Here is a 141,493-nt window from a genome sequence, read left to right as displayed (position 1 = left end):
GTGATGGGTTAAATGCAGAGGACAAATTTCACTGTGTGCACTGTGTGCTGTGCTGCTGTGTATCACGTGTGACAATCACTTCACTTTCACGCTGCAACTTAATGCGCACACGGCGCCCACAATTGCCACACAAATTCAATCTGTTCTTTCTGCTCCTCATATATAGAAGCGTGCGGCTCCTTGGACCACTCAGGAGGACAATTCCTTTGGAGAGGCAAATAGGGTGAAGGACGCTCCATTTCAGATGACGCCGTAGCCGGGGTGGGGGGTTCTGATAGGGATCATCAGCCCCCGATTGCCACGCGACGCAGAATCTTTATATGGTGCTTTTGTTTTTTTTTTTTTCCCCATCGCAAAATTTACATCCCTGCTCTAAAGGTAATTGAGAATGTCCTCGTCATTAAGTAAAGTCACCATATGGCACTAATGGGCATTACCGTGTCATTATTCCGTCCCTTAATTGACAATGGCCGCCAAATAGCTCGTATGTAAAATAGACAGTGGGAGTGACACGGACTGTGCTTCTCTGTAGGGCTTGGTGCAGCGCTGATGTACCGACCGTCTCTGAGGAAACATGACAGTCGAATTTGAAGGGAAAGAGGGGTGGGGGTGGGGGGGGGGTCCCGTTTATTAGAAGGTGCCAACCTTGGACGGCCTGCCGCCCGTTTTTCGGCCTCTCCAGAAGGTCATGATTCCCGACAGTGTGACACCAAGTGTCACTTAACACCGGCCATGTCATGTCAAGCTCTGTTTGTGTAACATTTTTACCAGCAGGCCAGTGTATGGATGATGACAGCCGGTTGACAAGTTGAGACTGGGGACACGTCTTCGGAAAGGAAAAAAGGGCGAGGCGAGAGGGGAATGGGAAGAGGGGTGGATGAAATGAACAGCCGCGCCAGTGAACCGGCGCGTTCCGTGCGGATTGCTTTATGCATTTTGGCCCTCAAAACAATAAAAATACCCCCTCTGGCTCCATATTTTTGGACATGTGCTACAGTGCGCTGCTTTATTGGCTCAAAAAAAAAATCAATCAGAGCTTATCTCAGGCTCAGACCACGCGACTTTCAGAGACATCAGACTGTTGTACTGTTTGCCCTACACAGCCATCTGACTTCTGATTGGCCAGAAAGCAGTCGAACTACACGACTGACAGGCTAGTTTAAGGTAAGGTGTCTTCAGGATCTCCATAAAAAGGTAATGCGAGAAACGATTGGGTAATTATTTCTGTCACCCAGATTGTGTTTCTTTCTTGTTTTGTCTATTTATGTTTTCTGTGCATAAGTATGTACATGAATACATTAAAATAAATATGATTATATCGATTAATTGGAAACCGAACAAGCATTGGCCAAGTTCAAGTTCCCCTCAGAAACTACCGCAGCCTACTGCTTATACCCACAGTCTCTGGAGCAGCAGATCGGGTTTGAATCCTGGCTTTTTTTTTGTTAAGTTTTTAAAGTGAAGTGATTGTCACATGTGATACACAGCAGCACAGCACACAGTGCACACAGTGAAATTTGTCCTCTGCATTTAACCCATCACCCTTGGTGAGCAGTGGGCAGCCATGACAGGCGCCCGGGGAGCAGTGTGTGGGGACGGTGCTTTGCTCAGTGGCACCTCAGTGGCACCTTGGCGGATCAGGATTCGAACCGGCAACCTTCTGATTACGGGGCCGCTTCCTTAACCACTAGGCCACCACTGGCTTTGTCAGTCTTAAATTCTTGGGCCAGTGGTGGCCTAGCAGGTAAGGAAGTGGACCCGTAATTGAATCCCGAGCCGCCAAGGTGCCGCCAAGGTGCCACTGAGCAAAGCACCGTCCCCACACACTGCTCCCCGGGCGCCAGTCATGGCCGCCCACTGCTCACCAAGGGTCACGGTTAAAAGCAGAGGACACAGTTCGTCCAGGGGGGGACTGTCCCTGTAACTACTGGATAAGGGTGTCTGATAAATGTATATGATCAAGAAATAGAAATGGGTCAAGAAATAGATTGTTGACACAGTCAGAATGCTTTCTGTTCACAGTCTGCGACGAGTCTGCATCAGCCTGCATCTTTTGTCACGTTCCCACAGTTCCTGCCAATTGGTGATCGGCCTCCGATTGGGAGTTCTATTTGGCGACGTCAAAACCAGGCCGAAACTGTGTCGTAAACCACTAGATTTTAAAATCGAGTCACAGTGGCGTAATCGAGAACCTAAGAGGATTTTAGGCGGCTAGGATCTCCATGATGTCACAGCTATTGGCCCAGCAGGGAGAGAGATATTAAATGCCAGGTAGTCAGCGGGATGTAAATGACAGCGGCAGCCCATCGGAGCCTCTGTTTGTGATGCTGAGCAATACCCTCCACGCTTCCACGTTCCCGGGACTCTTCTCCTCCATTTAAAAAAAAAAAAAAGACGCATTATTTTATCTAAACATATTCACTCTTCGACCGCGTCGCAAGATCAATTTCCATTTGGGTCAACGAGAATTGATTTCCAGGACGCTCATTTCTCCTGCCCGCCGCCGTTCAGAACGAATCCCGAGTCGTTGTTTTAGAACATGACTGGAATAAATCTCGTCGGCTGAATGATTCAGCGCGGGGCCCGGGCTGAGGAACAGACTGACACTGACAGAGGAGCAGGTCTGCGGTGGTGCCGTCAAGGCCCGGAGATGTCAAGAGCAGAAAAGGAATAGTTAGGCAGGGCTGGACCGGTGAATAACCGATGTAGCGCCTTACGCACAGCTTTGTAACCGCGGGCCTTTGAAGGCGCGTTGCCTCTTCCTGATGAAGAGCGAAGGCCCAGCAGACGCCCCTTCCGACTTGACTGACAGGCAGTAGCCGGGAGTACGGGCTCTGACTGGTTGCGCGTTGGGCAAGGGGGTGGGGGGAAGAGGGAGAGGGGCGAGGGTTGTCCGTTCCTCCGACCCCGCACTGCGGTAAAGCGGGTCCTGGATGACGGGCCAGAGGATGACGAACAGCGGGGCCGGATGGATCAAACGAGATGACTGATGAAAGGGACCCCGGGAAAGTGAGCGTGGAAGCGGGAAGAGGAGCCGGCGCTCAGAATCCGACGCCCACAGCAGAATGGGCGGCCGGTTTTACGGGCCCGAGCGCACAGACGCCACGCTGTTCAATGCAATTGGAGACGGCGGCTTCGGTTTTTATTTATCCGTTTTTTGTTTTTTTTTACAGCCACTCCACTCTGCACGGTGCCCGAGGCTGCCGCGTTAGATAATAACATGATCTATCCCACCTAAAAGACGCTCTGGAGGCGAGGGGTCTCATTTACTGAAATTAAGCAAATTAGCCAGAGGTGAGATTTAATGGCTTTTTTTCGAGACGGGCGGAGGGGAGAGTCGGCGGATGCTGAGGCAAGCTTAGACCGTATCGGAGCGGCGCTTTTCAGATCGTCCAGATTGTTGACTGGGCCTGGTTGGGCAGAACGGGTAAGGGGGGGGGGGTTGGGAGTGGGAGACGACTTCCAACAGGGGCCGTGGAAGGTAAGGGAAGCAGACAGGGAGCGGTAACGGTATCTGCAGGCGTCGGTAATGAGACTAAAGCCATCTCACCACGCGCCGCTCGCTCACCGCCATGAGGCTAATCGCGTCTGGAGCGGACTGCGGTGATGGATGCCTCGCCGCGCGAACCCTGGAATGGGCCGGGGCGGTGTGTAATAAAAAACTCCCTTGTGTTTCCACTTTGTTATCTCCCCTCTCCCTGTTTGTTGCGATATGGGGTTTGTTTCGTTCTGTTCTCATGTGTAATTAGGCCATTATATAGCAGGGTTTGGCGCATGTCGATTTCATGCCGCCTTGGTGCAATTGTGCTGTTGAATCCAGTAAAAGTTGCAAAAATTATTGCTTTTTGGTACATAAATAAATGGAAAAATTGGACAGTGATGAGGATTTAGTGAGACCAGAGACAGCAAACTAAATAATGTCCCCTGAAGGTCCTTTTGCATGCTTCCCTACCCATCCTTCGGACATTAGTCAAGGTCAGTGAAGGGACGTGGGGACCCACCAGTGGAGATCAAATGACAATGTCCAAGTAACATCCAGCGGAAAATGCCATTGCAACCAATCAGGGACAATACGAATGTCTTGTAAATATAATCATGGTCAAAGCAATACCATGCCAATAAGAAATGGTTGGTGGCCATTTAGCATCATGGCCTCACACTTCTGGGGTCTGGCTTTGTGTGTGTGAAGTTTCCCTGCTCTCCCCATGTTGGCACAGTCTTTCCCTGGGTTCTCCGGTTGGTTTCCTCCCTCAGCTCAAAGGCATGTACACTTGGTGAAGTGGCCGGCTCTGAATTGGCCGTAGGTGGTTTGTGAATGGCGTGTGCGCCCTGCGGTGTGCTGGCACCCCACCTAGGGTTGGTCCTTCACCCAGAGTTCCGGGATGGGATCCAGAAGAAAGGTCTGGTCAGTAGTGAACTCCTTCTCTTCAAGGCACAGATGACTGGCAGGCAGTTCTGCATGGGACACAGTCACTATGTCTGTCTTCTCTTGCTATATATATTTTTTACATTTTACAGAAAACAACTGTAATTTTTTACAGTACTTTTTCATTTTTAAAGGAGCACAATGGAATATTACTAATATTCACCCTAAATTAATAAACCAACTGTTATTTACTGTAAATATTATTCTATACATTATATAAGATACCATACATTATATAAGGCTTTTTTATAAGAAAACTGCTCTGACTTGGTATGAACCTGTATTTTTTGCGTAAATACTTTTATCTCAATATCCATACTTTAAACTGAGTCGAATAATCTAAGACCTGGCTTTGAGACTAGTCATATAAATTGATTATGTAGCGAGTGTAAGGTGATCGGCTCGCACCGGAGTGGAGGGGGGGGAGAGTGATGGTGGCCATAAAGAATCCGCCACGGTACACACCGATAGGTTCTCTGCAGGACCACTATATGCCGAGCAGCAGTGAAATAAACCAGTTGCCCTCTCTCGCAAAAGAAAAATGACACCTGCACCGATGCCTATTGATTCCTCTTTCCCCACATTACCATCTCAGTGGCTAATGACACTAATTTTAAGTTCCAGTGGACCTTAAAAATGGTTTCCTACCTTTAATAACTCGTGTTAATATATAGGGCCACATTCATCATCAACCTGCTGCTTGTTTCTGCGCTTTGTTTCCTATATAATACCGTATAATACTTGCTGCTGATTCATTGGAGGGGCTTCAAATTGTATTCAAAGCACCGTCTCCCCCGTAACTGTGTGGAAAAACTAAAGCCCTTTATCTTCTTTAGGGTGGTCCATCAGATGATTAAAGCAAGGCTTGTAGGAGCCTCGGAGTCGGGGAGAAGCGAAGAGCGACCTGGGAGGGGGGCCCGGCGAGTTCTCCCGCCTCCAGGTGAAGGGCAGGTGCCCTGGGACTCCGACCGAAGCCAGCGAGGCGTCGGCTCCGTCCTCGGGCCGGAGCCAGAGCAGCAGCGGCAGCAACAACAACAACGGAAAAAAAAAAATGCAGCGGGGCCGCGGCAGACAACGTCCATTATTTTGCCAAATTGATTCGCTCAAACGGCCTGAGACGCTGCTCCTGTTCCCTCGGTTTATGGGGCTCTCGTACCAAAGGAAAAGCGGCAAAAGAGTGCCGAGCTGATCAAACCTGGAGTTCAGATTAGATGCCCCATAATTTTCCAAGTGAGTAAACTGCTTTGTGATTGGCTGAGGGGCAAAATATCAGCATTTTTCAAAGTTAAAATCAACATTGAGAGGACGTAATTGAAATCGACTACTTTTGACCACTAAACAAAAAATAGCATTGAGTTCTCATTGCGGAGCCAAAATTTGAAGCTTCTCAGATCCACAGCCTCATTGAAAGCCACTTCCAGTTTGAAATACTGTATACCACACAGTAATAATCGATCTTCTGATCACCACTCCCCAAACGCTACAACTTTACCTAATCTTGTGTCAAGGACAGACATGTGTAATGTTGGGCTTTTCCCCAATTAAATTTATCACATTAAGAGAAATATTGGTACATGTATTGCCATCCCCATGCGCTATGTACTGGAGTACATGAAAATGTACAGTTAGTTTGTGGTACAATAATAATACATTCAAGGTTTAGCATTCAATGTCCAGTTTTGGGCAACAGTTTATACCTTGACCTTGACTGTGATGCAGATGGACGAACGATATAAATGATATACGATATGCTGTTATGTATGATATTCCATGTACAGCGGTTCACTTTTTTTTATCTAGCACAATATCCTGATTTTGGATATCAAAGGCTCCATCAAAAATTAGGTTGGTCCCCCAAACAGCACGTTCCTTTTCCCATGTGTTTATTTTCTGGCACCATTTCAGAATTCATTCTTTTTTTTTTCCTTTCTAAAGTAATGCCTGCCATCTTTCCGCATCTCACTTGTTCTCTTTTCATATTTCATGGGCCCAGAAGAAAAATTTGTGGCAGCACATCAGTGTGATGGTGATTTTCCCCTCCCTTTTTCATCTTAATCCCAACAAACCAGATTATGAATGCTCTGCTTGTCTTAAAGAAGCAATAGGATTTTAAATACGATTCTTTTTTTTTTCTTCTCTCTTCCAGACTCGCCACTCTCCTTTCAAGAAAATGGCTGGGCTTTTTTTGGGGTGAATTAATTAGCAGAATTTGTATGAAAATAGGCCTGGCGTGACATCTGGTCTGGTTGTAGCTGCTAAGTGCTAATGAGGCCTATTCAGTTGATTTGCATCTGTTGGCTACGTCTGTTAGAGTTCAGTGACAGGCTCACTGATGACCTCACAAACCCCGTGGATTGCAGAAGGATGAAAAAAGAGGTGAAGAAGAAAGAAATTATGATGGCGAATACGCAGTAAAATCGACAGGACATTCTACCAGAAACGTACATTTCCAGTTTAGACCTTATATTTGAAGAAGACCTGCAGAACATATGTAACAAATATTTATCATGACAAGAAAACAGCTAGCTAGCATCAAAAATATTAACATTAGAGGCCTTTTCATTTAAAACAATGATATTTTAGTTTATTTTTCCAACATTAAAATAGCAAAATGGACACCCATAAATGTTATTTGCCCTGTCGGATCACCAAAAAAAGGGCCCACAGGTTTAAAATACCTCTTTGCACTAAATTCACTTTTATACTGTAAATACTATACTGTCATTAAAGTAGTTTTATTATAAACAATTTTTTTTAGAGGATTGTTATTTTTGTTATTTTTCCAAAAATATATATATATATTTAAATATGAACCTGAGGAATGAGAGGTGGTTAACAACACAACTCCCAGAAAACGTATTGGGATTATGCAAGGGCAGGAATTTCTCTAAACAATAAAAGACGCAAAATAATTATGCATAATACTTATTCTAAACAATAGTAGATGTATTTCAGGCCATTTTTAACACTTTCGATAATACATTTGTAATTTCCCGTGTCGAGCCTTTTATTGCCCTGTTAACGTCAGAGCGGCGGGGCAACGCCGCACTCCACCCCGGGCCATAAAAACGACAAATTCATACGCTTCAAAGACGTGCGCTGTAGTCAGTTACTCAGCACCTGCGCAGAAGAAGGCAAAAGAGCTTCCTCAGCCCGATGGAGGAAAAAAAAATGCTTCTGCGAGGATCACAGACGCGCCGCGTTTCCTGCAGGTTGCTGACATACCGCTACCCAGTCATCTGTATTATAAATAGGTATATAGACAGGCATATTAGTCACCGCCTGTCCAAATCCCCCTTATTCAGGTGGCATTAAGGTGATCCTCAATGGGCCTTTTTCATGTGCGAGGCTGAGGCATTAGTCATCCTCGCCGGCTACACAATTTTTGACTTTGTGACCAGTGCACGTTTTTGCCTCTTGCATCTTTTTTTTTTTTCTGGTTGTTTCCGGTTTTTTGTTCTATTTTGAATTTCGATGAGATGGAACATTTTGTTTTAAAAAGGCAGATTATTGAGATCGGATACAGGTCCTTGTTCAAGGTTAAATTTGGCAGGCGAGGGGAAAAAAGTGAGCTAATTGGTTCGGTTGTGCGTTTAACTCAGCAGTTTTGCGGAATCGTTTATCAGAGGGGAGCAGGGGTAAAAAAAAAAAAAAAAAACACACACACCTGACTCCATTTCATGTTTGAGACAAACAATAATTCAGCCTGGGTGCGGCTTCACTCAGTCCTGATGTGTCACACGTCTCTTCTTCGCACGCCGTCGGTGAGCTCTCGTTCACCTAGTTTCACCCCCCCCCCCATCACTCACTCGGCTTTTTTTTTGTTTTTTTGCGCGGGAGCCTTTCATCGCGCCAGTCAGCGGGGCCTCCTCGACACGGCGGAGGTGATTTGAACCCGCACGCACGGCTGCTGTGATCATGGCGAATCCGCGGGAAGCTGGGGGTGGGGGAGGGAGCGGCAGGTTCGGTCTCGCTTGCCGCGCTCTCGACACACACACAGTGTTCATTTGTGGAGACGCCGGGGCGTCAGACAATAAAGGCCCTCGCCTCCGGCGTTATCGGATTTGCCCCCCTCTCCGCGGGGTTACGTTGAAGCGTTAGCGATGATACAAGCGGCAGCCAAGCAGGCAGACAGAATGCAGGATACGTTTCGGATGCACACCACTTTCCTGTGGGCCTTTACCAGAAGTGAGTCACCGGCGGTAAATCGAGCCCGAGCTGATGGTCTTAACCCCCAAACTCCAGCCCACCGGGAGCAAATATAGACCAACAAAATAGAGATATATTCTATTATATATTATATATAGCAATGGTTGGACGATACCTGTACAACACACCTTTACATTTGTGAGACTTTATGTCACACACTCAGTATGTACAGTACAGGCCAAAACCTTCTCATTCAACGTGTTTTCTTTATTTTCGTGACCATTTACGTTGGTAGATTCTCACTGAAGGCATCAAAACTATGAATGAACACATGTGGAGTTATGTACTTAACAAAAAAAGGTGAAATAAGTGAAAACATGTTTTATATTCTAGTTTCTTTGCTCTGATTACTGCTTTGCACACTCTTGGCATTCTCTCCATGAGCTTCAAGAGGTCGTCACCTGAAATGCTTCTCCAACAGTCTTGAAGGAGTTCCCAGAGGTGTTTAGCACTTGTTGGCCCCTCAAGTATTGTGACTGATGGTGTGTGATTTAACACATTTACTCTCATTGATTTAAATGTTTTGGTTTTCTTTGCATTTACAGACTGAGGGTGCTATTTTTCAAAATCTAAATAAAATCCATAAAATCCATAAGAAACTCAATCTTTAATAATGTATGCGCATGTGACGTATTGACAGGAGCAATTTTAAATGATGCAAAATGATGACGTTGCATGCATGAAAGCTGTCAGTCATCGAGGTCCTCCTATTTCAAACCCCTCCCATTTATAAAAACATTATTAAAGGTCATGTTCTGGGTGACAGAAATCATTAAAGACCAACAAAAAGGGTTGTTACAGCAGTCAAACATCCCCCACACACAGCACATAATGTTGTACCTTTTTGCAATTTATCACCTAGTGTCTGTTTTGATGTGTTATAACTGACTGCACATTTAAAATGTTTATTTAGTCTGTTGATTTTATTTATTGTGTGTGTGTGTGTGTGTGTATAGACAAACCAGGCAGACAAGTAGCAGCAATGAGTGTGTGTGCTATATGATATGCTATGACAATAATGGTAGTAGTAGTGATATGAAATTATATGATGTAACATAGTAGCATAGTGTGAGGTAGTACGAGTTGCACATCCCATGCACAGGTCCGCATTTCTGCCGTCTTCCATGAGTCACTCTGACACTCATACACAACAACGCTTACATCAACCAGCAAAAGGCATTTTCAGATGTCAGTATCGAATGGCTGGAATTGTTGAAATGTTGACATACGGCATTCGGTGAGATGGTGATTGGGAAATGCCATTTTAACGGCGATTATGAACAAAAAATGGTCGTAAGTATGCTTTAGAATACAACTGGTGCATGCATCATGGGCATGATTGTAAATATACACCCTACCATGTTCCCTCTCTGTGAAAGGTACTGTACCACGTTTTAAGAAGACGCTTTGATGACAAAGTTGAAACCCCCACAATGGTGTACGGCTTAAACGTAAGATATGTGGGATTCGTCAGTCATCGCATTCATGTCAAACACACACCCCGAACATCTGAAACCGAGAGACAGCCTCTGATGGTAGGACGAATGCATGTGAACTGTATCACATAACCAGAAATGGAGAAAGAAATCAGTTATGTCAATTCTAGAACAAACATTTTCTGCGACAAATGAATAACCGATCAGACACCCGCGGAACATTTTGAAAGGGTTTTGAAATTTATCAAAGTAACCATATATATGCTGCTGTAAATGTACCGTTGCAAATGGGAAGCTCAGTTGAACATGCTGTGTACATTAGAATCAAACTGCAACCAGTGATCATGGTGATGAAGAGACAGCTCGTTTTGGGTAGCTGGGTCAGCATCGACCTGTTGAAAGCTAGTGGAAAGGGGTATGTGGCTGCCAAGGTTGATGAGGTTTGGCATTTTCCACACTGGTCAGACACATAGTTTTCAGGCTACGCGTATGCTTTGCGTATGCTTTGACGTGGCTGGAAAGACGGCTTGCATCGATTGTTGTTTTTAGAAACAGGGTATCCGGCATGAATCCTGAAGAACAGTGTGCACAAACCACGCAAGGACAAGCATCAACAAACGTCTGAATTCGCTTTGGGCTCGGTTTTCAACGAGCGAGTATCTCCCATACACTGAAATGTTGAAAGACTCCGGTCTGTTTGCACTCTACTTTGTTGGGGGTGATGATGTGGCACTGGCTCAGTGCCCTTATGCATACGGGCATGGCGCTCAAATGCGTGACACAGGTGCTCATGCATGCCTAGAATTGTACTCCGTGATGGGAAATTTTGGGGATCGATTGCTATACAGCGACACAGAGAGTCTAGTTTTTGTCAATGACAACTGAACAGGTTAAAGACTGATGGAGCCCCCACTCCCCTAAGACAACACGCTGAAAAAACTACTTGAACGCATCAGTAAAAACATTTTGAATGGATTGGATTTTGACTTCGTTGCTGCAAAGGTGTTTGTCGTTGGTTAAGCAGGGATATCTTGAGACTAACACCGTAACGCTTAGCCTTCCACCAACAAAAGTGCGAACGATGTAGCGACAGCACCCGCACAATCTACCGCTAACGGCAACAATGCTGCAGATATAGAGATTTTACGACATTTACGCGCGGGCAGACATAGTGGGTCCAGGATCGCCCACTGGAGAGGAGACGAGCACCGCGGACACCAGTGGGGAAAAGCGATTTCAGGGTGCGACGGTCATAATTCATCAGACACTCTACGATACTTCTGTATGGGTATGTGTTTGAACTCTGCGAGATCATCAACCCGTGAAAATGTTGTAGCTCCAGGACAATTAATCAACCCCACGGTGGTTCCATCATGTTTGTACCATCCGGCCTTGTGACTGAGGTTTTTGCACAACACCCCCCTCTGCATCACTAACATACCCGAACAATCTTGACCACCATCATGGCGTTTAGATCTCATGATGTGGCTAACCACTTCGGTGACTTACATGTTTTTAGCTGCTGACGCGTCATTAGATGCGTCTTTGTTCTAGCGAATCCTATTTTCAATAGTGGCAGCAACATTTGAAAAAGACATTGAATAGGTCTGATAGTACACCACATAATGATGAGGGAATATTGCGTACGGCTTAAACATCTTCATAGTTTCTTATATTCTTTGTGACTGTTTCGTGGGTCTAAAATAGAGTTTTGTAACCACCTTTCCATATTTAAATGGTATGATATGGTTCTGATCTGATCACAGTCTTAACCGCTAGTGGTAGCCTTTTTTTTATTTTAATTTTTTTAATTTAGCATTAAATCAAGTATACAACTGCCCTCTAGAAACAACTCCTGGTCTGTATCCACAACGTTCTTCCTTGTCAAAAACATAGCTTTCAGATAACATCCAAACGTATTCCACACTGCAGGGTTTTGAGGAAAATTCACCAGGTCCTCTTCATCTCGGTGCAAAAACGGTGTTTCACAAACAGCTATCCAGTTTGTAACAATTGAGGGGGTAATCCGTAGACTTCTGTACAGACTGTGCTGTACAGATGTTCAGAGACAACCACGGGACTTTAAATACCCAATGTTCAGGTGTCAAAGAGGTGTAGGTCAGCGAAATTCTGTGAGACTTCAAGACAGAGTGTCTGCACCCATAAATTGAACCCATAAATTTGTGAGACTTCAGAGTCTGCAACAGGCAAAGCCGATATTCCACCAGTGGGGCTCCCTGATCTTACATTCATAAATACATGGCATCTTCCAGAGCGGAGGACTTCGTCGTGATTGGCTCCTTCTTTCCATCTACACATAGGTCTCTGCAGTCATTATCACATTGCTCTCGTCTGCCTTTGTCTGTTTCCAAGGCTCAGCTGACTCGAAGCTAGCATGAAAAATATGGCGGCTCTGGGCCATTTTGTTGTTAGCGTGATTAAAATTCTGCCTTATGTAGCATGAATTTGGTGCGGTTTTGAGAAATTGAGACGCGCTTTAGTACTAGGGTCCAGATTTCCTGACAATAAGCAACTCTATCTATATCATTGGTTTAAATTATTTTTGCTTTACCTCTTTTTCAAGCCTATTACTCTGATGTTTACTACACTGCTCTTTTTACATTTACAGCAGCATTTATTAGACACCCTTATCCAGAGTGACTTACAATCAGTAGTTAGAGGGACAGTCACCCTGGAGCAACTTAGGGTTAAGTGTCTTGCTCAGGGACACGATGGTAGTAAGTGGGATTTGCGAATAGGCAAATGTGTTACCCACTAGGCTACTACCACCCCATTTTTAGCATTTCAAATGATTTTCTTGTCATAAACGAGAAGGGAAAAAGGGGTTCTTCAGCTCATGGCCCTCGCAGACAACGTACTGCTGGGTTTTCAGCCTTCTTCAGGTGTGAAGACTCTTCAAACTGGGCATCTACCTGGAAGAATTGATATTAAGACCCGGATTACCATGTGATTGTCTTGCAGTATTTTCGTTTTGTTTAAGATGGATTTTGTCACGGAAAGTGCAGGCTCAGACTTCATGGGAAGGAAAATTGGATCGGGCGTAGGCTGAACGCGGCCAAACTGTCCCTTTACGAGGCAGAACGTAGGCGGAACCACGGGCTACAACAAAGGTGACCTGAGGGACATTGAACCATAAAAGGTGGCGAGGAGGTCGTAGAGGGCCGGGGCCGGATGGGGAGAGACGTGGTGATCCCCCCCCCCACTTATTCTCACGACTAAACGAATAAAATACGCTGAGGCGCCCCGTTTTGTCTTTGCCCGGCGGTTTATTAAGGTCGTTCTGTGTGCCCGCGTGTTTCTGTGTTTTAAGCGTCGAGTTTCAAATAGCAAAAGCTAATTAGCGCGTCGTTCATTCTTTTTTTCCTCTCTCTACCGAGACGGCGCCGCTGGAGTGGGAGGAGATGGAGCCCACGCCCCAGGATCCCCTCTCGGTGTGGGCTGCAAAATTATGCGCAGATTGCTCCGCTGTGTTTAATATACGGCACGCATAATGGCCGCGCCGCTGCCAGCCCGGCGAAGGGAGCGTCCAGATGGATGCAGGTGCGGGCAGCTTAGACGGCGGTCTGGCAGGGGAGTTGGTGCCCGGCTCACATGACGCTCCCCCCTCCGCTTTTTAAAAAGTTGTCTCGCTGTAAGGGGGTGGCGGGAAGAAAAAAAAAGTGCTTCAATCGGCGTTTCGGGGCTTAGTCATGCTTTCCTGACTCTGCCACGCGCCTCCGTTTATCCTCGCTGTGCGGCTTGCATACAAACGTGGAGGGTGAGGAGCCTGTGGCTTCCAGACCACAGCCTGACAAGCTGTTGAGTCTACGAGACCCAAGGTGTTGAGGGCAACGGACAAATGGAGCCAACTGTGACAAGTAAAGTAGCAGGTTCAGAATGTGTTATTAGGTTTGTAAATGACTGTGTCTCTCTTTGAGCTCTTTAAAAGGAACGGCTATTAGATTAACCTGGTTCAGAAATCCAATAATAAGAGCAGGAAGGGATATGAAATAAAGGGAAAAAAAACTGTATGCTAATGATACCTAATACATTATGCACCAAAGAAGGCCTGGCCCAGACTCTATCTGCATTTGCATCTTGATGCGTTCCCTGGTACCAGAATAAAGGCTTGTTGCATGTACAGTGCAGGCCAAAAGTTTGGACACATCTTCTCATTCGATGTGTTTTCTTTATTTTCATGACCATTTACATTGGTAGATTCTCACTGAAGGCATCAAAACTATGAATGAACACGTGTGGATTTATGTACTTAACAAAAAGTGGAGACCTGGTCTCCACAGTCACCGGACCTGAACCCAATCCAGATGGTTTGGGGTGAGCTGGACCAACAAGTGCTAAACACCTCTGGGAACTCCTTCAAGACTGTTGGAGAAGCATTTCAGGTGACGACCTCTTGAAGCTCATCGAGAGAATGCCAAGAGTGTGCAAAGCAGTAATCAGAGCTGTGGGAGACATCCGGCCAGGCATACAAATATATCCAGCCCACGAGATCATTTCATATAAATCCATTATCACGACCCAGCGATATAATGTGCTGGTAACACAGATCCCATAATGCAGTGCTTTAGTTGCCTTGTCAAAGTTTTGGACCCTCGTGCAATTAATTTTTGACACCCCTGTCCTAGTGGTACTGGCCAGGAGATTGTTGTTAATATTCACAGCTTCTGTGTCTTAGAATGCAGTGTAGTTATTATCCTTGCATAACAGTTACAACATTCCTGAATAATAGTAAAAAATAATATTCATATCAGAAGTAGAATTGCCAGGCAACAGTTTTTAATTTTGCCCATAATGGTTGTATTTTCGTAGGTGGCACATACGAAAAGAATTGCCCAACATTAACATATTTTTCCATTACATTTATTGTTTTTATTGCAATTATCTTTGCCCATGATTTAATTATAGGTGTTACTGTAATTATGATGAACCAAGTTCACAAATCCAAATCACAGATGGGTGCAGGAAAATGTGGCAGGTCTGTGAAAGGAAGTGTTAGGGTGCAAGGCATAAGGTACATCTACAAAAGAAGTTGCTGAGATATTGGCGGGAAGTGAAAAAAAAAAAAAAAAAAAAAAACACAAAGCCAAACATTTCACCACGAGCTGATTGTAGAAATGTCTTCTCCCCTCGCTGGCCCTTTAAAATTTGTTCCTTCCTTCCATCTTACGCCGACGTGTCTCCCACCGACTTGATATGCATCAAAGCTAATTACAAGGATAGGTGACTCCTATTAACACTGGTTGATCAGTGTCAGCGAGGGTGATGCAATAATTAAATTTTAACAATCAACACGCTAAATGCGTGGCGGCGGCGTTCAAATTAATCAGCGGTGATCTGGGGGATTGTCAGGGTCCTTTGTTGCACGCGAGGCAAGGTCGGTTGGTGGTGTGTTCTACTGTCAATTGCGCACGTTCGCGAAGACGGCAAAACAATAACGCGAGTTGATATATTGATTCCAGCTGATTGTGGTAGCTAAGATGGCTAGTTTGTGTGCGTGGCTGTACGTGAGCGAGATGCCAGTCGGGGGGGTACGCTTCAACAGCAACAACAGCAACATTTATTTCTTATATAGTCCAAAATCACACACAGTACGTCTCAATCAGAACGGCTTTGACGGGCCCTACAGTTGACACCCAACACACTTGACCCTGCACTCAAAAAAAAGAAAGGAAGAAACCTTGGGAAGGAGTGATACAGAGAGGGACCCCCTTCCAGAGTAGAGTGTCAGTGCAGGGTTTGTGATGGTTTGTCCAATAAGAGAAAAGGTCCTAAAGTTGCAGAGGTGGAGGAGTCCAAAGTGTAGTATAGAGCATCTGTCCATGTTTGGAGGTGCTGGACAGCGCAGAGTAGGTTTGTGGTGACCCAAACCTACTCTGGAAGTGCCACTACAGCGTGGAGGCTAATTGCGAAGCCGGGGCAATGTGCTGCGGCGAACGGCGGGCCCACGGGAGCCGCCCCATCATCGGCTCAATCGGGCACAGATGACTTCCTCCACCAATCCGAGATGTGAGTCCCGGAGACGAAGCGGTGATTCAGAGGAGGGAGGAGGGGAGTCAAACTTTTGAACTCTAGTCCTCCGCAAATTCGCCGATTATAGAGAGTGACATGCAGGACGAAAGACGCCCGGGAGCTCAGACGCCACGGTTACAGGTTGGGCAACGAAGGAGCCGTGACGTTCCTTCTGAAAAACGGCGACAGATTCGGAAAGCTTTAATGTCACTAACCAGCCAAAAAAAAAAAAAAAAACGTAAACCGGAGGACAGTCGTCTGAGTCCTGTCCATAAATTCCGGCTGTTCACTATTGACGAGCCGTTGGCTTTTGAAGCCGCGGCCCTCCGGGTGGATGGAGATTAGATGAGATATTGATGGCAATTCTTTTAAACTTTTATTATTTCAGCGATGCTTTCTCTCTGCACGGAGGAGTCCCGCTTTCGTGTCAATATCTTTTTTGTTTTTTTTTCCCCCCTTTTCTTGCGGATTTTCTGAAATATTTAGCGAATGAGCAATGAAACGGCAACAATTCCGAGAACGCTTTGCTGAAGTTTTTTTTTTTTTCCGGTTTTGTTCTGAAGCCGAGATTTTTTTTTTTCATTTAATGCTCCAGAATTTCCAAAATACCCATTTGTTACAGACGTCAATAGTCAGACGTGCTAAATTATGAAGCTTCATCTGGAAACAGCAGAGACTCCCTGCCAAGCAGTGCTGAACTGAGTCCTTTTTGACAAAAAAAATAAAAAAGAGTTTGGAGAACAATTTGCCTTCCTCAGCACCAGAACTTCGTCTTTTTCCTGGACCTCGACGGCTGACACTCCCTCAACACCTTTTTTTTTTCCCACGGATTTGGATGTCTGCTTAATGTCGGCCCCAAGGCCTTCTTGACTGGCAGGCCCTCATTAGTTAAAATCCAGCTCCTGACTGATGGCCGCGAGATGAGAGGGCCCGAGATGGATGGACGGCCGCGATGCAAAGAAGACGGGGAGAAAAAAGAGAAAAAAAAGGAACGAAGACTGAACGGCGGCCTGCGCGTCGTACATCTCCGAGGCCATTAACGCGTCTCGCTCGTTGATATTCGCCGGCATTTTCTTCCTGGCGTGCCTCGACCGAAGGACGCGTCAGGAAGACGAACGCCGGGCTACTTTTCCGTGTCCGGTGTCCCACGCGTCACCGTTTCAGGGAAATCTTGGGGTCGCTGTCGAGACAAAATGTTTGCATCAATAAAATGGAAGCGTATCGACCCGCGGTCGACTGTAACGGTGAAGTCCATCCGTCGCCTCGGGTTGGAACTGGTTTCAGTTGCGGTTGTTGCGCACGTCACGTTAATCTCCATGCGGAGAAAAACAAAAATAGACATTTATATCAGAGACAGCCATTGGTCCGCCTCTTTTCCTTTTCTTTTTTTTTTTGTTCAAAGACCCACAGTTGTCTCACGGCATCAATCTCTTCACGCTACGCCGGTGCCACCCTCATCCATTTTTTCCGTTTATTCCGCTTAATTACTATTCTGCGGCGCTCCTTGTCTGTGCGTGCTTTTGGACAATAATAACGAGTCGGGTTTTTTTTTTTTTTTTTTGGTCCTCCCCCCTTCCTGAGCTGCGCTGCGAATGCTCGACGCCTCAATCAGTCCATTCTCCGTGCCTTTCTGTTCAGGGTTGTCAGGATTGAGGATGTTTAATCTATTTTTGTGATTTCTGGTGATTTTCTCTCTCTCTCTCTCTCCCTCCCTCCCTCTCTCGCTCATTTCCCACCGCACCTCCCCAGCCTGCAGGTTGCCTGGCTTGATCACGCGCCATTGTTTCCGAGCGTCTCGTTCAACTCACCACGCCTCTTCGAGCACTTAAAGGCTCCAGCCTCACAGGTGCTCGTGCCTGACGCGACGCTTATTGTTTTCGTGTTTCGAACCTCACCTTTTTACCGCGTAAAAAAGCAGCCGCCGCTCAGGTGAGCCCGAGCACGGGGCCTGTGGAAAAGAACGGCGAAGCCATCGATCGCGCTTGCCGCACAGAAACAATCATCAGCGTTGTCCGACTGCGGCTTATGCAACCGACCCGAAAGACAAGAAGAAAAACGCGAGCAACTAATGATGTTACGTGAGGAAAAAAGGCCTTGATGTTATTTGTGTTTTTTCGCTTCTTTTTTCGCGTTGAGGAACCGTCCCAGTCAGTCGATTACACTCTCCTTGCCGTCCTGAAAAGAGCACCCGGTACGCTAAAAGAGTACATAATCCGCAAAAAGGTCAAAAAGTGACAGCCGCGTGGCCGTGATTCATGGCTGCCGTTCGCCGAGCCCAAACAGCGCTTCACGGCAGGGTTTGTCCATTTTTGAAACATTTTTTTTTCCTCTTGCGGGTTCGGCTGCGAGAACGCCAGACCCGCGGCTAATTAATAAGGACGGCCCTCGCTTTCTCGCGCATCGATTTTCCCACTCTCTCAGTTCATTGCAGGGGATTATGGCTCACTTTCACCGGGCCATTATTCCCGCTTTCGGCCATATTGTCTTTCTTTTTAACAAGGGAAGCCTTTTATTTCCTCACACGGCCGCAACGGGCCGGCAGGGCGGGATGGAGCGCCTGTGCTGAGACGCACTCCGACCCCTGCCCCCGTGGAGGCGGGCGGGATCGACCTCCGGTAGGTGTCAGGCTGGTTTAAGGAGGCCTGCGAGGTGGAAGCCGGTGAAATCTCCCCCTCCCCTCCTTCCCACAGAGCCCTGGCCGGCTACTGCACACTGTGCAATTTCACACTGACGTGGACTGCTGACGTATGCAAATGCCACGGTGGGGAGAAACCATGCGTTTGCACTTGAGGGCGGCTGTGACCTACACACACACACACACACACTAGCCAACGTACACACTCGCGAGAAGCCACTCCCCTCCCTCACTAATGCACTCCTCCATGCAGGGAAATGTTTCCGGAGACGCCGCCGGGTCCGAATTGATATTTAGAATAAACATTTCGTGACGAGACGCGGAGATTAAAGAGAAGAGCCAGACGGGGCCAGGAGTTGTGACGTTATTATGGGATGTGTAGCTGTCCGACGTCGCTACCGGTGTCTGATATGCTGAATTAATGATGGGAGCCTCTTCCATTAGTCTCTTTTTTCGACTTGACGCGGGGGCTGGTTTTAGCTCGGTAACAGATCTGGGCTGTTAAATCAGGCCCCAGACATCTGAGGAGTGATCTCGGTGTGTGCGTGTTTAGTCGCGGTGAAATTGCGCTAGGTTGTCAACACATCAAGAACTTTGAAAGGATCCTTTTTGTCACTTCAGGAGAGGAGCGAGGAGAAGGGGGGGGGGGCGGAGAGAGAAAGCGAAGAACTTCAAACCTCACACTTTCCCGCAACGGCAGGCGAGGCTTGAAAGCGTCGCGGCGCCAGGGGGCTTGTAGACGGTCACCTCGGAGGACATTCCGACCGGCCCGAAGGCGCACCTTTCCCGGTCGCCCCCCCGTAGAGCCAATCCGCGGAAAAAAACAGCGGGCGCCAGAGTGAGAGGGAAGCCGGCCCGACCCGCCGAACAACAGTTAAATGCGCGCCGCGGGGGGGAAGGGACCTTGGATAAACGGGCCACTTTCGGGGGGCCGCTGTGACTGTGACGTCGGCCCACAGCTAGCGGCGGTCAGATGCTGGGTACGACGGCGAGGGCCGCGTTCGCTTCATACCGCCGGCCGCTGCTTCGGCCGAGGCGAAAGTCTACACACGTCGGCCGGTTAACAAAGCCGAGCGGCCCTCGAAACGCCGACCGTAATCAAGAGTGGTCGTAGGGGCGGCCGCGTATCAAGCACACGTGGAATTGGGGTCACTTCCCTCGGCGATGAGGTTAATGGCGGCTATTGGGCTGAGGTGGGAGTGCGTGCAAGAAACAATTACCGCCGGGCCGCAGGATGCCGTACATGCGGACATGGGGGGGGGGGGGGGTTTAGATATTTTTGGGCTGAACGTTAAGGATTAATGCCCATGGGTGGAGCTACAGACCTCCTCTAAGTGATTTCGGAGCGTTCGGTCCAAACGCGAGCCGGTTGTCAATCACACCCTCTCCTGCGGCATCCTCAGAGGCGTTCGCACTCAGGCTAGCTAGTGCACGACGTCCTAGTATACGTGCCGCATCTCATTTGTCGCCCGTTAGGTTGTTGGAGATCGTTTGTCGCCGATGACTGGGCCTGAAGCTGCCACTTTGAGGAAAGCTTCGTCAGCCCGACGTTTGAGACGTTCGTTGACGGAAGAGGGCGGGGTACCACTGAACAGGTGCACCATTAAACTTCAATTTGCCACATCGTCTCCGGCTCCGAGAAGCCATTATATCGTGCGGACTTGACTCGCCGGATGGGTCAGGGGGGGTTCGGCGTGCCGGCCATTTGCAGGTTTCATTTGATTGGCCGTTAAAGCTTTTAATGGACAAGGGCTGGCAAGTGTCTACTGCGGGGCGGGTTGGGGGGGAACATAATTATTCGATTCCACGCGCATCTGCCCGTGTCTCGCAGAGCCAGGCTAATCCCCCCCGCAGGAGGAGGAGCCAACGATGAGAGACTAAAACAGACGGGCGCAAGCAACTGGTTGCTTCTGATGTCTTGGGCACGAATCAAACATGACCTATTCCATGTCACACGTTTCACGTACGTTTGATTGTTTCTCCTGCCCTACTCGTCTGTCAATGGTGGCAGTGGTGGCCTAGCGGTTAAGGGTAATTATAAGTTTGCCGGTTCGAATCCCGATCCGCCAAGGTGCCACTGAGTAAAGCACCGTCCCCACACACTGCTCCCCGGGTGCCTGTCATGGCTGCCCACTAGTGTGACAGGTTAAATGCAGAGGACACATTTCACTGTGTGCACCGTGTGCTGTGCTGCTGTGTATCACAATGGCATTCACTTCACTTTCACTGTCCAATTCTACCAGCAGCCACACACTGGGCTTGTTCCAGCACTACATGCCTACACGGGCCAAGCTTTGACCGCTCTCAGATGGTCCCGGGGCCCACTGGAGGGCCTGATGGATGGGTTGCAGCTGGGCCCCGCCTGGAAGAATCGGCGAGACGAAGCGGGGTGCGGGCGTGAGGCGGGAACGAGGGGTTTGGGTTCGGGATCTTGCTCTTGCAGTTACAGAGCGGTGTGATGCGTTATGCATTGTAAATTCACCAGATAGAGCCTATTACAGTCAAGGCTAATGAAACCACGCTGATTAGCAATCTCCTGATGCCGCTTCACCATATGCCAGTCTCCTCGCTTTGCCTGACACACACACACACACACACACACACACACACGCTGGGTACACGACGCAGCCGTGTGGCAGCATAACATTTTAAAGGCTACCTGCAGCCGAGGCTAAACATAATCAAACACGTAGCTGTAGCATTTGTTTCTTTTAATGAAGGTAAGAGTTTGTGCGTAATTATTCATCAAACCTGTCGTATCCCAGGAGTCCCGGCACGCTCTCCCGATGTGCTGTCAGTTTACCGTGCAGCTGGAGAGGCGGGCCTGCCCCGCCCCCTCTCCTGGTTGACAGCTGTTGGTCAGTGGCCCTTAATGTCCCATCCCGCTCTCTCCTATTCTGGCGCAGACGTGCCTATTCTGACACGGACCAAATGTGACAGGGTCCTGGCTGTCCTTACAACGTACCCTCAGAGGGACCAGTCGCACACGGTCCGCGCACCGGCAGCACCGACGGGTGAGAACGAACACTCTACAGGCTCTGGTGAGCTCAGGTCACATCGGAACACATGTTTGGCTTCATCCCGAAACACCGGTCCACCACCTGCTCCTGACCCCGGGTTACCCATTCCTGGCTAAGGAGGGTCCCTGCTCCGGCCGTCCGCTCGGACCACGGCCCAGCTCCGCATGTTAATGAGCTGGAAGGCGGCCACCTCCGGGCAGTTAGGTCTGGCCGGTGGGCCGATGGGAAGGAAAGATGTAGCGCGGGGCGATAAATGATAAGGCCAGATTATTAGTCAATTACATCCACCTTACTGGGCATCGGCCCCAGCTGCGCGAGGAGAGGTGCAAAATTCCATTATCGGGCCTCCATAATGGACTTTCTGCCGCGCGCGGGTTCGTCCTTTGGCGTCATATTATCTTCATGAGGACTGTAATGATGCTTACGAGCTGAGGTGGGGGTTGGGAGCGAGCCCCCTACGCTTCTCCAACACTTCTATTCAGATGAGCTCCAGTTCTGCAGCCGTCAGCGTCTCTTTTCCGCCTTGCCACCTTCCCGCTCTCTCTCTCTCTCTCTCTCTCTCTCTCTCTTTGTCTTTCTCACCCCTCCCCTGCGCTGATGGTTATGACAAGATTGTTATTATTGTCATTACTGTGTAGTTGCCTAGCTGGCACTTTTCAGGGGAGTGAATTACAAGGATTGGTTCGGAGGACAACACGGGGAAGAGGGTTGATGTCACTCAGGATAAAGTCTTGTTTTTGCGGCAGATCCTTGGCTCTCTCGGCGCGTGAGATGTCCTCCTGGGATGTCTGATCTTCTTCTGCAGTGATACACAAGCATGCATTTACAGCAAGCGGGACCTGCTGGTCCAAAGGTCGTCTTTTTGACTTTTTAACACCTCTGGATCCGCTGACGTTCCTTCATAGCAGGGAGACCTGGTTTTTAGTCCCAACCCAGGGTTTTGTATGAACATAGTTTGCTCGTTCTTGCCAAGGTTCGTGTCGACCAAGGTTAGTAGATTTTGTTAAATTGGCCCTGGCCGAGGCGTCCTCCCGCACTGCACCCGAAGATTCCTGGGATAGATTCCAGCTTTCCTCGACCCTGACCTGAATAAGCAGGTTTCTGAAACGGATGGAGGGTATTTCCACTCTCTCACTCGCTTTCCATGAGTGCTTATTCCTAATAAGGGTCGCGACTAAAGGACTCCAGGACATTGGGCGGGGACCTCATACCCACAGACAGCCGACAATTCACCTTAAAGGGATAAAGTGAAGTGATTGTCACTTGTGATACACAGCAGCACAGCACACGGTGCACACAGTGAAATTTATCCTCTGCATTTAACCCATCACCCTTGGTGAGCAGTGGGCAGCCATGCCAGGCGCCCGGGGAGCAGTGTGCGGGGATGGTGCTTTGCTCAGTGGCACCTCAGTGGCACCTTGGCGGATCGGGATTCGATCTGATTACAGGACCGCTTCCTTAACCGCTAGGCCACCACTGCCCCAAAACAGCAGAGATGCCTTGGCTGGGGATTGAACCCGGGCCCCCTGCGTGGCAGGCAAGAATTCTACCACTGAACCACCAATGCATTACCTTAGCACGTAAGCCTTCGCTGCTCACCAAGGGTGACGGTAAAAAGCAGAGGACACATTTCATCGTGTCACTGTGTGCTGTGCTGCAGTGTATCACAATGACAATCCACTTTACATCATGACCTTGGAGCTGCAAAGCCACGTCGTACAGTATACGCACCGCATAATGTAAACCTCGCATTGATAAGTTAAACCAGTTTCGGGTTCCGATTGTGACATTTATTTGGATCGGAAGCCAGAATGGCCAAATGCATCACAGCGGCTCGGGAATAAATGCGGCACATTCGACGGCACGATCGCCTCCCTGTGTCTTCTTAATGGCTTCGGTTTGCCACTGAGGTCGCACATTTGGGATGCATCATTGGACAGTTGCAGGTACCCCGGTTGCGTACGTGCTGTGCGTTCCCGAGGCCCTCTCTCCGCTCGCGGCGTTCCGTGTCACTGGTTCGGCGCGGCGGTTTTATGGCTCGTCTTTGGTGTCATACATAAATGCATGCGGCAAAAAAGGCACCCCGGCCCCGAGTCGTACACAACTCCATTCCCTGCGCAGCGACCAGACGCGCCCGCCTCCTCTCGCGGCCCGCCCGTTCTGCGGCTCTGCGGCCAGCGGTCCGGGGTAATCCGGGGCTGGCCCGGTGACAGTCAGCTCGGAAAGCTCATTACAGAGTTTAAGGAGCTCAGGGGCCTAATTAAGGCCAGCTCATTTCCTACCTGTGCGAGGCCGTCATTTTTCATTATTAATTCTTTAGCACTCGCTGACCGACAGCCGGGTCGAGAAGAGGGACGCGCTCGGTCCCGTCAATTAACCCCGGCCACGGCTTTGCCAGGAGAGCTTAGTCCCCCTCGAGGACGTGGGGACGAGGAGGCGGATCTCGGACGTATGAATATTAATCTTCACCTTTGTCATTCAGAGACGCGTCCGGGCCGCTTCCCTTATGGAGGACGGGAGGGTCTGGTACCTCTGAGGGGTCTGCCTCCGGACTCCCTTCGCAGACGACCTTTAACCTTTTCTCACTTCACCTCCTCATTCCTCAACCGCCGCTCCGTCTCGCTCTTTTTCCTCTCTCTCTCTCGAGCTCCTTCTCCAGACCATTCCCAAGAAACTGCCAAGCCAAGATCTCTCCGATAACCCCTTCGGCTTTGTTTGTGCCTGGGAGCATGTAACGTTGCCCAACCAATTAACTTCCCGTCTTCAGCAGCCCGAAATACAGATGGGAGTTCCGCACAGACACAAATAGGCGAACCGCTTTCCCAGAGAGAGGGGGGAAATGCAATTAAAAGATGTTTTAAGCCTCATCTTTCATATTTCGAATACAAAGCGAAAGATGTAAAGACTTCATTGAATTTGGTGGTAGAAGGTTAGGTGCCATATTTATATTTGTAACCGTCTTGATAGAAAAGAAGCCTCGCTGTCTCAACTTTTAAGCATGACACTATGAATAAAACATGGACCTTTCTCCCTCCCTTGTGGGAGCTTCTCTAGCATGGGCCACTGCAGTAGAAAAGTGTGCTTTCCATTACCTGAACCCTATTGAGAGCCGAAATGCAAAAAGGGCTTGCTGTGGTTGTCAGTACCACAGTCATCTTTTTCAACTTCCTGGTGTGCTGCATGGAAAAAAAAAAAACTTTGTTACCTCTAACTACTAAAATCCAGAAGCTACCGCAGTTGCTGTAGTCCACGACCTTCTGACTATAACATGGTCTCAAAGGAATAACAAATGCATCAAAATTACATATTTGTGTATATCTACACGTAGTATATATTTTTTACAGAAATAAATCCTGAAGATATTAGTGATGTGGCCTCAAATCCCCAAGGTTGTGAGTATCAAGACTTGCAGGCTCTCCCCACGTAGGCACGGGTTTCCTCTGGGTTCCCTGGGTTCCTCCCACTGTCCAAAGTCATGTACACTAGGTGTATTGGCAACTCCACGCCCATGTAAGGTCCCCGTCCCAGGATTCTGGATTATTTAAGGCCCTTCCACGGGAGAAAGTGGTTTGTTGTGTCCACACGGTAAAAATCTAATTGTTCTCTGTCTAGTTTTCCTTCGCAGTGTATCAGCTGCAGCACAACCATGACAGCCATGTAATCCGCCATTGTATGACACATTTGGGGGGTACAGGTCAAATTGGAGGATGTGCTAATCCTCAAAAGAGGTGTTTTGTTGCCCACGCAAAAAAAAAAAAAAAAAAAAATTTTGCTTTGGTTCTCCTAAAACGCATTAAATACTTTTTTTGTCTCATTTTCATCCTCTTTATACTTCAGCAATCATTATAAATATGACCTGTGTTACAATCATCCTGGGAATATGGCCTCCACCAATACTTTTATTTGCTGAACTAAAGTATCTTAAATTTGCAAAAGCTCCCAATGCACAAGGCCATAAGTAATGCCGCCAAAAATCCCCCATAGGTTTAGACTGGTGACCTTCCAATAGACCATTTAAAGACAAGTATTTACAGGCTGACTTTATGGAAATACATGAACATTCCTCAAGGTCATGTCTGGTAGATAAAAAAAAAAAAAACGACAAAACAAGTCAAGCATTTATTTCAAGTATTTATTTATTTCCTCACAACTTTGTAACTCAAAGAAATAACCTCTTCTTAACATCAAAAATATTTCAACAGCAATCTGAGACCGGTTTGACAGTATAAATACCTTTCTTAAATCTGACAGCTCGAGTGAGTTAAGGCTGAATCTCAACATCTTGGTTAACATTTCATGTAACATCGGGGTCTAATGACAACTTGAGTTAGATGGAGAATTGAATAATGCAATTTCTTCTATATTAGCATCTCTTCTACAATATTGTTAAAAAAAAAAAAACTCTCAGAACTAGTTGCATTTTCACTGGTCCACACATTAGTATCTAATTAATCACGAGTCTGGAAATGGTGAGACAGACATTACACAGTCAGATCAGCACTCACGATCATAATAGCATCTTGCCCAATTAAATTCCCATGATAATAAGGATGTTTCATGTGGTGATGTATTCAAATATCATCAACTTTAGATCATATTAAAAAAAAAAAAAAAAGGCCACACACATAGACCTATAAGCATGTTACCTGCTATAAGGCTTGGATTTACACTAGCACCAGCAAAGGGAAATAGTGACAGGGCTGGTGTGATTATGTCCAACGTAGGCAAGGAGGATACCTGTCAATCTGTCAAAGGCCTTTTCAAACAGTCCTGTAGCCGCTGCCAGCCGGCCATTAAAAGTTGAGACGATGTCCTCAAAGTGCTCGAGTTGTGGTTTTCTTTCTTTAGAAAAAAGTTGCTCGCACAATTGCCACGTCCTCCGAGGTAAACGGCCAAGCAACAGAAGACTCGGCAGAGAGGAGCGCGACGATGATCAAAAGGCCGGCGTTCGCCCGCAAAACGGTTCCAACTGGAAGGGATTCGCTCCCAGGTGCCAGTAAGACCCGGACTTCGCTTGGCCAGAGAGCCAACATCCTCGCTGTCAAGTTCCTTTCCCCAACTAGGGCATCTGCCAGCGATATTTAAAAAGGCCAATAATCTCCCATAATTACCGCTGAACATCGTTTCGGAGCTCGTCCCCGGATCCTCAGGTTTATCCGGAAGCGGCTATGTTTTTAGGTCTAAAACGACGCGGATCGAACGTGACGGTGCAACGACGGCGGAACTAATCTACTAACTTAACAAGCCAATGGACGTAGTGCAGCATCAGAACACAAGCGAAGGCACCATTCGGGGTTTCGAGAAGCTCTTGACGTCTTCATTTGTCAGAAGGATTTGCACGTGTAAACACGCAGCCGGAACTGTGCCCCGATACTTTGCCAACAGCCGAGGGCGCGAATTAAATTCGCATTAAATAAAGATGGCCTGGGCCTTCCTGGCCTAGCCAGGAGTAATGACGATCCAAGGCGAACGAGAGCGTTTCACCTTCGGCTGGCAGTGGGGACCGACTGAATTACTCAAGGCACGAGTGCAGACAACAGCACAACTCCAATCAGCCTAGCGTTAGCATTCGCGTTGCCGCTGCTTAGGAACACCAACGCCGTGGGTGGAGTCGGATTCGTGCAGACCCCTTTTAACCCCCATCGTGACATTTCGTGCATCGTCAGAACCTGGTCCGTGTTACGTTTACAGAGAGACCACTGGAAGACCTCACGTCCAGCAGAAAGCTCTTAAGTTTCTGCGACCAACCACCTGATGAGAAAGGGAAAAAATATATATATACGTATGCCTTTTAACTTCTAAATCACCTCTAATCCCCCCCCCCCCCCTCAATTGATGGCATTCAGCGAAAAGGGGAAAAAAGGCGGTGTCTCTTTAATAATTTGTGCGCACGGCTGCTGCTGTGAATCAGCCGTCAGTGCGTTTTTTCACTCCCCCCTCATTCAGACATACTGCTGATGGAACAGCACAGAAAAAGTGCTTATCATTACAAAAACCTCATCTACTGCCCTTCATTCCCAATATTAGCTGGAGGATGGGGGGGGGGGGGGGGGGGGGGGGGGTGAGAAAATCCATACGTGAAAAACTTGGCAAATAAATAGGCCACTGAGTTGGCAAACCAGCTATGGCATCCATTATTTTAGTTGATCGAGGGCACCCTTGGATCGCGTTTGAGGATGGGTGACGTTTTATTTTCCTTCTCCTTTCGTTCTTAAAAGAGCTGCAGGAGTACATCTGGCCCCCAGTCGAAGGCCGTCTGGGCCACTGCCAACGCAGCGGCCCCTAGGGTGGCAGAGATGCCCCACACGGCCATCTTGACGAGCTGGTTGGCAGTGGTGGGCTGCGTTGGCACGGCCACAGCCAGCTGGTCATTATGATGTTGTTGTAGCTGCTGACGCAGGACAGAATCAGGTCTTTGGCGTAGGGTGGTCATCTGGAAGTCCTGAAAGGTGCTGATGGCAATGCTACGGGGGGTGGGGGGTGGGGGGGGAAACACACATATATAAAAACAATATTTATTACAATGCTGATGGAAAAACAAAGAGAATTTAATCAGTGGCAAAATATATACGGAACAACTGCAGCATGCTTCATTTAATTCAACCCTAATTTTACATAATTGAGCATTATAACAAGGTATCAGGCGCATGTGTAAAGACTTGACATTGCAACCTCTTGATATGCAAAAAAAATTACAATTTTAATTTAGCAAATCTGACCTTGTCAACACGAAGCCGTGCTTGCCTAATTCTTAAATACAGTCATCGCTATGGTTGCAACTAGTAGTTATTATAGTGGATAATCCACTATTCTGCCAAATGTTTTGAGTAACTGATTGGATGAAATTCTGCTCCACGTTTGGTCTTCAAAGACAGAAAAATTACACACAATCTGAAAGAATAGTTGACTTAATTGTTTTTTTTTTGTTTTTTCTTACATAAACTTACGATAGTTGTCAAGCATAAAAAAACTGACATTAAACTGACATTTAATAAAAATGTGTAGATCGTTTCTGCCATGATATAAATATTTATGGTGACATAAGCAACAAAATGACCAAAAACAACTGTTGTAATAATAATTGATTATAATAAATTGGGTAATTCCAATAATTCCCAGGATTTAAAAGGCCTGCATTTTCAACATGGCCCTTGTCCTACTAGGCATAAAAAAAATAAAAATGACTAACTTCATCATTAATGAGAAAACACCAAACGTGCACTGTGCGAATTAATGGCCTGGAGAGAACCAGGAGGGGAAAATGGTAAAAACCCAACATACAGAGTGCGAGAGAGGTGGATGCCCTCTAGTCCAAACCACGTTTATAAAAGTTTCCCCCCGTAATTTGTCAAGAGAGTCTCTCTCTCTCTCTCTCTCTCTGCCTCTTGCCAGCTGACGGCCAGCCGTCGCTGATTTCCTTCAACAGTTTGGTGAAAAACATCATTAAAAAATCATAAAATATTCACTTCCATTTCATTATAGTCCCTCTGGAAGAATAGCAAACATTGCAAACCATGAAATGCAAATGCATCTCTCTCAGATTATAAAAACCCAACCCAGAAGAGGGGAGAATATATATATATATATATATATATGTGTGTGTAGGTACTGGAGACTCGCGCTGTCTTTTAGATTTTTCTTTTTTAAATAAGACTTTTGATTACCCCCCTTCCCTCTCTCTCCAGCTCTCATTAGGATCCGCCACTAATGCTCCGAAGCTGAAAATAGCTGACAGGTAACAGCAGTGCAATTAACTTTTAAACTTTTGCTTTAACAGCTTAGCACCCGGGAGGCTGGAGATCTTCGGCACACACCGCTCTGTTGCTCAGGCCGGCCCGACTCCTCTAAGTAAACCCTTGCCCTCCCCGAAAAAGCGCCGGCAGAGGCGGCCTGTTCGGCAACGCCGCTCATTTCCATATGACGTCTTAAGAGCATTCCGGAACATTCCTCTACTCTCTGGTGAGGATGAAGCCCCGCGAAGTCCTCCTGACTCACTCGACAATGACGCACAAATCTTCTGCAAAAGCGCTGATGCGCCGTCCTGAACCCCACCGTTCCCCGCCGGCAGGTTAATCCGCATCACCGGCATCACGCGTTCTTGTGCGTTCCGAATTCGGAAGAGGTCACAGCTGCTGGGTGTGGAGTGTGTGAAAACCATGCTTGTGTTTCTTAGTCTAAGTGTGCAGGTGGTCTCAAATGGATGTGTGTGAGTGTGTGTGGTGTGTTACATGTACGCAAGAACGGTTGGTGTCATGAGTGAAAAAAGTGTTCTAACACATAAAAAAAAAAACATAAATCAACAGTATTTTTTGTTTTATGATAATAATGACTGGTAAGTTTGGCCTGACTCCCCGCCCTGAGTGACTGAGTTAATTGGTGATTGACAGCTCAAAAATCCGGCCTTTACTTAAGATCAATAAAGAATCAAAAAGATGAAGGCTTGAACTTTTAACATTTAAAAAAAAAAAGAATCCAAAGTTTGTATGGACCTACTCGGTGGCGATTATGGAGACTAAAATTGAGCCATTTTGAAGAATCCAATACCAGAAAACATTATTACTTCATAGTCCTGTGTATTCAGCTTTATTCCAGAAGGTAAAAATTCCAACACTCGTAAATGAGTAGGTGCATCCAAGCTTTTGGAGTGTAAATGTGTAAAATGTCAGTGGCTGTCCAGCATCACCGCAGGCTTCTCTCTACATGCTGGGAACGGCCCCTTTCGTCCAATCACGTCCCACCTCACTCAATTGACCCGGAGGTGCCAAGCTGACATGGGGGCAGAATCCTCAAGCTTAACGCTGGATCCTTCAGATCTATTTCAATCTTCATCAGCAGAGCACGGATCGCTCCTTCACTCACAGTGCTGATCCATCACGGCATCAAAACGCGTCCCACTGTGTCTCACCAGCAGACACACAGTACTTTTAAAAACTGGGGCATCACTGCAGGACGCTTGCGAAAGAAATACAAATTAAGCAAGACTGTCAGCTTTCTAAAGATCTGAACCTGTGGCCAACCAGGAATGACGTCACATTCCCAATACTTCCCATTACAAACAAGTTGGAAAACCGTGATAACCATTTAAAAATTAAATCACAAAATTTTTCAAAAAAATAAAAAAATAAGATGTCTACAGACATGATCCAAAATGATGATGTATTTCAATACGGCCTTAACCAAACACACAATATTCTGTTACCGAATATGATAAATATTCATTAAGATGATATATATCTACTTCTTAGGCAGCCATTCCAAGTCCACCCACACGCAACACGTGATAAGCTGCTGATTAGATGATCAGATCAACCAAATCTCAGCACAAAAAAAAAAAAAAAAACACTAGTGTGGAATTATAAGATATAGCATTATTATTACAATATTAAATTTTGTTCTTTACACATTATTGACTATTGTACTTTTGTATTATTTGACTTATTTAAGCTAATAAAAGTTTTTGATGGCAGGTGGATCTGATCAGTGTTGAAGATGTTCTATATTACACAGCAGCCAATCAAATGAGAAAAGTTCAAATAAAATAATTCTGCAGTCTCTGCAGCTATATTTAAATATGTTTTTTCAGACAGCAACACAGTCACATCATTTGAGCGTCTTAATACTTTTTTTTTTTTTTTATTAATGTGAAAAAGATTTGCCTCAAATTAAAATGTTTGATTTCAGTTTAGGATGTGCAAACACCGGAGATCCACATTTACATAATGGCCACCGCAGACACTTGACATTTCTGACGCCGGGGCCGGGGGACGAGAGCGCCATTGACTTTCTCGGCCCTGCCGGAGTAACAGGTGCAAATACGGATCGTGGCGGCGTGTTTGCGCAGCGGACTGCTCGTGCTCGACACGGGGCCCTCGGCCGCCTCCGGCCAAGACGGAGGAGGGGGGGGGGGGGGGGGGGGGGGGGTCTCCGCGGGCCGCCCTTCGGCTGCATGTTTTAGTGGAGTTGCAGCCCTCCTCCCGGCACCTGATTCGACGCTCCATGCACTGGTTCCTGGGCGGCCATTTTAATTCTGAGAATTCTTATGATTGATATATATATATTCTTTTTTATGGTTGCGCATGAGGAGAGTTGGGGAGGGGGATAAAATTGCACAGAAGGGATCATATGGTAGTAGTAGCCTAGTGGGTAACACACTCGCCTATGAACCAGAAGACCCGGGTTCGAATCCCACTTACTACCATTGTGTCCCTGAGCAAAACACTTAACCCTAAGTTGCTCCAGGGAGACTGTCCCTGTAACTACTGATTGTAAGTCGCTCTGGATAAGGGCATCTGGTAAATGCTGTAAATGTAAATCATATAAAATTAAACAGAACAGTACAGAATAAGAATGGTCTGTTGTCCTTTTTTGTAATTTTTTTTTTTTTTTTTTTTTTTACATGATTATGGCTGAAATCCAGTATCATAAATGATTAAGACATACAACCAATATTTAGTCGGGGCTGAAAGTTTGAAGGTTCTGCCTTTACAAAACCAAATGACCTTGATCATCAAATTCTTCTTTCTTTTTTTTTGTTTTAACATAAAAACGTGATTACCTCCCCCCATCAAAGTTCCGAGGTTGAGAATTTTTTTTTTTTTTTTTTAACTACGATGTGCAAGCTGCAGAGGGTCTACAGTGCACAGCTGTGCATGTCGGTGAGCTGAGCATGCTCAGTGTTCACAAAGTGTGCCAGTGCCCCCACCTCCCTGCAGCCAGCTTAAAAAAGGAGCCTAAGGTGTTATCACAGTCATCCTCTGCAGCAGCTTGCTGCACACACACAGACACACTACAGGTGGGGACTGCTGCAGTGAGGGCAGAAGAGAGGAAGGAAATATTATAAAATACTTCTTCGTTTGCTCTTTCATACTGCGTGCAAATTTCTTTTTCATTAAAAAAAAAAAAAACACTCCATGTTCAGTGATGGTTTGCAACAGGCAGCCACCCAGAATAAAGCCGAAATGGAATTTATAAACCCCCTGGTAGGGCCCATTCAATACTAAGTGGAATTAAGGAATGAAACCCATATAGAGATGAATAGAGATACAAAGAGAGAGGGAGAGAGAGAGAGAGAGAGCATAATGGTGGGGGTTGTACAGCCAGAGAGTCGCCAGCGTGTTTGAAGAACATTTGGGGGTCAATGGCGTCCGGGGCCTTTACTTCATTCCCCTCGTTTACGACACACGCGCGGGACCGCCAGAACAATGGAGGCAGAGGTCGGAGGTGGGAGTGCCCAGGGAGCGTGCTCACTTCACTGCCGAAAAAACAAGAGAAGAAAAAACGAAGCCCGGGGGTCCCTTTCTGCCCCCAACCCCCCCGAACCCCAACCCAAGTGGGGCCACAGATGCCTGGGAAGGAAGGGGGGGCCTTGATGATTGGTAGTGGGGTTATGCAAAAAAAATCAGACAGGCACATAATTACCCAGAGCCGGGGTTTATTTATTGGATATTGGCCCAACACAAAGAGTCATTAGACGGTCCGTCCAAAACGAATCTATTATATAAAAACATTTTCTGTACATTTCTGAACCATCACATGCTGAAGTTCTGAACGGGCAGATGGTGCAGGACGTGAGCGCCGACTTTGCTCCGTACGAACAGCAAATAAATAAATAAATTAAAGTGTCCGTTGCTAATAATGTCCCGCTGCTAATAACGTCATGAAGAGTCAGGCCTACCTGTGGGAGACGCGGCGTCACCGCGCCCAACCTCCAGCCCTGACGGCGAGTGTTTAGACACGACCGTGGCCTTGCGACGGGGAGAGGTGCGATTTAATATCAGTCACCACGCCGCGGACCCCCCCCCCCCTCTAGAACCACCCCCACCGACACCGCCCACCCTTTCGCCATGTGCTGACTGGAGGAGCTGGAGCTGGGTGAGATTTCTCACTCAACAGCCCCATCTACTGGCCGACAAGACAAAAAATATATTTTAAAATCTGTACTTATGTTCGAGATTTGCTTAACCACTACACCCCCACCCACCCATTAATCCCCCTGTTATGTTGGGAGGAAAATGGACTTATATCTAATAATGTCTTTTTGTTTTTGCCTAAAATTCCTGGATTTTACGTCAGATTCACAATGGAAATGACTTATCTTTCTTAACTAATACCATTACAATTTCATGACCTTCAGTTCTGGTCACTGATGCAGGCAATTTTTGGTGGCAAGTTCATTCAATTTGGTGCTTGTGTGACACGTTGCATGGCAAAAACCATGTTGCCGTGTAGTGCCATTCATGTCTAGTTGTGGATGAATATGAAATGTGCAACACAATGGACGTCAGTTGGTTTTCAACGTAATACGAGGGTAAACCGTGAAGGTCGGCCGAGCTCGAACTTCTACAAAGTACGGCAATGGATCCGTTTCAACATAAACAAAAATGGTGAATATGATATGAGGAGATGCAGTAGTATTAAAACGCCGCTGCGAGCGTTGTGGTGCAGTGGGCGTGGCCGCTCACCTCCGGCGCGACTGCAGCGCAGCCCGCTGGGCCAGGAAGGACGGTGGGAACCGGTTGAAGAGGTCTTGTGCCCGGGTGATGAGCTTCTCGTAGGGCAGGTTCTGCGGGATCTGGGACAGCAGGTGGTGGACCATGGCCATGTCACACTCGCTGTTCTTCACCTCCTTCTCCCGATGCAGGACGATCTGCAAATGCAGAAAAGGTCAAGAGGTTAATTCTGGAATTCCACCTTGCTCTGAACATTTCCATTCATCTACAGACGAGCGCTTCAACTCGACCAGCAGCCACTGCCAAGGTCGGTGGAAGTTTGAAAGTGAGACCCCATCCTTGTGAAGAGCTCCCCCTGGTTTGAGGCCAAGTCCTCCTGAGAGAGCTAAGGCCCCCTGCTTGAGCAACCTAAAGAGGCAGGATGAACTACATTTCCTGGCCGCTTTGTTATCGTGACTTCAAAAGGCCCCGGCCCCCCCTTTGGTTTCCACGCTGTATCGGGTGGGGGATGAGCTTATGGAGAGAGAAGAAAGGGGCCATTTAAAGCAATCTAGCACAAACACGGCCAGTCCTCTCCATAAACCTCTGGTGAGTTCATTAGAGTTGTTTAATTAACTGGTCTAGCTACAACAAAGCGCCCTGGATTCCCGTACGGAGAGAGAAAAAAAAAAAAAAGAGAGGATTGTTTTGTGATGACAAGCCAGCGATCACACAGAAAAAATAAAAACCGGAAACTGGACTTGATTGGAAACAAGTGGACATTTTCCCCGATGCGACGTGATGTGGGAAGGACGCGCGGTAATTGCAGCGGATATCTGACGCAGACGGGTTACAAAAATAAATAAATAAATAAATGAATGAATGAACACAACTATTTTAAAAAAGCGGAGTATCAGTTAGGTGTTCGTGGCGCCGGCCAGAGATTGTCCTGCCCCTGGGACTTTCTGAAAGTCAAGGATCCTTCCTGGGTAGGACACGTCCTTCTGAGGCGAGGCGAGGCAGGGACGAGTTCAGGGCTTTCCGCAAATGCACGGAACCATCTTTATATTTTCTGAAAGACAGAAATGGGGTTCTATTGTAGGATCTGATGTAGCATCTTTGAGGGGATCCACCAACTGGAGGGATGGACACGAAGCTCCTCCAAAAAAAAAAAAAAATCACACCCTCTGATCGCAGCCACTCCTGAAATTTATTTAGGGGATCTCACGATACCATACGCATCAGGGTGGGTGGTAGTAGCCTAGTGGGTAACACACTCGCCTATGAACCAGAAGACCCGGGTTCGAATCCCACTTACTACCATTGTGTCCCTGAGCAAGACACTTAACCCTAAGTTGCTCCAGGGAGACTGTCCCTGTAACTACTGATTGTAAGTCGCTCTGGATAAGGGCGTCTGATAAATGCTGTAAATGTAAATGTAAATGTAAATGCATCACAATGCGTGGGCCACAATATGATAATATCACGATATGTGACAGTGGTGGCCTGGCAGTTAAGGAAGCACCCCTGTAATCAGAAGGTTGCCGGTTTGAATCCCGATCAGTCAAGGTACCACCGAGCAAAGCACCGTCCCCACACACTGCTCCCCGGGCACCTCTCATGGCCGCCCACTGCTTACCAAGGGTGATGGGTTAAACGCAGAGGACACATTTCACTGTGTGCACCGTGTGCTGTGCTGCTGTGTATCATAATGTGACACTCACTTCACTTTTGACTTCTTCTGTGTTACTGTACATATTGCGAAATTCTACAGCTCGCCAAAAATGTAAAAAAAAACAGGCCTGGAATACAAGACGCTGTGATCGGTCTGTCATGTTTTGCAATTTGACTCTGCCTAAAATCCCAAGCAGTAACTCAAGCAGTACCCAGCTTAACAGCGCCACCTACAGGACTGGAGCACCCGGCGAATTAAAATTTGCACACAAAAATCGATATTTGATGCCCCTGTATCGATACAATATCCCCATATAATTTACTGATGTTTTCTAACACACCTAGTGGCGATGTAAGCTTGCTCAGTGGCACGTCAGGGGCAGCGGTGGCCTGGCAGTTAAGGAAGCGGCCCTGTAATCAGAAGGTTGCCGGTTCGAATCCCGATCCGCCAAGGTGCCACTGAGCAAAACACCGTCCCCACACACTGCTCCCCGGGCACCTGTCATGGTTTCCACTGCTCACTCAGGGTGATGGTTAAATGCAGAGGACACATTTCACTGTGTGCTGTGCTGCAGTGTATCATAAGTGATAATTGGTTACCATGGGTGGCGTCTCCCATCCGGACAGAAACGTTGCATCGTGTGGTAAAGGCGACATGCACCCACCCTTGACCCTAACAGAACGCCTACACCCAACACCAGTCCAGTGAATTGACCCCCACCCAACAAATGCGTTTCTATACTCGCTTATTCAGATGTTCCTTTAATTTTCACAACAATGTCAACACTTTATTCTCGCGAGACTGCACAGTGACTCACTAATACACATTAGCAACCCAGGGGTGAGAACAAAGACACACACACACACACACACACTAAATCAAGTACAACCCGGTGCTATTGAGAAAATAACCTATATGAAGAATAGAATATGATGGTCTGGTGGTGAAAGGGGTTCTTACCACTGCAGCAAAATAAATAGCCATGAGGGGATGCGAGGCCAGGAAGAAGTCGTAGAGCCGAAGGACGTGCCGGAAGTCCGACAGGACGTGGCCGTACCAGGTGATGAGCCAGCTGAGGGCGAAAATGGTACCGACCTCGGCCCTGCGGGGGAAAAAAAAAAAAAAAGTTAAACTTTTCAGGACGCTCCAGAGTTCAGGCAAGGACAGGACGCCGACGTTTACTGCTGAGGCCGGCAAAGCTTCGCCCGCGGCCCGCCACAGGACAGGAGCCGGGGCGAAAATGGATACTCGCGAACGGGGAAAAATAGATTCCGCGCGTCGCCTTGAATCAGGACGGCGGCGTCGATGATGTAATTACACAGAGAGAGAGAGAGAGAGAGAGAGAGAGACCCCCTCCGGGCGGGGCATTAACCACGGTCGAGTAAAGTGGCCTTTTCCTCGTCCGAAGGAACGCGGTTCTATTTCGAGAGCGGAGAGGACACAAAAGAGCTGACAAAAAAACAACAAAAAAAAAAGGAGCAGACCCCAAAGCATCTGCGGGAAGCGCAATCTCGTCCGGCGATCAAACTGCATATTACTCAGCGGCGCACAAAAGCAGCCGACCTGCGCTGTTTTCGTCCGAACGGGAGCTAAAAATACACCGGAGCGAAAAAAAAAAAAAAAAAAAAAAAAAAGCCACCGAAGCTTCTGCAAAGGCCACTTAAAAAGATTTTACTGCATTTGAGTACTTCCTGTGCCGCGCCGGCAACCTGCCCGAGCAACACCATTAAACCTGCGGACGGGGCGCTGCGGCGGGGGGGCCGGCCCTCCAGGGACGCCCCGGCGTATCCAATCTTTATCCGGGGCCTCTTATTCTTTACCGGACATTAAAAATAGCCCCCCTTTCACAGCACACGGCGGCGGTGGCCTAGCGGTCGAGGAAGCGGCCCCGTAATCAGAAGGTTGCCGGTTCGAATCCCGATCTGCCAAGGTCCCCACACACTGCCCCCCGGGCGCCTGTCATGGTGCCCACTGCTCACTCAGGGTGATGGGTTAAATGCAGAGGACACGCCCTTATCCAGAGCGACTTACAGTAGTTACAGGGACAGTCCCCCTTCCCCCGGAGACACTCAGGGTTCAGTGTCCTGCTCAGGGACACGATGGTAGTAAGTGGGGTTTGAACCTGGGTCTTCTGCAGCGAGGAGTGCAACGAACGTTAAATAGCAACGAGCACAATAAACGTTACAGCGACGAGCGTCAAAGGTCCCATGAGATGAAAATTTACATTTACGGCATTTACCAGACGCCCTTATCCAGAGCGACTTACCATCAGTAGTTACAGGGACAGTCCCCCCCGGGAGACACTCAGGGTTAAGTGTCCTGCTCAGGGACACAATGGTAATAAGTGGGATTTGAACCTGCGTCTTCTGGTTCACAGGCGAGTGTGTTACCCGCTAGTAGTAGGGTGGACTAGTAGTAGTAGACTCGACGCTCGAGCGTGGCCTGATGGTTCGATTCCCCCCCCAGCATCACGCAGACCACCGACGACAGTAAACGCACCAGGTTGGACGAGGCGTCAAACCAAGAAAAGACGCCTTTTATTTGCTCTACATTTCAAAGCACCGATTCATGCATATATTTATCCGGTCTAGCAGATGGAGGGGGGAGGAACAGACGCTTCCCTTACATATGGAAGAACATGCTCAAGGATCAGTCGTAACAGGGGACGTCAACATGAAGGTATATAAAGAGACAGACGGCGCCGGCTCTGGATTGTTGACAATCAAACGGGAGAATAAAAAGGACAAAGGGAAGAAAGAACGACTCGCTGACAAGTCGCTTTGAAACCGGACCGCTTCTTGCGAGACGGTCCCCCAATTACATTTCACAGCTCACTCTGCTTGTTCGGGCTACGGGGCGAGACGTCGCGCCTTCCTGAGCGCCTCTGGGCTCTCACCGACGTGACGTGGCTGGGACGAATGTCCCGCCGAAGGCTGTGGTTGTACAGGCCCGAGCAATCAATTGGCCGGGTTTTTCTTTTTTTATTATTTATTTATTTATTTGGACTGAAGCAATCGGCCTGGGCGGATGCCGTCCGCCGCTAACTCTAATTCAATTTCTAATTTGTAATTAATCTCCTGCGACAGGGGCAGTGCCCAACTCAACGAGCTATGACGTGTGCCGGAAAAAGCACTCGTGTGCTGCCCCCTTCAGGGCAGAATGGGAACTATCACCCAAGAATTATATATATATATATATATATATAATATGTATAATAAAAAGGCGACCGTCGCTCACATCCCGCAACTTATTGTTTTATACATATTAAACATCTCGGCGCAGTAGTAAATTCAGATGAACGACTTTGCACTGCATACACAGCAGGTATGAATTAAAGAATTGGGGGGGAAAAAGCTGTTTATTGCTCACACTGAACAAACAAAAATTGAGCAACGCATCCTGATAAGCCTATAAGTCTATGACATTGTGTAAAAAAAATTATGTATAAAGTCAAGGAATGTCAGAGGCTTCAGCAGGTTACCAATCAATAGTAATAAAAAAAAAAAAGAGGAGGTAAAAATCTCACATTTCATTAAACTTACAAATCGATTTCCAAATACTTTCTCTCCAAATAATTTCTCTATTTATTGACAGATCAGCAGCTTTGCAGTTTTCTCCACGGGTACTGTGATATGGGTGTGGCTATTTTCGGTTTGGCGTCTGGATGAATTGGTCTTTAATATCTCTGGATTTCATTCCCATCTGGAAACACCAGCATTACGAACAATAAGAACAAATAATTTACGACCATTGCAAATAAGGTGACCTGTATTTATTTTTAATTCGAAATTCAAATGATATTTATTGCAAGTGCTGCATCAGCACAAGGCCAAATCATTTTTACACCTAGTAACGTTCTCATACAAACAAAATGCAGCATCCGATACGTCCGATGGATCTGCTTCATTTGTAAAACTCCAGACTAAACGTTTTCGTATATGGGGTGATCTTTAGCACCCCGCAAACTTACCGCACCATAAAATCGTGCAGCTCTCGGTCGACTTGCTCCAGAATTGGCATCAAGTAGTTCAGAATGTGCTTGGTGCTGTCCATAGTCGGGTCCATAAAATCCCTGTGGGAGGGAAAAGCGGATCAGGAAACGGACCCTCCACCGTATAACGGAGGGGGCGGTTATGTGGTGTTCTGTTATATGAAACCAGACCTTAAGTGGTGATTGGATAGCGTCTCCATGAAAGCAATGGCCTTCCTTTCGCCCACGACCAGCAGGAAGGTGATCGCTATGTCGTGGTAACCCTGGTAGTAGTGAAGCTGGGGGTTCCTCCTCAGCACGTCCAGGATGATGTCAATCAACTGCTCCTGCAGCACCTCCCTCTCATCCACACGCATTCCTGGTTATTAAGCAACATTGAATTTTAAAAAAATATATGACCGGTTTTGCATACGAATCTATAAAACATCAACAAACACCTCTTGGAAAACGTCGCATCGATCTCCTGACGTCAAGAAGGACCTGATTGTAGTCCTTGTGATCTTCTCGAACATCTTTACCTGGTAATAGATGAAAGGAATTCCAAGGAGATTAATTCCGAGCTACCTTCTAATGGGTGCAAACGACGGACGGCGGTTACCAGGCTTGCCGGGCAGGCTGTACGCGTTGACGTTGAGCAGCTTGGGCCACACTTTCCTCCTGACCTCGTCCGTCAGCAGGCCACCCTCGCTCACGGCGGCCTGGCGCAAGGCCTCTGCGTCCACCGGGTCCCTGTTCAGGGCTCGGTGGATGTCCAGCAGCTTCTGCTTCTTCCAGGACACGCGCTCTGTTCGCAATGACATTTAGGGAAATATGTGGTGCATGATATACACCCCCGAGCAGACTAAATCTGCTCGACCCCCGAGCAGACTAAATCAATGGAGCCCGTTCAGACAAGCAGGCCGCATAAAAATAGATATTTCACAGCGTACATACTCCTAAACCACCATAAAAATTACCACGAACAAAGAATATAACCACTGCACAGAGAAGCTTTATTGCTGGCACCACGTATTTCCCGCTGCTTGAAGGGAAGTAATTGGCCAGAATGCGGCTAATTTAGCCAGCATCTATCGGTTCAAATTCAAATTGTATTTGTCACATATGGTATGATATGCAGTGAAATGCTTTAGCGACTGCAACAGACCACAGTATTGCAAATATTGCAAGTATACAATGAACCAATATGCAAATATTACAAACATAACCAAATACTACACTTTTATGTCTTTAAAATAAAACCTGTGCGCGGACCGCAGGAGTTCTAATAAATAGACGCAAAAAATATACGCAGAAATAAACGCATTTTATGCACAATTACTCCCCAAAATGACGTGGTTCTGCGCATGCGCATCAGTCAAGAGAATGGCGTTCTTACAGACATGCTGAAATGTCAGAGCACCCGGGTTTCCTAAATGAATTTAGGTTCGTGGGGCCAACAATACCCCAGAAGAGCCGCAGCGGTTATTAAAGAGGCTGTTTTACCTGCCGACCTCCTCTCGTCTCCGTTCCCGGTCGCCCGGTGCCCATTATGTTGGCGGCTGCGTCCTTTTTTCATCGCCTTTTCGCGCCGGACGTCGTCGATTTCGACTCATCACTTACATGGCTGTTGAGAGACACTTGTGGCGGAAAATAAAATCTGTATGTACGTGTCTTGTGCCTGCCTTATTTCGCGTCAACTGGCTCACGGCGAGCGCCGCGTCATTTACTGAAGCTCCCGATGAGGTCCACAAAGAGGGCGTGTCCTTCCATTTCATTCTTAAACGTTATTGGTTGGTTTCGTGTCATTGAAGGTCACGTGTGTGTTACCGTTACTTTATGGTTGTTGTAGTGTTTTAAGAGTACGGACGCAAATTGATGTTTGAACGTTTATATTGTAAGCCTTTATGCTATTTGGTCTCTTTGTAATTTCTCCAGTGATAATGTAAGACCATCTAATTTATTATTAAATGTACTATATTATATAATTCAGCATTTTTGTTATTTATTAATGTATTTTGTCGTATTGCTATTAAATAATAAAAATATTTTTTATGTTTACATAATTTCTTCTTTTTTTTTTTTTACACAAAGATGGTCCGGGTCATGTTTTCACACTTGGAAAGTGACCAGTGAAAGTGCAGATAACGAATGTTCTTAAAGTTTCAATAAACAACCTGGAGATGTGAAGTGAAACTGAAATACTGTCAGCCTCAGAAGCTGTTGTCTCCAACAGAGTTGCATAAAGTTGCATCAAAACTATGAATGAACACATGTGGAGTTATGTACTTAACAAAAAAATGTGAAATAAGTGAAAACATGTTTTATATTCTAGTTTCTTTGCTCTGATTACTGCTTTGCACACTCTTGGCTTTCTCTCGATGAGCTTCAAGAGGTCGTCACCTGAAATGCTTCTCCAACAGTCTTGAAGGAGTTCCCAGAGGTGTTTAGCACTTGTTGGTCCAGCTCACCCCAAACCATCTCGATTGGGTTCAGGACCGGTGACTGTGGAGTCCAGGTCTCGACTTTTTGTTAAGTACATAACTCCACATGTGTTCATTCATAGTTTTGATGCCTTCAGTGAGAATCTACCAACGTAAATGGTCATGAAAATAAAGAAAATACATTGAATTAGAGAAGGTGCGTCCAAACTTGCGGCCCGTACTGTACGTTCCAAGATAATCTAGCAACATGGCGCACACTTGCTCGCCTCAACCGTGGTTTGACTGTGTGTAGCGGTTCTTCTTCTGCGTTGTGTAATTTTTTGATTTCTTTTCTTGAACCGTAATTGACGAGCTGACACCCAAGAAATTTTCCGTGCAAAGTGTATTCTGTACAAAAGCAAGGTCGCGTCAGAACATCGCGTCACACACCGCGTCTCTCTGCACCTCTCTCTACAATATACAGTAATAACAGAACATAAAAAAAATATTCACAAATATGTACATAAATTAAAATAGAAGAAAAAATAACTTTTTGCACACAAACCCCACGCACCTCTCACAGCTCATGCCATGTGTCTAAGAGAACTAAACCGGGTCTCCAACCCACTAACCCGAGGGCACGGCCGCATCCAACCACTTTTCGGGGGGTGATCAAAGTTTTAGAACCCACATAACTTCTTATAATTACCATAAATTGAACAAACAAAAATACAGAAACATATTTAACATAACCAGAAACATTAACACATTTTAATATTCTACAATTGAACAAACACCCTGATTGTCGTTATAATTCCCTTACCCACATCAGCATACAGGTAAACAAAATAAAAGTCTTTAGAAAATAAGAAAATAAAAGACACAAGAAAGAAGAAATACACTTATAAATCTAGTGTAACCATTTAACTCCGGCACATGTGGACGGACGAAAGCAACGACACGGGGGTCCGTACACCTGTTCAGTTACAGGTGGCGCTGACGACCGACCAAGGCCGTTTCGCGAACGTGCCCCGCATCCGCGTCCTGTATGCGCAGCAGCTGCGCGGGGCCGACGCTCACGAACGCCCCCCTTACTCTACTAATATCAAAGATCACTCGTTTGACCGGGTGTGTGTGTGTGTGTGTGTTTGTGTTTGTTTGTGTGTGTGTGAGAACTCACGGAAACTTTTTCTTTGGCTATGAGTACATGTACTACGACTGAGGGGTAAAAAAAAAGAAGAAGAAGAAGAAGATGGGGGACAAGCATGAGAACGGCTCGGCGACGCGCAGGAGGAGAACCACCATCTCCGGCGGGGCGAGTGCGAAACGAGCCAACGGGAGCACGCCGGCCAGCGGGGCCGAGGAGCGGTGCCTGCGGAACGGCTGCGGCGCGGCGAACGGCGGGGCGAAGGCGCGGGAAGCCGAGGCGCCGGCGCGCAAGGAGAAGAGCGGCGACGCCGCCGACGAGAGACTCAGGTAGACGCGACGCGACGCGGCGCCGCGACGTTTAGCCGAAGCCGCGCGTTTTTCTCCCCGCTTTCACGTCAACAGTCGGCGACGGCCGGCCGGACGCCGCGGGGCAGGTTCGCGAGGACCGAGCGTCGGTTCTCTCGCTTTTTTTTTTTTTTATTTATTTTTCTTTATTCTTCTTCTTTCTGTCGCGACGAGGCTGCGATGGGACCGGGCGTCGGTGACGCGTCACACGCCGAAAGGGCCCGAAGATGTGCAGGCCGCAGCTGGATGGACGAGTTCGGGCCCGGTCGCCGAGATAAATACAAGAGTCTGACACCGACACGCTGGATTTTATAGGCTGTGTTAAATTAGCCTCCGTCTCGAGGTATATTCTATATAGGCGTATTAAATGTGCTCGATGATGCATGTTACATGGTTCCCCACATCAGGTGCGCCAGCTGAGGCCTGACAGCGTATTTCTTGTCTTGATTTGAAAACAGTACAGGCCAAAAGTTTGGACACGCCTTCTCATTCAATGTCTCTTCTTTATCTTCATGTCCATTTACGTTGGTAGATTCTCGCTGAAGGCATCAAAACTATGAATGAACACGTGTGGAGTTATGAACTTAACAAAAAGTGGAGACCTGGCCTCCACAGTCACCGGACCTGAACCCAATCCAGATGGTTTGGGGTGAGCTGCTAAACGCCTCTGGGAACTCCTTCAGAACTAGAATATAAAACTTGTTTTCAGTTATTTCACCTTTTTTTAGTACAGAACTACACGTGTTCATTCATAGTATTGATGCCTTCAGTGAGAAAATAAACACATTGAAGGAGAAGGTGCTTCCAAACACATTTATTTATTCGGCCATTCCCACTTCCACGGCCTGGATCTGGTCGCCCTGTCATCTGCTGGCTTTGCTCAGGTGTGGCGGGATCTCTGGAGGAAGGGAACGGCCGCGCCAAACGAGAAAAGTGGACGTGCGAACAAGACGCTGTTTCCTGTTGCGAGGTTTATTAGGCAACGCCAAGGCCTTCTCGTCAATTTTCACAACCATTTTACATTTACATTTACGGCATTTGGCAGACGCCCTTATCCAGAGCGACTTACAACGTGCTTTCAAGTTACCATCGATGAAGAGAAATTCCGGTTCACTAGGACCCCAACTATGAATACATCTATTTAATTCACTCTGTTGTAGATTCTGTACACAAAGTTCGACAACAAGAAAATTACAATTTAATCTAAATATTCTCTAAAGAGGAAGGTCTTGAGCTGTCGTGTGAAGGTGCTCAGTGACTGAGCTGTTCTGACCTCAAGGGGAAGTTCATTCCACCACCGAGGGGCCAAGACGGAGAAGAGTCTAGATGAGCGTCTTCCTTTTACCTTCAGAGATGGGGGGACCAGGCGAGCAGTACTGGAGGCTCAGAGTATACTAGGTGCAGTGCGAGGTGTAATAAGGGCCACGCTGACGTTGGAGGTTAAAGCGGGGTGGAGATGTCCACTCGTACAAGGCACACGACCCATCAAACCACAGTCTAGAGTGGGAAGTCTGTGCTTTAAGAATTTAATGATCAAACGCTGCATACCAACATTTTTTGTCCTGTCAAGTTTCCAATATAGTGAACTGTTTAAAAAAAAAAAAAAAAAAAAAAAAACAGGACACGTTCTTTTTTTTTTTAATAGTGTTTTAGGTAAAACTATATGATGCAGGCTTGACAGTGTAGTTATTGCAGATAATACGTAAAAAAAAAAAAAAAAAGAATTAACGCAGCAGTGTGATTCAACGAAGACCACATTCGCTTGTCTCTGGTTCTATTTAAAGTGCAACAATTTAATTAATATGATTTTATTTTTTAAAAAATAATAAAAATCTCATTCCTCTTTAGCTGCCACAGCCTGCAGGAATCTCTGCTCAGTTCGGCCAGTGGCTACAGCAACTACAGGGGGATCCTCAACTGGTGTGTGGTTATGCTGGTAAGTGATAAATGCTTTTATTTTTTTATTGTCAAAGAATTCAAAGAAGTGCGGCAAGCTTCTTAATAAGAAATTCAGTAGCCGCGGTTTCACCATTTCCAACGTTTAGGTCGGTGATGGTCTCTCTCTCTCTCTCTCTCTATCTATCTATCTATCTATCTATCTATATAATTTTTTTTTTTTTGTGTGTGTGTGCACATAAAAAAACACAATTCTTCATGCAATCTTAAATGCATAACCTCTCCATGATTTGTTTCTTTGCCTCTTTATTTATCTGCCCTTTGTCCTCGATTGTAATGCAGAAACGGATCTGGCACAGAAGCCTCATTCAGAGGGGGGACCTGGAAAGGGTTTTATTTTTAGACCAGCTATGACCTGAGCTGAAATCCCTCTCTCTGGACACGCCAGTCATGATTTTCGTCAGTCAAAGACAGGGCAATCTGACGGAAACAGAAATGTTCCTCGGCCGTTCGGACTCGGGACTTTGACGGTCCACCGCACTTATTCCACGGAGCGAAGACGTTATCTTGACTGCCCGGAACCTGCCGCCTTACTCGCCTTCGAGTCGTAAAAAGTGACTCGAGGGATCAAAGGTCGGTGCCTGGACATTTGGATATAGGACAAAGAGCCTGAGAATCCTGTCCTGTCACTTGTTGCGAGAATTTGTGAAGGGCGGCCAAGTCCCGCCGCTCTCGCTCAATCACGCGTCTCCATTCCGTACATAACGACAGTGATGCGTTAGGTGGCGATTACGTGTCCACCGTATCAAAGTTAGCACAGTGTTACAATGGGCGGTACAAGGACATTGTTTGGCCTTGTTCACTGACTCTGTACAAACTGTCCAGCTTCCTGGTTAAAAGAAACATTCCAAATCCTGCCCACCTTGCCCTTTAAACCTATGGCTGAGGAATTCCGATAATGTCGCCAACGTGATTACTAGCAATATTGCACAGTTCACACTGCATCACAGTACAGTTGATTCGACGATGCCAATGTCGGCGATATCAAAAGCCGCAACTGGAAATGACTCCCAAATAGAAGAGCATCTTGCGCTCGCAGTATCTGGCGAGGAAAACTTGTGTAGAAACGAATGTAGTTGACAAACCCCCGATGATCGCATTTAACGACTTACCTTTGGCTCATTTAAACCTGCAGAATCCCGGTCTCTGGCAACTCTGACAGGTAACTAGTATGCTAGAGGTCGGAGTTCATACAGCGGCTGATCTGTGACTTTACTTTGTGAGCATCTGTGACCACGTTCACATCATAGCGCTTGCAAGTTTGCAAGTCAGTATTCAGACCAATTATGTTTTCAAGAGGTTACGCTAGCTAGGCACAAAAGCACTACGTTTTATATCGCCCCCTTGTGGTCTCCAAAGCTATTATTCCAGACTGCATTAATCCGCATTTTTCTTAACATTCAATTTTAGTCTTAAGATTGAATTGTGATCACATTTGATAATTTGCTAAATGTACAATTGATTATTTACATTTACATTTACGGCATTTATCAGACGCTCTTATCCAGAGCGACTTACAATCAGTAGTTACAGGGACAGTCCCCCTGGAGCAACTTAGGGTTAAGTGTCTTGCTCAGGGACACAATGGTATTAAGTGGGGTTTGAACCTGTGACTCTGTAGTGTTCCGGTTCATAGGCAAGTGTGTTACCCACTAGGCTACTACCATCCCCATTATTATATAATTAACAGCTATTAATTAAAGATGCACACGCAAACTCTGACTGGTGCAGGGGAGGCATCTATCTTCTCTGCTCTCTAGTTTGGAGGGCAGCATTGTAAATGCAATAGATTTGCACCGATTAAGCGATTTGAGAGCCAACGTCGCTCATACTTGTTGGTTGATTAGTTGCAGTCAGTTCAGTCACAGAAGAGAAGCTTGCTTTCTTCCTGTGGTATCCAGAGCAGTCTGGCGCAGTAATTCTAAATGAGAAATTTTGCTGAATTACTTTGATGACTGCAGGAAGTGTCACACGTCCTCTAAAAATAAACACCAATTTCCGCTGAATTGGAGTGAAAAGTGGAGCACTGGTCCTCGTCTTCAAAGGCTCACAGGGCAAAATTGTAATTTCAAAAGCCAGTATTAATCCTGGCTTTGAAACAAGATCATGCAGACATTCTCACTGGGGCCTTTTCCTTGCGTTCCCTCAGAACATCCTTAAGACGCTTTGTGTCCGGCGACGAATAATTATGGAATTCCAAAAGGGAAAATTGCAATTGAAAGAAGCATCTTGGCGCACGAGAACAGACTGCACATCCACAGAGGGCAGTCTTCAGTGGCCAAAAAAAAAATGAGGAGGAATAAAGGCACCAATTAGGTTCAGGGAACCTCAGCACTTGTTATAGGATGAGAGATTCAAATGCTGGTACAGTGATTTTGGGACTCATTGTGACCATGATTAATGGAAAGAGACTTTGCTTTACTTCACCTTTTGATCTTTTGCCATTTTTTATTCATTCACATCTTTATGCGTCTGCTATTTTCTTCCTTGTCCCTGTATTTATTCATGTGCAACAGCAGAAGAACATGTGCACATACCCTATAAAGCCAAGTGGAAGCATGTTCAGAGAATGCACGTGCATTTTGAAGCGCTTAATTTCGCATGCAGTTCAATATTTAATTTATAACCCCCTTCCACCTGCATGAGTTCACTTATGGGCCTGCCTCTGCCCTGGAATCTGGTTTGGAAATGAAAGAATTTACTTCGCATTAACAGCACAATAGTTATATAACTTGGATGACTAAACCAAGAAAAAAATGTTTTTAGAAAGTTTAAAATGGAAGAATGGAACAACTCTCTGACACAGTTCTCGTTACGGCTCATGTTTTTTATTTAGTGCCGAGCGCTGTGCTTGGCACCAGTTTGAAAATAGTGCCCACTAGTTGAACCTGGAAAAGCAGAGTCTTTCCCCTTCTTGTATACTGGGACCGACAGCAGTAGGATTATGTGGCTTGTGCCATGAATTCGGTTTAATTTTCTCCATATATTGCCTAGCCACAGTGCATCTGATTCATGTAACCAATTATTCGTATTATTTTTTTTTTAATTGTTTGAATCTCAGATGCGACCCAAGTTATTTTTAGGCCGTACGTTTGAAACGCTGGCCAAACGCAGTCTGACAGAAGGCACGGTGTCAGCGTGGCCACGCTCCAGGTAGCCTTCAAACGAACCCGATGCAGATGGCTCTGCCGTTCTCCCAGAAGGGCTCGTTTGTGGGATTTTCTTTAGAGCCGGCCGCCTTCGACAGAAGAGGAAATTCAGCGCACAGCCCGGCGTGGAGAAACCATCCGGGCCGTGCAAGGAGGGACTGGGGGGAAAAAAACGCAAACTGCTGGATGCCATGTCTGTCTTTTTTTCTAGAGCGCGGGAGAGACTAATTAGTCATGAGATCTGCACGTGACTCGCCGCCTCCCGCTGCGCGAGCCTGCTTCCTGTTGACCGAGTGGGTTGCATACTTTATCAGCGCCCGATGCGATAAACCAGAGCGGATGGCTGTTTTAATGGGGGACTTTGATCTCCGCATGGTTCTTCCCCTGCGTCGTTAAGATGCTATCTATGCGTGTGTGTGTGAGAATGAGATGCAATATTAAAACTGTAATGTTATGTGCTCATGCTAATCGCATCGTCCTGTTGCAGGTATTGAGCAATGCACGGCTGTTCCTGGAGAACCTCATTAAGTAAGTGTTCCGAGAGAAACGAAAAGCATTCACAATAATGATAGTGTCCATGTCTTTTTATCCATTAAAGTCCCAGTGAAAAGGGGAAAAAAATAAATCGCTGTATTAAATACACAGTATAAAAATATGACGGTCTTAATATTCTGGTTTGTGTGTGTGCGCGTGATTGACAGCTCCGTGCAGCCAGACATGCATATATAATCACATCCTCCTTCAGTTTTGGTTGCCGTTGTTGACTTGACAGATGAGTCACAAAACCAGTCACTCTGCACGCCCACAAGGTCCCAATTAACAGTTTTCTGTCCCCGGAGCTGCGCGAAGTGTCCGAACACCGCGACTGATTGTGTCCGTGCTCGGCATTGGATGCACCACGCTTACGTGTTCTGTTTTTCTCCGCAGATATGGAATACTGGTTGATCCCATCCAGGTGATCTCACTGTTCCTTAAAGACCCCTATAGCTGGCCAGCACCATGCCTTGTTATTGGTAAGTTTTTTTTTTTTTTTTTCCTCCCCGTGCAGTTCAGAACTATGTAAAAATGTTAAATATTTTATGTAAAGTACTTTTTTTATAAAATGAATGAATTGAGATCTCGCTGTGCATGCGTAATTAATTGTTCTGTCTTAATTGTTCAAAGTCCCCGCTTTGTTTCATGCAGCTAACGCCGTGACCGTTTTGCGGCGTTGTTTGCTCGCGGACCCACATCTAATTTATTTCTGTGCTCTCTCTCTCTCTCTCTCTCTCTCTCTCTCTCAGCCTCCAACGCATTCATAATGGCAGCGTTGTACACCGAGAGGAGGCTGTCAGTGGTGAGTGGCACTCAATAAATGGCTGCATCTAATTTGAGGGATGCGCTGTGAAATGTGCTCTCGTCTCGAGATGCAGGCGGGCTATCTGTTCCGCTCATGACAAGGTGGCACCACGCTTGCCTTAGGACGAGTCGATAAATAAAATTACCTTGACATTCGAACGGGGGGTTTTTTTTTTTTTTCTTTCTCTCCTCTTTTCTCCGCAGGGGACCATCTCCGAGGCTACCGGAACGTTCCTCTACTTCATCAACCTCTCTGTTATTTTGTGCTTCCCTGCAGCCACTGTATTGACTGTGACTTCCATGACCTCAGGTAAAACCAGCCTCTTCCCGAAACACGCTCCAGGGAAGTCATTTGTTAGTCCGTGTCTGAAACCGTTTCTATGCAGACGTATCTCCCACTGTGCATGATTGAACTCTCTTTATAGTAAACCCTCCATGGCACCGCCATGATTTTTTAAAAATCTGTTCAGTCGTGGCCTTTTAAGGGACTTAAGGGAATTAGAAAGCTAATGCTAAATTATTATAATGAGCCTATATTGATCAGATTCGCAGATATTTTTATTCAATAATAAATCTATTGCTATGAACTATAAAGGAGTACTCGTGGTGCGTTGTTATGCATAAAGGGGACGCGGCTGGATTTAAAATCTAATCGGGCTTATTATTTATGCTGGAATAGATTCATCACACCCTGTCCTATCGCCTCCACGGGGCTTTCCCCACGGTTCTTTTGTGTCCTGGCATTTTTATTGCGGCATTACGCTTTATCTTATCACTTTTTTTTTTTTTTTTTTTTTTTTTTTTTTTTGCAGTGGGTGGAGTATTTGCCCTGGGTGTGTACACCATCGTTTTCCTGAAGCTGTATTCCTACATGGACGTGAACCGGTGGTGTCGTGAGATCAGAAAGGCCAAAGCTCGCACCCTTTCTCGCTCCCATTCCTGTGAGTCTTTACTCTGAAAGATCAAGGATGTCCACCCAACCACTATATAATAAGCGAGGCTTAATTGGCCTGCATTTATAGTGCCATGACTATAGTGAGGCACTATAAGTAGTCTTTATCCTTTTATTCAGAACCACTCAGTATACACACACACACACACACAGTATATGCACTATTTTTCTACATACACGGTGACACGACGAAATGTGTCCTCTGCATTTAACCATCACCCTTGGTGAGCACTGGGCAGTGTGTGGGGACGGTGCTTTGCTCAGTGGTACCTTGGCAGATCGAGATTCGAACCGGCAACCTTCTGATTACAGGGCCACTTCCTTAACCGCTAGGCCACCGCTGCCCCACTTTTATGTCTCTTTAAAAGATAAGATGCTGTTATGCTGCCATCTGTTGGTTGGAATATTAAAATTGTCTGTTTCGCTGCAAAGATGACTCACGTTCTGCGCATTAAAATGGGCACAGAGACAATCCAGCCAAAAACGAGCAAGCAGGAGTAGGACAGGTGTGTGTTCGGCATGTGAAAATTGAACAGCCCGGCAGGCCATCTGTACCTCGCGGAAAACACAAATAGCCTCCGCTTCCTCAGCATAATCTCACACAGACTGCACTTCAGCCGACGCTGCCTTCTCCCGCAGGTCCCTCCGTGTCCAGGGCCAATGGAGCTGCTGCGCACGCGCTCGTCACGTACCCGGGGAATCTCACTCACAGAGGTGAGAGCGTGCCGGAATGGGGAAAAGTGGTTTGACGGTATTCGTTTTTGTTCATTCTCAAAATACTCGAAAGGGTGAGGTTAAAAAAAAAAAAGACACCAGGATTGCCAGATATACTGCTTGTTTTTCATTTTCATTTATCTGCAATACTTTGTTTTAATGTGTCCAAATTAATCTAAAAGATTAATGAAGTAAATTCAATGATTTTATTTAAATTGTAACCATGATCGGCCATGGTAAGAAAAATGCCTGTTTCAAAAAAGGGTCTGTGTGCAAAAAGCAGTTTTATTGAATGTGTTTTGAAAGGGGTCTTTTCTTATATTTAGGCCTACATCATAACACTGTAGTAGCAAGCTTTAGTCTGATTAAATTTTTTTTCTTCTTCTTCTCATATATATATATCTGTGTCATATCTCTCATATACACACTTTTTTTTTTTTTTAATAGATATGTATTATTTCATGTTCGCTCCAACACTGTGCTATGAGCTGAACTTCCCTCGGTCTTCTCGGATACGCAAGCGCTTCTTGCTAAGGAGGCTGTTTGAGATGGTGAGTCTGACCAGTGATTTTCATTTTAGAGTTCCATGCATTAAACAACGTATAATCAGCACTTTCTGAACACTTTTTTTTTTTTTTTCCCCTCTCGTAGCTTTTTTTCACACAGTTGCTTGTTGGATTGATACAACAGGTATGTGCTCTTCCTTGTTTATTTGTAGTTATTGCATTTTAAATAAGCTTTTTTGAAAATTACTATTTCAAACTATTGTTGCAGTGGATGGTGCCGACAATTCAGAACTCCATGAAACCGTTCCAGGTAAAAATCCCTTTTTAGTTTCCACCAGTAATGGCTGTTTTCTGAATTTGGTCCAATATTGAATGGTATGCCGTTTCGATCTTGCAGCTGACTTAGAGCCATTCTAGAAGTGCAGAGATCTTACCAAAAAAATAAGCACTCTCTAAAACCTACTTATGTATGTGCAAAAAAATATATATCACATCAAGACAATTGCACTACAGTTAAACTGTACAATTTAACTGTAGTGCAATTGTCTTGATGTGATATATTGCATCAAAGCAGCAATAGTGTGTAACAGTCGTGTTAATGGTGCAAATTCTCAATTCATTCAATTTGGACAGGACATGGACTTTTCCAGAATGGTGGAACGTCTTCTGAAACTTGCTGTAAGTTTAGCTTCTTTTTTTTTTTTTTTTTTTTCCCTCCCTTCTTTCACTTGTTCCTGCTTTCCTTCATCCATTTCCCCTCTCCATCCCTGACAGGTCCCAAACCATTTCATCTGGCTTGTCTTCTTCTACTGGTTTTTCCATTCCTCCATGAACTTTGTCGCTGAACTGATGCAGTTTGGCGACAGGGAGTTTTATCGGGACTGGTGGTAAGTTTTTTTTTTTTTTTTTTTTTTTTTTTTTTTTTTGTCTTGGTGGTACTGTCTCCAAAATGAAGAATTTTCCTTTCGCTCTATATAAGTCGGTACGAGTCTAAATGTAATTTACATTTTACATTTACATTTTTACATTTACAGTATTTATCAGACGCCCTTATCCAGAGCGACTTACAATCAGTAGTTACAGGGACAGTCCCCCTGGAGCAACATAGGGCTAAGTGTCTTGCTCAGGGACACAATGGTAGTAAGTGGGATTTGAACCCGGGTCTTCTGGTTCATCGGCGAGTGTGTTACCCACTAGGCCACTACCACCCCATATTTTCACCCAATTTAGTGAAGGAGAGCAAGACGGTGGCAGCGGCAAAATCATCTTGTTCCCCAGCTGCGTTTTTGAAATGTGTAGTTACTGTTATTATTCCCGTTTCTAATTTTCACATTACAAACTTTATTCTGGGCCAATGGCTAGAAGAAAGAAGGTTTTTCTCAGAAGCTCCTAATCCCTTAGCGCCCCTACAGAATACTCTTTACTAAATTCAGCTCATGTTGGAATGGCACCCAGTCACTTAACAGCAAAACGGCTTAAGTACACTCGTCATTGGCCTGGGGAGAGCGATAAGAGCAAACTATGTTGTTTTTTTTTGTTTTTTTTTTTTGGGTCCCTTCAACATTAAGGAAATATATTGTGCGTTTAATTTTATTTTATTTTTTTTCCCCTCTCTCTCCTCCCACTCAGGAATTCCGAAACCGTAACGTACTTCTGGGCAAACTGGAATATTCCCGTGCACAAGTGGTGTCTCCGGTGAGGACGGGCTTATGTTATTGTTCTTATTATTATTGGAAATGTGACCTTTTTAGAAGGTCCAGAGTTCTTCTATTAGTGTTCGGCGTCGCTGTAAAATCTGTCCCCCCTCCCACCCGCTCACGCACTAAGTAATGGTCCATGTATTGTTCCTTCCCACAGCCACTTTTACAAGCCTATGTTGCAAAGAGGTGTGAACAAGTGGGTTGCCCAGACGGCCGTGTTCCTGGTCTCCGCCTTCTTTCACGAGGTTTGTGTGGGCACGGAGCACTGATTTCTCACACACACACACAGACAGCCTAGTTAATCATGCACTGACTGTTTTACACATTCTCCTCTTCAGTACTTGGTGAGCATTCCTCTCAAGATGTTCCGGCTGTGGGCGTTCATGGGAATGATGGCCCAGGTCAGATGAATCCATAATTCTATCTATTTGTATACTTAATGAGTGCGGGAGTTAAATTTTTTTTTTTTTTTTTTTATAAATGCCACTTTGACCTTCTCGCTCTTTACTACAGATTCCCCTGGCTTGGTTTGTTGGACGGTTCCTAAGGGGTAACTATGGCAACGCGGCCATGTGGATGTCCCTCATCATTGGCCAGCCCATTGCTGTGCTCATGTACGTCCACGACTACTACGTCCTGCACAGCAGTCAGGCGCAAGGAGGCGAGCGGGGAGTTGAACTGTGAAGGAAGTTGACCTTCGGAAGGAAGGCACTGAATGTAATACTTTTGCAGTGTAATTTTTTTTCCCCAAAGGGAGACATTTCGAAAACGTCCAATCGAATGGCAGCAGGTGTTACTGTAGTTCAAGACCCAGCACCGTTCTAAAAAGCACTTTAATTCTGCGGCGAGATTGGGCCTGGTCTACAATCACACACTCACAATCGTCCTGAAGCACTGCCAAGCCAAAGCGAAAGAGCGTTCGCACGCCGCCTTCTGTTTAGTTTCTGATCGGAAACTTTAAGCACAATGTTGATCAATGCAAATGTCCTGTAGAAGTGTACATTTAACCTGTTTTTCCATTGCTTTTCTGTGTACCATATTGATTTTTTTTTTTTTTTTTTTTTTAGCTTTAATCTGAACCATTTGTGTTGAAATAATATATTTATTTTTCTGCTTTGAGCAATCCTTTTGTTTCAGATGTTCGTTCAATTTGCATAAGGCCTTTGCACTTTATCTGCATGAATTGTTTGCATAATTATTTTCTACTTGGAATTATTGTGTTAGTAATGATTTATTACTGTATGAAATGACTGAGCCCTTCAATTCAGTATGACTTTGCATTGAACCAGTTTTCATATATTTTTTTATGTTCAACAGATTTGCTCATTTATATACATTTTTGTTCTTGTTTTGCTCTGATCTCGCGTTGTGCACATTTGGTACTGTGACATTCAAATGAAACTAGTTGCCAAACGTTTTTTTGCGTGCCTGCAATCGCTGCTCCAGTCTGGCTTTGCGATTTTTCTACACTCACTCTTTTTGGTTGCAGTATTAAATGGCAGTGGTTCCTTGCCCAAAGATGTCATGTCAGGGTCTGAAAGCTATCCGGTTTCCCAACAAATGTAATTTCTCAGCCAATTTACAGGATGTTTCCTTTTTTGACTTGCACCTTGTTCTCAGATGAACCTGTTTCCTTTTTTTTTTGAAACAGCTGAAGGAAGAAAAATGTCCTCTTTGCATCAGTGTTTTGGGTGTTTTATTTTCTCAGAGCCTGATCTATTTTGTGATTTTTGAAGTGTATAATCTGCTTCTTTTTGTACCATTCTTAAAGGGGTTTGTAATTTCTAGAAGAACAGAACTCGGGGTGCTGTTGATGTGTAGATCCTGCTGCACCTTTGAAAAAAATAAAAAATAAAACTCTTGGCCATGCAACTGCCTGGGGGGGGAGTTTTTAATTCTCTCGACTGCATGAAATATTTTAATAACATACGATATACACAGAGCATCAAAAGTCAAAAATGGTAAAAAGAAAAAAAAAAAAGTAGAATTTCTCAAGGCAGAACTTGATCTACTGCTGTAAAAGGAGGGGGGGGGAAACACAGAGTTAGATTAAGCGCTCGACTTGCATTGCTGAATTCAGTTGCAACTCCGGCTCACCTTTGCTTTATTTTGCACGGGCAAGTAAAGCTTGAATTCTGCAGGGAGCTCGTCTTCCGAGTACAGCCTGTCGGAGAAGTAGACTCTCCGGATGCGGCAGTTCGCGTGGATCTAAAAGGCACAAACGCGTCCCGTCAGCATCGACTACATTTCCCCGCTTGTGGGACCAATGAAGGACCGTCTTGTCTCAACCAGAGAAGCTAAACGGCTCACCTGTACCCGGAGTGTCTCTATGTAATTTGTGCCGTATGCCCGTCGCGTAAAGTCCGACAGATTAAACTGGATCTGGTTCCAGCCGTCATCCAGTCGCATTGGCATTGTACAGATGAAGGGCTTCACTCTGGTGGTGCTCTGGTAGTTGCTGGCACGAAACCTCCTCCTGACGTTTTTGTCATCCAGCACCTGACCCCGGCGTGGCAATTGGAAAGAAGAAACCGCTACATATCATATTTTTCACTTTATGCTACTAACCTAATTAGGGTAAATAATAATAGGTGAATTTTCTTTTTTTTTTTTATATGCAGCATTACACGTGAAATTCTGCTTTTCCCGCACATCTGTTCTCACATAGTTTGTATGTTTCAGGCAGTGTGCCCTACCTGGACTTCGAAGGTGAAATATTTTTTCAAATTCTTGATTATCATGACCAAGAATGGCAGCTTGATGCCAAGAGTCTTTTTTGGATCGGCAGGACAGGTGATGTAAGTCGTGCTGTTGAAACGAGAAAGGGTTAAACAGGCTCACCATTAAACACATATACATACATTTTATATATGTAATATACATAGAGTACAGGCCAAAAGTTTGGACACACCTTCTCATTTAATGCGTTTTTTTAATGACCATTTACGTTGGTAGATTCTCACTGAAGGCATCAAAACTATGAATGAACACATGTGGAGTTCTGTACTTAACAAAAAGTGGAGACCTGACCTCCACAGTCACCGGACCTGAACCCAGTCCAGATGGTTTGGGGTGAGCTGGACCAACAAGTGCTAAACACCTCTGGGAACTCCTTCAAGACTGTTGGAGAACCATTTCAGGTGACGACCTCTTGAAGCTCATCGAGAGAATGCCAAGAGTGTGCAAAGCAGTAATCAGAGATAAGAAACTAGAAAATAAAACATGTTTTCAGCTATTTCACCTTTTTTTTGTTAAGTACATAACTCCACATGTGTTCATTCATAGTTTTGATGCCTTCAGTGAGAATCTACCAACGTAAATGGTCACGAAAATAAAGAAAACACATTGAATGAGAAGGTGTGTCCAGACTTTTGGCCTGTACTGTAGATCCTGGTGTCACCTGACGTTGGACCCTTCCACTTCCAGGACCAGGGACTGGATGTCGTTGTCAGTGATCCGTTTAATGTGACCATTTCTCACCTGGAGAAGAAAAAAAACAACAGCCAGTCGTGCAACTAACTAGTCCTGCCACGAGAAGCCGAATCCAATAGTCAAATGTATCGAGCAGGCGAATGTAGATTTTTTTTTTTAATTTTTTTATTCTTATCAAAAGGCAAATCGGTCTGAAAGAATATAAATATTTAATGAATGTGATTTAGTTAGGTAGGTAAAAGCTTCAGCGTTTAGCAGAAAGAAGAAGAAGAAGAAGAATTACAATCCGCTCGGAGAGAACGCAGCCGACGCGGCCCCTCACCTTTTTATCCCATATCTGGAGCGGCTTGCTGCCGATGCTGTACAGTATGGACAGGAAGCCGCTCTGAAACGTGTTTTTGAACATCGCTGGCGGCCGCGGGTCCGGGACAGAAGGCGCGACGGCTCGGCCCGCTGGCTGGGTGCGGTGCGCGCCTCAAACCGCTCCGTGCTGCAACTGCGCCCTTTTTTTTTTCGTTCTTCTCCTCCTTCCGCCGTCCGCCGAATTCGCTCTTCGTGCCTTGCCGCTTTTGTTTGCAGTAAATAAATGTCTGGGTTTTATTTTATTTATTTTTATTTTTTTTACGCCTCTCCTCACAGCGCCCGGTTCTGTTGTCCGTCCGCGTTGCCGTGGACACGGGACGCGGCGCCGCCCTGTTGACGGCGCGCCATGGCAACAATGTGGCGCCCGACAATAATCAATCAGTAATGCGATCAATCCATCGCCACACTGTACTCCCGAAGGTTCAGCAACATTTGCAAAAAAACAAAAAAAAAACAAAATAATAATAATTTTTTTAAAGATTAATTAAAATATTTTTTTCTTGGTCTTGTACTCTTTTGGTGGGATCCATCTGTCTATCTGTCCGCCTACACGTGCTTTGGAACAAAACACAACATGCATTTCTCCATATGCACCGTAAAAAAACGGTAATCTACTTAACCCCATCACTGCACTGTTAAAACACAGTGGGTTACGCTTATTAAAATTAACAGCAGGATGCTGTTTTGTAAGCAACAGAAATGTTAGCAGCAATAAACACATGCAATTAAAATGCATTCCTTGGCTTTTTTTTTTTTTTTTTAAATAGTGGGGTGGGTTTTTCTTCCCTTTGGGAAAGCCTTTCCCGATTCCAGGGTAACGTGGTGAGGGCGGAGTCGGGATGTTCCCTCCTCCACCTCCTTCCATCGCTCGCCGTTAAACCCACACTGGCGCCGGCCCGCGGGGTGAAGGATGTCAGAAGGCCGGCGGCTCCTGCTGCTCGGCCTCAGGGGGGAATGGATCGCACTGGAGCAGACCATCAAAGCCCTGGAGAAAGGAGACCAGGAGGTCCTCCAGTCGGACGAGGTACGAGGTCGACCGTTAACTGCCACCACTTTTATATGTGATTGTAATTCACAGCGCTGAATTGTTATTGACAGGAGAGCGGACTGAGTTTATTCATGATTGCAGTGAAGGAAAGCCGCTTGGCCATAGTGGAAAGGCTGCTGGAGATGGGAGTGGACCCCAGTGAATGTACCAAGGTAAGAAGCACTGAAGCTGTTGGTGGTCGGATTACTTTGACCTTCACTTTACTCGACTATAAACCCAGCAAGCAGCCTGTGGAACTGAACGTCATGCAATAAGTTGTTGTCATAAGTTGATTCGAGCAAAAAAGTAGGACCTTGACTGAAGCGATCGTGCCACGACGGTCCCATCTTAGGGGCACACTCACCGTGGTGTTGTCTGAAACGGGGGAGAGGCTTTGAAATGAAAAGGTCGTAGCTCAAGAGCGAACTGCGGGAAGTAAATGTGTGTGACAGTGACCTTTCTGACTTGGACCCAGTTTTTTTTTAATGCATTGCTATGGCGTCCCTCCCACCCCATGGTATGTAGGGACACAAAAACAAACCAAGAAAACCGCAAATCTCACATAGTATTGCACTACAATACACTTAATAAGTTTGCAATCAATGACTGTTCTAGCAAAGACCCCCAGATCTTTCTCGTATAACAGATGCATAAAAGGTGGCACAGCCGTGGACGATCCCTACAGCTGAAGTGTAATGCTTGGGAAGTACGTGACACAGAAATGTCCCCTCGGTCATGGAGCCTGAAAAACTGAGATGCATAAATATGTTTTTATTATTATCATTTTTTTTTTATATATGACACGGTCCAAAAGTGACATTGAGCTCATTTTGCCGCGTTCAACAACTGTGGTGGAGTTCTTGTCTTAACATGCAGCAGCCATGACTTGGGGCAGTGGTGGCCTAGCGGTTAAAGAAGCGTCCCCGTAATCAGAAGGTTTACCGCCAGGGTGCCACTGAGGTGCACACTGCTCCCCGGATGCCTGTCATGGCTGCCCACTGCTCACCAAGGGTGATGGTTAAATACAGAGGACACATTTCACTGTGTGCACCATGTGCTGTGCTCCTGTGTATCACAAGTGAAAATCACTTCACTTTAGACATCTCAGAAGAAACAGTCACGGGTTACAGGGATGGTCCCCCTGGAGAGACTCAATGGTGTCCCTGAGCAAGACACTTAACCCTAATGGGGCTTTGAACCCCAATATTGACGTATATTGATGTGTGTCAATATACGTATATTGACGTGTGTTGGCAGAAATGAATCATGCTTCTGAACCTGACGGTTCCTCTGTTAATTCCTCTTTTAATGCATAACTTTATCTTTGGATGTTTTTCCTTTCGTGCCGTATTTCCATGGAATTCAGGAACACGCATTTAGGAAGAAACGTACGGACAGATTTGTTTGCTTTGATTCGTACGTTCTGCAGGATGAAGCAGAACGCCTCAAGGTTTTTGGATGCAGGCCTGTGGTCATTTATTTGTATTAGTACAGTTTGTGCCGTACCTGCTTCCACCGCTGGAATCTGACAAGTAACCACGGATATTTGAGCGCTTGGAGCCCTTGGAGCATAAATAGGATCTCATACATCAATCTCGATAGAGCGTGAGACCTTTTTTTTCCCCCCAAAGAAACACAATATTAATTTGACTTGGGTTTCATGGAGCGCAATATAAAATGGCCCCTGAAATGTCTCTGGTGAACCCACCGAAGTTCTCAGGAGCTTCAGTGGCCTCACTGGAGGCAGATGTTATGTCTGGACAGATTTAGAGGAGCCTTGGCAAGAGAAAAGGTGCCATCACCAAGGTGGCACATAGTGGTGGAAGTGGCCTAGTGCATAACACACTCGCTTATGAACCAGAAGACCCAGGTTCAAACCCCACTTACTACCATTGTGTCCCTGAGCAAGACACTTAACAATGAGTGTCTAACGGGGGGGGACTGTCTCTGTAACTACTGATTGTAAGTCACTCTGGATAAGGGCGTCTGGTAAATGCTGTAAATGTAAATGTCTGGCCATGCCAGTCCTTCCCAGCAAACTGTGGTGAGGCGATCCTCCATACAATGATAAGGTTCAAGGACCATCATCATCCTCTGGAAAGGACAGTAGACGCATTTTAATGTCTGTCCCGGAATATAAGGTGATCCACCACTTTATGAGAACATCTGTCTGTAACCTGTTCTGACTGGCAGCACATCTTAATGCCCGGCTGAGCTTTAATGATGGTATATCTTTATGGTCTGGTCTGGGCTGTGCTAATTCTCGAGCCACTTAAAGCTGACCCAGCAAACCGCCAGTGTTTGTATTACAAATGGCCATAAATGAATTACATGACTTCACCGACACCACGAATGGACACTGGCATTTATGCCAGTAAGGTTGGCCACGCCCAAACATCCATCATTACTGTTTCCAAAAACAGAAGTTTAACATAAAAATTATAATAATACTAGTAATGAGGTTGGATCATACCACGGGGAATCTTTCAGTGCGGTGGACGTCCTGGCACGTCGTAAAAATACACTGATGCCCTTTGTTCAAAAGTAGATCCAGATGGTTTCGATGACGTTGCCTCCGCCAGCAGAAATAAATGAAATAAATAAGTTGGAATTAAACGCATGCATCATCTTCAAGTCTTTTATGCATTTACTTTTAAAGGACTGATCTACGAGATGTGACGGCCAGGCTTCCGCTGGTCCTGCGATAGGAATGTCTGGTGGTCTGGGAAATGGTTTAGACCAGAGAAAGCCATCTGAGACCATTTCAGCTTGATGCTATAGTCTGTGAGCTTCCGGTTTGTCCAGATATAACCAAGTGTCTTTGACTATCCGTTTTTTGTAGCTGTACACTACAGTGCCCTGCAGTTTTTTTCAGCAAGCTAGAAAGCGTGGATTTTGAAATGATTCCGCTCTCTCTGTCTAACAGGACGGCAGGACCTCACTGCACATCGCTGCAGCTCATTCCAAGGATGACATTGTGAGACTCCTGGCGAGAAAAGCAGACCCAAACATTACTGGAGGGGTAGGGCACCATATCAGGTTCTTCCATTCTTTACCGCTTTTACCACTCTCTGTGGCCACAGAGGTAAAAATCAGCTACTGGCTGAATCCTTTTGGTCTGGTCCGTGTTGTGAACTTGCCATTACACAGAGTCTGACGAAGGCCCGGGCATGGGGAAGTCTCCGCCACCTCTGCCTGATGTGGTTTTTATGTTTGAGCGTGCCATTCTTCTTCCTCTCGCATTTAAATGAGGTGCTTTTTAAAGAAAGAAAAACGTCTGGACTGGATTTCACCAGTTCTGAATACTAATGGTATTCAGAGGTGGGAAAGATGGCCGTGGAGAGCACCTCCAGTGCTCTGTTCCTTTATATAAAAGAATATGCTTTTCCCTTGTCACATCAGTATAGGAGGTTGTGCCAACACAATTTCCCCCCAGTATATAAAGAAATCACAGCCAAGCCGATTAAAGCCTACACCTCCAAAAAAAAAAAAAAAAAAAGTACAAAGTTGTTTTTGAATATCATGGAAAGAGATCATTTTTTCACAATATAATAAGAAAATGTAAAAAACTCAATTATTTATTGAATGTATAAATGAAGATATGTTTTAGTCTCCCAGATACATCTAACCACTAGTAATGTTAACCACAACTAAGTAATATATTGTCATATATCCTATTTCATATATTTATATATTGTTTACATATAAAATATATTATTATAGAATATATCAACATATATTACTATGTACAATTCACAATATATATAAACACAAAATATATTGTCACATAGTTTATTGATAAATAAATTTTTGTTGCGTATGGGTAGGTTCTAACTCTTTGTCTCCTAAATTAGTGCAAAGATCAGCTGCCCCTGCATTTCGCCGCCTCCAGACCGTCTGGGTCCGTCGGCGCAGTCCAGGCGCTGCTAAAGCTCTCCAGCAAGGATGCCCGGCTCCTGGCAGACAAGGTGTGTGTCTGAAGAAAGGAGCCAGGAAACCACATGCATGGGTTCCACCAGGGTTCTTCCCGGTGTGTCCCAGACAGTAACAGATACCGTTAAACCTGAGATCCTATTTCTAACATATGCAGTGATCGCTTGTCAGGTGTCGTTTCTACCGTTCTGGTCGTAGCTATCCAACGTTTTGTTGTTGTTCACATTCAGGACGGCTGCATTCCACTCCTCCGTGCTGTTGAAGCGGGGAACGTTGGAATTGTTAAGGAGCTCCTCGGAGCCTTAGCCCAGCCGCAGCTGCGGGCCCAGAAAAAAGTAAGAGCCAACACACCCAATAACGTCTTTTCATATTGTGCGAAAAAAAATTTATCTTTTAATATCTTACAAAACACACACTTATCGGTCCCCTCTGAACAATAAGGTTGTGATTTATGGTGAACGCAATGAGACACGTTGGTCATATTATTGTGCTTGGCAGACCCAAAATAATTTCCACGCAGGTTTATGGGCATTTTCCAAGCATGTCTTTTTGGACTATGTCCTTAGCACACGATGAAAGGAGGCGAGAACTTTTCAAAACTGAGAACTAGTACTATCCCAAAACCATGGTATCACGCATGCGTTACATCTGGGCTGTTTTTCAGACTGACATTCTTTTTTTTATGGTCTGGTCACAACCCTGGAACGAACACTTCCTACGGTTGCGTAATGTCCACTCACAGGATATTAAAATGAGTCAGTGGCTCGTTACATGAAGCTTAATTAACGTCACGTTGCACTCAAAAGCGATTATAGCTTTTGCTGCCATCGCCCAAACCTCAGAGTCTGACAAATGCGACGTGATGATCGAATGGCGGTAAATAGAGGGCAAAAATAAAGGAGCGGTTTGTACCTCCAGGGTAGCCGAGACTCCGCTCTTCATATCTGCTGCAGACGGAGGGATGCCGAAATGGCCAAGGTTCTGTTCGAGTTCGGGGTCGAGGTGGACATGCAGAACGTAAGTCCAGGCGCGTCCTGCCACGGAGCTCCGCCTCGTTACGCTGCACTGTACACTGCACGAGAGCCCGAAGTAGACAGTCAATGTGAGTGTGGTTGCAGGACCAAGGTCAGACGCCTCTCCATATAGCCGCCTCAGAAGGAGACGAGGCCATGCTGAAGTTGCTCTACCAGTGGAAAGCCAGTCCAAACATAGCAGACAAGGTGAGGTGCGGAGAGAAACGTGACCGAGGTCGGCCATTAGCCTTTAGATGTTTTGGCCTGATGGATTTAACAGTCGGGAGTACGGGACGCGGTGTCTCCGGCTGCAGCTAGACGTTGACATGCACAAGATAAAGGCTCGTAATGAAAGATTAGCTCACCAGCCACAAATCGACAGCAGATGTGAAACGCGAGGGAAAATTGATGTGGCACGTTCCGGGCACTTCTCGGACACTTCTCTTCTGAGACGAGGTTTTTATACGGTCGCCGCAAACATTTCACATCAATTTCCTTAATTGCACAGGACATCTGCTGTTAATTTGGGGTCTTCCTTCATTATGGCCTTCGTTGGTCATGTGCAGTCGTCATGCTGTCAAGGACACACGGAAAACTTAACTGGTTTCACTCCGAATTGATTTCGGTTCCTGTAAGCTGGTTCGACGTGGACTTTTTGGCCTGTAACCCTGTTCTCTTTCGTTTTGTACATTCCAGATGGATCGATCGGCCCTGCACGTTGCCTCCGAGCAAGGTCACACCAAAGTAGTGGAGGTGCTGGCGGAAAAGTTTAAGTCCAACGTGCTGGCGAGAACCAAGGTCTCTATCCGTCCGATCCTTTCGCAGTGACTCCGCCTGCCGCTCCGTTCTTTGGGGTCATTTATTCTGTGTGTTTTGTACAGGACGGCAGCACCCTGTTGCACATTGCCTCCGAGTGCGGCCACCCGGAAACCACGTTAGCCTTCCTGAAGAAGGGGGTACCCCTGCACATGCCCAATAAGGTGTTGCATCCCGAAAGGAAAAGTTCTAGATGTTATAAGCTGAAAAGTGTCAGAAGTGAATTTTATGGATCATGTGTCGTGGTCCCATGCAGTCGGGGGCCGTGTGCCTGCACGCCGCAGCCAAACGGGGCCACGCGGCTGTGGTGAAGGCTTTGCTCCTGAAGGGGGCGCACGTGGACGCCACCACCAAGGACAGCCTGACCGCGCTCCACGTCGCCGCGCAGCACTGCAAGCCCCTGGTGGTGCAGATGTTGCTGGGCTTTGGGGCGCGAGTGCAACTCAGCGGGGGAAAGGTTGACCTTCCATTCACGCCTTGTCTAGTCTTTGGGCCAGTAATACAATCACATGTTTAGTTCCAGAATTTTCCAGAACGTGGTAAATGTGTGCTCAGGCTCAGGAGACCCCACTGCACATTGCCGCCAGGGTGAAAGAAGGCGAGAAAGTGGCTGAGATGTTGCTGAAGAGCGGAGCCGACGTAAATGCGGAGCAGGAGGTCAGAGGATACTTAACCCGTTACACGCAGTATACGATGCATTTACTCACTGAAGCTAAAAAAAAACATTCGATTTTGTCCTTTTGGTTTCTCTGCCAGAATGGAGAGACGGCCATGCATGTAGCTGCTCGCCATGGCAACCTGCAGATGTTAAGGGTGTTGATAGAAGAAGGAGGTGACGTGACGTGGAAATCAAAGGTACCAGCGTCGTACCGCACACTCTGAAGAACGTCTGATAAATGCTGTTAATGTAATGTAACGTTAATGTCTGAACTTCATTCTACGCCTTCATGTGCTGACACGCGATGCCCTTCAAACAATGCCGGCAAAATGCAGGCGGGCGAGAACCCTGTGCATGTTGCGGTGAGGCACTGCCACGTCCAGGTGGTGCAGGAGATCCTTACCTACCTGACCGGCGAGAGGAGTCGCGAGGAGGCCCAACTCTGCATCCGCCAGGAGAACCTGGTAAGGACAGTCCAGTTTTCTGAAAGAACATGTCAGAGCATGTCATGTGCCATTTTGTTTTGTAGAGAGGGGAAACCTGCCTGCACTTGGCAGCCGAGCTCACAGGGGACAAGGCCCACGTGGAGGGGGAGGACGTCCTCATCATGAGAATCCTCCTGGAGTATGATGGCAGCGTAACTGCAGCTACCACAGAGGTTGCAGCTACAGAGTCTTCATTTAAATTCATGCAGCTCATTCAAACATTTTCATGCCGGTCATTGGCAGGAAATGGTTTTATATGACATCACAATTGCTGAACACTTCGTGCAGTGCGTTTAATAATGAATGCATTATGTTCTGCTGGCACTGGCCTCTAGTCGAGGGAGACTCCGTTGCACTACTGCGCCAGGGTGGGGAACACTGGCGTCCTGAAGGAGGTCCTCCGCAGTGTTCCTGCCAGCCATCTGCAGACGGCTGTCAACAGGCACGCCAAGGTAGGCGTCGCCAGACGTTGATGGGAACCGTATGCTGTCTGCTGATTAATGCAATGGCTTCTCTTCCCGGCTGTCGCTGGTGTTCCTCTTCGACATTTCCTCACTTCCAGTTTTGATGTGATTTTTTGGGGTTTGTTTAACCCTGTAGAATGGCTGGTCCCCATTGCTGCTGGCTGCAGAGAGGGGTCAAACTGAAGTGGTCAGGATCCTGCTGCAGAACCACGCCCGGGTCGACGTCTTTGATGAGGTCTTTTAATCCTTGCTTCAGTGTCTAGGCACACATTCGTATTTCACCAAATTGCACTTGTAGACAGCTTTCCAATTGAATTGCGTTACATTTACATTTTACGGCATTTACCAGACACCTTATACAGAGTGACTTACAGTCAGTAGTTGCAGTCCCCCCCCCGGAGACACTCAGGGTTCAGTGTCCTGCTCAGGGACACAATGGTAGTTAGTGGGATTTGACCCTGGGTCATCTGGTTCATAGGCGAGTGTGTTACCCGCTAGGCTACTACCACCCTAGCAGGCTGTTGCTGGAGCACAGAGGTGTGCTGTACCATGACTGTTCACATTGTTGGACCTCCAGGACGGAAAGGCAGCGCTTCATTTAGCAGCGGAGCAGGGCCACGAAGACATCGCGGATGTACTGCTCTCCCATAGAGCCTTTGTCAATGCCAAGACCAAGCTGGGCCTCACTCCATTACACCTGGCTGCCCAACACGGCTCGACACACCTGGTCAGGCTTCTGGTGGAAACCCACATGGCCACTACTGACGCACTCTCGCTGGTGAGCGTGCAGTGTTTTTGTCCTGTCCACTGACGCCATAATCGTACATCTGTCGGGTCTAGAAACATCTACCGCCAGCCCTACCAGTTTGATTATTCGGATGTCTGTACATGGGTAATCCCCATTCACATTTAAACGACGCCTGTTCACTTGGACTCAAATATGAAATGTTCACATTTTGGTGGCAAAAGGTCATGGTCACTGTGACCTCATGGTTCCCATCATTAATGTTAATGTTATCGTTATAGATTTGGGCAAAATAATATTTTGAGGGGTGAGGAGCATATGGGTTTAAGTGACATTTGCCAAGTGTGCACAAACAAAAACAGTGAGCAAATTTTTTAACCTTTTAAAATATTCAGAAGTGCATTTTTGACACCAAATGTGTTCGGTGCTCAGCTGTTTGGTTTATTTTTTTCCTGTAATAATTAAATAAACAAAACAGTTTTTTCCAGAAAAAAGCTTTCATTTGATCTGCATATCTCAATTTTGCCCAAAATGGCAAATTAAAATTTTATTTGTCACATACACAGTCATACACGATATGATATGCAGTCAAATGCTTTAATGACACACATATGGTCCTCACAACTCGATATGGGAGTTGTTTGCATTACTCATTGTTTCAATGCATAAAGCATAGTGTAGATGTAAAAATATGTTTCATGTTTTTATCAATCTTTCAGAATAAACAAACTCCTCTCCATCTTGCGGCCATGATGGGAGAGCTGGATGTCTGCAGCAGCCTGATGAACTTAAGAGCTGATGTCACTGCCACTGACATTGTGGGTTTTTTGGCTAATCATGAATAGTAAAAAAGTCATTATATTGCTCTAAAACATCCCAATGTCGACCTGATCATGGTCTTCACCCAGCATGGACGGACCCCACTCCACCTTGCTGCCGAGAATGACCACTCTGAGGTGGTGAAGCTCTTCCTGAAGCACCGGCCGGAGTTGGCCACGCTCGCTAATGTAGAGGGGTCCACGTGCACCCATATCGCTGCTGCTAAGGGCAGTGTGGCCGTCATCAGGGAGCTGCTGAAGTTCAGCCAAGGAGGCTTGACCACAGTGCACAGCAAGGTGAAAATGGACGCACAAGGGCAGGCAATATTGCATTAAGCAAAAGGGTTTCCTCCAGGCTCTGCGGTTTCCTCCGGCCGTTCAAAGGCATCTACACTAAGAGAATTGGTGATGCTAAATTGTCCGTACATTTACAGCATTTATCAGACGCCCTTATCCAGAGCGACTTACAATCAGTAGTTACAGGGGACAGTCCCCCTGGAGCAACTTAGGGTTAAGTGTCCTGCTCAGGGACACAGTGGTAGCAAGTGGTGTTTGAACCCGGGTCTTCTGGTTCATAGGCGAGGGTTTTACCCACTAGGCTACAATGAGTGTGTGAGTGAATGCGACTCGTGTCCTGGGAGGGGTTTTGGAACATGACAGGGTGAGTGAGTAAGAGCGAGCAACGTGTCAAAAATAATTCGTAAATCCAGTGTCCAATCTTCATACCCAACCAGGCAAATGGTTCCTGTCCCCTGCACCTGGCTACAGCCGGAGGTCACATGGAGGTGGTGAAGGTGCTTCTGGAGGCCGGGGCCTCAGCGACTGAGGAGGACGCGGTGAGTTGAAGACATCAACCGTTCCCCATGAATTGTCTGTAGACGTTGATAGAGCTTATCACACAACAATATGTTTTATAATTTCGGCATGTTCTTGTTGTTAGGACGGCATGACTGCTATTCATCTTGCTGCCAGGAGTGGACACACGCACATCCTGGACGTGCTGAGGAGCACTGTGTCTCTAAAAACCACCAGTTCTAAGGTTGCATTCGCACGAAAAGTGCAAAAATCGCTTCAAAATTTGGCCTTAGACGTTACGAATTCGTGTTTTGTGCGTTGGGTGTTCCAAGACAGGGCTGACTGCTCTCCACGTCGCGGCCAGCTTTGGTCAGGTGGACTTTGTGAGGGAGATTTTGGCCAAAGTTCCAGCCACCGTGCGCAGCGACTGTCCCGGTGGCAGAAGTAGGGGTCGGGAGGTCACGCACAGACAGCAGCCTCCGTCGGAAGTATGCGGTGAACGGCGGTGACGTGAAACACTCTGCCTGTTCGGTTGCAGCGGTTGTATGCTTGTGTGTTTTTGTGCGTTTCATTCCCAGTCAGGGTACACTCCCCTGCATTTGGCTGCTTGGTCAGGTCACGAGAGCGTGGTGAGGCTCCTGTTGAACTCTCCCGGGGTCCAGGCGGACGCAGAGACCGACTTGCAGGCAAGCTTTGGCTTTTCAGACACCTAAGCGGCATCCAGTGGATTTATAAGTGTTGGTGATTTGGTTCCTTCGCTTCAGGGCTCGACGCCACTCCACCTAGCTGCCAAGAGTGGCCACACGGCCGTGGTGGGGCTGCTGCTCAGCAGGTCGAGCTCTCTGCTCCATCTCAAGGACAGGCGTGGTTGCACCTGCCTCCATCTGGCCTCTGCCAGCGGCCACATAGCCATGGTTAGGGTGCTGCTGGGACAAGGGGCGGAGATCAACCACACGGACAAGGTGAGGACCTTGCTGACGAGAACACTCTCTGGCTAATCTGCAGCATTTGGCTGAAGCACCAGCCACTAATGCACCCTCATGTGTAATCAGATCATGGAAGGTTTATGGCTCTTCAAGAACTTGTGTGCTTACTACTTTGCAACATTTATGACATTAGAGTGGCACAGAAGATAAAACCACTGCATTGCAGGCTCAAAAAGTTACAATGAATATGAATACAAAATCCTCATGCAACTCGTGCACCACTCAACAACCCACTTTGTTCCTATAGGCCGATAGGGATTATAATTAATAAATGTAAGGCACTCAATTCATACACAAACCTTGAATTTATAACCGTTTTTATTATTGTTGTGCATTACACTAGTTATTTCATTAATATGACTAGTAAGCTGCAAGATTTAAAAAAACGTCCAACATCATTTTGGTAGATATTGGAGGGGATATAAGATATACCCGATTTGTCTATTTTATAACGAAGAGCAGAAGAGTCCCAAATCTGACTGCAGGGTGTTCCCTAAAGGCTTATAATAGCATTGCCGGCACTGTACTTCATTCCTGTTAATTTTCAGAACGGATGGACACCGCTCCACTATGCTGCCAAGGCAGGGTGCTTGCACATGGTGTCCTTCCTGGTCGAGAGTGGAGCGTGTCCGCGGGCGGAGTGCAGCGGAGGCCGGACGCCGGTGCAGTATGCGGCGGAGGAAAACCACCAGGCCACAGTCAGTTTTCTGCTCCGCAGTGACAACAACACACTGCACTTGCTGGAGGACAGAAAGGTTTTTCCTGTTTTCCCTTCCCAGTATTTTATTTCCTGGTATTTTATTCACAGTCCTTTGTTTTACAGAGAGTAAAATATATCTATATATCTCATGCACTGTCTTTATCTGATATCTTCAGATTTTTGGGGGGTAAATAGCTTTTTTAAATAATTCATTGGGCCTGACCACTAGGGGGCAGTACTGCATCGTAGCCAACCCTGAAGGTTGTCACCTTTTTTTGTTGTCACCCAGTTCGTGTTTGATCTGATGGTGTGCGGGCGTCTGAATGGAAATATGGCATTGGATGAGTTCATCCTCCACTCCAAAGCCCCCCTGGACACAGCCGTCCGTCTCTCGCGTGCACTGGGACTGACTGCCCTCCGGGAGAAGGAGCGGGCCGTGGACCTGCAGGTGGCCGCCCGACACTGCGAGGCTCTGGCCTCTGAACTTCTCACCGTGGCCTCTGACGTTGGAGGCCAAGGTGCCGGACCTGTCCTGAGGGCGGTGGACCACCGTAGGGCCAGCATGCTGGACTGCCTGATCGAGGGCAGGCAGAAGGAGGTGGTGGCCCACCCGGCCGTGCAGAAGTACCTGACTGAGGTCTGGTTCGGAAGCCTGCAGTGGGACTCTTGCAGGATTTTGTTGCTCTTCTTTGGGATGCTGCTCTGCCCACCACTGTGGCTGGCGCTGTCTCTTCCACTCAAACACAGGTTCAATATCACTTCATTCTATTGTTCTTGTGCTTATATGTGTGAGGGCCATATTTTGACAATCTTCTCACCTCAAATATCTGGTGGCATGTTTCTTGAACTCTATGGTATGTGCCTGATTGTCTAAATCAGGTCCTGGGTTTTTATTGGATATTTTGTGCAAAGGAAGGTATTAGTAACAGATCTTTCCTCAAACAGGTTCAGTTCCATTCCCATCGTAAAGTTCATGAGTCACTTGGTGTCACATGTCTTCCTCTTGGCCCTCTTCATCCTTACCATCGTCTACCCTCCGGTAAACCCCATCTCCCTGGGACGGCTGCTGCCAGGATGGTCAGAATGGCTACTTCTGGCCTGGCTCCTTGGGATGCTGGTGTCTGAGCTTTCCCATCCAGGAGAACGTGCTGGCTTAGCGTGGATTCGCCTCATGCTTCTCGGATTCTCCATGGCGGCCTTTCTCCTACACCTCTTGGCCGTGGTGCTCCAGTGGTGGCCTCCCAGCCATCTCCACTGCCTGTTTGCCCGCAATGTCCTCCTGGCGGTGGCCATGACGTTGGGATTTGTCCAGCTTCTGGAGTTTCTCACCTTCCACCACCTTTTTGGCCCCTGGGCTGTCATCATCCGAGACCTGATGAGGGATCTGGGGCGCTTTGCAGTCATCTTGGTTCTGTTCCACACTGCTTTCACAATGAGCATCTCTGCTGTCTGTCAGCCTGTCCACCAAGCAGAGTCCGTTGTCACATTCATCGAAAATGCCTCAGAAGCCTCTGAAGATACAGAACAGCCAAGAACTCAAGAGCTCAGTCCACTTGACGTCTCTGTCCTATTGTTCTTCGCCCTCTTCGGCTTGACAGAGCCAGAATCCATGCCTACATTGGAAAGGTCACCCCCAGCTGCGGCAGTGGTGGCCCACTTGGCCTTTGGGATTTACCTGGTGGTGACAGTGATTGTTCTCATCAACCTCCTCATTGCCATGATGAGCGACACCTACCAGCGTATACAGGCCCAATCCGACACAGAGTGGAAGTTCGGCCGGGCCGTCCTCATTCGGGATGTGAGTCAGAGGTCGAGCACACCGTCTCCCTTCAACATCTTCACCGACCTGTTCTTCTATGGCAAGATTTTCTGCAAACACGGAGGTATGTTTCGGTTCAGAGAACATGTTACTGATATCACAAACTGTTTCTGCGGTGCACTCACTATTTGCAATCCACACAGGTAAAATCTGCTCTACGGAAGCCCGGGACCTCATGAGTGAGGAGGACGATGTTGAGGGCCTGCCAGACACTTGCTCACCAGATCTGATGGCCCACTCCTCCCTCACCTGGATAAGGGGGAACAAGAGAGCTCAAATCCTCCCTGAGGGTGAGTTTACTCTCCTCCCATCATGTCCCATTCTCAAGGGTCTCTGTGCTCTGTGGTGGCCTAGTGACAAAATAAGCGGACTCATAAACAAAGGTATGATGGAACCTTGACGGTTGAACCTGAACCATCAAGTTTCCACTGCGGTGCCCTGTCATGGCTGCCCACTGCTCACCAAGGGTGATGGTTAAAAGCAGAGGACGCATTTCGTTATGCTGTGCTGCAGTGTATCGCAATGACCGTAACAATCACTTTCACTCTGCAGGTGGCCACTCTGCTGTCCCCAGGCAGACTGGTCAGGTACGTGTGGAGCGGGTAGTGGATTGGACGGTGGTGGTACAACGCTTGCTTGCGCTGCATGGACAGAGGGAAAGAAGCTCCCCAGAGCAATAAAAAGAGGAAGACTAGGCCTGTAACAACCTAAATAAATCATCAAGCCAGCCGACCTTCCCTATATGTCCGGACGTGTCTTCCAGAAGCCTGTGCAATAGGCTAAATCAAGAACTTTAATACCATGAACCTTAATCTTTTTGTCTCATCCTCCGGTGCAATCAGAAATATAAAACATTCTAAAAGTGCCTTGTTTCTTCCTAAGCTTGTCCATGTGCATAGCAATGCTAATGCTACTCAGCCTTTCACGGTACTAGCTTTATTAGCCTACGTAAAGTGTGTAAGGTTTCAATTTAATATTTTATTATATGATATAATAATGATGTATATCATGGATGTAATCTGGGGGGTTTCACAGTTCATAGTGTCAAGGATTACAGAGTTGAGAGAGCTCAATTTAAAGTGATACTGAAATAATGTCTGTCTGTTGTAAAAAAGTTTTGTAAAAAGTGACACATTTTAGTAATGCTCTATAGGTTTAATACACTTAACTGCTGTGAAACAGTGTAAAATCAGCTTTTGATTCAGTATAACAAAATTGCATTTGGGTACGTTGTTCTGTAAATTGTGCAGAAATCACAATACTTTGGTAAAAAAGTTGTAACATTTAATGTAAAACATTAGGAATATCGCAGTATTACTTAAGATTTAACTTGATTTTAGTTTTTCTTTGTTGTCATTTGGTGCCCACCTGGTGTTATTTTTAATCCTCATAAACAGAAATGCTATTTATGCAGTTGTAGCTTTTGAAATATTGAGCCGGGTTGTCATTACGGCAGTTAAGTCTTGGCATGTCTGATCGATGTAGTGTCTTTTCTTGAAACCGTACTTCATTGCTTATTCTCCATTTGGACTCTATCTCTCTCTCTGTCGCTCCCATCTCTACATTCAGGTGGCGAAACGCTCCTGTAAATATTGTACCTTGTCTGCTCGATTCCCCCGGGACTAAACTAAACAAGGGATTTGCCTGTTGCCATTAATAAAGTCAGATATTGTGAAATCGTGGGACTCTCTCATATCCTTATACACAGAGACAGGATGTCATTTGTCTACCTGTTCGCTTGAAAGAACAAGTGCACCGTGTCTGGCCGGTACGCTTTAAGCTTCTAACAGCCCATCATTCACTGGCTGGCACTTCATTGGACGTGCTGATAATACGACCGCTTTTATAAATGTCTGCACCTCTGCACTGTTTCAATGTCGTCCCTGCTGACCAAAATGACAGATGTTAACGGTCCGCCGTTTTTTTCTTACAAACTGAGACAACAACTGACAGCAACATTAATTTAGCTGTTTCTTACATCTTTACATCCAGCTTGGCTATGTTCCATAATTTCACTCTAATTTGAAATTCGGAGACGTGGTGGATGCCATTAGTCCACGGTTCGGTCCAGCACTGCAGACCACCCCGACTCAGCCTTATTCTACCTGGGTGTTTGTGGAGCATTGAGTTAATGTAGAGGAACATGGCCGCTGACGTTGTTGGCTGCTTCCAAATGTGACGAAAGGAAGGTGGACAGGGTCTGCCTAAGGAACAGTTTTCATTTTCTGGTCATGTTTAAAATTTAAAGTCATAGCAAAATTATTGTCCAAAAACCAAGGTTCAACTGAACTGAAGTCTGTTTATCCCAGCGAGCTTGACTGAAGCACTTAAGCCGAATTTCCTCTGTGTGCCTCCAGCAGCCCGAGCTGATTTGCGCAGAGTTTGAAATTTACATCGTTCTTCCTCGTCATGGGCCCCTGCCAAGACACTAAAATAAAGAACCCTGTCCCGGCTCCACGGATGACTTAGGGTCCGGTTGTTTATGCAGGGATGTGAGCAAGTCACACACATGGCATGTGCTGACAGGGCCGTAGTTCTCCTTTCCATAACAAGTCCGGCATTCTAATGGACGCGCGTGAACCTTACCTCATGTACCTACTCATCCAAAACTCACCCCAGGCACTGCAACAGGTACGTTACCAATCAAATGTTTAGGGTAATTTTGATCAAATTGATCTGAAATATTAACCAGACATTTTTCATGTTGTAAACGACTCTGGTAGCTGGAATTGGTTGTAAATGAATATAATTTCTGATTAAATGAGAGGAATTTTATATGCAACAATTAGTCTTGAGTTTCAATGGAATGTTGTGCTCAAAAATGCAAGTCTGTCACTTTAAAAGTTTCAACAGATTATTAGAAAAGCCTTTCTAATAATCTGCAGTTGAATTGTGATGCCCTGCTCACTTCCATATAGCTCTCACGCACATACCTCTCACTCACATGCCTGTCAGTGTTTGATCTCAGAGAGGCATTACTCTCAAGAGACCATCATCATGAGACTCATAGTTTATGTTTCTGGGCAAGTCCTTTAGTTGATAGCTACTACTTGCCCACTACTTATGGCAGTGGTGGCCTAGCGGGTTAGGAAAGACGCGTAATCAGACAACTGCCAAGGTGCCACTGATGTGCCACTGAGCAAAGCACCGTCCCTGACTACAGTTTCACTGATAAAAGAAGCAGTTAACCTAGAATAGAAAATTCACACCAGTTTAGTATCTAATGCTTCAGCAGATGTGGGTTTGGCCACATCATTGTTTCATGCTTTGTCAAAGTATACATTACAAAGTACTGTCTCAGAGTAAATATGATAACCGTCACGTTCCCCTCTGGGATAGAGAGCAAGAAACGGAGGGGAATACATGGCTGGAAAAAACACAAACAGAACCAAAGTGCATTAATAGTGTGTTTATTTACCAGCACTAAACAACAACCTACAAACCAAACCAACGACCAATGCTAAACAACAACCAACAAACCAAACCAGACCACCATTAAATAACAACCAACAAACCAAACCAACGACCAATGCTAAACAACAACCAACAAACCAAACCAGACCACCATTAAACAACAACCAACAAACCAAACCAACGACCAATGCTAACAACAACCAACAAACCAAACCAGACCACCATTAAACAACAACCAACAAACCAAACCACGACCATATGCTAAACAACAACCAACAAACCAACCAGACCACCATTAACAACAACCAACAAACCAAACCAACGACAAATGCTAAACAACAACCAACAACCAAACCAGAGACCACCATTAAACACAACCAACAAACCAAACCAACGACCAATGCTAAACAACAACCACAAAACCAAACCAGACCACCATTAAACAACAACAGCCACAAACCAAACCACGACCAATGCAACACAACAACAACAACCAAACAACAACCAATTAAACCAACCAACAAAACAACAACCAACAAACCAAACCAACGACCAATGCTAAACAACAACCAACAAACCAAACCAGACCACCATTAAACAACAACCAACAAACCAAACCAACGACAAATGCTAAACAACAACCAACAAACCAAACCAGACCAACACTAAACAACAACCAACAAACCAAACCAATGACCAATGCTAAACAACAACCAACAAACCAAACCAAAGACCAACGTTAAATAACAACCAACAAACCAAACCAAAGACTAACACTAAACATAAACCAACAAATCAAACCAAAGACCAACGTTAAATAACAACCAACAAACCAAACCAAAGACTAACACTAAACATAAACCAACAAATCAAACCAAAGACCACTGTTAAATAACAACCAACAAACCAAACCAGACCAACACTAAACAACAACCAACAAACCAAACCAAACTAAAGATCACCATTAAACAACAACCAACAATCCAAACAAAAGACCAACGCTAAACAACAACTAACAAACCAATCCAAAGACTAACACTAAACATAAACCAACAAAACAAACCAAAAACCACTGTTAAATAACAACCAACAAACCAAACCAGACCACCATTAAACAACAACCAACAAACCAAACCAAAGACCAACGCTAAACAACAACCAACAAACTAAACCAAATTAAAGACCAGTGGAAAACAACCAACAACCAAGGAACACTACACACAAGAAATAGGCAACACAGAACAGAACCTCGAACTCTCTCAAAAACTCTCCTCATCCACAACAACACAATAATCTCCTCTTTCCTCCCTGAGCAATAGGCCGCTATCTGTGGACGTCACATGGCAGTGTGGGCAGAGTCACCAATCAACACGTCCGTCTCATCAATTATCTAAAAGAGAAAAAAATCAGAACACATCAGATTAGTGTGATATCTATTATTAAAATATATTGTACTGAAAAATAATAATTTTCTTTTCAATTTCAACATGGTTGAATTGGTCCTGAAAGTGAAAGGAAGCCCGACAAGCACAACAATGTGAAGCACAACAAGCACAGCACTCAGTGGAAATGGACACGAAAATTTGCATTTAACCATCACCCTTGGTGAGCAGTGGGCAGCCATGACAGGCGCCCGGGGAGCAGTGTGTGGGGACGGTGCTTTGCTCAATGGCACCTCAGTGAGACTTGGCAGATCGGAATTCGCTTCCGTACCCCACTGTGCTCATCAGGTTATTGTTTTTTCTGTCTGACTGTACCAGACCCCTAAAGGTTAGCGATACTCCACGACCTCAGGCTATATTACAAAATAAGTGTTGAATTGCTGTGAAATATGTGAAAGCTGACCTTGCTTCACCCGTAATAAAAAAAACCCCGCTTTGTCCTTTTTGAGTGCGTGTGTGTGTGAAAATGCTGAGCCTGGTCCATGGGAGGTGACGTTAGCGCTGAAATAAACTTTGGGAAAGGTTCCTCCTTCAGTCTTACCCCAGGGGAGAGGATTATTGTGGTGAGGAACTTGAAAACGGGAACACAGCTCGGTAAAATGAGGGACCAGTCAGAGTCTTCATTGTAAGAGTTCCGGGAAGATACATTTGTAATATAAGCCTGTCGGCAAAAAAGGGCTTAATTCGCTTAAAGGTACTTGAGAGCGTTTTTTGGGAAACTGCTGGATGAGACAACCCAACTTTTGGAACTCTTCTCAAACTTTTGAGAGCCTCACTGGAATACTGAACTTATAGAACTGTACTTGTAGAACGATGAACTAATTTTGTGGTAGAATTTCTGTTGTTCAGCATATTGGAACAATCCCTATTTTAACACACGTGACTGTCTTCAGTGAGGTAAGTTTTTGCCTGAGAAATTTCTATGGTTTCTATGATCCTGAGCTTTTTCTATTGGTTCTTTCATACAGCAGCAGCTGAAAGGACACCATACTTGGTATTTTTCTAGGCATTCTTCACTCCTTTAAATGCATTTTGTGTGTTAATTTAATTAATGACCAGATGATGGTTAATTTAGATAACATGTTAATTTAATTAATCACCAGATGGTGGTTAACGTAGATAACATGTTAATTTAATTAATGGCAGGATGATGGTTCATTTAGATAAGATTTTCATTTAATTAATGACCAGATGATGGACTATAGGACGCATGTTAGAATCCTAAATGATCTACATTTGTATCATTGGCAAAGGCAAGTAGGACTAGGCCAAGATAAAGAGACAAGCTGCAAACAAACATTCTCAACGTGTATATTATTCATCCCAGACCCTTAGGTCATGTTTTTCTTCGCTCCGTCAGGAAAGACCCCTGGTGACTTCTCCATTTTTGTACTTTCTTAAGCAACTTACTCTAGAATGAATCTAAACAAATGTAGTCGGACTTGTAACTTTCATCGGTTGAACGTGAAACCTTACATTTACATTTACATTTAAGGCATTTGGCAGACGCCCTTATCCAGACCAACTTACAACGTGCTTTCAAGTTACCATCAATGAAGTGATCAGTTCTAGTTCATTAGGACCCCCAACTATGAATACAATCTTTTTATTCACTCTTGTTGTAGATAATAAGTTAGACAATAAGAAGGTTACCAGTTAATCTAAATATTCTCTAAAGAGGAAGGTCTTGAGCTGCCGTTTGAGCAACCTTGTGTTGTTACAGGTCACATGACTTGATCATGTTTTTCTTTTCAGCGCCATGGACGCATTTTCAGCAACGTTATTAAATACGACACTAAACCCTACAGACAATGAAACGAAGATCTGTGGAGGGGTTCCTCTGAGGAAACGTTCTCATTTCAACGAGGACCTCTACCGGGACTTCTACAGCCTGTGGATCACCCTGATCGTGGTCAACACCATCATGTTTGTGGTGGGGGTGGTGCTCAACGGCCTGGCCCTGTACGTTTTCTGCCTGCGGATTCGTCTCCGCACCGCCCCGGTGGTCTACACCATAAACCTGGCGGTGGCCGACCTGCTGGTGGCGCTGTCCCTCCCCGCCCGGATAGCGCTGTACCACAGCGGCGGCCGCTGCCTCTCCTGCTCCTACGTTCACACCTTCAGCTACTTCGTCAACATGTACTGCAGCATCCTCTTCCTCACCAGCATCTGCGTGGACCGCTACATGGCGGTGGTGTGGGCTGGGGGCGCGTCGCTGAGGTGGAGGAGCCCTGGGGTAGCGAAGAGTGTTAGCGTAGCCGTGTGGCTGTTCGCGGTGGTCATCACCTACTCCCTGCAGACCACGGCGGGCCTGGAGCTGGAGGACGAGTCGCTGTGCTGCCGGCTGCCCCTGCTGTTCGCCCTCACCGTCCTGGAGTTCGTCCTGCCGCTGCTCATCATCGCGGGCTTCACCGCGCGCGTGGCCTGCGCCCTGGCCGACCCCCGCCTCATGCCCCAGAGCTGCGGCCGGCGGGCCCGGGCGGTGCGGCTGCTGGTGGCGGTCCTGGTGGTGTTCGCCGTGTGCTTCACGCCCTTCCACGTGCGGCAGGCCGTGGTCTACTTCCATCTCGGGGCCGGAGGGGGGGTGAGCGTGGAGCACGCCGTGGCCTACCACGCCACCGTCACTCTCAGCAGCCTCAACAGCTGCCTGGACCCGGTGGTGTACTGCTTCGTGCCCGACAATTTCCGCTCGGCCCTGTGGAGGGCCTGCCGTGCCGAGAGGAGGGAGAAGGTGGAGCAGCCCACCAGCGGCGGAGACGGAGACGTGGGCAATGGCCAGAATGGCGTCGCTACACTAACCTTGACTCCATGCACGCTGCAGTCCGAAGGTCTGTCTGCATGAACGAATGATGGGAAGAAAGGAAAAAAAGGCCATATATGACATATAGTAATGCACGCTATAGAGGACATTCTACCAGAAACATACATTTTTTTTAAGTGGAAGTGAAGTGATTGTCATTGTCATACACTGCAGCACAGCACACGGTGCACACAACAAAATGTGTCCTCTGTATTTAACCCATCACCCTTGGTGAGCAGTGGGCAGCCATGACAGGCGCCCGGGGAGCAGTGTGTGGGGACGGTGCTTTTCTCAGTGGCATCTCAGTGGCACCTTGGCAGATCGGGATTTGATCTGGCAACCTTCTGATTACGGGGGGCGCTTCCTTAACCGCTAGGACACCACTGCCCCCAATTTTTGGTTATTTGTTATGTTGAATAAAAAAAAAAACCCACAGAATATGTACTTATTTACTTAATATGCACTTTTTCCTTTATTAAAAATGCCTTCAGCAGATTTTTCATTACATCTTTCGTAGTTTTGTAAAAACGGTAATCATTCACATCACCTGATTTACAAAAAATGAGTTGAACTTATGATCTTTGAAAATGAAATACATTTTACAGCAGCCCCCACGCTTTCACCACGTCTACATAAAAGAAATGACATAAATCACTCTGAAGAGTGATTGTTTGAATTCTTTGATTTTCCCAGTAGAAATTTAAATAACTTTAAATACAGGTCACGAACATGCCACTTTTGTATGTTAACAATTATGATAGGCCTGTCAGAGCCCTTTGCATTCAGTTCAACCATAAAACCACCACGAGGTGGCAAAATATGTGTGTTGCCGTAGTGTAACATATGTTTCTATTCAGGCACAAGTAGCATAGAGACAAAAACACACAAACACCAGATGACCATTTTCTTACATTTATTTTTTACGCACTTAACATATTAAACCAATGAAATCATTTATTTATACTTCATCTAAGTTCCTTATGTGCAGAAAGTGTGGAACTTCTGTGCCTCATGGGTGGCTTTCGTAAACTGTGTTTTGAATGACTTGTCTTCCCGACGCTTTGCGCTCTTACTGTAAATCGCTTGCGACATTCTCGAGCAAAACATTTCTGTATGATTTGTATGAAGTTTTTTTCCCGTTAAGCTCAACGACAAGGACACAGTTTAAGTACAAAAGTATTCTAAGGACCCCTAGTGGCCATTTTTTTTTTTTTTTTTGGTATGTTCACGTTCATTAAAACTGTTCTTGAAGTATTTCTTGTCTTTTAAACACGCCTCCACTCCTATGGTTAGACGTCTGCAAATGCAGCGTGGGTGTTCTTAAAGCCACCAAAAGGGGGTAGTCTTTGTCCAGCATTTATACGGTAACAATCTTTAACCAGGCCCAAACTCAAATCTGGATTCACGATGAGAAGATAGGCGTGCATAATTTCACACTTATACATGACTCGTTGTTTCATTTAAGCAAATCTTTAACACCTTTTCTTCTGGCAAACTTCTTGACAAAAGTTCTGACCATGGACATTTGAAACTCATTCAACTTTTGACCCAAATATGGTTTGTCGCTGAAACAATTTGTTCTGACAAATTCAGTTTATTAAGAAAGGTGTGCTCCATTTGTTTAACCCAGACGTTAAAGTCGTTAAATTAAATGAAATTAAAAACTGTTGATTGCCGCATACTTGTGGCAAAACCAAACTTTTTTTTTTTTTTTTTTTTTGCATTTATTTGCTCTGCCTGTATTGTTTCTTTGTCTCCGTGTCTTTGTTGTGTCTGAGACACTCGCAACCCTGGATTTCAGGTCAGGGACATTTTTTTTTCTCCTCTGCACCGTCTGCCCTCCGTAACCTGACACGTCTGAGCGAGGTCCGCTGCCGCGTTTGTGTTGTCTTCTGGCTTAGCCGCTCTTTGCCACATTCCCTCTGAGGATGTGGGCAAGGTTCATTCAGGAGCGGAGGACTTTTGCACCAACTGGTGACACTGTGGGAATCCCACCTGCACCAGTTTCTTCTTGATAGAACAGGGGGCTTAGTTTTCCTCGAACCGTTTATTTTACTATAGGCTCATTTTCTCAAAACAAGGAATGATCGCCATCAGTTTCCAGATCTAGATGGATGAATAAGTAGCCAGCAAACCAGCACGTTACATATTAAAGGGGGTTGAGAAGAATGTTGAAGACTTATTTATAAGTCTTAATACACACACACATACACATAAAGTGACATGACAGAATGGAGATCTAAGGATTCTGAAGCAAATGTGAAGGATGTTCACACACAGATAGTGGCGTTTTTGCCTTTAGGCTTTAATTCGTGTATGATAACGGTTGGAACTGAGGTGACCTTTGTCTGTTCCAGGAACAGCATGGGAAGGAATTAAATCCAACAAATTAGACCCAGTGTCCTCAATTTTTTGCTAAACATTGACGACTTTAGACAACTTTTGACTGTGTGAGCAGCACTGTCCCCTGCTCATGTACGCATGATAATTTTACAGTTGAGCTAATCATTTCATTTTCTGAGGTTTTTTGCTAATCCCATGTTATGACAGAGTGTTACGGTTAACCATATTGGTGAGTGAGACAACAGTGGAATCTGTGTGGTTCCATTATTCTCTCATCTTCATATACAGTACAGGCCAAACGTTTGGACGCACCTTCTCATTCAACGTGTTTTCTTTATTTTCATGACCATTTACGTTGGTAGATTCTCACTGAAGGCATCAAAACTATGAATGAACACGTGTGGAGTTATGATCTTAACAAAAAGTGGAGACCTGACCTCCACAGTCACCGGACCTGAACCCAATCTAGATGGTTTGGGGTGAGCTGGACCAACAAGTGCTAAACACCTCTGGTCTTGAACTCCTTCAAGACTGTTGGAGAAGCATTTCAGGTGACGACCTCCAAGAGTGTACAAAGCAGTAATCAGAGCAAAGAAACTAGAATATAAAACATGTTTTCACATATTTCACCTTTTTTTGTTAAGTACAGAACTCCACATGTGTTCATTCATAGTTTTGATACCTTCAGTAAGAATCTTCCAACGTAAATGGTCATGAAAATAATGAAAACACATTGAATGAGAAGGTTCATCCAAACTTTTGGCCTGTACTGTACATACAGAACTTTCACCATGATGCTCCCATGATGTTGCAAAAGTGACGTGATTTTTGACTCATTCCTAGATTAAGGATTGTTTTCATCGCACTTTAGCTGAAGGTGTAACCGTCGGTTTGCGGGTTGTGGTTGCCTCTGGGCAGAGTGTGTAACCACTTTGACTCACGCTTTCATTTTCAGACATAGCCGACGGGCACAGTAGGAGTGTTCTGCTCAGCTTGTCGCCTATAAAATCTGAAAAAAAAGAAAAACTTGTCTGTTCTGTGGACCAAAAATGGCAAAATGCAGAAATCTTGCTGAGCGCGGAGTCTGCATCTCGAGGAAACGTGGGTCACAAGGTCAGCGAATGTGACAAATTCACTTGATTTATCGCAACAACTTCTCCCAAATTCTCTCCGTGCCGTTTCTGTCATGACAACTGGGTGAGGCCGTGTCAAAAACGGCTTATATGTTTCCTGCTGCGTTTCTAGCCACATACGGTCCTCTAATCCACACCGTCATTAAGACTGGCTTTGTTCTGCCTTGATGGGGAGACGCGTCAGGCGCCCCGAGGTTCATCTTGATTGCTTGTCAAGTTCAAGTTTCCGCGATATTACCATTGAGAAGTTCGCTGGAGCCAATTTATGGCGCTCAGGACTGCAGCTGGGCGGGCAAAATTAAATCAAACCCTCAAGATTGCCTCTGCCCGAGCCGTAATTAATTGCCAATAGGTTTTAATTTGATCCCCCTAAGATAGAATGACCCTCTGGCCCGTGCATTAAAATCTTTTATGAACCAATGCGCTTGGGTCTTGAGGGGACCTGTGTGTTACAGGAAGTAGGCCTTTATTCTAATTTATTCTTCATGGCGTTTATTTAAAAAAATATCCCTCACACATATTTAAAAAAAAAATAAATAAATGACATGCTTTCCTGTCAGCTCACTGTTTGTGGCCTTTGTTGCACAAAACCACACATACATGATTACAAGTAAAATGCAAATAATGCAAAATTCTTTATATTGGTTCAAGTTCATTCCTTCTTGCCAGTCTACTTACATTTTTTTGTCTTCTGTGTTCCCTGCTGTTTGTTGAATGTTGTTCGGTACTTCAGACCTTTAAAAATGTTCTCAAAACGCGCCTACGTACCACAGTGGGAAGCAAAAGTAATACGTCCTCTGTCGCAAACAGCCAACTGCGCCAGCAATGCCAACGTATGCCAATCACGGCAAAGCTGGCTGGACGACGGCGCAATAAAGGTCATTCGATATGAACTATGATGAAAATTAACGCTTGGAAGTTATTGTCCCGGGCTCACGTCCATGTTTTTGCATTTGATCTTTTAAGAAGCCAGTTGTGAGTTGGTGGGAGTCTACAGGGTGGGCCATTTATATGGATTCACCTTAATAAAATGGGAACGTCCTGTTTGTGGCACATTAGTATATGTGAGGGTGCAAACTTTTCAACATGGGTGGTGACCATAGTGGCCATTTTGAAGTCGGCCATCTTGGATCCAACTTTAGTTTTTTCAATAGGAAGAGGGTCATTTTTGGGTAATTTCACAAGAAAAACAATGGCGTGCTTGGTTTTAACTTTATTCTTTCATGAGTTATTTGCAAGTTTCTGACCACTTATAAAATGTGTTCAATGTCACCAACCATTCCCATTTTATTAAGGTGTATCCATATAAATGGCCCACCCGGTAGAATAGCGGTGAACAATCACGATGTCCAGGAACCCGACACTTTCCTCAAACTCCTCAAACCTGTTGCGCCAATAAGAGAACAGGTGTTCCCCGCCGCACCTTTCGCAGGTTGTTCCCTTTGCGAAGAATACTGTCTGGGCACGCAGTGGTGTACGTCTTCGTCTGGCCCGTGCTCCGCTGGGGTGAAAGAGTTGGAGGAAAGGCCCTCGTCCAGACGTGGCCTTGTTTGGTCAGGGCCCCCCGCTTTCTCAGGGGCCTTTTATTACTTTGCCGGGTGTGAAAGTGAGTGAGAAGACACCGACACTTGAGATAACGCCGCGCTCGGCGAAAGGGGAACAATGGGGTCTTGGAGCGAGGCCAGTCTGCGCACCTCCTGCCTGGGGTTTTATGAACACAGAGTCTTTCCGGCCTGCATTACTCTTCGGCCAGCGACTGGCCAACGGGTTCCATTGACCGGCGTGTCAAGACCTTTATTCCATCTGAGCATTCATCATCACCCGGCAGTTCACACAAAAGGAGACGGGACGTCCTTGACTAAAGCACACCAAGTCGTTTGCGTGCAAGGATGCAACAGAGACGCGCTGCGCAAAAGCGAATTCCTTCGCCGTTAATTGCTTTTCAGATGCTGTGAGCGCACGGTGGCGGGCGGAGATCTTTCACTCAAGCTTCGGACAAATTGCAGACTGAGAAAAGCAAAGGCGTAAATAATAATAATAAAAAAATAAGTAATTTCTCAGCGACCCCAAAGCGTCAAATGATACCGATTTGCACGTGTTTATATGAACCTTTTTTTTTTTTATGCCGCGGAGCTACACTTTAGATAAATGACATTGAGATAAATGACATCAAATGACGTACGCATGCTAACAGCACAGCAAGCAGAGCAGCCGTTTGCTAGCATCAGGGTTAAATGAAGTAGTGTGAAGGGGCCTAATGTGACAGACCCAGGCCAAACAGTGAGAGGCTGGCGTCCATTCATCCAAACTGAAGGCCCTGGAATTGTGCGATTGTGCGGGGTGAGTTTATCTCACCCCCGGACGGGAAGTCTTTTGTGCGATTTTCCACTGTTTGTTATTCTTACGTGTCTGTTACACCAGGAAGTGTTCGCCAAATGGCTTTTCTTTTCAACTTCAGTGTTTCTGTTGGACAGCCTTACTTTGCCAAGAATCCAAGAAATAATAGGGAACTCTATTCTCGGCTTGAGTGGGCACAAGCCAACATGAGTCTGCAACAAATATATAGCATATTTTTCTTTAAATAAAATCCCATTTTTCAAGACGTACTGCTCCATAAAACAACACTTTTATTTTTCCTCCTTATCTCATAGTTAATTCGGGCGCCGAGCAGAAAGATTTGTCATCTTTGTTCAGGACCTTGGTCCACCTGAAAGCGCAACATCACATCAATCATCAACTGCCTAGTACCACACACACACACACACACACACACACACACGTCACGTCTGTTTTTCACAGTGCTAAATGATTCATTATTTACCTCACCGTCCAACTGGTCTACAGTGCAGTCTACCCGTTAATAAATTATAAGGGCAGAAAAACAGTCTGTTTAACAATATATTTATTACTGCATATTTCTACACTGTGGGGACTGTCCAAAATGTACATCTACGTGTGGGCGTAAATATAGGAGTTATTAGACAGTCCCTACAGTGTAGAAACACATGGTTAAATGAAATATTGCTGTGTAGTTTGAAAGATGTGACTAGGACAAAGGAACCTAAAATATGTATGTTAGAAATGTTGTGTTTTTAGTGTTTATTAAAGAGTTTGGACGTATGTGTATCATTACGGATTTGGACGTATTATTGTCATATGTGCCGTCAAAATATGGGGAAGTATCTCGATCCTGACATTTCCGGGTCCTCTAGTTCCCCTTTTCCCAGACCAGAGTTTTGCGTTCCAGACAGAACGTAAATTGCATCCTGCATGTTGCATCCATCTGGCCACAGAATACACTAAACCTGAAACGTTTAGGTCATTTAGAAATGTAGAAAAAAATTAGTAATTTACAACATTAGCAATGTCTGGACTGAAGTTTTCAACCATTTGATGACTTTTTACATTTACATACAGTACAGGCCAAAAGTTTGGACGCACCTTCTCATTCAATGTGTTTTCTTTATTTTCATGACCATTTACGTTGGTAGATTCTCACTGAAGGCATCAAAACTATGAATGAACACATGTGGAGTTATGTACTGAAAATATGTTTTATATTCTAGTTTCTTCAAGATAGCCACCCTTTGCTCTGATTACTGCTTCTCTTGATGAACTTCAAGAGGTCGTCACCTGAAATGCTTTTCCAACAGTCTTGAAGGAGTTCCCAGAGGTGTTTAGCACTTGTTGGGGTCCAGCTCACCCCAAACCATCTGGATTGGGTTCAGGTCCGGTGACTGTGGAGGCCAGGTCTCCACTTTGTGTAAAGTACATAACTCCACATGTGTTCATTCATAGTTTTGATGCCTTCAGGGAGAATCTACCAACGTAAATGGTCATGAACATAAAGAAAACACGTTGAATGAGAAGGTGCGTCCAAACTTTTGGCCTGTACTGTAAAAGAGCATTTATCATTTATCAAGTGTCCAGGTTAGTAAGTGGGATTTGAACCTGGGTCATCTGGTCCGCATATCCACTCTGTAAAGGAAGCACATACACGATGAACCACAACCGGAAAAGCGCGTGGAATATTGTAGCCCTTCCGCTTTAAGCGCTAAGCCCCGCCCACGTATGCAAACGAGGCCGCCGTCAGCGGAAGCGCCGCGTTTATTTCCGACACGGAGCCCCTTTAAAGGCGCATTAAAAACGGAGGCTTATAACTGCAGGGCGTCCCGCAGGATTCTGACGGCGCACCAGAAAAAAAAAAAAAAAAAAAAAAAAAAAACCCAACCACCACCACACAACCGAGCGGGCCGGGCCGCCTTCCGACGGAGTTTGAAGCGAACCGCGTCCACTGACGGGGGTCTCGGCGGGGGGAAGCACAAATCAAGGTAAGCATCCCCAGCTCTTCCCACCGACGACTTCGTGCTATTGCACTAATAACATTTAATTTATTTAATTTTTTTTATTAAATTTGTTCTGCACGTTTTTTTTTTTAGTTTCTCTCCACAACGTTGAAAAAAAAAACAAAAAAAACACGTACGTTTCTCCGGGCTGCCGTGGGGCTGGCGGTCGCCACCTTGCGCGCAGTATTTACGAGCTTATGCCGGGGTAATAGCGGCCAGTTCAGTGTAATTGCAAGGGGAGAAAAAAAATTCTAATAATAATAAAAAAAAAAAAATCGTGACGCGCGATTGTCGTATCTTTAATAACTTTATTTCTTAATTTCTTTTTTTTTAAAGAAAATAAAAACGACGTAGGTACGTATTTAGGTGGTCAACACTTCGCTTCACGAAGACGGGGAGGGGGTGCTGCGTTTTATTATGAATATGCACATACATGTATATTTTAAAGATACTTAATCGTACGAAGTTCGAGAGGGCAGGGTTCGCGGCTAAAATTATTGTTTTTTAAGGATTATCTCGCCCGTGTCGTGTCGCTTTTTTAGCCGCCGGCGACTCAGACGCTTTCTGTGTTTTTCTTCCGGTCCGCGCCGCATCTCTGCAAGGTACCTGCAGCGAACCATGCACATCTTCGTTAATAATATGTATTTTTTTTTATTTTTAATGTCGGCGTGTGAGACCCATGTTTAATGCTATATTAAACAAAAATATATAAGCATACAATAATTACAATGTATTAATATGTAGCTAACATATACTATGTTTTTAAAGATACATAATAGCAATAGCTATAGCAATAGCTGTCGACAATATATTTGCATAGTTCAATAAAATAATATCATAGCACTTCAAACGAACCTTGACTTCCTCTGGTTGAGGTTAAAGTTAAGAGAGACATAATGTAAGAAGTTACGCGTGTACGTGTGCACGTTCCATATTTATTTATGTTTGTCACAGTAATAATATGTTAACGTTATGTACGTTATTAATATGTTATTGATATGTTTATTGCCGCTATATATTCAACAAACCCTAAACGCACCCGTTTCCGGTGGCGAATTTCACCACAGTGAAAAATATTGTTGAGCGTGCCCGCTGCCCAGCATCGGGACTTCAAAGTGTCCCCCTGGCCTATAGGCAGCCTGACTGACCGCTGGGGTTCCCTGTTCTAGGAACCCCTCGGATGTGGATGTGCGGCGCATGTTAAAGCCAGACGCAAATGGCATGTGGCCTCAGTAAGAAGGTGGGCGCGGCGCATCTGCCTGGGCCTGGGGCCTCAGAAGTGTGCTAAGAGCTGCCGTGTGTGTTTGGCCCTCGCAGGTGCCAGGTCTGCAGTGCTGTTCGCATCGCCCCAGGACCTGCCCCCCCTGCATATGCAGTCACGCCAGATTTATGAAGCTTTCAAGGCCTTTTGGTGAGTCGGAAGCCTTTCTTGCTTATCCCCGACGTCCCGCGCGGATGCGTTTTCGGTATCGCTATGCCGGGGACCCTGCATCTGTGAAACCATCTCTTCTCGTTGCCTCTTATCGATCCACCCCCCCACTCCCCGCTCTCCCCTGCTGCCTCAGCAGGCTTTAGGCACATGGCCAAGGAGGGAAAGCTGAAACCAGGGTCTTTTTCCATATCGCTTTAGTGTAATTTTGCGAGAGAAAGAAAAAGCGGCGACAATCCACCGTGCGGAAAACGAACGTAATTTTTCCACCATCTATTCACGTCTGAATACAGCCTCTGTGTCGTCACCGGACTAGTTGTATTTTTTCTTCCCCTCGCTGTTTTGGGCCTATCACTCTCAGACCAGAGTAAATTAGTCTGATGAGGCGCTTCGGAGCAATGCCACGGCCCATAATTCCTCTCTGGCGTTCAGGCACTCTTCGTAATGGTGGGTTGGGGGGGGGGGTACACAGCAGCTCGACGCGGCGATAATCCTTTTGATTCAGGAAATGTGCACGAGGGCCCGCTGTGACACCGGCGGGATTTGGGTCAGGCTCGGTGCCGCGGGACCCGCACCGTCGCTCCTTTTATTTCTCATCATCCTTCACGTTTGTGCACGAAAGGTGACCAGTGGCGCCGGTTGGCCAACGGCGGCACTGTAGCGATGAGGTGCCCCTCCATTTTTCTCCACTTCGGTAAATACAGGGTACTATAGATATTGATTGATTGATTGATAAAACCCCTTATTGCTGTTGCAACAGACCATGTCAAAAGTACAAGTACTACTGAAACTTAATTATAAATAAAGTAATAATAAAGTGATTGTGATACACAGCAGCACAGCACACAGTGCACACGGTGAAGTTTGTCCTCTGCATTTAGCCCATTACCCTGAGTGAGCAGTGGGCAGCCATGACAGGCGCCCGGGGAGCAGTGTGTGGGGACGGTGCTTTGCTCAGTGGATCAGGATTCGAACCGGCAACCTTCTGATTACGGGGCCGCTTCCTTAACCGCTAGGCCACCACTGCCCCGTAAAGGAACCGGGGAGAATGCTTGGCCATCAACCCGACCACACAGGTCAGGAAGATAGGGGAAAAGGTCAGAGCATCAGTCCTGGTGCTGAAACAGCTACTGCTGTATATAATACTGTGAGTCCCCAGAGTGTCATAACTGGGTACTTGTCCTGTCTGTTGTTTCAACGCCTAAGAATAATGTAGGCCCTGTGCGTGCCATTGCATGACGACGTCACAGCACCCTAAAGTGTTGCCGAGATCGTTTTAGCGGCAGTAACCTAACTCAGAAACCGGCTTTCCTCGTACCGGGGTTCTCAAAACGATATTTAAAGTGCTAGTCAATAATGCACGATGGTGGCTAATAATAGTGCAGTCCGATGGCCCTTGCTCTCTCCAGATCTTTCAAGGGATTTGTGGGACCGTTTTAGCGAGTGGCGCGACACCTTTAGGTGTTGAGTGGCTGTCACTGCGCACAGGGCCTCCACACTGGTTTGTATTCATTTGGGTTGAAAGGTTAGGCAGCACAAACTTTTCATTGCATGCATCTGTGCATTTACATTTACAGCATTTATCAGACGCCCTTATCCAGAGTGACTTACAATCAGTAGTTACAGGGAAAGACCCCCCCCTGGATTAAGTGTCCTGCCCAGGGACACAATGGTAGTAAGTGGGGTTTGAACCTGGGTCTTCTGGCTCGTAGGCGAGTGTGTTAACCACTAGGCTACTACCAGCCTCACCCTCTGTGCTGTCCACGTCTAGCATTTCTTGCATTTACATTTACATGTCTGGCATTTATCAGTAGTTACAGGGACAGTCCCCCCCGGAGACACTCAGGGTTAAGTGTCTTGCTCAGGGACACGATGGTAGTAAGTGGGGTTTGGACCTGTTGATTTGTGGTCTTCTGCTTCAATGACGAGTGTGTTACCCACTAGGCTACTACCACCCTTTTTTGTTAGCTTGTTTGCGAGATTGTAATTTAGCGTAAGACGACCTCTTCGATCAGGAAGAGACCACAGAAGCCTCCTGCAGAAAGAAAAACGAGAGTAGTAAAAGTGCATGTCGGGGGGGGGGACAATGCGACGTTTGTGAGAGACAGGAAATCCACCAGGCCAGGAGACTTTGCACACGCCGCCACTCTTCACGTCCAGTCCGCGCCAGGAAGGCAGAAGTGTCAGGTAGACACCCGGTAATTTTCCACCGGATCCGGTTCGAACGTCCGCGTCGTTTGCTAACCCAGATAGTTTGACGGCACAATAGTAATAATAAACCGTGCCGGCAGTGGCTCCGGGTCATGGCTTAGCCGCGGCGTCTCCAGGAGAGCGCTTGGCAGGGGCTCAAACGACAACACTAGCACAAGGACGGCCGGCCTCGTGGTCCCCGGTGTGGCGTCGCTTGCCCCGGCAAGAGCCCGGATCGCACCGGGTACACCTGGGTCTGACATCAGGGGCCGTCCATTTGGCCGGGGGGGGGTCGATCCGGGTCGAAAAGGCGATTCGATGCGGTTTATTTGTGCGCTTGAATTCAAGCTCCCGCCGTACGTCCCAGACGTCTTGCGCCATGCGCCGGTGCTGATGTAATAATAACAGCAACAACGGGGGGGGGGGGCAGTTGACCCAATGAGTCTGTTTTTTTTTTTGTTTTTTTTTGCCGAGTCATGGAGCTCAACTGTGCCTCCAGGCACCCCGAACTGTGTCGTTAGATAATGCCTCGTGTTTTCTGCGCAGGCACGCAGTTGTCTAGACAGACAGCGACCACGAAGTCTGCAGTCCGGGCCTCTCATCTGCAAGGTCTGGTGTCTGCTGAACTGTCTGCAGAACCTCCGTCTCCTTGTTGTCTCGGCAAAAATTGAAAAGGGTGGTAAAAGCCTAGTGGGTGACACACTCGCCAATGAGCCAGAAGACCCAGGTTCAAACCCCACTTACTACGATCGTGTCCCTGAGCAACACACTTAACCCTGAGTGTCTCCAGGGGGGGACTGTCCCCGTAACTACTGATTGTAAGTCGCTCTGGATAAGGGTGTCTGGTAAATGCTGTAAATGTAAATGTAAAAAAGAAAGACCACGGAGTCTTCAGCCACAGTGGAACTGTGCTGCTCATGACTTTTAAATATATATTTAAAAAGCATATATATATATATATATATATATATATATACACACACACACATACACACACACACACTAAACCAGTGAACGTCCCATGATGGCGGAAAGTCCTAGGATCAAACCCCACTTAATGCCAGTGTGTCCCTGAGTAAGACACTTAACCCTGAGTGTCTCCAGGGGGGGACTGTCCCTGTATCTACTACATGTAAGTTGCTCTGGATGAGGCAGGATTGATCCGTGTGTGTGTGTGTGTGTGTGTGATGGTTTTTGGAAAGTTCCATTTGTTCTCAGGTTCCGCCTACTTGAGCATCATGTGACTTCTCTTCTGCAGGTTAATGACCGGTGTTGTAATTAGGCCCCATCTGGTTGTGTGTGTGTGTGTGTGTGTGTGATTTGTTAGGCCTGTTCAACACTTCTTTTTGGAACAGCAGTACCGTGTGTTTTTGGCACAGGATGTTCCCTTTCTTAACAATATAATTTTTTTTTAGATGCACTAGAGTGTGTTTGAATTTCCTACACCAAGCTTGTGTGAAGGTTAGTCCTTTCACCATGAGCTTGTGACGACTGTTTTTTTCCGGGGGACAGTCAGTACATCTGGATTATCCAGTGGTGACAAACGGCTTGTTCCAGACCAGCTGTGTGTTCCAAATACCTGAGGCGCTTTTGAAAAAAAATGGAGGCCCCCACCCCTTTTTTTTTTTTTTTCTATTTCTCACCCGCACAGGAGGTGTTTGGCTTTTCCTGTCCGCTCAAGCCCCAGGGAATGGTCGTAACCCTATACTTGCAAATAGGGAGGGGGGGGGGGGGGGGGGGGGTCGGCATTCACACCCCTCTGTTGCCGGCCCGAGCACCTGCCACGTCATGTGACGCCGGGCTGCCGGTCATTTGGGCTGACGTTGTGCCAATTTCATTGTTGAATTCTACCGTCACTGGTTGTCGTTGGGTGACAGTGTGACATATTCATGCACATTTCAGATATTGGTGAATTATAAAACTATAAACAGACTGGGGGGGACGTGTGTCAAACATTAACATTGTGACTTTGGAGTTCTGGAAAGCGTCACTTTGAAGTGGTGGCAGTAGCCTAGTGGGTAACACACTCGCCTGTGAACCAGAACCCCACTTACTACCATCGTGTCACTGAGCAAGACACTTAAGCCTAAGTTGCTCCAGGGGTGGACTGTCCCTGATTGTAAGTCGCTCTGGATAAGGGCGTCTGGTAAAGGCTGTAAAAGTAAAAGTCGTGACCTTTCAGCCTCAACGGGTTCGTCTCATGATGGCTCACTGGTGAGGATTCACACGGTCCATTGGCAGAGGCAGCGATTTTTCACTTATCTCTTTCTTCCCTCTCGTACCTCCCCCCACACCGGCCACACGGACTGTCGTCGGATCACAAGACACACTTGTTGTTGAGGTTGGCCCCAGGGTGGCAAACCTGCTGATGTGGAGGGCATGGTACAGTTGGAGAGAGGGGAGGTGTGGTGCCATCCCGTCCCCCGCCTCCTGAGTTGGTCCGCGGACCCTCCGCAGCGGCATTAGCATATTGAGCCGTCCCAAAGCTCTCAGGCTGCCCGGCCGTCCGCTTGTGTTTATCGCGCTCTCCATCTGCCGTAACGGCACTTTCATCTCTCTTCAATTCTAAAGCTGTGTACCGAAAGGTCTCTCTGAATAAACCTCTTCAAACCTCCTCGCTGCTGATGCTCATGAGGAGAATTTCGCCAGTGTTCGCCGTGGATGGAGGCAAAGGATACCCACCACCTCAGCGTTTTTGAAAGAATTCTTGTTCGCAGGCGAAGAACAGAGATGCTTTTGTGCACGCAAATGAGAATTTTTAGGAGTAACGCAAGGTCACCGCTGCCCTTTGATCGCTGACTAGCGTGAGGAGAGATAGGAAGATCCACCCCCCCCCCGCCAGAGGCTGTGTCTCACGGCCCTCCTAATGATCTCTGGCAAGACCTTTCCACTCGATCACGTACAGTTGGCTCAAGGTGACGGAACACTCCATTAGCGGTGTAGCTGTGCAAGGCTTGACTGACTCATTAAAAATCCCTCATTGTGCAACACTGCAGCCGAGCACACGGTGACACAACGAAATGTGTCACCGCGTGACCATCACCCTCATTTACAGCATTTACATTTACAGCATTTATCAGACGCCCTTATCCAGAGCGACTTACAATCAGTAGTTACAGGGACAGTCTCCCTGGAGTGTCTTGCTCAGGGACACAATGGTAGTAAGTGGGATTTGAACCCGGGTCTTCTGGTTCACAGACGAGTGTCTTATCCACTAGGCTACTACCACAGCGTGTGGAGACAGTGCTCAGCTCAGTGGCACCTTGGCGGATAGGGATTCGAACCGGCAACCTTCTGATTACGGGGCGGCTTCCTTAACCGCTGCCGTGTTGCATTGCATTTCATTTCCATGCAGGGCACTTACCAGCCCCTGATTCACTGGAATAGCAGTGAGGGATGCAACAGTACAAGTGTTTTGTAGACTGAGTAGAATAGAGTTCCCAGGAAGATTAAATTAAGTAATTTAACAAAGTTCCAACAAAGTATTGGTTTTAGCTACTGAGCATAAGAACCACAAAACTCGACGCTGGTATTGTTGCATCACCAATAGCATCAGTTTCGCTTTTCAGGTGCACGCCTCCAGAAGAACTTCTGTCATGGCCGGTTAGTCCATTCCCATCAGAAATGGATATCGATACAGACACCATGTACATAAATCAGTAAGGACCGCTTGTTGTCATTTGCAGGAAACACTGGGTCCCTCTGCTTGCATTGCATTTATTTATTCTTTGAGGTCCATATGATGGGTTTCGTCAATTGGTCCAGACGGTTGCATTGATCAGCTAAGCAATTAAACGGGTCCATTAGCATACCGTGAACCGTAAAAACCAAAGTTCATATTGTGAGCTTTGTTAATGCTGTGATTTTTTAAATGTGCACGGCTCAAGTAAATGACGCCGTTGTGCGCAGGTTATTTGGGCGTCCAGTCAGATGCCTGGTGGAGACCTTGCTCACCTTGCTCCCGTCTCATGCATCTCGGGCTGAACTTTACTGTCCCATCCAAGCCAGTCACTCGCGCAGGGGACAGCAGGGTCTGACCCAAATACCTCGTATCCTGGGACGGCCGTGCCTGGAGTGCAGCGTTTTTGGATTGCCGCCCCTCCCACAGCAGGGCCCGGCAAAGTTCATCTTTAAAACCTGATAGGGCCGAGCGACGCTGCTGTCAGCTGGCTTCCTAACGTGTCACTGTGGGTAATCCATATCTGCTTTCATTTGGGTCACCCGAATTTGGGCTGCACCGTGCTGTCTCTGTCTGTGCACACAGACTGTCTGGGGACGGGTGCACGGAGCGTATCTGCTAGCCGGAGAGGTTGGCAAATTATTTTGGCTTTGGCGGAAAAGTGTGGCAACGTTGCAGGTCGGGACCAGGATTATTAAATAGACACGCGGTCTCTGAACGGTGTCCTGCCAATTTCGAGGTTGTTGATTGCACACGTAGCTACACTCCTAAGGCTATTTTATCACACATTTTTGCTGAATAGCTACTAGTCCCATGACAATTGATTTAGCTTTATTTCACTAGCAAAATAGCTAGTGAACAACAAGATCGCGCTACTCGGGCTGTCATGATTTACAGTCAATTGTCTCGTGCTTAACAATTTTCATCTGTTCATTCTTGTAATCAGGTTTTCTGGGAATTTAAATGACATTTGAGTAATTTTTTGGCAGTTCACATTTGGGATGGCTCTTGTGGCATACAAGCATGAACAGCTCTGAGAAATACATAAGTTCACATTAACCTTTTGTCCCTTGAGGAAGCTAATCGATTAGGGCCTAATTTGAATTTCATTTTTTTCCATGAACTCAGCGACTCTTTGTGCCTCTTTCCAGTTTTTGTTCAAGGCTCTTGTCTTAAGGTCGACTGGTAAAGAGCTGGAGGAAGACTGGTGTTTGTCACGTTCTCGCCGCAAAGAGGCATGTGCAGGCCAATTTTGTGCATGTAAATAAACAGCGGTTAAAATAACCCTCCGCCCCATGTGGTTCTTGGGCATGTGGGGTCAGCGGTAGTTTTTTTTCGTGACCTTGAACTGTTGGAGGCATCTAGTTTACTCAAAGCCCACTCCCCCTCTCTACGTCTCTTTCTTATATTCCTTTATTTCTCGCGCCGCTTCATTCCTTCGTTCTACTTCCATATCTGGCCCATTTGTTAATTCTCACGTAGGACTGTTATTCTTCCCTCAACTTTGCTCGGCCCTCCTGAGGATAACATTGCGGCCGTGCCTCTGCGCTCAAAGCACCTTGTTGTTGCTTCAGTAGATATTGCTCCGCATTCACCATGCCCTTTTCAGCTGGCCCTGTCTCCGGTCCCTGCGGGTTTCTTTTCTCCAAGGCTTTTTTGGCCCATTTTATTGCTCCAATCAGCTCGGGGCGTCTTTTTGTTCGGCTTGTTTCAAAGCTCCTTGGTGACTGAAAAGTTTTTTTTTTTTTTTTTCTTTTACTGTTCTAAATGTCCAGAATGACACCATCTGAAGTGAAGTGAAGTGATTGTCACATGTGATACACAGCAGCACAGCACACGGTGCACACAGTGAAATTTGTCCTCTGCACTTAACCCATCACCCTGAGTGAGCGGTGGACAGCCATGACAGGCGCCCGGGGAGCAGTGTGTGGGGACGGAGCCGCTTCCTTAACCACTAGGCCACCACTGCCCCTCAGATGGTGGTCACCATCTGACCACCAACAGTGGCTACCAAACAATCAGAGAACACAGTCTTGATGACCCCAGTTGTTCTTTTTTTCATTGTGATACACCCAGCACAGCACACATTGATTTTTCTTTTTTCTTTTGCTCATGACATGCATAGCATTTCAGATATTATTCACAGGGATTTGCATTTTGCCTTCCTTGGTTTGCATAATGGAGGACTGGCAGTATTGATATTCTTTTAGCTCACTCTCATGCTCAATGATTAATGGGGGGGTGGGGGGGGGGGGTATGGTGCGTGTGTTTTGTTGAGTGTGAGAGTGAGGCTCTGAAATGATTGCACTCATGCCCCATATCAGATTCGGACCACTTCCGTGTACGTGCTAGGCAGAAGGCATCAAGTTAGATGCTTCTTTGTGCCGTTGGAAGAAGCATGGAGGGGGGCACATATGTGATTTAAGGCCCTTGTAAATTACCTGCTGGACACTTGGAGGTGCAGCACGATCTGCTTGTGTTATGTAATCCGCTGCATGAAGCGCACAGTCAAGGTAAGAAATTGTTTTATTACCCGCACTGCTCGGCTCCTCAGAGATGTTAGTCCCTTATCAGGAAGCCGTTTTAAGTGACGTCATAAAGATGGTGTAAATGACATGATTTCAATGTTTAATGGGACTTGGAATGGGGGTTTTTGCCCCTGGTCTTAAATCACTTTTGATTCTGCAGCAACTACGGCGAAAGCCATTAGAAGTCCATCCGATGGCCTTTAATTACTGTTGAGATCTCTGGAAATAATGAAAGCTGGGGTTCGGGTTGGCCACACATCTCCATGGCTGTACTGGCATGGTGTGGGTGAATGCTGTGTGTGCTTGGACAGGCCTGTGGAAATGTTTAGCACTCTCTGAAGGCCCCAGTGGAAATTCTCGCCTCACGTTGGCTGGTCTCGTATCTCACCTTCTCGTTTTACTAGGTGAGTGGGTTCTGGTGCTGGTATCATTTTTTTGTGTATTGTAAGCATCAGGGGCCATGCTTTTATTTTGTTCTGTTTTGGATAATTTTGGTAGAAAATGGGTTAACTTTTGCCACCACACTGTGTTGTGGTGGTGTGCACTTTCAGCAGGAACTGCTGAAACCGTATCCCGGGACGTTGCACTCTCTCACCCCACTCACCCCGTACGTAAATGATGGATGAAAATCTGAGGAGGCTCCTCTGTTGTGGACATGTGATACATGTGCCATGTCTGCTCTCATATTGTGCCCATTAACAGCTCATGCATATTCATACTGTACCCACACCAGGTTTCGGACATTAATGGTGTCAGGATGGTGAAGACAAACAAAAGCACGGACCATTATCGAGGCAACAGGCTGGAAATTTGAACATCAAGCAGAAGCCTCTCCACTACTATGACTTAATTGCCAGGGGTCCTTTTGAAACTGGAGCTAGGGGTTGGTATTATATCTTGTATCCAAGACCACTGTAGTGGTAGTATTGGTTTGGGTTGGGTATATGGGCCTGTCGCTAGTGTTGGCCAGGCATATGGCAGAAACAGGGGCGTAAGGTTACTCATGCAGGTTTTGCGACGTCTGTACTGCATCTCAAGCACTTACTATCACACTAGTTACCCTGCCAACCAGCTACAAGTGAAACTGGGCTCTAGTAATGCTCACCAATCAGAAGCGCCCCAGGATGACCGGATATCCGCAACACACGTGTGAACACATGTTACAGAAAATGGCCCGTTTTTCTAACAAACACTGCCAGCAAGTCCAATTAAAGTCAACACCTGCATGCTCATCCCGTGCTGGAGTGGGTGTCCACGGAGTCCTCCGGTTTCCTCCTGCCATCCAAAGGTGATTGCACCGGATGAATTAGCGACTCCGGAGCCACAGCGGTGAGTTGAGCTGGGCGCTTATAGAACGCGATGGAGTGACCTACAGATGTAAAATGTACGTGGTTCCAAGCAGTGGCATTGACAATATCATGTTTCTCCTCAATATTGTGCGACCCTATAGTAAAGGCACATCACCCCATGACCCGAGAAAGCCCGTGAGTCTATTTAAAAGCTGTTAGCACTGAAAATTATGCCCAGCATTTACCAACTCCAAGAGCAGATATGGTAAGTGGTGCTATCTGCCTCTTATCAGCTGACTGAGCTTCAATTGATGGGTCCACGGCGTGAAAATACTGATAAGCCTCTCAGGGAAGCCCACGGTGTCGTGATTACTGTTTTGTCAGAATTATTGTCTTGTGGCTTTCTCAGTGCACATGTTTTTGTTGCCGAGTCAAGGAAACTCTGTCATTTCCTCGTTTCTCAAGGATGGCCGCCATAATCTGTGCCAGCAGTGATCGGCCGCAGCCCTCGAAAAAAAAACCCCAAAAAAACAATGTTTGCTCTGTTTGCACAGATCAGACGCAAAAAGGAAAGAAAAAAAAAACGTGTGGGAAAGTTGATCAAAGTCCATTGTTCGAGACCTCTGAGAAGGGTGTCTTTGTTGACTTTCGGTCTCGGAAATCAGATTCTTATTTTTCTCGATTCCGTTCCCTGCCCCCGCGTAAGCCGCTTATTAAGTGGCCCAGCCTCAGGGATGGATTGTGTGCTGGCCTCCACGCGTTCGGGGGGGGCTCCTGACTATAACAACGTGTTGCTACAGCAGTAATCTCAGGAACGGGTCCCCAATCCCCTCAAACACGTTAATGCCCTTGTTTGTTTGGGGCCGAGCCGAGGACGCCGCGGCCGACAGCACCTCTTATTCATTCATTGCTGATTGTAGAACCTTCTGGAAACGTGTGTGAAGGGAGCATGGCCTGTCTCCCGCACACGTCCAGTTAAAGCACACGTGTGTCTTTTGCTTCTTTGATTTTAGAAATCTTCAAGGTAAATGTTATTTGTGAATGAACTACTTGTTTTGTACCAAAAAAAATGTCCTGATTAGTGCTTGAAACGGTTTGTTATGGTTATAAAATCTGATTTGTAGACCCATGTTCAGGATCTGGATAAACTTGAACACCTGTGATCACATATCACGTGTCTTTAGGAGACCTTCAACCGTATATACAGTACAGGCCAAAAGTTCTGACACACCTTCTCATTCAATGTGTTTTCTTTATTTTCGTGACCATTTACGTTGGTAGATTCTCACTGAAGGCATCAAAACTATGAATGAACACATGTGGAGTTATGTACTTAACAAAAAGTGGAGACCTGGCTTCCACAGTCACTGGACCTGAACCCAATCCAGATGGTTTGGGGTGAGCTGGACCAACAAGTGCTAAACACCTCTGGGAACTCCTTCACGACTGTTGGAGAAGCATTTCAGGTGACGACCTCTTGAAGCTCATCGAGAGAATGCCAAGAGTGTGCAAAGCAGTAACCAGAGCAAAGGGCAGCTATTTTGAAGAAACTAGAATGTAAAACATTTTTTTTGTTAAGTACAGAGCTCCACATGTGTTCATTCAGAGTTTTGATGCCTTCAGTGAGAATCTACCAACATAAATGGTCATGAAGATAAAGAAAACACTTCGAATGAGAAGGTGCGTCCAAACTTTTGGCCTGTGATGTACATGTGCAAAGGTAACATTCAGTATCTTATACTGATCACTGAACTCTGCAGAAGAATTGCAGCAGGGTTTGCTATTGGATTTTTTGAGATTTTGTAACATCATCATGACAACCATTTTATAACGCTTATTTGTAACAGTGACTACGAAACAACGTTAAATACACCAGAGAGCAGGGCTGGTAGTAGCCTAGTGGGTAACACACTCACCAATGAACCAGAAGATCCAGGTTCAAATCCCGCTTACTACCATTGTGTCCCTGAGCAAGACACTAAAGTGTCTCCAGGGGGGAACTGTCCCTGTAACTACTGATTGTAAGTCGCTCTGGATAAGGGCGTCTGGTAAATGCTATAAATGTAAATATAAAATGTAAGATACAAAATTATGATTGGAGAGTTGTTCGTGGTGGTATTGGACTGACTTATCTAGACTGTTCAAACTTTAAAGGTCCCCTGACATGAATTTTTTTGCTTTTTTTTAATTTTTTTTAATTTTTTAATTTTAATTTAATTTAATTTTTTAATTTAAAATAATTCTGCACCACAGAATTCTGGAAAAAAATTCTTCAAATATAGTATATGGGGATATACTATATTTGAAGAATTTTTTTCCAGAATTCTGTGGTGCAGAATTATTTTAAATGCTAATGACGAGGAGGAGAGCGGCCTACAGAAGTTGAGCAGGCATTCGCCAACGACAATGTTCGGGTCCGACAGGAAGTCGTGTCGCGTTTTTTTCCAGAAAAAATTAGAATGAACCCGCCGGTCCTTCAGAGTCTCGCGTCTTTACATCCAATCACCGAGCAACTGCAATGCTTCGCACATTTGGATCTTGATAAGTAGAGTGGTTCATTTGTCATGGATTCTGGTCGCCTAGATAAACTTTTGGGGAATCTTGGTAGTTGCCATTATCATGTCACTTGATTTTGTTAAGTAGAACAGAACTCTTTTTGATTTAAACTGTTGGAAGCTGTTGGTATTTTTTTTTTTTTTTTTACATTTCTTACTGGTCCAACTAATTTCAAAGACGTGAGCTCCCTCTGTCAGTGGATTTTCAGGACATTCTTTTTCAGTGTTTGCTGACCCTCTTTGTCTTTCCATCTCTCCCCGGCTGCAGATTGATAAGCCACTCGATGGGGATTCACAGAGGAGCCTCCACCTGCTCAGCCTGCCCTCCGCTCCACCACCTGCCCTCCCTCTTCTGCACCTCCTCCATACAAATCATGAAACTTGTATTAACTGAATGGCAAATGATATGGATTTTTTACAATTCCAGTAGACAGTAAACACACACGCATACACACACATCACAGGCATACACACTCACAGACACCTACGCACACACACACACACACACACACACACATACACACATTTACATGCACACACGTCTGCTGAAAAGGGAGTGACCTCATGAAAAAGCCATATCCATTTACACTGCTATACCAAATAACTTGAGAGTCCCGTCTCGACAACAATATTGCATAAGGAATGTATCTTACACTTTGAGGTTTTTTTGTGAACATCAGCATTGCACGGAGACACGAGCGATTGGAGGACAAACGGAGCTACCTTCTGAGGAGGTGCCACTTGGCTTTCCCGCCCCCCCCCCTATTTTGTGTTTTTCCTGTTCTTTTTTGTTCACCCCGATTGCATGCCGGGGAAAATGGCGCCCCAGAACACTGACGCGGATGCTATGCAAGTGGAAGGGGTGGTGGTGGACCCCGCCCGGAAGTCTGGAGGAGGCACCGGGGGAGGAGGAGATGCCGAAGGTGGTGGGGGGAAAGGAGGAAGAAGAGGAGGCGCAGGCCGAGAAGTGGAGAGCCAGGAGGAGTCGGCCAGCGAGGGGTCCATTGACCGAATCGTGATGCGCCAGTGGATCATGAACGGGGCCGTGATGTTTGGTCGAGAGTTCTGCTACGCCATGGAGACGGCCCTGGTCACACCTGTATTGCTGCAAATAGGTAGGAAACTCCGTATTGGGCCATCGGTACCCAGTGTTGAGCAATTTACTAATACATTAGAAACAGTGTAATTTTTTTATTTATAACTCCTTTAAAAGTAACAACAATCATTAGGGCACCCATGTCGAGTTCTCTGTTGCTGCACTTGAAGCTTGGAGCTCGTTCAGGATCTACAGGGTGGGCCATTTATATGGATACACCTTAATAAAATGGGAATGGTTGGTGATATTAACGTCCTGTTTGTGGCACATTAGTATATGTGAGGGGACAAACTTTTCAAGATGGGTGGTGACCATAGTGGCCATTTTGAAGTCAGCCATCTTGGATCCAACTTTTGTTTTTTCAATAGGAAGAGGGTCATGTGACACATCAAATGTATTAGTAATTTCACAAGAAAAACATTGGTGTGCTTGGTTTTAACGTAACTTTACAAGTTTCTGACCACTTATAAAATATGTGTTCAATGTCACCAACCATTCCCATTTTATTAAGGTGTATCCATATAAATGGCCCACCCTGTACATAAATAAATGGATACAACAAGAAAGAAAGACGTCTTCTTCGTTGATGTTTGCGCTTGTGACATTTTGACGGGCACGTCTTCTTCAAGACAGACAAATCCTGACGATGACTTACTTTACGCGAGCGGACAACGCGGTTTGAGAACAGTGCGCTCTGTTTCAGAAGTGGACGGCTCTGGATAGCGGATAGTGGATAGAACGTGTTTTATCCATTTATTTATGCAAATCCTGAACGAGCCCCAAGCTTGGTAATGCAACACAGAAGTCATTTCATTGTGTGCACCTCGTGCTGTGCTGTGTTTCACAGTGACAATCACTTTCACGTCACTGCATTGTTTTGTTAATTCAATATAATGCCTAGATGTGTTGTTCAATTAAGCTTCTAGAGGGCGTGTCAAGTGAAACATAAATCTACAAATTAAAGAACAGTTAAAGGTATTTTTTTTGCCTTTTTTTCTGTCAAGTCTTGTTTGTTCCTGTTGGACCCAAACGGTCACCAGAATCACCAGAAAGTGAATGAGGAGCATCACTGCTGGCAACTACTAATTTCCGTGTCGTAGTGTTCTGAATTTTGGACAGTGTTAATCTTGGCCTCACAACACGACCCTTGGAGAATTGCATCCGTCGGAACCTCCTGTGAATGCCTCCTCCCAGGACGCCCTATATAATGACATAAATATACAGTGTCTTGTCATGGTCATGTCATATCACTACAGCAGTACAGCAGTCCAGTAAAGCCAGGTGGTAAAGCCGTCCTAGTAAGACGCTCGCCTATGGACCGGAAGACCAGAAAGTCACAGGTTCACACCTCACTTACTACCATCGTGTCCCCGAGCAAGACACTTCATCCTGTCCCCGTCACTACTGATTGCTGGGCGCTCTGGGTAACGGCGTCTGGTAAATGCCGCAAATGTAATGGATTTGACATAACTCACAGCCTGACTTGGACGAATGTAAACTGCCCATCTTTATTTGCTTTATTTAGCCACCGGATTTTGTTCTCCCGCTCTGCTTCTCACACGCACACACGGATCAGGATGAGCTGCATGCCCGCTGGTTGCGTCCTAAACCTGCTGCAGCAGCACAAGGATTACCTCTGGTAACAGGATCTAGGCTCTTACATAATCTTGCCCTTGGAGAAGGAAAAAAAAGGAGAGAAAAGGATGCCTGCTCCTCCCCCAGCGCCGCTCAGAAGACGCAGCGTGACTCATCTTCAGATGGAGACCTGCCTCGTCCAGAAGGATAATATATTTACCCAACGATTCGCGCAGTACGATCGGCTGAGACTCCGCGCGTTTATTCCGTTTCACAACACCGAAACGTTTGTCGCGTGCACGAGGACCGACAAATTGTGGAATATTTTACTGTAATACTGTAATATTTTACTCATGTTTTGATCCATTCAAGAGGATGTGAATAAAATTGCATTTCCGATGCTATGTCAAACGTCAACTGAAGTTAACATGCTTACCGCATGACAGCGGGTCACTGCAGCATCCATTTAACCCCCCATTCCGTCGAGTAGGATGAATAAATAATGGATGCATAATGGTTATATAAATAATGTAATGTGTTATGAGTGTGATGTCAATGAAACACTGTACGTAGACCGTACTAAATACCGTATCGCCCATATCGCATTAATAGATTAGGAACATTTCTGTGGCATATATAGAAGGTAAGAAGGTGAAGTGATTGTCACATGTGATACACAGCAGCACAGCACACAATGCACACAGTGAAATGTGTCCTCTGCATTTAACCCATCACCCTGATTGAGCAGCGGGCTGCCATGACAGGCGCCCAGGGAGCAGTGTGTGGGGACGGTGCTTTGCTCAGTGGCACCTTGGCGGATCGGGATTCGAACCAGCAACCTTCTGATTACAGGGTCGCTTCCTTATCCGCTAGGCCACCACTGCCCCGCTCGGGACACAATGCCGCATTGCGGTCGTTGGGTTCATAGGTCAGTTTGTTACTCCTTATTGTGGCAACTACCATCTCACAATAAGGAGACTCAAGGCATCTCATAATGGTCATTGTGTTCCTAGAAATGGCCAAGAGATTCAAATTTGGGCAGCTGCTTAGTATACATTTTTTTTACTTTATGGACCTGTCATGTCTACAATTAGATGACTTACAGCATCATAATTAATTCACCGGCGCCCTGATAGCTGGAGCCGTTGCTCACGGCGCTCTCCACTGCCCAATGGAAGCCTGGGTGAAAGCCGAACGGACTGTTCTTGCTCCGCGCGGCAGGGCAGCGGGCACTTTATCCTCTTAATGGCCGGCCTGGCATGGGTTTCAGGGCCGCCGCGCCCCTTAATAATTCACATTCAAAAAAGGATACGCAGATCTTGCCTTGCAGCATTTTAAGGGTGGAAAGCGAGGAACGATGTCCTGCAGGAGCTTGCGTAATTGCAATATAATGGTGTAAATGTAATGGAGGGGGCCTTTGATCAACTTGTGTGGCTCAGAACTGCTTAATGTTAGCCACTAGCACTTCAACTTGCACGACTTCTGCTGGCAAAAGGTCGTAGGGATCGACCAAGCAGGACTGTATTGTTATTATTATTTATTACTGCGTTTAATATTAATCCACAGTAGTGTAACCTCGGTATCTGGAATGGTCTGCAATGAACGTGCCACCCTGTAAGATACTTCATATGTGAAATATCGGTTTTATGGTTGAGGTGTTGGGTTTAAAAAGTTAAACAAATAAACGCTAAATCATCCTTGATGCTCGTTGAATGCCAGTCCACCCGGAAAGTAAAGTGCCAACCACTTCACTTCCCGCTATTGCCCCCTTTCTTCCAACAGGAAAAGATGGGAACGTGGGAACCGAACGGCTCACAAGTCCGCTCCTCTGTTGCTTTTTTTTTTTTTTTTTTACAGCTTTTGCTCCACTCATTGTTTATTTGATTTTTTCCTCCCAGCTCTACATAATGCAGTCAACGCCAAATGTCCCTTCACAAGAGATTGATGGCAGCTCTGGCATTGTCTCCGGCGTTTTCGTGACCACCACCACTGCAACCCGAACGTGCTTTTTCGTTAATAATTTGGTCCCACGCTCGGTTAACGAATCACACGTGGTGCGCTTGGGAACTTCACTTCTACCCATTTGTAGATTAGAGATTAAAAAAAAGTTCGGAAAACATTACGCTTTTTATTAGAAAATGGATTTTGTGGTGTGCGTGCTCGGATAAAAAAAATGTGAAAGGGAAGGCACTTACCAGATATGAAGAGGCTAATCTGGCAAAATCTAGCTTTAGCGCATTGCGTAATGCCTGATGTTGGATCAGCTTTGAATACGTATCGGCGTGACTTAGCCGGAAATTTATGCATTAGGCCGGGCCGCAACAAAGCCCCCATCCCCCCCGGTCTCACAAGACCGGCAGATTTCCCCACGTCATCTGGTGAACTCTCAATGGCATTTTCACAGCGAAAAGCTTCGCTCCTGCGCCGTGAACCGCGCAAACATTCCAACTATTTGCCGCAGCAGCGAGGAGGAACCTCACAAAACACAGAGGCCGGGAAAAAAAAAAAAATGTCCGGTTTGCGAACTATGGTGACAATGTGTGGGTCAGCGCATTTTCCCGCGCTTGTTTTTATTGCGCGGCATGCAGATGTTTGGGGAATGTGTACCGTATTCACCAGCGCCATGAGGCCGGGGTGGCACCTTTTTTTTTTTTTTTTTTTTAACAGGTTGCATTTCTGGCCATCCAGGAACGCGTGGAATTTTTGGAACGGGAATGTTCCTTTTTTTCGTGGCAGACCGGCTCCGGTTCAGTGCCGTTTTTTTGGATCCTAATGAATGAGCCGTGGAAGTGCATCCTCTTCTAATAAAATGTGCACGTTATCCTAGGATGTGCAGTAACGTCTGGATTGTCACTGAGGCGTGGCCTAGTGGGTAACACACTCGCCTATGAACCAGAAGACCCAGGTTCAAACCCCACTTACTACCATCGTGTCCCTGAGCAAGACACTTAACCCTGAGTGTCTCCAGGGGTGGACTGTCCCTGTAACTACTTAATAGTTATGGGTGATGACAATAAGCAATGTGCTCAGAAGAGCATCGTACACCACGTACCCTTCACAGAAATGGTATTCCCCGATGACAGTGGGCCCTTTCAGCAGGACTATGTGCCCTGCCCCACTGTTCGGGAACGGGCCGAGTAACACGGCAGCGAGTTCGAGGTGCCGACCTCCGGATTCCACAGATCCGAGTCTGCTGAGCATTTGTGGGCTGTAGCAGAAAAAAAAACACACAAGACCCCATTCACAGGACACCGTTTCCTAACGTCTTAACGCCGGGTACCCCAGGGCATCTTCAGAGGACCTTCGAAATATAAGGCATGTGGGTTCTAAAAGTCCTATTTTTATGGACGTAAGGTCGCGCCATGCACAGCATTTCTAAACTGCAGATGTTCACGTGTGTGTAATAAAGCGTATACTTCCGTGGTACTTCTTAACGGAGTTGAGTGAAAGCCATACGTTTATTTAAATTTTTTTTACTGCATGCTGACATCACGACTGGGTGGAGGGAGAAGCACGGGTTTGGAAAACTGGGACACCCCCACCTCACACACAACTCACAGCCGAGTTGTCAGGTCCCCAGCGGCCAGCCAGACCGACGGCCCGTGGGTCCGCTGTGGGACACCGGAGCGTATTCATGCACATTTATGGAAACGTGCGTTTTAAAAGCCCTGCCACTTTAGGACAGTTGTGAAGGTCAGACTCGGACATTGGGAGAAACCACGCTAACAAGCACAGGAGGGCCAGGACTGCCAGTCATATGTTTGTCAAAGACATGCAGTCCCGACGAATGCAGACTGCTTTTATCGAAACGTAGTTTCGTTTACGTGTTTTTTTTTCTTTAGACCCTGGTGCTCTAGCATCAACATGTTCAAATGCATCCAACACATGCACAACTTTGTATTTAAAACTGAACTGGAAAACATTTCACTGTCTCAACTTAAAATATCTGAAGTGGACGAGCTCATTATTCTGCATGAATCTTTGATTAAAAAAAAAAAAAAAGAAAGTGAAGTGACTGTCATTGTGAAACACTGCAGCGGTGAAACGTGTCCTCTGCTTTTAACCCGTCACCCTTGGTGAGCAGCCACGACGGGGGACGGCGCTTTGCTCAGTGGCGCCTCGGCGGCTCGGGATTCGAACCGGCAACCTTCCGATTACGGTTTGGGGGGCTGCTCCCTTAACCGCTAGGCCACCGCCGCCCCCTAAAAGAAAGGGATGGTCTGTAGTGCACTTTATTTCGGGCGGCCACACCCCACCCCCATGGCCGCTGGGGCGGTGATGGGTGCCGGCTCGTATCTGCCCTGCGCGCTGCGGCTAAATTTATCCCCCGCGCTTCTCTGCGCCGCCGTTTCGTAATGACCCTGCACGCTGCAGTAGGCATGCTCCCCTGCCCCGCCGCGTCCCGGGACTCGGCGGCCGGATCCCTGCTGCAGTGTTACGTAACCCGACTGAGTGGAGGCGGCGGCGCTCTGAATGTGTGTGTGTGTGTGTGTGTGTGTGTGTCTGACAGAACGAGCCCGTACAGTCTTAATCGTGTCCTTGAGGAGGTGTAAGATGAGAGCGCTCGCCGCATAAACGAGAGGGAGGTGTGTGTGTGTGTGTGTGTGTGTGTGTGTGGGGTCGTCCCAACATTAGACCAGAGACCCGAGTGACCTTGGTGTGTGTGGGCGCGCGCCGGCATCCGCACTGCAGCGCACGCCGCGTCCACACACACACACGTGCTTTACACACTGCAGCATTGACGCGCCAGCCCCTTTCTCACAGCGCCCTGCAGAGCCATTCGTCACCGCCACTCACGCACACACTCGCACATCATGCGCCCGTCCCATTACATAAGACGGGGAGGGGACGGGACAGCGTGGACGTAGGGACACCGTACTTCCCTGGCCAGAGATCGACCTGCGGTCGTAGCGGCGTCTCCGGTCGGGCCACTTCACCCCGAAAGCTGCTGGTTCAGTAGCGGAGTGCCGTAATGTAGCGGGAAGCAGCTTCTCAGCACCGCTGGCCCGTGTTCTTTTAGGACAGGCGTCACTTCACACCGCAGAACGGCACTTCAGGCTGAACACGTCGGGTGTCCTAGCGGTTAAGGAAGCGGCCCCGTAATCAGAAGCTTGCCGGTTCGAATCCCGATCCGCCAAGGTGCCACCGAGCAAAGCGCACCTGTCATGGCCGCCCACTGCTCACTCAGGGTGATGGGTTAAATGCAGAGGACACATTTCACCATGTGCACAAGTGACAATCAGTTCACTTTCACTTAACGTTTTTGGACACGACTCTGCAGAATGGGAACGTGCTGCAGTTCTGCAGCTGTGTTTGCAAAAAGGATGCGGTTAAGGATACGTATTTATATTACAAACTGCCGCTAAGATCAGCAATGCAAACTAAGAGCGGGACTTATTTGCTAATGGAAGGTCAAAGGGGGCAGTGGCGGCCCAGCGGTGAGGAAGTGGACTCCGCCCCCGTCATCTCTGCCAATTGACGGGGAAATGGCACTTCATAAAAGAAGTCCCAGTCCAGCTGTTAGCAGGAAGGCTAGGGGGTTAGCTGGCGGCCCGCGGCCGGTCTTGAGGGAACCTGTCCGGCTGGAGCCACGGAGGAGCACCTGTTTCCTGTCGTAGCTCCGCCATCAACTTAGTAGCGCCAGGCCGTTTAACCTCTGAACTCGTCTCGCGCTTCCTACCAGCTTTTCCCTCGCGTCCAGGGGGGGACACGAGCGCGGGCTCTTGGCTCCCGGTCAAGTTCTCACCAGAAAAAAAGTCTGTTATCTGGGTACGAATGGGAACAAACGACATTGTTTCTCGCCGGTGCGCGGCGACGGGGGCAGTTTGGGGAGGGCTGGAGCGAGTGAGTCAGCCACATGTGTGAGTTGCGGCGTCCTGAGGTAGCGGCCGGAGTCGCCGAGTGTCTGCCGGGATCCGCAGGTCCATGTAGTTTAGCGTCAGGTTACGAAACGCAACGGGGGCCGAACGCAAATTTGTTGACTAAAGCTGATTGCCGCTGTGCACGCTGGGATTTGGAAATGCTTGCAAAGCACTTGCGCCTGACTCCATTGTGCCACTTGATCTGCAAATGACATTTACGGCTGGCCCTCGTACACCACAATGAACAATCTGTGCTTTCGCACAATTCCATGCAGGTCAGAGGTCGCGAGGAGCCAAGAAGGGGGCACAATGTGTGCAAACATGCCCCGATGTAGTCCCCGTCGAACGTCCGCGGTTGCGGTGGTGTAGATTTTCCGTCGAGTGACCTGGTGTCCACCCCGTTCTCCTGTACGGTAAATATTTCCTGTGATCTTGCCACTCGTTCTGCTCTCAGTATTGTTTCCCATTTTTGACCTGGTGGGAAAACGGACCCCTGTCATTATTTACTAGAATCTGACGTCCTGTTTGAATGTTTACCCGGCTTTTATTTAAATTTTTTTTGTCTTCGAACGGACCTGTTTACCATCTGATTACCATCTCTGTTGTTCGCTTGTACGTTTAATAGTAGAAGGGGGTGGCGGAGTATTTTAAAAAAAAAAAAAAACATCCCACAGCATCAACAAAAACTGGCAAGTCGAGTCCAATAAATGGTCACACGAAGGGACTGATTCACAGGAAGTAGCTTGTAGCCTTGGACCCCGCCTGCGCCACATCAGCTGGGATAAACACAACTTCCGGATCACTCACGTCTTGCACATACACACATCCCAAACAATAAAATACAAAATTATTCTCTCTGACTGGACAGAAAGACCTTGCAATTAACGTTACTGGTCAGCCAGCTTATGCACAATTTTAATAGTAGTAATGAAGTACCTATTTATAAGTGTTTTACAATATATAAAGATATAATATGCTTCAAAAATAAAAATTAAATTTAACTAAATGAACAAATGTTTTAACTAACTTTAACTTCTTAAATATGTATTGAAATATATAGATAGTAATTGATATAATGTTATTATATTTACAATATATTTTAATTATAGTGAATGTTATGCCATGATAATTTAGTGAAAGTGAAGTGATATTCATTGTGAAACACAGCACACAATGTGCCCCCGGTTTTTTTGGCGTGATTCGAACTGGCAACCTACTGGTTACAGGTCCATTTCTGAACCCGCTAGGCCACCACCAATCAGGCCGCGCTGATTTAATCGCCCTGTTTCTAATCACTGATGTGCACACATTGTCCTTTATCACTTAATTCTCTTTTACCTTCACATTTATATTCCATATCAATTATGATATAATGTCAAAAATTATTATTATTTTTTATGCATTTTTTAATCAGGAGGGTTTTTTTAAATGGCATAATTACGGTGTTTAAAAAAAATGTAAAAGTCTTAATTCACCTGTATAGAAACTCACTTCTCAATATCTACCTAATAAGAATCTGTGGCGCCAGCTTCGGCCTCCAAAGGACAACCATTTACCCCGACCGCCGCTCTCGTCCCACCCCGCGTCACGTAACGGGCTCGCACTGCGGAAAAGTCCAGCAGCAGCTTTACGGGGGTCGAGGCATCTCGACTCGGCCTCGTCGGGCGTCAGCGCCGGGCTCAGCCAAGGTGTCAAGGAGGAAGAGAGCGGAATTTAGCGCGCTGGAATTAGGAGCCTGACGCGGTGCTGAGCTCCCTTCTGAGGAACTTTCCACCCGGGACCTAATCTGCCTCTAAATATAGACAAGGGCGATCCTGCTGTGGCTGCTTTTGTTTTGGTCAGCACGTACAGACACGATTACCGCGAGTCATCGTTCCAGCACAATCGTTCTCCGTCCACAAACCCCCCATTTTGCTAACGAATGGAATGTTCTGTCCTTGCGTTAAAGGCTGTGTGGTGTCGGGACGGGTACGGATGCTGGACACCGCAAGGAGCAGCCTTCCACCCCATTCTGCACCACTCACCGTTTCCACCAGTCCTCATTTCGGGAAGAGCCATTTTTTTTTTGAGACCTGACGTGGGAGAAAGGAACGCGTTGTTTTAGCCACGAAGCCGCTGGATGCTGCATGCGCGGAGCTGATGCAGTTTTCTCTGTTCCTTTTTGTTCCTCCATAATGACTGTTCAGCATTGTCCCGCCAGTTATTCCCAGGGGTTCAACGGAAGGGCATTTAACAGTAGAGGAGCGTTTTTATTCCAAGGCCAGGACACGGGCCCATTCTCTTTCCTGAAACTCTGATGGGTGAATGAATGCGCAGAGAACTGTCAAGAAAATAATGCAGTCACCCTGTCCGCATGGTTCATATGGTCACATGATGTGACCTGATGCCACCAGATCAAATTTTAAATTTATTTGTCACATGCATAGTCATACACGGTATGATATGCAGTGAAATGCTTTGCCGACTGCTACAGACCACAGTATTGCAAATATTGCAAGTGTACAATGAACCAATATGCAAATATTGCAAACATAACCAAATATTACACTTTTATGTCTTTAACACAAAACATAAAATATGTGTAACAGGTCAAAAGTAAAAAAAAAAAAATTGTGCAAGTGTGAAAAGAGTAAAGAGTTTGTGCAAAAATTCTGTGGGGGATTGAGTCCAGAGTGATTGAAAGTGAAAGTGATGACAACACAACTGAGATTATGGGCCAGAAATGACTCCTCTGTATCAAATGTGACAACACAATACAGCACCGATTGGGATTAATCTTTTTTTTTTTTATATTTATTTTTCACGCTTTTTGTGCATTTTTGCCAGCATCATAATGTTGTTAATCTAGGACTGTGTATTTAAATACCTCTGTGTTGCTGCATGAATATTTTATGTTCGATTTTCCATAGGAGGAGAGGAAGGCCTTTCGTTGCCTGGTTCATGTGTGAGCCCGGGATTAGTGTACCATACTTTCCAATCAATCTCCCCTGACCCTTGACCCTGAAACAGGTCACCTGGATTAACTGGCTGTGGTTGTCTTGCATTGGGCTTTTCTCCTGCCAGTAAACCCCTTATAAATGGACTCCAAAGCCCTCTCAATTAATACCAACCCTGCACTAGAACCTATTGCTGAGCGGGTTGGAGGATCTCCAAGGAGACTGCTAAAGCCTGTTGTGATTTTGAGCAGTTAGAGAAATAAATGCGGAGGCTTTCGCTGTCAGAGTGTGTCATAGTATTCTGACTGATTTATATGCGTTGGCTGAAACTCCCTCCCTCTCTTGTCTTCTTTAGGTCTTCCAGAACAATATTACAGCCTAACATGGTTCCTGAGCCCAATCCTGGGCCTGATCTTCACCCCGCTGATTGGCTCGGCCAGTGACCGCTGCACCTTACGCTGGGGCCGCCGGCGGCCCTTCATCTTGGCACTGTGTGTAGGCGTGCTGCTCGGCGTGGCGCTCTTCCTCAATGGCTCGCTCATAGGCAAGTACCCTGTTCCGTCAGTAAGACAGGAAAACATGCGCCGACGTTCCAGTTGGTCACTGTATTTCTGAAAACATTTCATCTTATTTCTCTTACATTCGCGCTCTATGCAAAAAAAAAAAATGCAATACCAGTAGATGCCACCAAATATGATATTTGGAAGGGTAGGTTATATTCAGGCTAATATATATCTAGATTCAGATAACTTGAAAGCACATTGTAAGTCGCTCTGGATAAGGGCGTCTGCCAAATGCCGTAAATGTAAATGTAAATGTAGATAAGGACCCATGAGTCCAGCAAATAGCAATCACGAATTCAGATCAAAATAGGGTTCTGCGTCTTGTTAACATCAGCAGGGACGTCAGCACCCACAGAGAGAAGACATGAGGTGTCAGCAGTCAGCTGCTGCTTTTTTCCATTTCTGACAGGAGTTGACACTTTGTGAAGATGAAGCAAGATTTCCATCTACCTTCACACGGCTATGGTGGAGATTTAATTTTCACAACTTGCATTATTACATTGGCTGTTCGAAGGGGATTTTGAACTCTTAGTTTGTCCATTATAAAGCCATTTATTTGCAGTCCATTATTGGCAGCAGTATATTTAATTTTCCCGTAGAGGCTGCAAATTGCCTTACCGCTCTGACATCATTTTCAAAGCAAGATAAAACTTTTGTGGAGCTGTTCTGAAGTTTCAAAATGCAGCAGCCCACAGTTCCCATGAAGAACTTGCATTTCCACATTAGCCAAGCACTTGGGTCAATAAGTGAATTGGAAGTGGAAATAGCCCTGAGAGAGAAAGAGATGGAGAACTCGCAGCTCTCCATTAACCAATCAGAGAACGTGATCAATGGCACTATCGGCTTAAATGCCCTTCAGGCACAGGGCACTTAACCAATTAGGAGTCAGAGGAAGGGGAAAAGAAGGGCCCATAATGAGTTTAGGCCGTTTGGTTGGCACATAGGAGAAGTGACTCCCCCGTAGTTGCCAAAAAAAAAAACCTGTCTTACCTGGACGGTCGAAACCAAACATCAGATACTGAAGTTTGAGACCTTTTCAGGGACTTCCACCTCGGCCTGCACTGACGAGGCTGTAACACAAGTGTGTGAACCCTGTCAGTCTGCGTGACGTGGGAAAAGACAAGGAACCAGTTCACAGGGAAACGTTTCCTGTTGTGTCCCACCCCCCCTTTTCTACCTTTTCATTGCCTATCTGAAACTACTTCCTGTCTCCGGCGCTAGCACGTTGTGCGTGGGGACCCCATTGTCAGGAAGAAAGTCTCTGCAGTGCTGACTTAGAATCTGTGAGATATATACAGCCCCCCTACCGCGTCCCTTTTCTCGTTATTTGTGTGTCCCGCTGGCTGTCAGGTTTTTCAAAATTGCTTGACCGGCTTATCATAAATGATAAGGACCTTAAAAAATGTATGGCGAGCATATAACCTTCACTGAAACTATAATAAGACTAAATATTATATTTGCTGTCAGATGAGCAAATCCAACAGTATTTTTCCTATACTTGAGTACGAATTACAGTACATAAATACTTCACTACTTTTAAAACCACAATGGAGTACAGATCAATCGTCAGTTTTTGGTAGCTAATTGAAGTACCTGATCGCAAGACCAACCGATAAAAATTTGGGCTGTGGGTTATCTATAATCCAATACGTTTTCTAAAAAGTAGCTAGCTACTAGTGCAAGTAGTTTTTGAGCAGAGCACTTTTACTTACACAGACAGTGGCCTCAGCTGCGGGTGCGCTCGCCACGCGTGTACAACTGAATGAGCACATGGCCTACGGCGAGACAGGCAATGCGGAACGTGACCCGGTTCAAGGTCGCAGCGTGGTTGCGCGAATGCGTTACGGGAGGTGCGAAATACAGGAAACGTTTACAGTGCTTACCACGTGTGCGACCTCACGTACGTATAATCAACATATTGATCTGACGCGGTGAGCGCACACTCACCATAGTTGTGCAATAGCGCCATTTGTTCACATGCACGAACAAGTTACTGGGGCAGATGGATATTATGAATCGATGAGTCGAGTGAATGGAGCCCTCAGGTTAGGTTGCAGCTTCGCCGAGTTAACACTGTTATGCATGCTTCGTAGGTCTGGCTGCAGGGGACATACCAAACAACCAGCCGATTGGCATAGTTCTGACTGTGCTGGGGGTGGTGGTGCTGGACTTCTGCGCCGATGCCACGGAAGGGCCCATTCGAGCCTACCTACTGGACGTAGCCGACACAGAGGAACAGGACATGGCGCTCAACATCCATGCCTTCTCCTCAGGTACCTGATATCTGCCATTCATTACGCGGGTCTCTGGTCAGATGTCGTACCCTCATTTATCACATGACGTCTTTGATTGGAATGGACATTTAAATGGAAGCATGCTTACAAACTCTGAGCCTAGTAGGAAACAAGTAAATCGCCTATGAACCAGAAGACCACAAAAGTCACCGGTTCAAAACCCACTTTCTACCATTGTGTTCCTGAGAGGACACATGTCCCTGAGTGTGGAACTGTTGAATTCGGGATTGTAAACGGAGATGTTTACCCTTACAGGTCTTGGAGGAGCGCTGGGCTACATGCTCGGAGGCCTAGACTGGACCAACACTTTTCTGGGCCAGGCCTTCAAATCGCAAGAGCAGATCCTGTTCTTCTTCGCCGCGATCATCTTCACAGTGTCCGTGGCTCTGCACCTGTTCAGCATTGAAGAGCAGCAATATAGTCCGCAGCAGGACCGCCTGGATGAGGAGGCCGACACCGCCTCCTCCCTCAAGCTCAACGGCAGCGTAGCGTTGCGGGACGGGCAGCACCAGCTGGACCACAACGGATTCGAAGAGGAGCCCTATGAGCCGTACGAGGAGGATGCTCGGTCGGAGCGGGAGCTGGACATGGTCTACCTGGACGTGGATCTGGTGCGGAGCAAGAGCGACTCGGTCTTGGCCATGACCGACGCCACGCTGGAGCACCTGGACCACGACGCACTCTTCCTGCGCAAGATCGAGCCCTCCATCTTCCAGGACCGCCTGTCTTCCTACCATGGGTCGCCCCCGCGCCGGAGCAGCAGCGCCGGCAGCCGCGACTTCCAGAGTGCTTCCGGTGCGGGCCATGCCAGGTTCAGCCGCCTGTCGGCCTTCCTCCGCGAGTTGGAGCAGGATGGTGGAGAAGAAGCGCTGCTCAGCAGCCAACTGGAGGACGACAAGGCCCCCAATGGCGGGACTCCTAATGGAATGAACGGGGCCAACGGCCACTCCCGAATGGGACCATCTGCCAAGGCTTCTAGCAACAACGCGTCCATGCGCCGACGCCGCCACACCTTCTACCGCCAGCCGTCCTGCACCTTCTCTTACTACGGCCGGGTGGGGTCGCACCGCTACCGCTACCGCCGAGCCAACGCCGCACTGCTAATCAAGCCCTCGCGCAGCATGAACGACATCTACGAGATGCAGAAGCGCCAGCAGCGGCGCAGGCAGGGACGGAGCCAGCGGACGCGGCACCTGAGCGGCAACACCAACTCCAGCGGCGACACGGAGAGCGAGGAAGGGGAGACGGAGACCACGGTGCGGCTGCTGTGGATGTCCATGCTGAAGATGCCGCGCGAGCTGATGCGACTCTGCATCTGCCACCTGCTCACCTGGTTCTCCATCATCGCAGAGGCCGTCTTCTACACGGACTTCATGGGCCAGGTCATCTATGAAGGAGACCCCACGGTAAGGCAGACAATGGAAGGACTTGGGGGATATTTTCATGGGGTTTTATAAGGCACTATTGCCGCAGAAGTTAAAAAGTGACGTGATTGTCATTGTGAAACACTGCAGCACAGCACACGGTGACACAACGAAAAGTGTCCTCTGTATTTAACCATCACCCTTTAGTGTGCAGTGGGCAGCCATGACAGGCGCCCGGGGAGCAGTGTGTGGGGATGGCGCTTTGCTCAGTGGCACCTCAGTGGAACGGGATTTGAACCGGCACCCTCTGATTACAGGGGCCGCTTCCTTAACCCTCCACCACTGACCCAACTATTACTTCTGCTTGCACCTCATTTACATTTAACATTCAAGGCATTTGGCAGATGCCCTGATCCAGAGCGACTTACAACGTGCTTCCATGTCACCATGGATGAAGTGATCAGTTCTGGTTCACTAGGACCCCCAACTATGAATACAACCTTTTTATTCACTCTGTTGTAGATTCATATTGTGAGATATTGACAAAAGGGGATTTAAATCATCCAGAATGAGGAAGTAGGGTTTGTATATTTCATCTTATTTGTCATACTTGATGAGACCAATAGTGAACATTTTTTTGTCTTTTCAAATTCGTTTCACAAATTCGTTTGCTTCTGTGTGTAGAACTGTTCTAGAAGGACGTGATCATTTGTTTCCCTGTCACTGCAGGCTCCTAGCAACTCTACAGATCTCCAGAACTACCATAAAGGAGTGCAGATGGGTTGCTGGGGTCTGGTCATCTACGCCGCTACAGCTGCCATCTGCTCCGGTGAGCAGCAACGCGCATTATACACACTCGGCATGCTGACCGCAGACAATACACTCGATCCACGGCGCGCTTCATATCTGGATATGTGCTTTTGTGTGATATTATGGCCCCACAATAAATAACCTAGTTTTGCAAAGTGAAATGTAAAGCTTGGGTGCAACTGTGTGTTCGAACTTGTGCAGACCTGTAAATAAATGGGTGACCGTTTCTTTAAGAGAGAATCTGCATCCGACATCGAGTTTATACGCGGCGGTGCGGGCACAAATTCGCATGCTGAAACTTAAGATGCTGTTGCTGAATAACAGCTGCGAGGCGCTTTATTGTCCCGTTGCGATTGTGAAGCTGCGCCACCGCGGAAGACGTGGCGTTCGGCTGAAAGGACAACAAAGCAACGGGCAACTGGATAGGCGGTCATTTTGCATCACGGCACAATTCCGGGCTTTGTCTGGCGAAACCTGAGCGGACCCTCCGTTCCACCAGCTCAGAGCTAACCATTGTTCTGTCATTCCAACCAGCTTTGCTGCAGAAGTACCTAGACAACTTCGACCTGAGCATCAAGATTATCTACATTCTCGGCACCCTGGGCTTCTCCATTGGTACAGCCGTCATGGCCATATTCCCTAACGTCTACGTCTCCATGGTGATGATAAGCAGCATGGGGGTCATCTCCATGAGTATATCCTACTGCCCGTACGCACTGCTGGGACAGTATCATGACATCAAAGAGGTGAGGGACACTTCTGAGGGCTTCTTACTTCTGGGCTCCTTTCCAGTTTTGTCGAATGTCTTTGTGTTTCTCCTATTTAGTATATTCATCACAGTCCTGGCAACTCCAAGCGAGGCTTTGGCATCGACTGCGCCATCCTGTCCTGCCAGGTATACATCTCACAGATCCTGGTGGCTTCAGCTTTGGGGGCTGTGGTGGACGCTGTAGGCTCGGTGCGGGTCATCCCCATGGTGGCCTCAGGCGGCTCCTTCCTGGGCTTCCTCACTGCATGCTTCCTGGTCATCTACCCAGCGATGCACGGCGACGGCGACGCCTCCAAGAGCGAGCAGACCAAAGCCCTGACGTCCACATCCTCTGCGGGACAAAACACCGAGAAGCCCAGCGTCCTCAAGCTGACCCGTAAGGGGGCCACCACCACCTGCAAAGTGGAATGCGAGTCGACCCTGTAACTAAAACGAAACCTCACATTCCCGCACGCTGGCGTCCCGATGCTCTTCACCTGCATGCGTTCGAGGTGGACAGAACTTTACAACCGGCACGGGCGGAGCGGGAGGGTGGGGGTGGCCGTGATTACTTTTTTTCCTTATTTGGTTTTGGTTTCATCCGGGCCTGGCCACGCAGGTCTCAGGGCTAAAGGGTGGAGGAGACGTCCCTCCTTTTCCCGCTCAGGGCCTCCAGGGGGCGACTCTGGACCGGACTTATCAGGGGAACCACGATGGGAGGACTGGACACGCGCTGCTCCCTGACCTTCGATGCGTCTCCGACGTTCTATTCTGAATTCTGATGCATCTCAGAGTGGTCGGGACTTGTCAATTACCAAATGTTCCTTTTGGTTTGATTTAAAAGCCGAAAGCAGGTGTCCGGAAGTCAAAACCGTCTCAGGAGAACACCAAGTTTGTGAAGCTGAACTACATCGAGACTTTTTGGTTTCAATCTCATAATTGATTTGTGTTGAGTAATGTCATGTTTTTTTTTTTTTTTTTTTGCTGATTGCTCCCATGCAATCCTACTACAGTCTCTTGGGTTCTAAGGAGCTTTAATCAGACCTCTGTTTCTGCAAGAAACCCTGAGATTGCCTCCTCAAGGGCATTAAAGATGGTAGAAAAACTTTACACACATTCAATGCTGCAGTTCTGGAGTTTTGGAGAGTACACCAAATGAAGAAAACCGGGCAGGAAGGGGCACTCGGGACTGGATTCCGTCTGACCGGACGGCAGGCCCCAGGCTTCATTTCTCCTTTCTTCCTGCTCGGGTTTTTTCTGTTCTTTTTTCCTTCATCTTTTTAATATTGGAGTTGATTGTGTGAACTTCAGCGGTCCTTTGAAGACGTTACGTAATGGGGTGTGCCTGCGTTTTTTTTTTGTTTTTTTGGGGTGAGTGCAGGTCGTGGTGGGAGGTAGGAGAGGCGCCTTTTTACTAGCAGCACTTTTTTGGGCAGAACTTCAACTGTGCGGGATTTCACGATGACGTTTGTTCGTTCTGAATCTGCTCTTAACAGGGTTTTTTTTTTATTTTCGTCTGTAGTTCGCATTTTTATTTCACTTGACGGAAAGTTTCAAGTCCGGGGATTGTCCTCTTGCATTTAGTCTGTTTACATTTTGCACCTGGCCGCTGCATGTTTTAAACGGGGAAGCCGGACAGACCCCGCCTCCTCTCAACGGACCCCGCCTCCTTTGGCCATAGTTCAGCCTTTTACTGATGCTGGAAACGTGTGCGTGTGTTGGCCTGCGAGGATAATTCAAGCGGCTTCCTTTTGTTTTCTCTTAAGTTTCTGTTACCGCAGAGCAAGTTCTGCTTTTTCCACGTCGCTGGATTTGAAAGGGTTACCTTTTTTTTTCGTGGATTTTTCGATCCATTCAGAATGTTCAAGCGAAGAGAAACCAAACTTGAAAAGACGTGAACCAACAATGGAGTTTTCTGACAAATCAGACAAAAGTTGCAATAAAGTAATCTGCCTCAGATAAGGGTGGGTGAGGAGGGGTGTGGCGTTGGGGTAGGCAGTATCCTAGCTACTAAGGAAATGCACACTTATAAGTAGACGTAGGCTTTGTTCGCGAGGACAGTTGAACCTATTTTATAAATACTTGAAATGCAGCTGGAGTGTAGGTTTTTTTTTTTTTTTTTGAGATGTAAGGAGATTCGCGTTCAGAGGAGCTCTGGACCTCAAGCAGTTCGGTCCTGAATGTCAAACCGGGAGTGTGGCCTCGAGATGGACTTGCACAGGCGGTTCTTTTGATTCCATCAGGTGACAGTACTGAAGTACTGAATGTATTGTTTTTTTGTTTTTTTTATTGTTTTATGGGCAAAGCATCTGACATTGCACAGAACTTGCACATACAGATATAAAAAAAAATCATCTTGCAAAAGAAAAACTGAACTGTGGATATTTATTTTTGATCTTTCTCAATAACGGACACTTTAATTTTATTTAAAGGATATAGATATATATATATACATACATACATATATAAATATATAAAATACAGAGATATATTTACAGTGGTGATAATTCAAAGCAAGTGTTTTAAAAGTATGTGTGTGCGAGCGAGCGAGATACCTTGCGCAATGTATGTATATGTGTCTGTGTGCAAAAAAAAAAAAGAACTACACACTCAGTGTTTTCCCTTTTCCCCGTGTCTCCACAGTCTGGTTTACAGGAGAAAAAAAAGCACATTTTAGGTTTCACTGCTCTAGAATGTTTCCCTCACCTGAAAAATCACTCTCTTGTTGAATCGTAAATTTGACTTTGGCGCAAAAAAAGTATGCGCAAAACAGAAGTGATTTTTTTTTTTTCATTTGCTCTGTTGATCATAGGGAAATGTTTGATCTAAACTGACATGTTCGTTTTGATTTAAAGAAAAAAATTGGGAGCTGCATATTTCCCTTTTGAAAAAAGCTAACTTCAAAAATGGGGAAAATACGATGTTTGCAGTGTAATATATATAGAATGGTGGAGAAGAAGCTTATATATATATATATATGCCTTGTTAGACAAAAGTTGTACATATTTCATTTAAAAAATAGTTTCTTTTGCTGCTATTAAAAAAAGCTGATTATTTTTATTAGTTTGTTTTTTCTATAATGAGTGTACATAATAAAGACTGTAAATATGCTTGAGCCTTCTCATGTAGAAATATAAAGAACACTGTATTGACTGCACCTTTAAAGAATGTTAACCAAAAAATAAAAAGTGTCTGTCTCTTTTTGTTTCATTCCAAAACACTACCCAAATAAATAATTTGCTCTCAACTTAAAGTGACATTTAAGAGATATAAATTATGAAGAATATCTGAGACGGCTTGCCTGTTATACCTTTTGCAGCACCTAGAGGGCGCAGTCTCACTAATAAATATTTTATTTAATTTTTTTATTTTAATGCAATGCTACCATCTTGTGGTGAACATTTTACTATCAGAATTCAAATTATTCTGCCCGGTACGTATTCTGGCAACATGATATAATAACTAGTTTGAAGATCAACACATTACTGAACCACACAGAGGCCAAAAAACAAACTATACATTACACAATTATTTACACAGACGTGCACAATAAAACACATTGAGTACAATAGGAGGTAATGTGCGATTTAGTCATGTGCATAAGATCAGATCAAATAAAATTGTGGAATTTATGGAGCAGGGTGTGGCAGAGTGAGGGAATAAAATCTGAATCGCACTTCTGATCCTGTTTGCTGTGGGTCCAACTCATGGGCCAACTAAATTTCATAGGAAACAGCCTCAGAGTGTTAAAGTAAAGTGGTAAAGTAAAGTGTTGCTGCCCAGTTGACACAGTCATCAGTGGTGGCGGCCAAACAGTTAAGGAAGTGGACCCGTAATCAGAAGGTTGCCGGTTCGAATCCCGAACCGCCAAGGTGCCGCTGAGCACACACTGGGGACAGAGGACACATTTCGCTGTGTCACCGCGTATTGTGTGTTTCACAATGACAGTCACTTCATTTTCAATGGCAGTAAGTATTTCCTAGCGGGTAAAACACTCGCCTATGAACCAGAAGACCCAGGTTCAAATCCCACTTACTACCATCGTGTCCCTGAGCAGGACACTTAACCCCGAGTGTCTCCAGGGGGGGGACTGTCCCTGTAACGCTCTGGATAAGGGCGTCTGGTAAATGCCGTAAATGTAAAATGTTAAATTGTCTAGGCTGTGCAACTAAACACAAGTGACATTTAAACTTAAGCCATAAACCATGCAGTCTATACAGCATTAATACAATAATTAGAAAAGCGTCCAGGTTTTGGGTTAAAAACAATGGGGTTTATTGCTTTAAATAAATAGCAATAAAAGGGCATTTCTGCGGGAAAAATATATTTTGCTGTTCCAAATTTGAACCACAAGGTGGCGACACCGCGGCGCAAAAATAACAAAACAAAACAAAACCAAAAAAAAAACAATATAAAGCGCACGTCGACGTGCACCACGACCGCACCACGATTTCTGCGGTTAGTTCGCATGCCGCTCGCCGTCGCCGCGTCCCTGGTCCCGGAAACGGCCGCCCCCTTCGCGCCTCCGTGGCTCTGGAGGCTCGCCGGAGGACCGAGGCGGCTCGTCCCGCGGCCGCTTTCGGTTTTGCTCGGTGCCGGACGCCAGCTCTCTCGCCCATCAGGTCGGTTTTGTCACTTGTCTCGGCCGGTTCGCTGCTTCGTTGCGGTAGCTGCGTGTGAGGCGAACTGGTAGAAGTTGCGCCGAAACTTTATATCGTTTACATCGTCCCACAAACGCCAATTGGGACAATATACTGTATGTGAATGTCGTGTCTCTCTCTCTCTCTCTCTCTCTCTCTCTCTCTCTTATATATATATATATATATATATATATATATATATATATATATATATATATATATATATAAAAATAAAAAAAGGTTGTGGGTTTGGGTCACGATTTATATATACATTATATATATATAAAAGGTTGTGGGTTGTGGGTTTGGGTCACGATTTGCAACTCGCTTCTGATAGTCTAGATCTAGAAGAAAGAACACCAGGTTGTGTGTGTGTGTGTGTGTGTGTGTGTGTGTGTGTGTGTGTGTGTGTGTGTGTGTGTGTGGACCTACATCACGCGTAGACGTTCATCATTAACCAAAGTAGGGCCGAAGTTTCTTGGTGCTGGTCGCCGGACGGAGGACCGAGGGACGTTTTTTGGATCCATTTGTCTCTCTCTCTCTCTCTCTCTCTCTGTCTCTCTCTCTTTGGCACTGGAAGTTGATCAGAAACAGATGCCCCCCCCCTGGAGACACGCATTGTTACGTGTCCTGCTCCGGGACACTATGGTACTGCGTGAAAGTGAAGTGATTGTGAAACACCGCCGCCCAGCACATGGTGACACGGTGAAACGTGTCCTCTGTATTTGACCCACCACCCTTGGTGAGCAGTGGGCACCATGACAGGCGCCCGGGGAGCAGCGTGTGGGGACGGTGCTTTACTCGACGTCACCTCGGCGGATCGGGAACCGTCCGATTATGGGGGGGCTTTCCTTAACCGCCAGGCCGGCTAAAAATTAGTCTCATTAAACGCTGTTAAACGTCTGTTTCTGGTCCAGGCTCTTTTTGTCCCTCCTCTTAGTCCTCCGATGAGGCAAACGTTGCAAGGAGACGTAACGGCATTACAGTTTTGCCCATTCGATCGTGACGACACGGACGAACAACGTCCTTATGTTTACATTTACAGCATTTATCAGACGCCCTTATCCAGAGCGACTTACAATCAGTAGTTACAGGGACAGTCTCCCTGGAGCAACTTAGGGTTAAGTGTCTTGCTCAGGGACACAATGGTAGTAAGTGGGATTCGAACCCGGGTCTTCTGGTTCATAGGCGAGTGTGTTACCCACTAGGCTACTATGTTCCCTGGAGAACGCAGTCCGGCCTCCTTCTCTAAGCCCTTCTTTCACGTACCGCAGTCCTCCGTTGTAAACACCCCCGCTCGCGTCCGTGACGCAGCCGGCTTGTGTAAACACTCGCGTTCTGGACTTGTAGCCTTTGGCCTCAGTGGCCCTTTCAGAACGAACACGCTCGCCCACGAACCCCAAGACCCAGGTGCTTGGCATTTTAGGCGGAGCGAAATCGCAGCGCTTGCCAGGCTTTTACGTTTTCAGTGAACTAATACGTACGGTGTCGTCAAAACATATTGCGATATAATTGTATCGTATCCTGAGATCCTTGCCAATATGCGCCTCTAGTCAGGTCCTAGCAAAAGTGGTGAGGAATCCTAAGCCTCATCTCCACACTCGTCTCTGTTATACCTGTAAATAATCATTATAGCAAGCTTTAGCCTTAAGAGTTAATCGCAATTAATTGTTTGATTTCTAAATTGTTGTTATGTACGGCCCAAGAACATTTACAAGGATTTGTGGTCAGTAGGGGTGGGACGATACAGGCAACTCACGATTCAATTCCGTGGCGATATGTGGCCCACGATAATGATAATATCACGATTTGCGATATCCACGATATTCAATATATTCGAAGAAATATAAGCAACAATATATATATCACAATATATGTGACTGAAAAAGAAAAATAAGGAAATCTTATTTTGCCAATATTTCCAAAATTGTGTACGGAAACATGCATTTGCATAATAACTCACTGCCTCCTGGTCTTGAACACTGTACAGCTAGACAGATAAAAGTGCATGAACAGTAATGAACGTGTGTAAACCATGATACTGAAACGTCAGTAGTAAGTTACTGTAACGCGCTTTATGTTGGACCTGGACAGGGGACACATCAAGGCATATTCCTCTTGAGGAACACCAACTGACCAGCATGCTCAGGTGAGGGTAGTTCACCGTGACTTGCAGATTCGTTATATTTTTATCTTTGCAAAGCAGGTCTTGCAGATCGCATAGTCTTTATCCAGCGTCTTTCCGTCTCGTAAAACCCGAGGTGTCCCCACACTTTAGAGTGGAAACTAGCGGGTGGGTCTTTCATTTGTTTTATTATTATTTTCCGCCATTCTCTGTTGTTGTTGTTAGTTAACATGTGTTCTTCTATTTATTGGGTATATTGGGTAGTGACAGCGGGTAAAAGAATTTCGTTTTGTAATAAAATATCGACATTGGCCATTAGTGTATGGATTATTTATTGCGGCAGAGAGCACAACAATATATTTCAATATCGACTTTTTATTATTATTTTTTTCCCCACCCCTAGTGGTCACACATTTTCCAAATTTTGGTGGATACCTGAAGAAAGAGGTTTTTCTGAAACGTTTGTTCTTCTTCTGATGTGCTGTGTGATTCCGCTTCGCCCTGCTCGCCGGGTTATCTCGCCATCGCTTTAATCTTCCGTCGTTTTGCTGGCGGCCCCTCCGAGAGCGCCGGGCCCCATCGTCTTCCGCCCGTGGTTTTTCATGCTTAACTGCCTGTGACACAACGCGTGGTGATGGTGTAATGCCACTCGCAAGCGCCGCTACTATCGCCTCGTACGGGCCACCCCTTGGTCTGAGTTGCTCTCGGCGGAATTTCCCCTGGGTTCCGGGACGTCCTCCTGGGATTATTAATGCTTAATACTCTTTGGTGAACGTGTGTGTCCTCCTCTTTTCCCACCAGAGTTTCCACCTTTCATGGTCCACAAGGTTCCTCATACTTGGCTGCACTGACTGGCAATGACCTAGGCAGAAGATGACGTGAAGGAGCAAGAGAGAGAGCAGAAAGAGGCTGCGATGGGGAAGCCTGCTGATATTTAAGGAGAACGTTGTCCTGATCAACAGGATTTGTGGCCCCTGATGGCGGACGCCATTCCTTCAGGTCTTCTGGAGGCTTGTGTGGTTGTGGGAGTATCCAGTGATAAGCTGAAGGAGCTACAACAGGTATGGGTGTTCAGTTCAGGTCGAACTGATAATGCTTTATTCAGTGCAATCAATGATTGAAGGAACGAAACTGGGACAGAAAACCTGGGACAAGCCAAGACATTTTAGCGTTTAAAGAGACATCACTCATTTGAGAAATACCACACTGTACCTCTATAGTAAGTATTCACACAACAATGATTGGGGATAGTATTATTATTAATTATTAATATTAAATATTTAGGTGTTTTCAAATGCATTTTCCTGCCCAAAACTGAGACCAAACACATGGTCTCAGTAGTAGGTCATTTATTACTTACCATTACTGCTAAATCCCAATCAGGGTTCTCAATTATTGAGAAGCCCATTGCAGAACATTGGGGTGTAGGCGAAATATAATACAAAAAGGAAGGAATTTGTATTGTCCATGTTATATTTTACAATGCGGTATTCACTGTACAATAACTTAAAAACTAAAAGGGAATGCATTTTTTTTGTGTGCTCATATCTATATACATCTATATATTCATGCTGATATGGCAGTTGCCAGCTGTAGTGTAGTTATTGCTGTAGTTATTGATATTTAATTAGTAATAATAAGCCATGTGCAAGAAAGTGATGTGAACGTACAGATATGGACGACAGTGACAATAGTATTCATGCTGCTATTTTATCCATCTGTAATATTACCCAAGAAAAATGCACAAATAATGATGGACCACCAATGTTTTACACATGCATTAAAAATCTATTTTATTTATATTGTAAAAATGTTCTAAATTGTTCTGAAATACATTACTGAATACGTTTTTAGCTACGCATTCAGTATTCAGCAATTAATACATTTTGTGCAGTCCTGTCTATCGCCATTACCCTAATATGTGTGTATGATGTACACTGTGAATCTAACATTTATAAAACTGTATTTATTACCTCATTCTTTATTCTGCTGTTTGCATGCGTTTTCACATTTTTGGCAACTTTTAAAAAAATTCCACCTCCCATGTTACGGACAAACATGCGATTTCCTTTACTGTCTTTGGCCCAGGCTTACCATCAAGACCGGGGCATTAAACTCCCACTGCTGGATGCAGAAGTTCTTCAGGCGCACGCACCGCCGTTCGTGAAGAAGGAGAACGCGGGCGATGCCCCCAACCACACGCTGGCCTTCAGCCGTCTGCAGAGGAGGCGCTCCTACATGAAGAAGAGGGAGAAACCTGCTGAGCCCGCCCAGGACGCAGCTAAAAGCAACGGAGCATCGCAGCCTCCCGCTGAGAACCTCAGCGTCCCCAAGGACATTGACCTCGTCGCCCTGCCCCAGCTCTGTTTTCCGGGTGAATTTTTTATTTATTTATTTTTCGTCACCTTGGCCATATGCAAGTAAAAATAGTGCAAGAAAAAGACGTCTGTGCCGTTGTGGCCAGAATACAGCATAATACAACCATTTCATGCAATTTGTGCAAAGGGTTATTTAGTATTTCCTTCTTTGGAAATACTAAATTTAAAGCCTTGTCTTACGTTGCCAGATTGGGCCGTCTTGAAACTGAAATTTGTGGAGGTATCACTTTTTCTTTTTACAGCTGGTCTTCAAATATACAGGGACTGCAGAGAAGACTCGTACCACTTCCTGGTGTTTACTGATGTGTGTGGCAACCGGACATATGGTGTGGTGGTGCAGTACCATAGACCCATCCAGGTGGGCACACTAATGAATTAACACACTAGTGTGCATCTGCTTCTAAGTCTCAGGAAGTCAGCTGGGGGGAGGGTCTGGTAGAATAGATAATAAGGTGGTTTTGAACCCAGGATGTGGGCATTTGTGGGCATTTTTTTTTTCCTGGAGGAAAAATGTGTTTGTTTTTGGACATTCTCTTTTTGGATCTCAAACTGATTTTTGCGAAATTTAGAAACACTCTTTGGCTTTTGTGGTTAGTTTCAGACGGGCAGCTGTGGTTTCATTTTGTGGTGTCACGTGGTGTTAATTTCAGGTCATTTCCTTTATTGTCCTGTTTTCCAGTCTTCCAAGGATGTGCTGAGTCAGCACAACAACCATTCGACGTCCCTGCGTTTGTACACAACATATGGAATCTGCGTCATTTCCAAGTATCCTTACTACAGCGCCCTGAGGGACTGCCTGTCTTGGTGAGCACAGACGGCCGCCCCCTTCCGTCTGTTTGTTTTTGTTATAATGGCTGTACTGATGTCCTGGGATGTTCTCCGCCCCCTACAGTCTTCTAATCCAGCTCAAGACCTGCCGGCTGATGGAGTTTGAGGAGCGAGTGAATGAGTTCTCTGCCAAACTTGCACTGGTACCCGTCCCTCCTCCTGGGCAGCTGCATGTGGTAAGTTAGTTCAGCCTCTGTGCAGCTCTCTGACACTTGTAAACCTTGGAAGTCAAAGTTCATGCAATCATCAAATCAAATTACATTTTAAAATTACAGAGATATTTCGCAAAACCATCTTTGTGCACACCGATATCGCCATACCATGTAGTGCATGATGTAAGGCGTTAAAAACAGTGCCCATTAGCCTTGATAAGTATAGTTGTTTTTGGTAGTCTGTCTTAATTTTAGTTTTAATCTACTCTTAGCATCAAGCTGTCATTTTAGTTATTATCTGTCTTAGTCATTTCCAGACTCATTTTAGTCTAGTCAAGTGTCAGTCAACTAAACATCTGAGCATTTCAGTCTTGTTTTAGTCAGAGAAGTCTGTTATTATTTTAGTCTAGTTTTTGTCAGCAAAAACTGATGAAATTTTAGTCTAGTTTGTGTCAGCAAAAACTGATGAAATTTTAGTCTAGATTTTGTCAATGAGAAATTATGACTTTTTTTTTTTAATGATGACTTTTAATTTTAGTCAAAGAAAATTGGATTTAGTCTCTGTATTTTAGTATTTTTCAGTAATGCAATTCTATTTAATCCAGTCAATATAGTACAGGTACCTAGTCGAACAGATGCCTGGATAGTGATTGGAAATTTCCAATCACTGGATATTTCTGGACCCATTTCAAAAAGAATTAACCACAATGCTGTGGTCCATTGGGGCGTATTGGGCTGTGCGGGCAGACCAAACGGTTCGGTTGCACCCCTAACGTCTTCATAATTCTAACAAACATTCTGTAGGATCTGTAGGGAATTACTAGCATTCGAAAGGAGGGTATTTGTACAACAGGTGCTTTTCTTGTTCATATGCAGGTGAAATGAGGCACTATTGCTTTGTGTTCAGGAATTTTCCCTCAGGCCTCTGCAGATTGTGCTTCCCTCTCGAGAGGATAAGGATCGGCCCGCTGTTGACCTGGACCTCCATTTGCCCTTCCTGTGCTTCAGACCTCGCGAGCTCCTTGAGGTTTGTGCAGGGACTGCGGTCCTCTGTGGGCATTCTAGACGTTGCCACGTATTTACCGAATACGCTCATGTCTGTCCTGGCATAGGTTGTTACCTGCATTTTGATGGAGCAGCGGATGGTGTTTTGCTCCACTGACTGGGCGAGGCTCACGCTAGTAGCCGAGTGCTTGATGCTCTACATCCACCCACTCCAGTGGCAGCACCCTTTCGTGCCTATCCTTTCCCGGCAGATGCTGGACTTCGTCATGGCGCCCACCTCCTTTCTCATGGGCTGCCACATTCATCACATTGAGGAGATTGTTTCGGTAAGCCTGAAGTTGGGAAGCTGGGTTTTTTGTAGCAAATGCCTTGACCGAAAGTGCTCCATCCCACCGGTGTTTCTCCCACTTACCCCTCACAGGAAATGGATGACGTGATCCTCATTAACATTGACGAGGGAATACTGATACCGCTGTCTGAAGAAAGCGCTGACCTACCAAGCACTCCTTGTGCTGCACGAGACTGCTTCATAAAGCGGTAGCAGGACACAATCCCCAAGCGCAAGTCCAAATGTTAATGTCAAAGCTGCATAGGGTTTTTTATAGTACCCATGACCCTGACTGTGCATTTAGGGCCGAGGGACTGCAGATACACTACGACCTGGAGGTGTGTCACCTGGGCACTGGCACAGACGTGAACGTCCTCAGAGCAAAGAGGAGAGACTGGCAGCGCAGGCTGAACACGGAGATCCAGAGGATCACCCTGGAGTTAATTGTCAACATATTTGGGTGAGAGGACACCTGACTTACCCTCATTTCACACCAAGAATAGTGGAGCAGATTTAAAATAATTTCATTCATATTATTCATCTTTTAGATTCATTAGTCCTATTTAAATTAAATAAATCAAATATATTGTGTTGGCCAGATCATCTAAAAGGTGGTAGTAGCCTAGTGGGTAACACACTCACCAATGAACCAGAAGACCCAGGTTCAAACCCCACTTACTACCATTGTGTCCCTGAGCAAGACACTTAACCCTAAGTTGCTCCAGGGGGACTGTCCCTGTAACTACTGATTGTAAGTCGCTCTGGATAAGGGCGTCTGATAAATGTAATCTAAAACATAAATTTTTTAAAAAATATTTTATTTGCCACCATCTGCTGGTATGCCCTTTTTTGTGTTATATTCGGACTGATATAAAGTCATGTTATTCCTTGTTTCCCAGGGAGGTCCTTGATCACCTCAACTATGAACACAGAGTATTCAACAGCGAAGAGTTCCTGAGATCCAGAGAGATAACGGATCAGAAGTTCTACCAGAAGGTCACATCTTGGGCTGTGTAGATGTTCCTTTTCTCGCAGGCTCTGAATGGTTAAATCACTCTGCTCCCTCTGTGATTGGACAGGTGTTAGACACCCACATTTTCCATTCCTTTTTGCGGGATCGGCTGAATGGGAAAATGGACGCTTTCACCCGCATGGAGCTGAGCACTCGATCCGAAACTCACAAGTGAGTGTGATCAAGACTCTGTGTCAAATTGTGCTTTAGCCGTGAGATTCTGTGAATGCTGGGAAACCTGTACCGTGCCAGGTGTTTGCAGGAACGGAGTTGGACGCTGCCACAGAAAATGGCTTGTGGGGGATTTCACTGCTGGTCTTTGATTTTTTTTTTTTTTTCATTCGTTTATTTCCCTCAGGACTAGGTCAATGGCCGACTATCCACGCCGGCCCACCATGCATGAGATGGCGCTCAAGTGCACTAGCCCAGAAACCCGTCTGAGCAAGAAGCTGGGGATGAGTTTGCCCAACCTTTCCGAACACGCACCAATCGACAGGACCAGGCAAACGTCCTTCAAGAAAGTACGCTCGGAGAGCGGTGAGTTGTGATCACCGCGGTGCGGAAACAGACAGCAACTTCAGTTAAATGCGTTTGAAGTCTTGTTCTTAATCAAGCTTCCAACTCCCATGTGCCCCAATAGGTCTACATGTTCTTGAGAAACCTATTAAAACCTTCAAGCTTCCAGAGCTCCCTCCGCCGCTGTCTTACCACTACGTTCAGAACTACTACTCCGACCTGATTAACCAGCTAGGCAGGGTCATGGTCTTGATGGGCCCCAGTGACTCCTCCCTGATGGCCCGCTACCACTACCTCCGGGGCTTCGTGAGCTTTGTTGCAGGCAAACGTCTAGATGCTTTAGGGGACTTCCAGAATCTGTACAAGACCGACACGGACATTTTCCCCGTCGAGCTGGTGACCGCTCTGGTGGACTCACTGGACAAGGAGGAAAGGGCACAGGCCGACCAGAGGCCAGAGCTCATACGTCTACTCAGCAGGGTAAAACGGGAGCATGAGCGGGAACGGGCCCGTCCCCCGGAATACGGGACCATCAAGAAGTTCAGGCTGCCCAAGACGCATATGCAGCTGGAAGACTTTGTGCGGAGCGTGCAGGAGTCGGGTATTGTGAAGGACCTGAGCACCATCCACAGGCTGTTTGATGCACTAACTGTGGGTAAGTCCAAGATTTGACCTTCTTTAGTAGGAAGATGACCTTGAATTTGAATAACGAGTTCTCCTTTTAATCCGGTCATACTAACATTCTCAGTGCAACTCCCCTTTCTATATCAGGAGTATGTTTGGGTTTTTTCCTCATTCAATATCTTTTCTGTCATGTGATGTGTCTGGGGAGTCGTTTAGCTGGTCCATTTCCTGAGTCTGTGCTGTCCCCCCAAATTCCCTCCCCATCAGAAACTTGTAAGGGTGCATTTGGTGTGGACTCTGCGCTGAAGGCTCCCTGCCAATCTGTATTTTACCTTGATTCCTGTCTGGATGGTAAGCGTAGTCTGCTGTGCCTGTGCTTGCAGTGTGCAATGGATGCGTGCGCGTGCGTGCATGCATTTACGAATGTGTACGCTGGAGTAGGTTTGGGTGTTGTTTGGAAGAGTTTGATTCCAAGAGTAGCTACCTAGAATGATTGATTCTCTCTCGCTGTTTCGCTCATTGACGGTCCAAAACCACTTAGTCCTACTCAGGGTTGCGACTGTGGCACACACACACACACAATAAAGACATATCGGAGTCGGCAATTCACCTAGTGTACATGCCTTTGGATGGCGGGAGGAAACCGGAGAACCAGGAATCTTTCAGCCCTCTGTACTCATCGCTGTATTGCTGATGCCAGGTCAACAACGACCAAACAACATTTTTAGCAGCAAAAAAATGACCATTGTTTTACACTTAGGTCGATGGTAGAGAACAAAGCGAACGTCAGCTGATACGAACACAACCGATAGCTAGACTGTTGGCTGTCAGCAAGGCAAACATCGGTGCAGCCAACATACTGTTGCCCTTTAACGGCAGATGTATCGATGGAGTTGTTGCTTTTGGTGTGTAAGATATGAAAAGTTTGCCTATGGAATTCACATATCCAGAATTTTGCATGTACGGTATATTGATGCACAAACCGCAGTACTGCATATACCTTTCTAGGTTCCAGAATTGAATTGAAGAATGACACCCACACCCATTCCTCAGTGTGTCTGCATGGTTGAGCAGATGTGGTACAGCGACACCACATCTACATTGTGCTTCACGTGAAGCTAAAATGTTTTCATTGGACATTGTTCAATGTCTTCGCATGCAGTTGCTCAAAAGGGGTTTGTTTCATTTTAATGAATTGTCGTTTAGTGTTAGCATTTCTAGCATGTCCTGTGTCTCTTTCTTGGAAATAAGCTAAATGTCATTCTCCTATGTTTGTTGTGATATGGCATGGTGATAAAACTCTTTAACTATTAAAAAATCCATGACTTGGCAAATTGAATGCATGAAACGTAGAGTTGCGTTGCAGTTCGATTGATTCGTATTCCATAGTTGAGGTGATATGGCTGCGTTCTGCCCCCTACAGGTCAGCAAAAGCAAGTGGACCCTGATGTCTTTCGCTATTTTTACACCATCTGGAAGGAGACTGAGGCCGAGGCGCAGGACGTGGACCTGCCCGTCGCTGTCCTCAAACACATGGAGCATAACGAGTGTGTCTATAAGCTCTCCTCGTCTGTGAAAACCAACTACGGCGTTGGAAAGATCGCAATGACCCAGCGGAGACTCTTTCTGCTGACTGAGGGGCGGGCAGGCTATGTAGAGATCACCAAATTCAGAGACATCGAGGTGAGGAGCTACAGCTTCTAACGCTGGGGAACTCGGAGGAGCAGGGGTCTTCAGTTTTTGTCTGTTTTGCTCTGTTCCTTGCAGGATGTGAGGATATCCTCTGCAGCTCTGCTCCTCCTGAGGATCCCCTCTCTGAAGATCAAGAGCTCTTTGAAAAAAGAGGTGTTTGAGGCTAACCTGAAATCCGAGTGTGACCTCTGGAACCTCATGGTGAAAGAGATGTGGGCTGGAAGGAAGATGGCTGATGAACACAAGGTCAGATAGTTTATGGTGATTATGATTAGGGATGCAGCGTTTCAACATTTCAAAATAGTTTCAAACACATGTAGCCCAGCTATAGTCGGTAATATGTCTGTTTCTTTGGTCAACTTTCTTCTAAAGTTGGGAGATGCGTTGAGCATAAATGTTAATTTGCAAAAATGACTAGTATTACATTTTCATATGCAATACTGTAGTATTTCATGCACCCCATTTTCATACAAGGTTTCATATTATGACGTATGCAAATTACTTTTCCAAAACCCATACCTGCTTCATTCAAGTAATATCAAGTAGAGGATATGAAAGGCATGATGATGGATGGATAAGTATAGAACTGTGGAACAATCCAGTTGCTCTGGAATAATCATGATACAGGATTCCCTTTTCCGATCATTGCTTACTATTGGCAACCGATATACGAACTGCATTTCAGACGTTGCCCTTGCGTGGGCATGGCTGAGGAGGAATACAAGGCCAGAAGAACTAAAGCAAACAAAGCAATGTCCGTAGTTTCCACAAGTTCGGGTTCTCCGTTCTCTGGCTGCCTTTCGACAGTCTTCCTTTTCTGAAAAGCAGGTATTTGAAGTACAGCCTTTATATAAAGCCGCTTATTTCAGAGCTGGGGTTTCCAGGTGGCCAGGCACTTACTAAGACGAAAAAAACAAAAAAAAGATGAAAGGAGGAAAGCATGACCATCGGAAAGTCAAACCAGGCTTCGGGGCTGGAGCGTAACTAAAACTGAAACAGAGACAAAAGACAGAGAGGCGCCGCAAATTAGAACCTGGTGATTGTAAATGCGGGTTTTTCCCGAGCATGCGTCCAGATGAAGGGAAAACAAACACCACAACACGTGCCGGCAACAATAGGAGCTCAAGTTGACGCTTTTCTGTGTGGCCCTCAGGACCCCCAGTATATGCAGCAGGCTCTGACCAATGCTCTCCTCATGGATGCTGTGGTGGGCTGTCTGCAGTCACAGAAGGCCATCTTCGCCGCTTCCAAACTGGCCTACTTTGACAGGATGAAGTTGGAAGGTGCGCAATGACCGTCTGAATAATTAACCGTTCATCTGATCTGTTGACTCGCAAATAAGCCTCTGTTCCAATGCCCAGTGCCAATGATGGTCACCAAGACGACGTCAGAAACCCTGAAGCACAAGATCAACCCGTCTCTGGACCTGACGTCCCAGCAGGCTGTGGACGTGTTACTCTATACTCCAGGTAATATTTAGAAGCTCTGTAGTCAGGCGATGTGTAAGATTTGGCTCTTGGCAGTATATGACCGGGGGGTGGCATTTTGACACTGTCACTCACCGTCACCCTTTTCCTCAAGATTTTGAAGTAACAGGAAGGAGGTTATATAGTAAATAAAAAATGTTAACAGAGCCCTTTCAAGCTAGACATGGGGATGGTTTCTAACAGTCCTGAGAAAGTCATAGTCTCCAAAGCCTCCATAGAGTAGGCGTCCCGATTTTTGATGTCTTTGACATAATAAATAAATAAATAAAAATAAATATTAAAATGTTTTTACAAATTAAAAAACACTTTGTACATCCATGTGTGCATATTTCAACACGCACTTCAACAACAATACCTAGTTGGTAAACCGATAAAATCTCACATCTGTAATCTTGGGAACGCAGCCGAGATATGACGCCAAACCAGTTTGGGCCTGTTTTCACACACAACGCCAGGCCGAAAGTAGATCCAGCTTCCTTGATGTAGCTTCTACAAATACCAAGTACAAAAACCCAGAGGCAGTTTTGGTAAAGACACCCCAGAGTGTCCACCAGACAATCACATGAGAAAGTGTCTTTTGTCCCTTTTTCTCTCCAGTTTCATCCTTCTGATTCCTCATACCAGACCAGTGTGACATTTGTACCAATAATGGAAAAATACCGGAGATATTTATAATATTGTAATTATTGCCAGTGCAGTAATTGAATTAATAAGTGACATTTAATTAAATTTACTATATTTGACAATATTTCAGATATGACCTACTTTAATATATAAGATTCTTTTTATTGTAAAGCTACTCTTTCTGCACAGTGACTCTGGGATATCACATTTCCATGAACCTCATAATTTACAAAACTGCAGTAGAAACAATATTTTTTATTAAAAAATACATGACAAGGTTTGACTTTACTGAGAACAGCGGAGAACATTTATCAGACGCCCTTATCCAGAGCGTCTTACAATCAGTAGTGACCGGGACAGTCTTCCCCCCCCGGAGCAACTTAAGTGTCTTGCTCAGGGACACAATAGTAGTAAGTGGGGTTTGAACCTGGGTCTTCTGGTTCATTGGCGAGTGTGTGAACCACTAGGCCACTACCACCAATCATGTAGAATATATTGTAATACTGAACAATTGCTCAAAATTTAGATTTTTTTTTTTGTTTTTTATCTTAAATTGATGTCTTGGGTACTGTCTCTCTGCCTTATATAACATTTTACAGTGCTCATTTCAACACCCTTAAGGAGTTAAAAGTCCTCAAATTAAGGAGTGACTTTTCCGGATGGGCAGTGCTTGTCGTGTCACAGAGTAAACTTTGCACGAACAAGCCAGCACTTCATGCACTCCGGCATCGTCCCCGAGCTGTCGCAGAGACAGTGCCCCGTTTGTCCGGGCCTCCAGTTCATCTGTATTTCATTAGCGAGTCACACGGTCGCCCGTCAGGGCCCTGAAAATGCTGTGTGGCTGAATGCAGAGATGCTTTGAAGTAGCTGGTCCAAATGTGGGGGACGTGATTGCTCCTCTGGCACGGCGTTTTGCCCACACGAAACACAGCCAGGATATGATGCATCGGTGTACTTCCCTTGAGCTTCAAGTGTTGGCACTCGTGGAGCGTAACTGGCCTCGGTTTCAGGACAGTTGGGTGTGGCGGACGCTGACGGCGGTGGGAATCCCAAGCTGTGGTGCGCACGGAGTGATGGGAAGGTGCTGGTGTTCGATGCGGCCAGCTGGTCCATGCAGCAGAATGCGGTTCAAGTGGGCATGTCCCGAGTGGTGAGACAACACAATGTTATTTCCATTACTGGTAACGGATTTATAGCTTTTTTGAAATATTTTTTATTAACTATAATAAACAGCACTTGCACTTTTCATAATTTCTTGTTAATAATGTAAATTAGTCTTTATATAGGAGAATAGTGCTGAATAAAGGATTTATTGTTGTGTAAAGACAAAGCCCTTGTCCAAGCTAGGTCACTATTAGCAACTCTTTTTCTTTTGCAGGTCTCTACTGACTCCTGCTGGAGAAATATTTGCATTTTTTTATTTTTCTCTCGGCACACCCTCCGAAATGACGAACAGGCCTTCTCCTCTTTCAGAACTGCATGCTGGGAGTTAACCAGCAGCAGCTGTGGATCGGCTCGCAGGACTCGGTGATCTACATCATCAACCCCTGCAGCATGGCGTGCAACAAGCAGCTGACCGAGCACCGGAGCGAAGTGACCGGCCTGGCGCTGGAGGAGAGGAGTGACAAATTCAGGTGCTTCATACAAAGTGTACTGAATGCCTAGGAAATAATTAACCTTTGGAAGCTAAACGTTAACACTAATAAAGTGAGAGCCCAGAACCAAATGAAACAATCTGTAGATTTGTCCTTTTTTTGTTGTAAATGCAGGTTAAAGAACTTAAAGAAATGAAAGATATGTAAATTACATGGAAAAATAAGAAAAAATATAAGACTTGGGACCCAGTCCTGTCAATGGCAACGTTTTTTGGTGAGAAAATAGTATTACAGAGTATCCTCAGACACAGTGTGTTAATATACAACCTTGCAGCTTGCTGGTGGCGTACTCCTGCAGCGCCGAGGGCACGGTGATAGTGTGGGACGTCTCCACGCTGCAAGTGAGGAAGAACTTCAGTCTGTCCTGCGGCCGCCTGCAGTCTCTCCAGCTGCACAAGGGAACTCTGTGGTGCTGTAAGTGCAATGGCAATATAACACTTTTTAATATACTGTAATATTTAGTGATGGGGCTACTTTTTGGATATTTAGTAATATTTTTATTAAATAAAAAATATTTGAAAGGCTGATTTTGAATATTTAACACATAAATAACACAGCAGCGTTTCATTTATTGCACATTCACGTGCACCCCCACGTTCCTGTGTTGCCATGCAAGGAGCACATGAGTGGCAACCAATCGTTGTGTTGTTTCTCACAAAAAGATCTGACTTAAACCACAAAATAAAAGAATTGGATTAAGGGAGCTGCTTTTTCACACATATCTCAGTAGTAGTGTTTTGTTTTTTTAATAGTGTTAAATATTAAAGCAAGATTTAGTCTTAAGAAATTTTTCGTGATGAGTGTTAATATTAACTAATCACACATTCTGCAAAGAATTAATTATGATCCTTCTTACGGTCGTTAAAAACCAGAAAAAATTTGAAGATAGAAGTAGATGTTTCTCACGCACTCTTACGGGAACTTCTATTCTACGTTTACAAATACAACATTTGCAACTAGCGCAGGTCTATAGTAACAAATATTTATTGATTTAATAATATTTTTGGTGCTTTTTTTTTTTTTTTTTCAAATCTGCACAGAAATTACAGAGAACAAATGGTCATGAAAATTTGCCTGGGAAGTACTTTTGAAAAGATCCCAGTCCTAAAAACACCCAGTTACCACAACTTTTGTGTGATTTTCTCTGTGTCAAGGTGCACGTGACTGTATAATGGGGGTGAGGCGTAACGGGACGGTCCAGCACAAAATACCCATCAATAGTCATCTCCACAGCGGACTCCTCACCTTCAGCTGCTGCCTCCTCTTGGATGAGGTGAGCGTTTGTCCCCTCATCGATTCATTCATGGGCTCAGCGGGCTGGACTCTCGTTTTAATATCATCTGGCTTATGACGGCTGACATTTGCGAGGCGTGTGGTGACCTCTTGAGCTCTGTTTCATTTTGTTTGCTCCACCCTTACATTTTGATGAGCAGTTCAGCTCCTCCAACATTACTAAAGCCCACTCCAGCTACAAACAGAAGAATATTTATTACGTTTTTATGAAATGTGTAACACAGATAGGAAATGAAATATTAATGTCATATTTACATTTTACGGCATTTACAAGACTTCCTTATCCAGAGCAATTTACAATCAGTAGTTACAGGGACAGTCCCCTCCTTGAGACACTCAGGGTTATGTGTCCTGCTCAGGGACACGATGGTAGTAAGTGGGGTTTCAACCTGGGTCTTCCAGGCTAGCACCACCCTCATATCAAGTATGACAGATTTTATAGCCAGATTATTATATATTTTTTTCATTGTAAATGTAAAATAAAAAGAATAGGAACATTTCGGTCTGTGCAGAAGGAGCAGCTGTGGAGCGGCAGTGCCGACAGCGGGCAGCTGTGCGTGTGGCGCTGCGGCGACCTCAGCGGAACCTTCCAGAAGATCCAGCTGCCCGACTGCACCGGCGTCCTCTGCATGATCAAGGTCAAGGACCAGGTGAGCCCAGGCAGTCAGTCCGCAGCTAAGAATAACCTGGCTGCAGTGCGTAAAATTTCACAGAAAGGGTGACGCGCTGCGGATTGTTCCGGGGAGTTGCACTAGTCATGTTGCTTCGGTTGTTTGCCATTATGGTTACTTTGCATAAAAATGTTCAATTTAAAAAAAAAAAAAAAAAAAGAAATGTATTTTTTTTTATTGTAGATTTTTGAGAAGCACCTCCTTTTTCTTTTCTTTTTTTTTAGGGATGTCAGTGGATTCAATAACTTTTTCAAAGAATTAAAAGATTCTTAATACTTGAAATAATAAGTTTTGGAATGCGGGTCAGGCTGCATTGATCACAATCGATTCTTTGCAAAATGTGCAGTTAAGGGAGTTAAACATTTGACCGTGATCATGCAAAGAACGCCGGTGCAGTCGGTCAGCTGCATCTTCTGGAAGGTTCTGCTGAGGTGGACCATTGTGGGCCATCTTGTGCTGATAGTTTTCTTTTGTTAAAATGCAAAACCAGCATCTTGCTACCAAATCAGAGTGTCTGCCTTGTTGAGAATGGTCCAGTAACCAAAAGTACTGGGGAAGTAAAGTAAACAGTCTAGAAGAAGAAGGGAGGTGTTTCATTGGCCAAGCGAGTGTGCTTTTCATTGTGACTGACCATGTCTGCAGATCTGGGTAGGTGGCCATGGGTGCAGCTCGGGAATGTCCCGCGGGAAGATCTACGTGGTGGACGCGGAGCGGCACTCCGTCGAGAAGGAGCTGGTGGCGCACACCGACTCGGTGCAGACGCTCAGCTCTGCTGAGGACCGCTACGTGCTAAGTGGCTCGGCAGGGCAAGATGGGAAGATCGCCATCTGGAAGGTGGAGTAGGTGTGTGACGGGCTGAGACAGGCCGGGGGGGAGACTGGAGGATTATGAAGGCTGAAACCGCTCACGCTGCTAAATAACAGCACGGGGCTCTGCAACTTTGGTTTTATCGTTGCCACGTTTATATTATTTTTTACTATCATAGTATTTATACAATATGTAATACCATGAAACCATGCTTGCTAATAATCGTTTCATTACACAATGCATGTAATAAATGTATGCCAAAATCGCATTTTTATTTTGATGTATAATGATATTAAAACCTTCCTTTTTATTTCTGTTTTACTAGAAACCTTCATGTGGTGGCTGAGTGGTGCACAGTGGCCTTCTTGTGTTTGGATACTCTCTGTAGTCACGTTACCATTGATCCTTAATATATACATTTCCATTTTACAGCATTTACCAGACGCCCTTATCCAGAGCAAATCAGTAGTTACAGGGACAGTCCCCCCTTGGAGACACTCAGGGTCAAGTGTCTTGCTGAGGGACACGATGGTAGTAAATGGGATTTGAACCTGGGTCTTCTGATTCATAGTCGAGTGTGTTACCTACTAAGCTACTACCAATACATACATGTATGTATTGCAAAAACTTTTTTTTTTACGCTGGCATGAGGTGGAACGAGGACATGATTTTGTGTCCGAGGCGCCATGTTCTGAGGATCCTCTGCAGACCATTTTCATGTCATCGTGGCTGAAAACGAATTCAGCCACGTGGGTGTGGGTGTGTATGCGTTTGTGTGCACATGCAAGTACGTAAGTAAGCAAATATGTATAGGGTGAAATTTAAATATTGTTCTCGAGGACCACAAGTGCAGCAGCACACGAGAGAGGTCACAATGTGACAGAGAAAAAAAAAAAATTTTTTGTGACATAGCAAAGCACCGTCCCCACACACTGCTACCCCGGCCTGTCCTGGCTGCCCACTGCTCAACAAGGGTGATGGTTAAATACAGAGGACACCATTCACCGTGTCACCGAGTGCTGTGCTGCAGTGTGTCACAATGACAATCAGTTCGCTTTCACCTACAGTTTAAAAATAAAAAGTCAGAACTACCACCGGGGTGGTAGTAGCCTAGTGGGTTAGACACTCGCCTGTGAACCAGGAGACCCA

At 46.0% G+C, this 141,493-nt stretch overlaps 7 protein-coding genes and 1 non-coding gene across 13 annotated transcripts; 5 read left to right on the top strand and 3 right to left on the bottom strand.

Annotated features, from left to right (window-relative positions):
- Nucleotides 1–23,252: 23,252 nt before the first annotated feature.
- On the bottom strand, nt 23,253–23,323 carry trnag-gcc (transfer RNA glycine (anticodon GCC)). Its single transcript has one exon. It is a non-coding gene; the product is annotated as a tRNA-Gly (tRNA).
- Nucleotides 23,324–25,905: 2,582 nt separating this feature from the next.
- Nucleotides 25,906–41,570, bottom strand: LOC114770191 (TBC1 domain family member 20). The gene is made up of 8 exons (XM_028963895.1): nt 41,333–41,570; nt 40,449–40,634; nt 40,288–40,368; nt 40,022–40,208; nt 39,830–39,931; nt 36,820–36,961; nt 34,218–34,402; nt 25,906–28,220 (listed from the first exon to the last, which is right to left on the bottom strand). Exons 1-8 carry the CDS (start codon nt 41,403–41,405, stop codon nt 27,968–27,970), a joined length of 1,209 nt encoding a protein of 402 aa, XP_028819728.1. The 5' UTR covers nt 41,406–41,570; the 3' UTR covers nt 25,906–27,967.
- Nucleotides 41,571–43,330: 1,760 nt separating this feature from the next.
- dgat1a (diacylglycerol O-acyltransferase 1a) lies at nt 43,331–55,930 on the top strand. Of its 2 annotated transcripts, none has more exons than XM_028964714.1 (17): nt 43,331–43,725; nt 45,592–45,679; nt 49,336–49,376; nt 49,776–49,861; nt 50,132–50,184; nt 50,391–50,496; nt 50,999–51,127; nt 51,778–51,852; nt 52,300–52,403; nt 52,504–52,542; nt 52,627–52,668; nt 52,992–53,036; nt 53,133–53,245; nt 53,988–54,053; nt 54,216–54,303; nt 54,397–54,459; nt 54,572–55,930. In XM_028964714.1, the coding sequence occupies exons 1-17, from the start codon at nt 43,502–43,504 to the stop codon at nt 54,740–54,742; spliced, it is 1,533 nt and encodes a 510-aa protein (XP_028820547.1). In that variant the 5' UTR covers nt 43,331–43,501; the 3' UTR covers nt 54,743–55,930. The 2 variants fall into 2 exon arrangements, with proteins under 2 accessions (XP_028820547.1, XP_028820549.1); XM_028964716.1 differs by lacking the exon at nt 43,331–43,725 and adding an exon at nt 43,894–44,086.
- Nucleotides 55,931–56,043: 113 nt separating this feature from the next.
- On the bottom strand, nt 56,044–58,168 carry cfap20 (cilia and flagella associated protein 20). Of its 2 annotated transcripts, XM_028964393.1 has the most exons (6): nt 57,813–58,168; nt 57,459–57,538; nt 56,755–56,866; nt 56,369–56,557; nt 56,156–56,266; nt 56,044–56,072 (listed from the first exon to the last, which is right to left on the bottom strand). In XM_028964393.1, exons 1-6 carry the CDS (start codon nt 57,894–57,896, stop codon nt 56,067–56,069), a joined length of 582 nt encoding a protein of 193 aa, XP_028820226.1. In that variant the 5' UTR covers nt 57,897–58,168; the 3' UTR covers nt 56,044–56,066. The 2 variants fall into 2 exon arrangements, with proteins under 2 accessions (XP_028820226.1, XP_028820225.1); XM_028964392.1 differs by having other exon boundaries at nt 56,065–56,266.
- Nucleotides 58,169–58,738: 570 nt separating this feature from the next.
- trpn1 (transient receptor potential cation channel, subfamily N, member 1) lies at nt 58,739–73,794 on the top strand. Its single transcript, XM_028964053.1, has 29 exons — nt 58,739–58,877; nt 58,952–59,053; nt 61,807–61,902; nt 62,735–62,848; nt 63,044–63,148; nt 63,732–63,830; nt 63,932–64,033; nt 64,523–64,624; nt 64,708–64,806; nt 64,899–65,099; nt 65,198–65,299; nt 65,399–65,497; nt 65,636–65,764; nt 65,830–65,958; nt 66,121–66,237; nt 66,386–66,484; nt 66,827–67,027; nt 67,714–67,812; nt 67,903–68,109; nt 68,547–68,648; nt 68,753–68,851; nt 68,940–69,095; nt 69,186–69,293; nt 69,372–69,569; nt 70,142–70,348; nt 70,583–71,040; nt 71,239–72,176; nt 72,256–72,402; nt 72,665–73,794. The coding sequence occupies exons 1-29, from the start codon at nt 58,764–58,766 to the stop codon at nt 72,790–72,792; spliced, it is 4,857 nt and encodes a 1,618-aa protein (XP_028819886.1). The 5' UTR covers nt 58,739–58,763; the 3' UTR covers nt 72,793–73,794.
- A 3,732-nt stretch (nt 73,795–77,526) lies between these two features.
- Nucleotides 77,527–79,973, top strand: LOC114770502 (G-protein coupled receptor 20). Its single transcript, XM_028964482.1, has 2 exons — nt 77,527–77,865; nt 78,724–79,973. Exon 2 carries the CDS (start codon nt 78,728–78,730, stop codon nt 79,808–79,810), a length of 1,083 nt encoding a protein of 360 aa, XP_028820315.1. The 5' UTR covers nt 77,527–77,865; nt 78,724–78,727; the 3' UTR covers nt 79,811–79,973.
- Nucleotides 79,974–87,391: 7,418 nt separating this feature from the next.
- On the top strand, nt 87,392–121,567 carry slc45a4a (solute carrier family 45 member 4a). Of its 2 annotated transcripts, XM_028964304.1 has the most exons (9): nt 87,426–87,575; nt 88,908–89,001; nt 101,529–102,375; nt 113,084–113,272; nt 115,385–115,564; nt 115,841–116,991; nt 117,679–117,778; nt 118,294–118,505; nt 118,586–121,567. In XM_028964304.1, exons 3-9 carry the CDS (start codon nt 102,066–102,068, stop codon nt 118,952–118,954), a joined length of 2,511 nt encoding a protein of 836 aa, XP_028820137.1. In that variant the 5' UTR covers nt 87,426–87,575; nt 88,908–89,001; nt 101,529–102,065; the 3' UTR covers nt 118,955–121,567. The 2 variants fall into 2 exon arrangements, with proteins under 2 accessions (XP_028820138.1, XP_028820137.1); XM_028964305.1 differs by lacking the exon at nt 88,908–89,001 and having other exon boundaries at nt 87,392–87,575; nt 118,586–118,954.
- A 1,318-nt stretch (nt 121,568–122,885) lies between these two features.
- Nucleotides 122,886–140,654, top strand: dennd3a (DENN/MADD domain containing 3a). 3 transcript variants are annotated; one of them, XM_028964734.1, is made up of 25 exons: nt 122,886–123,129; nt 126,074–126,333; nt 127,361–127,646; nt 127,893–128,008; nt 128,330–128,454; nt 128,543–128,654; nt 129,538–129,657; nt 129,743–129,961; nt 130,057–130,172; nt 130,268–130,423; nt 130,863–130,959; nt 131,043–131,146; nt 131,334–131,512; nt 131,616–132,146; nt 132,383–132,466; nt 133,539–133,798; nt 133,883–134,053; nt 134,961–135,090; nt 135,169–135,276; nt 136,929–137,068; nt 137,392–137,552; nt 137,848–137,987; nt 138,728–138,846; nt 139,379–139,516; nt 140,180–140,654. In XM_028964734.1, the coding sequence occupies exons 2-25, from the start codon at nt 126,250–126,252 to the stop codon at nt 140,378–140,380; spliced, it is 3,897 nt and encodes a 1,298-aa protein (XP_028820567.1). In that variant the 5' UTR covers nt 122,886–123,129; nt 126,074–126,249; the 3' UTR covers nt 140,381–140,654. The 3 variants fall into 3 exon arrangements, with proteins under 3 accessions (XP_028820567.1, XP_028820569.1, XP_028820568.1); XM_028964735.1 differs by lacking the exon at nt 122,886–123,129 and adding an exon at nt 125,117–125,296; XM_028964736.1 differs by lacking the exon at nt 132,383–132,466.
- Nucleotides 140,655–141,493: the final 839 nt, after the last annotated feature.

The sequence above is a fragment of the Denticeps clupeoides genome, chromosome 20, assembly GCF_900700375.1.
Source record: "Denticeps clupeoides chromosome 20, fDenClu1.1, whole genome shotgun sequence".
NCBI lineage: Eukaryota > Metazoa > Chordata > Actinopteri > Clupeiformes > Denticipitidae > Denticeps > Denticeps clupeoides.
Note: the sequence above shows the minus strand (reverse complement) of the source record. Positions and strands in the feature narration are given on the sequence as shown.

Bases quoted from the DNA above. Each gene is read 5' to 3' on its own strand.
- LOC114770191 (XM_028963895.1), bottom strand. From the start codon at position 41,405: ATGAAAAAAGGACGCAGCCGCCAACATAATGGGCACCGGGCGACCGGG. The intron at 40,369-40,448 runs GTAACCGCCGTC...ATCTATTACCAG, and splicing joins CAGCCTGCCCGGCAAGCCTG to GTAAAGATGTTCGAGAAGAT. The intron at 39,932-40,021 runs GTCTGGTTTCAT...TCCCTCCCACAG, and splicing joins CTATCCAATCACCACTTAAG to GGATTTTATGGACCCGACTA.
- dgat1a (XM_028964714.1), top strand. From the start codon at position 43,502: ATGGGGGACAAGCATGAGAACGGCTCGGCGACGCGCAGGAGGAGAACC. The intron at 49,377-49,775 runs GTAAGTGTTCCG...TTTTCTCCGCAG, and splicing joins TTCCTGGAGAACCTCATTAA to ATATGGAATACTGGTTGATC. The intron at 53,246-53,987 runs GTAAGTTTTTTT...CCTCCCACTCAG, and splicing joins GAGTTTTATCGGGACTGGTG to GAATTCCGAAACCGTAACGT.
- cfap20 (XM_028964392.1), bottom strand. From the start codon at position 57,896: ATGTTCAAAAACACGTTTCAGAGCGGCTTCCTGTCCATACTGTACAGC. The intron at 57,539-57,812 runs GTGAGGGGCCGC...TTTCTTCTCCAG, and splicing joins TCCAGATATGGGATAAAAAG to GTGAGAAATGGTCACATTAA. The intron at 56,267-56,368 runs GTGAGCCGTTTA...TGTGCCTTTTAG, and splicing joins TAGAGACACTCCGGGTACAG to ATCCACGCGAACTGCCGCAT.
- trpn1 (XM_028964053.1), top strand. From the start codon at position 58,764: ATGTCAGAAGGCCGGCGGCTCCTGCTGCTCGGCCTCAGGGGGGAATGG. The intron at 67,813-67,902 runs GTGGGTTTTTTG...GTCTTCACCCAG, and splicing joins ATGTCACTGCCACTGACATT to CATGGACGGACCCCACTCCA. The intron at 69,570-70,141 runs GTGAGGACCTTG...GTTAATTTTCAG, and splicing joins AGATCAACCACACGGACAAG to AACGGATGGACACCGCTCCA.
- LOC114770502 (XM_028964482.1), top strand. From the start codon at position 78,728: ATGGACGCATTTTCAGCAACGTTATTAAATACGACACTAAACCCTACA.
- slc45a4a (XM_028964304.1), top strand. From the start codon at position 102,066: ATGCCGGGGAAAATGGCGCCCCAGAACACTGACGCGGATGCTATGCAA. The intron at 102,376-113,083 runs GTAGGAAACTCC...TGTCTTCTTTAG, and splicing joins ACCTGTATTGCTGCAAATAG to GTCTTCCAGAACAATATTAC. The intron at 118,506-118,585 runs GTGAGGGACACT...TCTCCTATTTAG, and splicing joins AGTATCATGACATCAAAGAG to TATATTCATCACAGTCCTGG.
- dennd3a (XM_028964734.1), top strand. From the start codon at position 126,250: ATGGCGGACGCCATTCCTTCAGGTCTTCTGGAGGCTTGTGTGGTTGTG. The intron at 132,467-133,538 runs GTAAGCGTAGTC...TGCCCCCTACAG, and splicing joins CCTTGATTCCTGTCTGGATG to GTCAGCAAAAGCAAGTGGAC. The intron at 139,517-140,179 runs GTGAGCCCAGGC...CCATGTCTGCAG, and splicing joins TGATCAAGGTCAAGGACCAG to ATCTGGGTAGGTGGCCATGG.